Source organism: Mustela lutreola, chromosome 4, assembly GCF_030435805.1.
Source record: "Mustela lutreola isolate mMusLut2 chromosome 4, mMusLut2.pri, whole genome shotgun sequence".
Classification (NCBI taxonomy): Eukaryota; Metazoa; Chordata; class Mammalia; order Carnivora; family Mustelidae; genus Mustela; species Mustela lutreola.
Genome location: NC_081293.1, coordinates 152,945,325 through 153,071,734, shown reverse-complemented (window position 1 = coordinate 153,071,734; position 126,410 = coordinate 152,945,325). Strand labels below are relative to the sequence as shown.

Below are 126,410 nucleotides of genomic sequence, written 5' to 3'. Positions count from 1 at the left end.
GGAAAGTAGCTTCACAATTTCTTATAAAGTTAAACATACACCTATGATAGGATTTAGCAATCCCACACCCAGACATTTCCTCAAGAGAAATGAAAATATATGTCCACAAAAAAAGACTGGTATACAAATGTTGATGGCACTTTATTCATAATAGCCCCAAAGTGGAAACAACTGAAATGGCCATCCAGTAGCAAATGGGTGCATTTTGACATACTCATGCAAAGGATACTACTCAGCAATAAAAAGATTAACCACTAACACATATAATATAAATGAATTTCAAAGTCATTATGTTGAGTGATAGAATTTAAACACAAGGGTGAATACTATGTGGTTCTATTTACTTGAAGTTCTAAAATAGGCAATGCAATTTGTACTGACAGTAAGTAGATTCGTGTTTGCCCAGAGACATGCAGGGTTGGGGGGAGGATCAGGGATGAGCATTAGCTGCAAAAAGGCATGATGGAACTTTTGGGAGGGATAGAAATGTTTAATATCTTGATTGTGGTGAGAGTGGTGGTTACACAAGGGTGTACGTGTGTGTGTGTGTGTGTGTGTGTGTGTGTGTGTGTGTGTGAGTGTTTTATTTAATGTAAAGTACACCTCAAGAAAGTTGACTGGGGGAAAAAGGAAAACTCCAAGAACCTCTAACCAAATCAGAAAAACAAACTAAAGCCAGCAATAATTTTCTTATGCTCAGTACATTAACTTTCTCATCTTAAATACATCTTCGACAATGAACAGATACCCTGAGTCAGAAGACCCTGACTTAGATCAGCCAGTAGAGGGAACTCTTTCTCAAACTGAGGCTCCATCAACTTCGTGACCTACTGAGATTAATCTCTAAACTGTGAAAATATAACTCTCTTATGTCTCCACTTTCTCTTCACTCCATAGGTGTAGCCACATAACCTCAAGTAGGAGGAACCCAAACTATCCCAGTTAAGAAACTAACCCTGTTCCCATTGAGAAGTGGGGGAAAGGAAGAACTCCAGACCAGCTGGTTGGTGTTGCAGCATCCATGCTGACTTCCTACTGTGCTCCCACTCTGATCTTTAGATGAGGCTGGTAATTAAGGATGCTTGTAAGCAAGCCCGCCTTTTACTCCCCAGGCATAGCAATCACAGCCCTGCCATGGTGCTAAGCCTGGCTTCTGTCTCAGTTGCCTGAAAGTGGGGTCCTGACTTGTTTTTGCCAGTTTTTTTATAATCTAGAGTCCCGGGGCTACCTAATACCAGACCTAGGGGCCAATCTTGTCTGCCATTTGCCTGCAGCCAGGCTCCCATGTTGCTCGTCTTTACCCTCTTGCCCTAGGAGTTCCTGGAAGTCAGGCCCTTGCCCACCTGTGCTCCAAGTTGGGTCTGCCCAGCACTGGCAGGCCACCTGCCCGTCCTGAGTGTCCTTATCATCATCTCTTGAGGCCCTCCTAGATTTATGAATCCCAGATTCATCCCCAGGGATACCCACTCACCATCAGCTATACACGAGTTCTCAGAGGCATTTCAAGTCATTGTTCACCAGAAAACATCTTGGTGAGGAAATCAGAAGGTCTTAGAGGACAAATTCTGAGTCACTGTAAAATAATTCTCTTTGTGACATCTAGATTCATTGAACTTTAGGGTTAGTTTCAAAGACTACATACTCAAGGAATGCCTTGATAGGAATTGTTGAGAAGTGGACATAGAGGTCTTACTTTTGAACATTTCCATTAGAGGCACTCAGTACTTTTCAAGATAATTTCAGCCATTATTAGGTATATTTAGTTGCTAAAATCTCCTTTATACAGACTTCAACTTCATCACCTTGAAAACCCACCGATCATCTTGGTTTCTACTTTTTTTTGGTGAGGAACACAGAATTCTCTTTTTTCTACAACAGCACTCGAATTTTTCAAAGTCAGCAATCATATGTTCTTCTCCCTCCTGTTTGTCATATTATTTCTTTGCCAAACTAAGAGGAAAAAAAAGGCAAGTAAATTTAGCTCAGTTCCTACTCAGTTTTAAGCAGCATTGTGAGTGCTTGGGGTGCAAAGATGAGTAATGTATGGTTTCCGCCTTCAAAGAGTTTATAGAATGGAAGGGAAGAGTTGGAGAGTCTGGGGCGGACTCTCAGGGGAGAAAGCAGCACTGGATGTGCAAGGAGCAGGTGGGAAGGTATTCCAGACATTGGACTGTAGGTGCAGAAATCCAGTGATAACGCTGGAAAGTTTCTGGAAGGGGGGCGTGGAGTGGGAGTAATGGGAATGGGAGTAATGAGAGATAACACTGGAGGAGCAAGCCAGCACCAGAGGACACTACAGGTCATGCTGGAGTTTTACACAGGGAATCATACAATTCTATTTTAGTTTTAGAAAGATGACTTTGGGGCACAGGAGGTGGAGTCAGTTGAGTGTCCTACTCTTGGTTTGGGCTCAGATCATGATCTCAGGGTCGTGAGATGGAGCCCTGCATAGGACTCCATGTTCAGCGTGGAATCTGCTTAGATTCCCCCTTCCTCCCCTCGGCCCTTCCTACTCATGCTCACTTGCTCTCTCTCTCAAATAAATAAATAAATATTTTTTAAAAAGATGTCTTTGACTGCTATGTGCCCAAGTAGTTTGAGAGGGACAGAAATGGAGACAGGGTGAGTGTAAGGAGGCTTAACATGAGCCCCAGGGCAGAGATGCCCTTGGCCTTACCTGAGGAAGTAGTGGTGGGAATGGCAAGAAGTGGGCTCATAGGAGAGGTGCCAAGAGTATTGATTCAATAAGGGTCAGATGTGAGAATGTGGGAGAGGGAAACAAGTCCATTTTCTGGGCTTGACTGAACAGTGATACTATGACAATGAAGATAGACAATGGATGGGGGAAACCTGCTGTGGAGCATGGAGCTTTGTGCATGTTGAGTCTGTGCTGTTGGTGGCAGGCCAGGTGAAGTTGTTGGGCAAGTGGTATCAGAGCTTAAAAGAGAGATCTGGGCTAGAGATGTGGATTCATGAGTCACGAGCCCAGAAGCAGTCATTGAGGACTTGGGTGTGGATGAAGCCAGGCAGCAGATGCATAGAGCATGACAAGAGAATGGGAAATAGGGGCACCTGGGTGACTCAGTCGGTGAAACTGCTGACTCTTAATTTCAGCTCAGGTCATGACTTCAGGGTCATGAGATCAAGCCCTGGGTCAGGCTCCGGGCTGGACATAGAACCTGCTTAAGATTTTCTCTCTCTTTCTTCTGCCTCCACGTGTGCTCTCTCACTCAAAAGAGAGAGAGAGAGAAAGTGAATGGGAAGCAGCATGTGGGGGGTGGGCATAAAAGAGGGAAAACAGGAAGTGAGGCAAACAGGATGCAACTGTTTCTAGCACAATAAGGTTTCCAAACACTTGGCCACCCTGGACACTTCAACCTTTTGTTGCTGCTGTTTCGTTGGGCACTCAGTATCCTTAATTAGGTGGGGATTTTTGAATACTCCAGATGTAGTAGAGAAGAATCACCTTCCATGTTCTGGATCCTATACTCCTAAAAATGCAGGACCCACGCCCTCATCGCTATAACTCTTATGGAACTCGCCCAGTAGAAAAATCCTCAGTGTTGCAACAATTAGGCAATCAATCAATGACTTGTTATTAAGCCTGAATGTGCTGAGGTTTTCTATGGAGGGTTGTAAAACCACCATGACTGACTCCCAGAAATAAGCCCTGTGTTCAGAATGGTCAGAGACAGACATGGAGGTAGATGTAGGGGACACTGCTCTGATTACCGAAACGAAACATGGCTGCTCCCAGAGCATGGCGTGCTCTCTCAGACCTTCCTGCCCTTGCATGTGTCCTTCCTTCCCCTTGGGATTCCCTCCTCTCTTGTGCTGGTTATCAATTTATTGCTGCTTGCCTCCAAATTCATCCTTTTTGTCTTTCCGGTAAAAATTGATCTGAGCCCTTCATCTTTCCTTTACCAGCCACCACTGTGCTAAGCTTTATCAGTAGAGGGCGCTGGAGAGACATTGCAGGAGGAAGAGGGGGCTCCCATACTAGTTTCCAAGTGCTTGTTGAGCAGGCATCCCCGGTGCCGAGATCCGCCAGTGCACAATGGCTAATAGCTTCCCCTGGCATCTCTCCATTTCCAACAGAGTTGCAGCAGGGCACCTGTCTCCCATGAGACACATCACTGTGAACAACTTTCCCTTACACTGAGGGTGGGTGTGGGGCAAGTTCCAGATGGCAGATTTCCAGCAAGACCCATTGATAACACAGCATCTTCTTTGCCAGCCAGTAAGCTGGGCCACGTACCTCTGCCAAGATCTGGATTTCAGCCCCAGATAGAGTAGCTGTTCCTTGTATCTGCTGTTCTTGTGTTTTTTGGCATTCTCTTTACTTCTTACAAGCCAGTACCTTGTTATTCCAATCCCTGTTATAATCAATATTTCTTCATTTTAAGCTTCCCCTGTTCAAATTACAGGGTAGTTTTATTCTCCTAGTTGGACCTAGATTGCTACACCTCCCTTATCCATGTTAGACTTCTATATACTCCTTGAGACTGGCCTTGGACATCATTGCTGCTTAGCCTGGCAGAAAGTCTGACAGGTACATGTCCAATGTATTTATACATGCAATGAATGAATGATTTCCATTACTGCTGGGAAGTTATTCAGGAGCTAGTTTGGCAAGTGAGACTTTTTTTTCTTATTAATGACCAGAATCCCAGAGAACCCAGGGTCAGACGACCCTAGATTTGGTGCCTTAGGGACAGAGCTTAGCCCTCTCAAGGTCTGTTGTTCAAGCTGGTGTCCTACTATCAACATAAGCAAAGTTTCCCCATGCCCGACGATGCTAACTTCTCACCCCATCTGCTTCAGATGTACTGTGAAACTCGGCTCTGCACGCTCCAAACTGACTTTTTTTTAAAAAAAATTATTTATTTATTTGACAGATTGAGAGAGCACAAGCAGGGGGAGCAGTAGAAGGAGAGAGAGAAAGCAGGCTCCCCACCAAGCAAGGAGCCTGATGCAGGGCTCGATCCCAGGACTCTGGGATGAGGACCTGAGCTGAAGGCAGAGGCTTAACCACCTGAGCCACCCACTCACCCCTGGCTTTTCACAGCCCAATCTTATGGCACAAAGGTGGGAACCAAAGGAAAACTCCCTGGGAGATATTTATCTCTGAACTGTTTTGAAGACCTTAGTAAGCAAATATTTTTAACTGGTCAATTTTAATACCAACCAACCAAGTTTTAGCAAACTAAATCTGCAAAACCCTGGCTTCCTGATACCCCTGGATATTTCTAGTTACCTCAAAAATTATTGCAAAACTCTCAAAAAAGATCTCAATGGATAAAACAGTATTTACTTTATCTTAAAAATTAAATACATGCGTTGTGGCACTTCAAGGAGGCATGGAGTAAGAATAGGAACGTTACAAAAAGAAAATAATAATAGGGTAGGAAAATTTCAAAGTGTGGCTATTATTTATCTACATTATAGGAAAACACAGAAGTCAATTAACATTATCCTGGTATGTGCCATCTCTAACTGCCTCAAAACACATGGCCATGAATATCACTGACACACACACACATACACCTATTTACTTTACTTATCTTACCCACATAAATTGCCCACATACACAAATATTTGTATATATTGACATATATTTCTCCTATAATATTATTCATCGCACTGTTTTATTTGCCTTTTACCATCCCTTCGTTTTGGTACCCCTATCTCAGTTTTCCTCCTCTACAGAATACTGAGTTATAAGGATTGAAAAAGGTAACATTTGTAATATTTTTGGTACAGGGCCAGGCAAAAATAAAGCACTAGTTTAGTGTTAAAAATAAACTAGCATACAGGGGCGCCTGGGTGTTTCAGTGGGTTAAGCCTCTGCTTTTGTCTTAGGTCATGGTCCCAGGGTCCTGGGATAGAGCCCCACATCGGGCTCTCTGCTGAGCGGGGGGCCTGCTTCCCCCTCTCTCTCTGCCTGCCTCTCTGCCTACTTGTGATCTCTGTCTGTTAAATAAATAAAAAATAAATAAAAAAAATAAACTAGTATACAGTAGAAATAAACTTAACAGAGGGGACAAAAGATCTGGATGCTGGAATCTACAAAACACTGCTGAAAGAAATTAAAGAAGACACAAGTAAATGCAAAGACATTTCATGTTCATGGATTGGAAGAGTTCAATTCTACCCAAAGCGATCTGTAGATTACAGGCAAACCCTATCAAAATTCCAACATTTTTTTTTGTAGAAATTAAAAAAAAAAAAATCCATCCTAAAATTCACAAAGAATCTCAAAGGACCCTGAATATCCAAAACAATCTTGAAAAAGAAGAGAGATAGAAAACTCTCACTCCTTGATTGCAATGCTTATTACAGAACTGCATCAATCAAAATAGTGTGGTACTGGCAGAAGGACAGGTGCATGAACCAATGATACAGAATAAAGAGCCTAGAAATAAACCCTTTCCTATGGTTTTCAACAAGGGTGCCAGACTGTTCAATGGGGGAAAGAACAGTTTTTCCAACAAAGAGTGCTGGATACCCACAAGCAAAACAAAGGATATAGTGTATGCTACACTATATACAAAAACTAACTCAAAATAGATCAAAGACATAAAGAGGTAATACTGTAAAACTCTTCTTAAAAGAAAACATAGGGGTAAAGTTTCATGACATTACATTTGACAGTGATTTCTTGGATATGACACCAAAAGCATAAGCAACAAAAGAAAAAAATAGATACTTTGGACTAATTAAAATGTATAACTTTCGTTCATCAAAGGACACTGCCAAGCAAGTGAAAAGGCAACCTACAGCACTGGAGAAAACATTTGCAATCATATATTTGATAAGGGATTAGTAGCCAGAATATTTAAAGATCTTCTGCAACTCAGCAGCAACAACAAAAACCCAATTTAAAAATGAGCAAAGTTGGGGTAGGGGGATGTAGAGCCTGACTGGCTCAGTCAGAAGTGGGTGCAACTCTTGATCTTGGAGTTAAGAGTTTAAGCCCCATATTGGGTGTAGAGATTACTTAAAAATAAAATCTTTTTAAAAAATAAGCAAAGGACTTGAACAGACATTTCTCAAAAAAAGATATACAGCTGACCAATAATACATGAAAAGATGCTCAGTATCACTAATCGTTAGAGAAATGCAGCCCAAACCACAAAGAGATACCACTCACACTCATTAGGATGACTAACAAGAGAAAGAAAGAAACAAACAAACAAACAGACAGAAGTGTTGGTACAGATGTAGAAAAATGGACACTTCTGCGCTGTTGGTTGGGATGTAAAGTGGGGTCACTGCCATGGAAACAGTATAGTGGTTTCTCAAGAAATTAAACGTGGAATCTCCATATAATTCGGCAATCCTACTTCTGGGTATATACCCCAAAAAACTGAAAGTAGGGACTCAAACAGATGTTTGTACACCAATATTCATACCAGCATTATTTACAATAGCCAGAAGTAAACACAACCCAAATATCCACTGACAGATGAATGAATAAACAAAATGTGGTGTGTACATACAACTCAATATTATTCAGCTTAAAAAAGGAATGAAATTCGGGCACATGTTACAACATGGATGAACTTCAAGGACATTGTGCTAACTGAAATAAGCCGGACTGCTGATATGTAATACCTAGAATAGTCTAGTTAATAGAGACAAGAAATAGAAGAGAAGTTAGCAGAGGTAGAGGAGAGAAGATGAAGGGGATACAGAGATTTTGCTTGGGGTGATGAGTCAGTTTAGGAAATGGTTGAGGTAGTGTCTGCACAACAATGTGAACATACTTGATGCTATGGAAGTACGTATTTTTAAGCAGTTAAAATGTAGACTGTATGTTACATGTGTCTTACCACAATAAAAGTCTTATGAATAGGGGCGCCTCAGTAGTTCAGTCAGTTAAACATCTGCCTTTGGTTCAAGTCATGATCTCGGGGTCCTGGAATTGAGCCCTGAGTCAGGCTTCCTGCTCAGTGGGGAGTCTGTTTCTGCCTCTCCATCTCCCCATCCCCCACTCATTCTCTCTCTTGCTCTGTCATAAATAGATAAAATCATTTTTTAAAAATTTTAAGGAATAAAATCAAAACAAAACAAAACATAAAATCCTGTGCTCACATGCCAGCTGCTGTCCTAAATGCTTTTGCTTGTCACTTGAGTTGAGCCTCTCCACCATCCTACAAAGCAGGTACAACTGTCATTCCTATTTCACGGATGAGAAATGGAGGATCCATGAAGGTAAATGTTTTGTTCATGGAAAGGGAGACAATAGATGGTAGAGGGAGGAAAGGGAGCCCAGAGAGTCAGAGTCAGCCCCTATAATACACACTGCATCCTCTCAGCTGACTGAACACATCATGAGTGTTATCTGTGCACGGGTAGAGAGGAGGTTATGTGAGGGGGTCCCAGCCTGAGCCTCCTCCTAGCTCCTAGACTTCCTGTAGGCCCTCCATGCAGTGCCTTCCTAATGTTGGGCCAATCATGCCTGCCCAGGCCAGAGTCTCCTCCTTCTGACTCTTACGGCTGGTGGCAGAGGCTTTTGAGGGAAGATGCAGCCTCGGATGCAGTCACTGTCAACATCAAGGGACGTGGGACTTACTCCTGACTAGAGCAAGGGGAGGCTTCCTTAAACATTCTCCAGGAAAAGGTCTGAGGGAGCACACAGCAGTCTAAAGCTGCCTGGAGATTCGTGGGCCCCTTGTCCAGCTAGAAATCTTCTCAAGTTTAAAAAGAAAAAAAATAATGGAATAATGGAATAATTAACCCATTGGTGAACCATTCACTAGAATATCTGTACAATCTGATTTGGGGGAGATTTCTTAGCTTGGAGATTTCGAAATATTAATGTCTTGCTAATGTCTATGCTGGTTTTCAATAAATTAATATATTGAATTAATGTATTATTAATTAGTAGTATGCTAGTTTTCAATATATTAATACAGCTTTCTTTTCTGAACGCTCTCTCTTTCTCTCTCTCTCTCTCTCTGGCCATAAGAGTAACCAGTATTATCATGAAGGCTCTGTGTTATTAATATTTATTGAGAACTTACCACTTGTAAGCTCCTTACATGTATTATTTAATCCCCACAACATCCTCGTTTTATAGCTGAGAAAACACATAGAGGTTAAGTAACCTGTCCAATGTCAAACAACAAGGAAGTGGCAAGATGACAGTCATACCAGGCAGTCTGATCCTGACGCTTATTAGAAATCAGTCCCATAAAAAAATAATAGTAATTTTAAAAATAAAAATAAATAAAAGTTTAAAAAAATAAGACCATTTAAATTAATTAATTAATCAGCCCCGTGGCACTGGAAAATTCCCTTCCACGCTCTTAGGTCCTCTTTTTCCTCACCTGGGAAATGAGGGGATTGGACCAGATGTTTTGTAAGATTTCATTCCAGCTTGAACATGCCCATTTTCTTGTCCTTGCATGCAAAGGATACTCCATGTGCTTCGCAGATGGGTGTCCACCAACACTTCCCCCCACCCTTGAATTATGGCACCATTAATGCTGCAGGACTGGAAAGGAAAGTTGATCTCAGCTGAAACTGACAATGCCCCTGAGTTATTTATCATTCTTTTTCCTGCCCCAAACAGCCTTTATGCTTCAACGGCACTCACCCCCTAACGACCTAAATATCTCAACTATCTTCACAAAGTTTCTCCAGACTCTGAAATATCTCAGTAAAAGAGCAACAGACATAGTGATTCAAGACTGAGGAGGAGAAAGGTGTTCAAATTGATATTCTTAATACAATTCCCTCTTTCTTCCCTTGGATTTACAGAATTTCTAGCTTATGAATGTTCTAATAAGCCTGGAGAGTGGTGGGCTGCTAATGTTTAACCACCAGCTCTCCAAGAAAACAAAAAAACCCTGATTGGTAGCATCTGCTGACTTCTGTGGTTTCAATATTCCCACCATGGCTGGTTTCCCACTAATGCCAAGTCACTGCACACAACGTTGGAAAGAAATATGAGCCAAGAGGAACTGGCACCAGCATACCACTGAGTCTGGGTCATAGGACAATTCATCTGTAAGCCTTGCAGTCTAAAGCATTGTTCAGGCATTTTTCATTCATCCATTCAACAAACATTTTTTTTATTATTATACTAGGGACATAAACAAGGTATCTATTGAATTAGTTCTTTATTGCAAATCTATTCCCTTATTGGTTTTATTACAAAATAATATTATTTTCCTAATACTTCCCCTGAGAAGTTTCTTGAGACAAGGCAGGTGGACAAGGCAGGTGGAATGATGGCTTTTCTACCTTCAAAAAATTCACTTAACCCAAACTGGATGAGATGATTTGCTTTTCTTGAGTTAGTAATCCTCATTAACATTCTAAGCATTGGGGAAAATGGTATCAGAGCAGCCTTGACAATAAAACCCTAAACTGCTTTATTATAGAAAGTTTACAAAACTAATGCAAAAACAAACAACTCACCTCTCGAAAATGCTTACCTAGACATACCCTTCTATAATACTTTTTCTCTACATTGGTACATTCAAGATATGTGTGGCTAGTGAAGAGTATGGACTCTGGGGCTTCCTTGTCTGGTTTCAAATCACAGTTCCATCACTTATTAGCTGTGTGATCTTGAACAAATCACTTAACCTCTCTGTAAAATGCAGTTCATGATCATAACAGCAGCTATTGTGAGAACTGAGTAAAGGTACGTATAGCACCTATGATAACATATAGGACGTTCCCTATAACTGTTAGCAGTTAGTACTAGCAAACAGTCAAGGATTTTCTCAATGTTGTCTAAAGCATGTCTTTCCAACAAGATGGTGCATTCTTCAAAGTCTTTTTGCGGCCCCCTAGAGTGCCTAACACATAGTGTAGCTTAATCAATTCTTAATAGAACAAGCAATAAAGAAATTGATGGATTAAATGTAATTGGATCAATGTGACTCCAAAACATTCTTGCCACAAATCAGACATTGGGTCCCTCCTCTAGATCTCGGACACACTTTATGTCTCCATAAGCCTCTCTGAAGGTAAGGAAAGTAACCAAGAATAAGTACCTGGGGTAATTTGTCAGAGCTGTTAACATGTATTTATGTTCAAGAATGTTCATTATTTATAAGCAAGGAAAAATGAAAGCAACCTAAATGTTCGACAAGGGAAAGGTTGAATAAATTATGATGCAGCCATTAGATATTTATGTTTTCAGTAAGTATTTATTAACATGAAAAAATGCCCTAATTGTAGTAAGTGGGAAAAGTAGCATATAAGCCTGTATAAACAATATTATCCCAATGTTTATTTTTTCAATGTGTTTGCATTAAGGAAGAAATAAAAAGACACTTACTGGAAATACACCGAAATCATCGCAGTAGCTATCTCTCACTGATAGGATTAGGGTGATTTTTATTTCCTCTTGGTACATTTCTGAATATTTTTTTTAAATAACAAAAAGAAAACATAAAATAGACTTGGACTCTCAACCTGGAACTGGTGTCTCGGGAATGAAATCATGCATCCCTACATGAGGAGAGATTCAGGGAACTAAGCACCTCTGTGAGTCAGCTCCGCCATCACCTACACAGCTACCCAGTCTGGCATCTGCCATCCCACTCCCAACCTCCCAGCGTGTCCCAAATCTGACATGGACGCGTAACCTAGGTTTTGCAAATAGGACTCCAACATCCAGCCATTTGGAGGCACCGATGACTACCTTAATTTTTCACACGCCTTTCAGATATCTGGCACTGGGTAAATACAATCAACCTCACGTAGACATATTTCCAGCTATTAAAAACCAAACACATTTGTGTTATCTCCTGCCCTTGAGGTGCCTGATACAAGGGAAGCATGATTGAGTACCTTACTGATAAGGCTGAACAAATACGTCTTTTGAAATAGGCTATAGGAAAAACCCAGGTTGGAGATGTGCCATACACGTTAAAATCTAGCTAAATTTGGGTAGAAGGTGGATCTCAATTTAGTGAACTGTGAATTCTAGAATGTTTGTTTAATAAAAGCCATTTCATTACTTTCAAATCCAAATGGGCTAGAAGCACAATTTTATGAGTCTTAAATCGAGGTAGCAAGTATATAATTGGCTCCTGCTTTTAGAAATAGGTAAGAATTATTTATAATGAGCATATCAGTCAAGAATGATTTAGTCCCTCTGATGTGCTTAAAACAACTTATTCAAAATAATAAAAAAGCAACTTATTCCCTTAAGTAGTGCAATGTTTAGCAATCTTATTTTTATTCTTAATTTGCTTACATCCACCTCTCCTCAAGGCAATCTCAAGCCAAAGCCTATCTAAAGCATCATAAATTTCAAACTGCTGAGCTAAATCAATAAGGTTTTATGGTACATCTTAAAAAAAAAAAAAAAAGAAGAAGAGGCGTAACTTAACTAAATGTAGCTGGGGAAATGCACACAAGTTATTTCTGCCATAGCTCCTTTGCTATGGATGGAGGAACCAAGCAGTTCTATTTTCATTCATGAGGAAAATGTCCCAACAGTGGGCACATCATGGGACACAGTCAGCCCAAGCAAGAAGAAGCAGGAAAGTAGCTTTAGCTGCTCCTGAAATACTTTTGGGGCAGAAATTGCTAATCTCAAGGAAAATTCTATGGTGAACAGAAAGACGTTATCTCTGCTTGAGTATTGTCAGTTTTGTGGAAAAAATGTTATTGACGTAAGATTTGTTAAGCTCCCTCTCCAGCTTCTCTGCCTTATTCTTCTCCACTGTGTGTGTCACTAACATGTTCCATGTCTTATTTTTTAAAATTATTTTTTATTGTTTGTCTCCCTCAGAATGCATGGAATTATGTATTCATAAATGCATAGAATTACGTATTTAAAATTAAATAAATTACGTATTTAGAAGGTACTACCAGCACAGGGGTGCCTGGTTGGCTCTGTTAGAAGAGCAGGCGATTCTCAGGTTTGGGGGTTTGAGCCCCACGTCAGTTATAGAGATTACTAAAAAACAAACAAACAAACAAAAAGAATGTGCTAGTACATTGGAGGTGCCTCAAAAGTATTTATTGAATGAACCAAGCTCACGATAATCAGAGAGGCTATTCCTAAGATATCTCTGGCGAGGTAGAAAGAGCACTGGATTTGGAGTCCAAAGCAAGTAGCACTTTGCTTGGCTCAAAGCAGATACCCAGGGACCAGGTTTTGGGTGGAGGTGGGTGGCTGGGGGTTATATTGGTAACTCTCCTTATCTGAGAAATGGTACTACTACTTCGTTGTGAGAACCATTGTGACACCTGATAACTGTTTTTTCTCCCAGCTGATGTAGACGGAACAGGAACAAGGCAGTAAGAATCCTTGTAGAAGAAGACAAAGCAAGAAATCATTTAATCTTCCGCATAAATGAGAGGAGACAGGAATTTGGGTAGAAGTGTATGTTTTTATTCTGTCTTGTAGTGCTGCCAAGTCAAGACGTTGTTGGAGCAGAGAGGCAGGCAAGACGCAGCCAAGTGGGGCAGGTGAGCGGACTGCCAGCTTCCACTGAGACATGAGTGAAAAACAGCCTTCAGTTCCACTTCAGTGGCCTCCTTGAACTGAGAGGCATCTGACTGTCAGGCAAGGTGATGAAAACCCTCGGCAGACTCTCCGGATCTTAGTTCTGGTCATTTAGTCTCAAGGGTATTCCAGCCCCAGCTTTCTTGTTCCTAAGTTTGTGCTTTTTGCTCCAAGACATAAAGCTTTCTGCTCTCTCATTCCTTGTGGACCATTCATTTGAGCCCCATGGGTAGCTTGCTCGGTGAAAGTGAAGGTCTTCTGAGTGCAGCCCCCTCTGCTTTGGTGGACAGACGCAAGAAGGAACTGTGTACGCGGCAAACAGCTTGGGCGGAGGTACAGAAGAAAAAAACACAGTGGCATGAGATCTGTGCCCTCCACACATTTGTTGCAGGCAGCTTTAGGAAGAACTTTCAGGACCCCGAAGACACCATTTCTCCTGAAGAAATCTCAAAGGCCCGTTAGTAGTGAATTGGGGTAACCCTGGAGCAGAAAATTTTCTCCCTGATGTCATGGCCTTGGGTTCAGGGGTCTCACCATGTCCTGGAGCAACCCCTCACGCTGGGCTGCGCTTCAGGAAATCACCTTGTCTTGGGACCTCGGCCCTTCGTGTGTTTGGTGGGTTAAGAGGCAAATTCTCTTCCTACCAGTAAGAGACCCCAGGCTCCTGCGGGCCCAGCCATTGTTATTCTGGGAGAGAACTGCATAAATCTCTGTTGCTATGAGACCTGTAGGAGGCTAGATGGAGGGAAACTTCAAAACCAAACCCCAGAACCAGGAGTCATGGAGAGCCCCAAACGCGCCTTTCTCCCAGAACTCTGCTAACCCCAGCTCTCCTGTGTCAGGAAGTGATGTTCCTACTGTTGTCTGCAGGAATTATAAGGCCACCCAAAGGTCCCAAGACCTGGTCTGTGGGCCTTTGTGGGCTGGATAATCCAAAAAACAGTACAGACAGACGTGGCCTGGACATGGAGCATTCCAGAAGCTGTGCTAGTTACCAGTGTCATTCAACCAGCACGGCCTTGATGCCTGCCCCATGAGGGGTCTGGGAGAAAGTCATGTGGAAAGTATAAAGAAAGAGAAGATCCTCCCCTGCTGGCCTTTTTCATCCAGGCAGGGAGACCGCCCTTGTACACACCCAGCAGGCACACAGGCAGGGACTGGTGTCCATAAGTCTCTCAGAAGTGTTCAGAGCTGGATGAGCTTTCTAAGGGCTGGGTTGTCTGTGGAAGCTGGGGAAGAGGTGGCGGCCACCTGGGGCCTCGCGGGATGGCTCAGAGGGCTGAAGGGAGGAGTGGCAGGGTGGAGTGAGGAGTTTGTGCACACTTGACATGAGGACGCTTATTTATCTGTCCTGTCCAACCCACGTGCCTGAGATGCTTGCAGGCTCTGCCTGGGGAGCTCCGCGGGGCAGCAGCCCGTCACCGCAGTGCCCCGTTTCCCTCTCGATGGTGGTGCTTGCGCCCCACACGGCTGGAGGCTGCTGAGTTATGTCTCCCAACGCAGCTCTCCCCTTATACCGTGAGCTCAACTTCTGACCAGCTTCTTGAAAAATTATTATGACCTTTCCAGTCCTTTGCACAGAACCCTTGCAATGAAGACAGAAATCATTTTTAGCCCAAGCCTTTCAGGTACCTGAACCCCACCCATCACCACTACTGTTTCTTTCCTGAGTGTCGTGGACTCACACTTTCTTTCCTATTTCATCACAACTCCCTTCCCCCGAGCATCACGGCCTTTGGACACCCCTGCTCTCCCAGCTCCCTACATCTGGATTAGCACAGCCCGGGCCCAGGTATGATAGCTCCTTTGCTATAAGTCCTAAAAATGTGCCCGCCTTTGACCCATTAACTCCGTTCCTCAGAATGTATCATTGCCTAACTTTTCTCTCTTTGGGGTTCTTGCATCTGTGCCGCTCAGGGGCCTCAGGAGTCCTGCCAGATGCTGGGGGTTACGCCACAGCCACAGGCCAGCAGCACTCAGCCCTGCGTAGGGCTACAGTACAGGCGGTTGCTTGTTTCTCCTGTCCATCCACATGTTTTTTTTATTTATGTATGTATTTCCTTTCTTGGACAAGACAAGCCTGTTGTACTCTCGGAGAGAATATGGGGTCGCTGCATCATACGGTAAAATAAATCCCATTGACCGTGCTGGGGACACAGAATGACAGATACAGACAAAATGAGAAAGAGAACTGCTCCAGGTCGGAGGTTTTCAAACAGAGCACCCCACCCTGTGAGCCTCAGAGCACCCCACCCTGTGAACCTCAGCACCCAGCCGACAGGGGAGGGGACAGTTTGCCTGAGCTACTCAGAAGGACTCTTATGGCCCCAATGCCCCCACCCACCAAGCAGTTATGCGTAGTTTTCTGTTTGTTACTCTGGGCTTCTGGGAAGGTTTATTCGAACAGAATGTTCTGTGGCTGCAAAAGTTTGAAAACCACCAGTTGTTTCAAGTTTCTATATTTAGTCTGGAAGTCTTCCAGACTGGGGAATTCTTTTTTTTTTTTTTTTTTCCAAATTCTCTTTAAATCCTCTAGCTTTTACGTTTAATTAATGAGCTTTACTGATACCTGATACATGTTGGGTATGTAATTAATGAGCAGTAATACCACGGGCATGATAAGTAATAAAATTTCATAGACAGTGCAAAAGTGCTAGAGGCTGAAAACCCTTAAACAATTTTGCACACTATGCAATGGCGGGTCGGGGGAGAGGATGCATATCAAAAACACCAACGAAGGGGCGCCTGGGTGGCTCAGTGGGTTAAAGCCTCTGCCTTTGGCTCAGGTCATGATCTTGGGGTCCTGGGATTGAGCTCCACATCAGGCTCTCTGCTGGGCAGAGAGCCTGCTTCCTCCTCTCTCTGCCTGCCTTTCTTCCTACTTGTGATCTCTGTCAAATAAATAAATAAAATCTTTAAAAAAAAAAACAAAATACCAACGAAAATGCAAGCAGTTTTAGCCATTTGATATGAATTCTGCATGGTGTCATTTGGGATTTTATTTAATATTTGCTAGGTTCCCACAATGTTCTGGGTAATGATCTCTTTTCTCTAATTCTCTTTAGCACCTCGAAACTACAGATTTTATATCTAAACTGTCGTTACTCACATAGGACCACTGTGATTTTTTTTCTTTTACAATATCTGCAGGCCACTTGTACTAGTAAATATTTTATTTAAATAAATTCATTTTGTATTTAGATAAATTTATTTTAAAAGAAAACTTCCTATCAGTACCCATAAACAGAAGACCAGAAACACCAAAAATAGGTGACCATAATAATAAACTCATGATGATGAGAATAATCAATTGTTGCTTTAAAATATAAAGTATGTATAAGCTGTAAGCCATAAAATATACCTTGTCTTTGCTTCCCTCACCTCACCTTACACCCTCTTGGGCCCACACACCTACATCCCCCACCCCCTCTAAGTACTAGCCTTGCTTTGAGCTGGTTGACAACTAAAAGTTAATGAGGTAGTAATCTCCTATTTCTTACATTGATAAGAGACTTTTCAAAGTCTCTTTTCCAAAAAGAGATCTTTTTTCAAAACTCAAATCTCAGTCTCCCAGACTTCATTGGAATCTTAGACATAATGCAAGAAGATTGTGTCATTTAATTTAAATCACATACATTAGGTGACTACTAATCACCCACTCATTCACCAGGCCTCAGGCCTCCCCACAGATTTATATTTAGCCTGCCCCAAAACATGGAAATTTGCTTAAGAATATAGCAAAGACTTTAAGATTTGACAGATACGGTCTTTTCAGATGGTGATGATCCTCTAGCAAAAGATGTAGGGATCAATCACTTCACTAGCACATGCTTCATTCTAATTGTACCCACAATGATATTCCCCTCACCCACCCAAACACCTAAGAAACAGGGAGGGGACGTTAGCCACCAGGTCTGAATATTGAATCTACATCACTGATGATTTGCCATTGCATTTTCTCCCTCTTGCATTGCAGAACTCTTGGGAGAGTTGCCTCGGATCGGGTTCCCCGGGAAGCAGTCTCAGAGATGAGATGGTATGCAGGAGATTTGGAGAGTGGGCTCAGGAAGAACACCTGTGGGTGCACAGGGGAATCAGGCCTGGCCAGAAGGAGAGGTTTAGCTGTGCTGGGGTCATAACCGAGAGCTCAGCCAGGCCCACGGGAGTTGGGACAGCCCTTCAGAGACAAGTCATTGGATGCAAGATGCCTCCGACGAGGGGTCATAACTGGGCACAAGACAGCCCTCTTTGGCCAAAGGTGATTCTTGGGCAGGGATTCAGCTGCTAGGCACCAGCAGGCAGAGCTCCTGGCAGAAAGGGAATGATATCTGGATCCTGGAGGAGGGTCTGGGCAGTGGACTAGAGCGTCGACCTTAAGACGATAGCACCTTGCCCCACAGTCCCAGCCAGGTAGAGGCAACATGGAAAAACCATGAGGCCTGATTTCTAGTCAGTCCCTCACAGTGAAGAAGCAGCGGCCTGGCGGCTGGAAGAGGGGATAAAAAGCAGGTAACAGTCCATATGTGTGTAGGGAGTGGGGGTGGGGAGCCAGACACCCCACGCAGACCTTGGTACTCCTCTCCACCCTTCCACCTTCATCCCTCCTCCACTGAAAAGTGCTGGACAGGAAACAAATGGTGGTCTTGATGCCTACTGGGCTATCAATCTTGACATACAGTGTTTCAAAGTTATTTGACCAAAGCCAAGTTTCAAACTCTGAGGACAGCTGACTTTCCAGAAGGCAAGGACATTTGGAAGCATGAACGAGGGAGAACCTTGTAAGTGAAGACTCAGGAGTCTGTGATTGCCTGCAGTTAGCCAAGTCTTGGCTGAGTTGCTTTCTTTCCTTAGAGCCAAGAAAAATGTTAAGTGGGGCTGGAACTTCCGGGGCCGAACCTGCGAAGCAAAGATTGCCTCCTTGGTCGGCTTTCTGCGCCCCCACCGCCCACCTAGAGTCAGACCACACAGGTGAAGAGTAGAGCCAAAGGCTGCAACTGATGTTGTCTTCGACCCCTTTGTTTTGGGGAAACATAGTAGACCTGGAGCATCTCTCCTTTGTCTCAGGTAGGGAGAAGCCTGCCATGATTTTGCACTGGTAATGGCAGCCTCATGCGTGCAATCTTTCCACCCAGACTTGGCCACATAAGAATGGGTCTTGGGCCCAGAACACTTCCTTACCTAGAGACAAGGAGCCCACACGGCCTGCACTGGGCTTATCACCCTGTGGGGGGATTTCTTTCCCTGCTTCAGTCTCAATGAGTGTTTCTTTGTTCAGTTTAAGCACTGCACCCTCAAAGGCCTCCAGGTTTCAATAGTTCTGACCTCACACGAATGGGATCAGGGTCCTTCTGCTGTGGCACGAGAGAGACACGTCAGCCACGGGTGACCCCTGCTAGCCGTTATAGCCGTAAGGAGTTGAGACACGCGACTAGAGCTGATTCTGCTCTTTTCCCTCTGGATATGAGCAGAAGGGCCTTTCCATCCACTGCTGCACCATGCTGTTTTCCTGGGCGACCCTGCTACCAAGCTGCACCGGGCGGAAGTGTTTGGACTTCTCGCCTAGTGGCTGGCATCCAGCACCCCATGTTCGGCTTGACATTTTGTGGTACTCCATCTCACACGGATAGGGGGGTGCTAGTTCGCTTGGACTCCAGTACGAACAGCGGGTAGAACCCTTGTCTTCAATAGGATTGACTGACGTAAACTGCCGTGGGGCCTGTTTAAACTGGGATTTCTCCACATGGAACCTAAGTCCTAGCAGGGTCCCGAAGAAGGTCCGGCGGAGGCACCTAATAAAACTTCCAAATCTTTCTTCTGTGGAGGGAAGAAGGGGGTGGGTGTTGATTTGGGATCCAGATGCGTGAGCCCTTCATAGCCCTCCGAGAAGGAAACTGAGCAATGCTGCTCTAAGGTCACGAGGAATGACATCCGTCCCTCATTCTGGGTATTCAACTGGGTGCTTGGGTGGGTCACAAAAGCTCTCCACAATTCCAGGGTCAGAGGGACAGGGGCTACTTTAGCTTGCCACGTGGTTGCTGAGCCGATTGCTGACGATGTGCCAGCTGTCCTGCCGGGTCCCTGCCTGTGTCTTCTCATTTGATTCTTATATGCACCTCCTGAGGCCGGTCAGATTATTCTCTTTTTTGGAGAGAAATGAAAGATCAAAGAAAGCCTGGACTTTACCACAGACCCACAGACACGCGCCTACTAAAAAGCAATGCCCATTCTTGAACCCAGGCCTGTCTGGCTCCCATCCGCTCCTGTTGATGGTTAAGGCACCCCGGTTCTCTGCTGTCACCCTGGTCCACGCTGCAGGTGTCCTGGCACATAAAGGAGACCCTTGGTGGCAACTTTCGATGCGCCCAGGGTCCGGTTCACCGGGGTGTGCGGCTCAGGTCTGCTTGGCTCTCAAGGTTGGCTTCCGGCGCAGAGGCGCCCCGCATCTTTTCAACCTTCCCAGACGCCCACTGCAATGCCCGGAGCACAACAAGGACCCAGCAAATGTTGCCAACTGACTGGCTGATGTACAAGCAAGGCCGTGAGATAAATCAGCCCAGGAGAGAGCCGGCCCGTATTTCCACAAACTGGCATTGTGTCAGTCCACAGAAAATGCTCGTAGAGACCATGTTGGGTTCTCTGGGACAAAACCTCCCTTATTTGCTCTGAAAATCTGGATCACCATTTGCTTGGATTATGCTAATCCTTTATTAAAAAAAATTTTTTTTAACCCAGGGAGAAAACAGCTCTGGTAATTAAGCCCATGTCTGTAATTAATTCCTGTAACGGGTATAACTCCTCTCCCTCCTGGTAGAGTCCTGCCAGCCCACGTCGACCCGGGTACGACTGGTCATACCTGTTTATGTACGGCTTGTCCTTCTCCATATTTCACAGATGATAGGATACGGCTCTGCATCTCTTCATGTTAATTCTATTTGAAATACTCCCCACCAACATCTTAGGGCTCTGCCATCTAATAAGTGCAGCCAATTTATCGATAGTAAATCTAGGACAAGACAGACTCACATTGATGTGGGCCACAGGGCATTTAAATTAAACAGGAACTCTCCAGCCATCTGTGTTTTAACTTTTTTATGCCTTGATAATAAGCCCTGTTTAGAATAATTTGCTGTGGAAACTGGGACTTCGTGACTGACAGAGAAAGGCCGGGTATAAACAACCCGAGCAGGCCCCTGAATTTGCGAGAATGTCAGGCGAATTTAGACTCATCATAAAAGAATTCTCGGCGACTGTATTTCAATATGACACTTTTATGGTTTTTTATTTTCTAGTCCATTGCGGCCCCAGAGCCCTGGCATGATTTATATAGCCTGGCAGTGCATAATCTTTTGTATAAGATATACAGGCCTCCGGAGGTTTAATTTCTTTCCTCACCGCCACTGACAGCATTTGTGCTTCCCTTCTCTTCTATTTTCATTTCTAATGAGATATTGGACTTTGCTCAGTGAGAGGTGATATTTCCACATTTGCAGCCTGACAGGCTAAATCACCCGATCTCAGTGGTGAGGATACAAACCCATTTAAACTGTGTCAAAATATTCATGGAGCCCCATTGATTTGGGCAACGGTTATTAGGGAGCTATTTGGAAAGTTCAGGTTTAATTTTTGGAGCTTTCTGCTGCAAAATCACTCAGTTACATCACAGGGAAAATGGTATCAAAAGGATAAAGGAGAGCGAGGGGTGTGGTGTGTGGCATTTACTCTGCTGGGCTTAGTTCTCGTATGGAGATGACCTTTGTTAAAAACAACAACCGGGACAACAGAAAAGTCCCACAATGGTGCATGGGTTAAATGTGTGGCACAAAGCAAAGGAAATTCTTCCGATTGCATATAAATGAATAATATGTCAAGCTATTGAAATGTTTTTTTAAAAAGCAACAGTGAACACAACTGACATAGGAGATTAATGCTTTGCATTGCTACACTGACTTTTACCTCTGCCTTTGATCTTCAATCTAGCTGAAACTATGGCGACAGGAGTTTAGCTTCTAAGTGGGGCGGGTTCGAATAGCCCTGCTCACTTAGTATTCACAAGTGTCACAGAGGAAAATTTCCGTGAACAGGAGAGGTGAACGTGACTGCCCCTGTGAGGGGCGATCAGGACAGAAACGCAACAAACGGCCAACTGAGGGAACTCAGTGGCTCCTGGTAGATCTCAGGAAATGCACACACTGAACGGACCCTTGAAATGAGGCCACTGGAACAAAGTGCTGCAACGTCCTTGGACACTACAAAAGATCAAAGTCCTTTGACGAGACCAAGCACATCTGACCCTTAGACGGTAAGGTCATTTGCAATAGTTGCTTGATTTATGACCTGGGACTTTATATGAAGTTTATATTTACTAGGGTTCCTGAGTTCACGAAGACCTCATTAAATGGCACGCACAACATTTGTATTCACACAGGGGGAAATCACTTTGGCAATTTGTGGGCGATAAAGTGTATTTTAGAACACTTTACAGTCAGTGGACATTAATGCCTGCTAGCTGAATGCCAGCAGAATTCCTATGGAATGGCATATTACCTTCATGTTAACACCAAGTATGCTGCTTGTGAGACATGTCCTGGCAGCCAATATCACAGGCCTTAATGCAGAGGCAGCAAATGGACCGCAATGAGACCCATGTGGTACAAAGCGGCCACCTATTCAGACCGTGGGCTACCCACACACTGACACTTTCCAGCCTGGCTGGCATGAAAACTGGTGCCTGGAAGCTTGGCACTTCCTCTGAGAACAAAACTTGAGAACATCTCAGGACCCAAGACCCGCGACGTCCCCAAAGACTCCTGCTATGTGAATTCTCCGTTAACAGGGCACCCTTGTTTTGGGAAATGTACTAAAATCTGGTGAGAAATTCAGGACAGCTATAAATTAGAAATTCCTGGAAGTAAAAACTATGAAATAGTAGAACAAGCCGCTTGAGACGTGTGCTGGAGTGTCCCTCCCTAGGGGGCTTTAAGCATGAGTTTGGCACGCAACGGGCTTCCTCATGACCCCCTCCTCCTCCAAGGCCTGAGGAACTGACCTGCATGGAAGAAGCCAGGCAAATTCCCAGCCCAGAGCAGCAGAGCTCTGTAGCAACCTCCCTCGCTGCAGCGAAGTTCCCAATGTGCTGGTGACTCAAGAAGCCGCCCCCCAAAAGCCCACATGCTCTCTTGGGGCAGACTCATAAGCACCAGACTACAATCCCAAACATTACCCATGGCCGGGACAGCAGGAGGCGTGAGAAAAGATGGTCCTGTGTGATTGCTACCCCTCCTTCCATCAGTGAGACAGCCCGGTCGGTCTCCAGCACCCCAGCTCTGCTACCAGCTCGTTAGGTTACTCAACCTTGCAGAGCCTCAATTTTCAAAGACGAAAGTTGGAATGGTATCGTGACTTCACAAAGCCTATTGTGAGGTTTAAATAAAACACTGAAGAATGTGCAGCATGGTCCCTGCCACCTAGTGCAGATATCATGCGGGCCAGCATAACTCGTAGAACTAGTCTAACCTCGCTTTCTCCTCATTCCTTCTTCCCTTTACTTCCTCATTCCAGCCATGTTCCTCGCCATGCCCTGCTGCTCTGATACTACACATATCTTAAATAAGGTGGCTTCCAAGGACTGCACCATAAGCAAAGAAGATGGTTGAGGAATGGAGAGCCAAGCCCAACCGACAATGCTTGTGAACGATCAGAGAGATTCTTAAGTAAAACAGGGATTTCATGCTAAATGCTAGTCCTGAACTATGGTGGACGGTGGAAGAGACGTGTCTGTGCCCCACTCTCAGGTCTTCCTGTTTTCCTCCTGCCACGGGTATTCTATGCAACTAACCACTAACTGGCATGCTTGGATTGAGAGAGGCTCTTCATTCAGCATTTCTGAGCACTTGCTGGATGCAGGCTCTATGTTAGGCAACACAGCAGGTAAAGGATTGTATCGGAGATGGGTTCTTTTTTTTTTTTTTAATTTTTTATTTTTTATAAACAGATATTTTTATCCCCAGGGGTACAGGTCTGTGAATCACCAGGTTTACACACTTCACAGCACTCACCAAAGCACATACCCTCCCCAATGTCCTTAATCCCACCCCCTTCTCCCAACCCCCCTCCCCCCAGCAACCCTCAGTTTGTTTTGTGAGATTAAGAGTCACTTATGGTTTGTCTCCCTCCCAATTCCATCTTGTTTCATTGATTCTTCTTCTACCCACTTAAGCCCCCATATTGCATCACCACTTCCTCATATCAGGGAGATCATATGATAGTTGTCTTTCTCCGCTTGACTTATTTCGCTAAGTACCATCCATCTTTTTCAAAGAAATGGAACAAATAATTCTAAAATTTATATGGAACCAGAAAAGACCTTGAATAGCCAAAGGGATATTGAAAAAGAAAGCCAACGTTGGTGGGATCACAATTCCGGATTTCAAGCTCTATTACAAAGCTGTCATCATCAAGACAGCATGGTACTGGCACAAAAACAGACACATAGATCAATGGAACAGAATAGAGAGCCCAGAAATAGACCCTCAACTCTACAGTCAACTAATCTTCGACAAAGCAGGAAAGACTGTCCAATGGAAAAAAGACAGCCTCTTCAAAAAATGGTGCTGGGGAAATTGGACAGCCACATGCAGAAAAATGAAATTGGACCATTTCCTTACACCACACACGAAAATAGACTCAAAATGGATGAAGGACCTCAATGTGCGAAAGGAATCCATCAAAATCCTTGAGGAGAACACAGGCAACAACCTCTTCGACCTCAGCCGCAGCAACATCTTCCTAGGAACAATGCCAAAGGCAAGGGAAGCAAGGGCAAAAATGAACTATTGGGATTTCATGAAGATCAAAAGCTTTTGCACAGCAAAGGAAACAGTTAACAAAATCAAAAGACAGCTGACAGAATGGGAGAAGATATTTGCAAACAACATATCAGATAAAGGACTAGTGTCTAAAATCTATAAAGAACTTAGCAAACTCAACACCCAAAGAACAAATAATCCAATCAAGAAATGGGCAGAGGACATGAACAGACATTTCTGCAAAGAAGACAACCAGATGGCCAACAGACACATGAAAAAGTGCTCCATATCACTCAGCATCAGGGAAATACAAATCAAAACCACAATGAGATATCACCTTACACCAGTCAGAATGGCTAAAATCAACAAGTCAGGAAATGACAGATGCTGGCGAGGACGCAGAGAAAGGGGAACCCTCCTATACTGTTGGTGGGAATGCAAGCTGGTGCAACCACTCTGGAAAACAGCATGGAGGTTCCTCAAAATGTTGAAAATAGAACTGCCCTATGACCCAGCAATTGCACTACTGGGTATTTACCCTAAAGATACAAATGTAGTGATCCAAAGGGGCACGTGCACCCGAATGTTTATAGTAGCAATGACCACAATAGCCAAACTATGGAAAGAACCTAGATGTTCATCAACAGATGAATGGATCAAGAAGATGTGGTATATTCACAATGGAATACTATGCAGCCATCAAAAGAAATGAAATCTTGCCATTTGCGACGACGTGGTCGGAGATGGGTTCTTAACTCAAGACGCCCAGAATCCAGTAAATGAGATAAGACTGCCTCTGAACCAGCCTCCCTATTTGGCGTTCCCAACTAGCAAACTAGTTCACATTTGTAAGTGCCCTTCGGGCAATGAGGTGCTGGTGAATGTTTAACAACCATCTCTCAGCACAGGAGTGGTGGGGGGGGAGGCTGCTTGTGTATATGGGAACATGGGTTTATTATAAACCTTACTCATCTGAAGGATACGAGCACATAATTTACAAATAAAAATAAGCACAACTTTATTATAATTTCACACACTCGAAGGCTTTTACCAGTTTTTTATGAACTCTGGTAACCCAAACCATCCTAGGTTACATGTGATGAGCGAGTGCAGATCCGCTATAAGACTGGCTGATAGTTTCATTTACATGAATGAGTAGGACAAAACTGAAAAACGAAGACATATGTCAGAACTATATGCGTTCATCAGTGATATGAGTGACTTCTTTGCTGAATCGGATAATGGTTTTTGAACATTGGAAAGGTATTTTCTCACATTTTTGCATTAGTTACAATGTAGCAGCCATACACATGACACACTTTTAAGTTTAATCTGCAGCATTAGCATTTTCTCCATCACTCTCTTAAGTCCACATAGTCAACAAAACAGAAAATCAAGTGCTGATTTGCAGTATTTGCTGTTTTCTGTGGCATAAATATGCCTACCATGGTCACCTTCAAGCCAATGTCACTGAACGCAGAATCCAGGTAAGACACAAGGTGGCCCACCATTGCCTAGGATTTCCACGACCCAGACAGAATAGCTGTAAACAATCTCAAGAGCACACAGAGCTGGGGCGTCTGGGTGGCTCAGTGGGTTAAGCCTCTGCCTTTCTCACAGGTCATGATCTCAGGGTCCTGGGATCGAGCACTGCATCCGGCTCTCTGCTCAGTGGGGAGCCTGCTTCCTCCTCTCTCTCTGCCTGCCTCTCTGCCTACTTGTGATCTCTCTCTGTCAAGTAAATAAATGAAACCTTAAAAAAAAATGTTTTACCATATTTTACCAAATATGCTTAAATAATTAGGATCGATTGGTTTGAATATTTGTTATCCTGTTTTTAATATAATTCATTTCATTGCAGTTGTCCCATGACTTTTCCTCCCAAGTCCTAGTGGGTCCTCACAGATCTGCCACATCTTCTTCAGGAGCTACCTTTCAGCAGGTGTTCCTGAAAACACAGGTGTGTGGTGCTCTCATCTCCCAGTGACCCAACCTCAAGGAGATGGGTCTGTTGTTTCCCTGAAGTCCCATTTCCCTTGGGCCTGTGGAGGGCTCTGTTATTAAGCAGTACTTTGCACATATTTTTATTCTAAAATAGTTTTCCTTGTCCTCTTCACTCCTTCCAATTTCTTCATCACAAAATTGTAGTATGTGCCTAATTCTTTTGTAAAGGAGAGAGTAGCAATAATATTTCAAATTTGGGTCTTTCTCTTTAGTGATTTTTCTTCTCTAGAATATTCCTTGAGAGCAGAACCAAAAGATTGGGCCTGGAGGAAAGCTGGAGAGAGGAAATGGAACCTGGTCAGCTGCACCACAGGGAGATGCCCGGAGCAGAGTCCATGGTCTCCTGCCAACCCCTGATCACTCCCCAGCTGACCTCATGCCACCCTAAGCCTTTCCCATACATTACCTGAGTGATTATTTAAAATGCAGATTCCTGGGCCTCACCTCACTTCTTCTGCATGTCTGAGGTTGAGCCCAGGAGTCTGGTTGTCAGCAAGCTCTCCTCTCCCCTTGCCCCCACCCCATAATTCTCATGCATGCTTAAAACAAAGCACTAGTTGATACCTTATGCGTGGAGACAATCTGATTTCTGGTTACTTTGTAATTTGGGAGTTTTCACATGGCAGGTGTGAGATGATTTTGATTAGTTCCCTAAGAATCAGGCACTTTCAAGAGTAGTGAGAGTAGTGAGAAATTAACAGAGCAGAATGATGGCACATTCTATTGATAGGCCAAACTAGCATATAAAAGTAAGGAAAGCTGGCCCAAATGAGAGAAGAAGGCAATAATCAATATCCTAACAGAAAACAATAATGCAGCTGGTAGCATAAAGCAATCCCATCGGGAACTGTATATTGCATCCTTAGTGTCCCGTTATAATGAAGCCCACAGAATGCAGCACACATTAGCCAGGGCAAAGCCTCTTCAGTGTGGAATATTCTGCCACATTGCAGTCACATTTATTTTATTTGAAAGAAGAATGGTCCTGTTGCCAAGCCATCAGATGGTAAGAAGAGATATATTTGATGGATAATAAAAAAGGGTCTGCCACCCCCTCATGAAATACGTTTCTAATGTAAATGCATCTAGTCCGTGGCATTCCTACCTCTGATGTCCCTATACCTGCAGAGAAAGGCAAGCAGGGGCCAGGGGGAGCCGGGGAGGGTGAGTCAGGAGTGCGGCTGGAGACAGGGGGGCTTTTCTTCCTAACAATAACAAACAACAACCCCAAACTCACTGGGTAAACATCACTCACTTTCTCCCCACCTGTTCTTGTGATACAGACTGACAGCCCTTTTAATATGAAATAAATCAGGCAGGAGAAGGAGTGTCTGCAAGAACATACAGATTGAAAGCTGACTGACAGAACGCCTCCAAAACGCGCTCTGTTTGCATTTGCCTTTGTAGCAGTTAACTCAAAAGGATGTCAGGTGCTTTGAAGCCTGCGAGGTTGCCTTCAGAACCTGGAGGACGGGAATGCCATGTGCTTCCCAGAGGCTCCTGGCCAGATGGGGCCCTGTGACTTGTGCAGAACAAGCAGAGCCTGCAGACTCGGGTGGCCCCTTCCATCTCCCTCCCATGTCAGGGGCAAAAAGAGCATTGCCTCTAATGCCTGGTTTCCTGCTGAGTTAGAAACAACCAGTCGTCCTAAGCCAGTGGGCTCGCACTGAGGCATTAAGGTCTCGTCACTTCTCACCAAGAAAACCTGCTAGTAATGAGCAGTGTCACCTTTCAAGGTGTGTGGTCAGTGGACATCCAAGTCAAGTGTACCCCCACCTCTGCGCAGCCTTCAAGATGCTGAAGTCCCTGCAGTGAGCTGTCTCCTTGGATTTCCTGGACTGTACAGTCTTTGTGGTTGTCCTCCAAAGCAAATACTAGTACCTATCAGTCACAAGACAGCCGAAGTCAGTTTCAACATCACCCACGGTGCAGGGGAGGTATTCCTGCTCTAAGGCCAGAAAACACTCATGAAATATGGGGTGGGTTGGGAGTAAGCCTGGGGGAAACAGGAAAGAACAAGGTGGTAGTCCAGCGTGAGAAAAGCATGCATTGCTGGAAGGGTGTCTGCCTTGTGGAGTCCTCCTCCTGCCCTCTTTTGCTGGGACACCCTGCCCAGGTTTCACAGACACCAGGCCTCTCATCTGCTGGCTTGCCCCTGCTAATTTGGCTCTTTGAGCATCCCACAAATAGCGGTTGAGCACTGGTAAAGGGCTGGCCCCTGTCCTGGATGCTAGAACTACAGTGATGAATAACTCGTACAGAGTTTCTCTCCTCGTGGAATTGACAGGGCAGAGGGAGACAGTAAAGAAACAAGATGCAAGGAAAGAGAAGTAAGATGGTGGAGGAGTCGCAGACTGATATGATATCAGGTCCCAAGAGTTCAGTTAGATAGTTATCAAACCATTTTGAACACCTACAAACTCAACAGGAGACAGAAGAGAAGAAGAGCAGCAATTCTAGGAACAGAAAATCGACCACTTTCTGAAAAGTAGGACATGCTGAGAAGTGAATCCGAAGCGACAGGAAGGCAGACCATGGGGCGAAGGGCCGGCTCCTGGCAACCAGAACTTTTAGAAGTCTGCTCCACTGAGGGACGCTGCTCCAGAGGCTAAGCAGGAGTGGAACTCTCATGGGGACAGTGTGGTCTCTGGTCCCGCAGGGTCACAAAAAGATCATGGATGTCTGATGGCAGAGCTCGCAGGTATTTGAGTGGGGAAGCCGGCTACAGAGATGGAGCCAAGGAGTGAGCTCTCAGCTAGGGTTTACATTAAACAGGGATTCAAGGCACATTCAGGCCACTGCACTTCAAGCAGGGACCCCACAAGTGGAATATCTGGAGAGACTCACCTTCCTCCTCCGGAAGGAGCAGCATGGCTAGAATCTGCTGGGTTTGGAGACTCCAAATGGGGCTGAGTGCCAGAGATAGAAATGCTTGGTCACAGGCCAGGTGAGCTCTGAGCGCAGATGGAGACCAGAAAGACAGGAATGATTAACCACTTATCTCTGAGGGCACACTGAGGAGTGGGGCCCTGGGCTCTTGGCTCTTCCGGCCAGAGTTTGGGAGGCCACCATTTTCATTCCCATCCTCCAGAGCTCTACAGAAAGCATTCAGGGAACAAAATCTCCCCAGGGCGAACCGGAGCAGATTCTTAGTCCGGCCTCTGGCAAGAGCTGTGCACTTCTGCCTATGGCAAAGACATTTGAGAATCCCTGCAACAGGACCCTCCCCCAGAAGATCAGCAAGATCATCCAGCCAAGACCAAGCTTAACCGATCAAGGAGAACTGCAGAAGTCCAGAGCTAGGGGAAAGCAATGCATAGAATTCATGGCTTTTCCCCCATGATCCTTTAGTCTTACAAAATTAAATTTAAAAATTTTTTTTCTTATTCTATTTTTAAAATTGTTCTCTTTCCTCTTTTAATGTATTTTTAACTAGTTTATCTTACCAATACGTTTCTAAAAACAAAACAAAAAACAAAAAAAAATCATATTTTATCCCTTCATTGTATTTAACCTTATTTTTTGTATACATATGGGCTTTTTTTTCTAAAAAATTTTGAGATACAATTTCTTCTAATAGATCAAAATATACCCTAAATCTAGCACATAGCTTTGTTCTAGTATCCAGCCTGAGCACATTCTTTCCTCTTTTTTTTTTTTTTTCCACAATGCACTGAAGCTAGAACTCAATCACTAGAGGAAAGTTGGAAAGAACCCAAATACATGGCAACTAAAGAGCATCCTACTAAAGAAAGAGTGTGTCAACCAGGATATTAAAGAGGATTGAAAAAAATCATGGAAACAAATGAAAATGAAAACAAAACTGTTCAAAACTGTTCAAAACTGTTCAAAGGTGGTCCTGAGAGGAAAGTGTATAGTAATATAAGCCTTTCTCAAGAAACAAGAAAGGTCTCAAGTACACAACCTAACCCTACACCTAAGGGAGCTGGAGAAAGAACAACAAAGAAAGCCTAAACCCAGCAGGAGAAGAGAAATAATAAAGATCAGAGCAGAAATCAATGAAATAGAAACCAAAGAACAGTAGAACAAATCAATGAAACTAGGAGATTATTCTTTGAAAGAATTAATAAGACCGATAAACCCCTGGCTAGACTTATCAAAAAGAAAAGAGAATGGACCCAAATAAATAAAATCATGAAAGAAGGAGGAGAGATCACAACCAACACCAAAGAAATACAAACAATTATAAGAACATATCATGAGCAACTATACACCAGCAAATCTGACAATCTGGAAGAAATGGATGCATTCCTAGAGACATACAAACTATCAAAACTGAACCAGGAAGAAACAGAAAACCTGAACAGACCCGTAACCAGTAAGGAAATTGAAACGGTCATCTAAAATCTCCCAAGAGGGGCACCTGAGTGGCTCAGTGGGTTAAGCCTCTACCTTCGGCTCAGGTCATGATCCCAGGGGCCTGGGATCGAGTCCTGCATAGGGCTCTCTGCTCAATAGGGAGCAGGGAGCCTGCTTCTCCTCATCTCTCTCTCTGTCTGTCTCTCTGCCTATTTGTGATCTCTCTCTCTGTCAAATAAATAAATAAAATCTTAAAAAAAAATAAAATAAAAAAAAATAAAATCTCCCAAGAAACAAGGGTCCAGGGCCAGATGGCTTCTCAGGGGAATTCTACCAAACATTTAAAGAATTAATACCTATTCTCCTGAAACTGTTCCAAAAAATAGAAATGGAAGGAAAACTTCCAAACTCATTTTATGAGGTCAGCATTACCTTGATCCCAAAACCAGATAAAGACCCCACCAAAAAGGAGAATTACAGACCAATATCCTTGATGAACACAGATGTGAAAATTCTCACCAAAATATTAGCCAATAGGATCCAACAGTACATTAAAAGGATTATTCACCACAACTAAATCAATCAATGTGATACAATACATTAATAAAAGAAAGAACAAGAACCATATGTACTCTGAACAGATGCTGAAAAAGCATTTGACAAAGTACAGTATCCTTTCTTGATCAAAACTCTTCAAAGTGTAGGGATAGAGGGTACATACCGCAATATCATCTAAGCCATCTATGAAAAACCCACAACAGATATCATTCCCAAGGGAGAAAACATGAGAGCTTTTTCCCTAAGGTCAGGAACATGGCAGGGATGTCCACTATCACCACTGCTATTCAACATAGTACTAGAAGTCCTTGCCTCAGCAATCAGACAACAAAAAGAAATAAAAGGCATCCAAATCAGGAAAGAAGAAGTCACTCTCTCACTCTTTGCAGATGATATGATACTTTATGTGGAAAACCCAAAAGACTCCACTCCAAAATGGCTAGAACTCATACAGGAATTCAGTAAAGTATCAGGATATAAAATCAATGCACAGAAATCAGTTGCATTTCTATATAACAACAACAAGACAGAAGAGAGAAATTTAGGAGTCAGTCCCATTTACAATTACACCCAAAACCATAAGTACCTAGGAATAAACCTAACCAAAGAGGCAAAGAATCTGTACTCAGAAAACTATAAAGTACTCAGGAAAGAAATTGAGGAAGACACAAAGAAATGGGAATATGTTTCATTCTCATGGATTGGAAGAACAAATACTGTGAAAATGTCTATGCTACCTAAAGCAATCTACACATTTAATGCAATCCCTATCAAAGCTCCATCATTTTTTTTTTCAAAGAAATGGAACAAATAATCCTAAAATTTATATGGAACAAGAAAAGACCCCAAATAGTCAGAGGAATTTTGAAAAAAAAAAAAAAAGCCAAAGTTGGTGGCATCACAATTCCAGACTTCAAGCTCTATTACAAAGCTATAATCATCAACACAGTATGATGCTGGCACAAAAACAGACATATAGATCAATGGAACAGAATAGAGAGCCCAGAAATAGACCCTCACTCTCTGGTCAACTAATCTTCGACAAAGCAGGAAAGAATGTCCAATGGAAAAAAGACAGCCTCTTCAACAAATGGTTTTGGGAAAATTGGACAGCCACATGCAGAAAAATGAAACTGGACCATTTCCTTATACCACACACAAAAATAGACTCAAGATAGATGAAAGATCTCAATGTGAGACAGGAATCCATCAAAATCCTTGAGGAGAACACAGGCAGCAACCTCTTTGACCTCAGCCACAGAAACTTCTTCCTAGAAACATTTCCAAAGGCAAGGGAAACAAGGGCAAAAATGAACTATTGGGACTTTATCAAGATCAAAAGCTTTTGCACAGCAAAGGAAACAGTCAACATAACTGAAAGACAATGGACAGAATGGGAGAAGACATTCACAAATGACATATCAGATAAAGGGCTAGTATCCAAAAATCTTATCAAACTTATCAAAACTTATCAAACTCAACACCCAAAGAATAAATAATCCAATCAAAAAATGGGCAGAGGACATGAACAGGTATTTCTGCAAAGAAGACATCTAGATGGCCAACAGACACATGAAAAAGTGCTAATATCACTCGGCTTCAGGGAAATACAAATCAAAACCACAATGAGATATCACCGCACATCAGTCAGAATGGCTAATATTAACAAGTCAGGAAATGACAGATGTTGGAGAGGATGTGGAGAAAGGGGAACCCTCCTACATTGTTGGTGAGAATGCAAGCTGGTGCAGCTACTCTGGAAAACAGCATGGAGGTTCCTCAGAAAGTTGAAATTTGAGCTACCCTATGACCCAGTAACCGCACTACTGGTTTATTTACACTAAAGATACAAATGTAGTGATCCAAAGGGGCACATGAACCTGAATGTTTATAGCAGCACTGTCCACAATAGCCAAACTATGGAAAGAACCTAGATTCCATCAATAAATGGGTAAAGAAGATGTGGTGTTTAAAAAAAAAAAAAGAAGAAGAAGAAGAAGAAGATGGGGGATATATATACACAATGGAATACTATGCAGCCATCAAAAGACATGAAATCTTGCCATTTGCAATGATATGGATGGAACTAGAGGGTATTATGCAGAGCAAAATAAGTCATCAGAAAGACAATTATTATATGATCTCCCTGATGTGAGGAATTTGAGAGGCAGAGTGAAGGATTTGGGGGGTAGGGAAGGAAAAAATGAAACAAGATGGGATCGGGAGGGAGACAAACCATAAGAGACTCAGTCTTACAAAAAACAAACTGAGGGTTGCTGGGGGGAGGAGGGGTATAGAGAGGGTGGCTGAATTATGGACATTGTGGAAGGTATGTGCTATGGTGAGTGCTGTGAAATGTGTAAGCCTTATGATTCACACACCTGTACCCCTGGGGCAAATAATACATTATATGTTAATAAAAATTTAAAAAAAAAAAAAGAAAGAAAGAAACACGATGCTATCCCAAACAAGCTAACTATAGATTGTGCCAAATGCTGTAAAGGAAAGAGAGTTGCTAGTCTCTCGCTGATGCCTACCCAGTGAGCCAGGAGTCCTGCTTTGCATGGGCGGATCAAGGATGGCCTGGCCAAGAAGTTGACATGTGAGTAGACACCTGAGAGGGGAAAAGAACCCAGCTATGTGACAAACAGGAGCAGAAGGTACTTTAGGTGCTAGCACATTGAGCCACAAATGGTCTCCTATTGGTTCCCAATGGGACAGTCACACATCCTTCTGGCGTGATTATTGAGATTACAAGTGATGAGGCAGGGTACACAAAAATGGTTACACTGTGCCTGGCACAAAGTCAGCACTCAAGAAATGTCAACTGCTACTATTATTTTCAAGACTTGGGTTCATTTTGAGGTGGGAAAGGAGTGTGAAATCAGGCGCTTAGGGCCATTCTGAGTCAGTGTGCCCAAGTCCCTGTGATGTCAGGCCACCAAAAGCATTTGAGTGCAATTATAAAGAAATTACTTTCCCAGCAATTAATCACCAGTATAAGATTGCCAATACATATCATTGCTACATTATGACACATTGCATCATGCAATCAGAATGTAGAGTAGAAAGAGGGCCATTTGTAGCTGACCTTATTCAAGTCAAATCAGCTCAATCAATTGAAAGTCAGTGGGAGTTTTGCCTGAGTGAGGGTCTAGACCAATTATTGAAAGGCATAATAGAACAAGGGGATGTTTTTGAAGACATTACATCTTACAGTAATTTTTCACAGTTCAAAGATATATTGAAGTAGCACCTGTTTAATACAGGCAATACATTGTTGATAAAGGTTTTCTGTCCAATACTTTCTTTCAAGAGAATCTTGAACTTTCTATCTGAATCTTTTTAAATTTTTTTGGACAAAAGCAAGAGCAGTAAAAAATACAAAATGGCTAAGATATATATCTTAAAACCGAAGTAGGGTTATGGAAAGACAAAGACTTCTCAGCAACTATGCATTATGCTATTAACTTAGATTCTGGGCTCCTCTTCAGTAGCCAGAAGAAAGGCTAGAAATCTCCACAGCCTAACTGTAGCCTTAGACTTCTCCAACATGCAAGCCTCCCTTGGCTTTGGAGAATGCAACTGAATCACAATACTGGCTTAAACAAGATTTAATTCAGATTATTAATCTACTACTAAAAAATAGTCTGTATATTTCAAAGGCAGCATTGTCTCTGTATTACTTATTGGATTTTGTAATATCTGTGGGTCTACCCTTTTCCAGTCCCCTCAAAATATTAGTAAGCAACTAGAAGAAAAGACTACTTAAACTCACTAGTGGTCTTTCACTGGTACCAATTGTGTCTCTTGTCCTGGCCAGCCTTCAAACCTGGTTTACACCAGCCAGCTCATCGCCACCAAGATATTTCTATCGTTCTAACAAAACAATCTGAATCTTGAAACATCTTTATAGAAGACTTTTAAAAAAATATTTCATGCATCTAACTTGGTAAATATATTTTTACTATGACAGGGGAATAAAAAGCAAAACTGCTTGGTGGACTGTAACCAATTTGAGAACAGAAATCATCTTTTATTCTTCATACCCTTCACGATGCCCTACATTTATGAATTTTCCAATAAATAAGTGCTCTGTAATTGGTAAATTACCAAGAAGTTAAATTTCTTTGTCTAGACAAAGAGGATTGATCTGGGCAGATGAAGTTACAGTTCAGATTCTATGCACAAGTGGTAATAATATTTCCATACATGGAAGCTTGGTATAAAAGCTACCATGGGTCTTTAACTAGCCAAAGGGAATCAACTGAAACTTTGCAGTCAGAGGTTCTTGAAATCTGCATAAAATACAAAGTTGGGGGAAAGGTGTGTTTTGTACAACAGGCTTCTGGTTTTAACCAGGTATAAGAAGAGGTTTGCTAGTTGAGAAGAAGATATATAGAAGCCCACGTTCCTAGATAATGAAGCCTGAGGCAAAATCTTAGGTGCTGAGTTATCCTTGGGTGGTGTAATCCCACAGGAGCAAAAGTGAGAGAAAGGGGAGTAAGTCGGGGAAGGAGGAAGAGCAAGAAAGTGAGACATCAAGCTGGGGTCCAGGAAGTACCAGCACAACTAACCTCTCAGTGGTACAAGATGATCTCGGGTGAGGCCACATGAATTACTGCATTCCAGACAATCTACAGGGGGTGGTGGGGTAGGGAAGGGCAGAAAGAATCACTTATCCATGGGCCCCCATACTTCAATGGGAAAAGCTTGGTATTAACCCCTGTGACGAGTAATTTTACATGTCAAATTTGGGGGTGTTTTGGGATGAGATTAACATCATCATCTGCAGTGGCAGCCGGCTGGCCTTCTGACTAGAGCTGCACTGTGGGCTCTCCCAGGTCTTGGATCTGTCTCAGATCAGCCCACACTGCACCTGTTGGACTTGCCTCCATAATCAGGTGAGCTAATTTATTATATGCACATATGAATATATATATATTATATATACATATATATATACATACAATCCCTTATGTACATATGCATACATATGCATGTACATATACATACGCACAAACATGTGTGTATGTACACACACCTGCACACATACACACAGGCCATTGCTTGTTTCACTGGAAAATCCTAAGGCATCCCTGTATTTCCAAACTGCTCACGCAGAGGTACTGACTGGGGCTCCAAGTAGTCTCATGCATCAGTGTCCAGAGGGCTCATGGACAGTCAGGAGACCGGCAGTGTTGGATCACACCTATAAAAGGCAGTCGCCATGGTGACTTGGAAGAAGCAAGTGGCCAAGGGTGGGGAATCAGTTCAGGCAAGAGGGTCTGAGGTGAGGCCTGAGAGTGAACCGTGCAGAGGGGAATGCCAAAGCAGGTTCTGATTCTCAAAAGTTGCTTACAAAGCCTCCTACAGTAGGCTTATGGGTAAGGTGAGAAAATGTGTGCTCACTTGACAGTGGGGTAAATTTTCAAATAACAACACAACATATACTCCACAGTACCGATGGTTGAACGCCACTATCTAGATGTAAGACTTCGGGCCAGGTATTTAGCCTCTCAAGTTCCTGGTTTATTGGTTTTTGAAGTGAGAACATTCTAGACTGATGATGTCCAAGCCTTCTCTCAGCTCTAAAATTTATATTTTCCTCTCCGACTTGGACAAACACGTTGACACATAAAGATTCCTTCTAACACATTCAATGTCAGAAGCAGAATTTTAAAATATTTCACTAATATAAGGGGCCAAAATCAATATGATAAAATTTAGCATAACTAAATGTCAATTCCTGCATTTGGGACCAACTGACCAATTCCACAAGTATGGATTCAGGGAGATTTGGCTTGAGAGCCATCTGGATTAAACAGCAACAGCCACACCTGGGAATTCTGTTGACCCCAATATTCAGTGAGTCAACTGCTCAATAAGCAGGTACTTACTGGGGTTTCTTCACTGAGACAGGGGTTGGATAAGACGGATCAGAGGGCCATGGCCTCTGATGATCCATCTAAAGATTCCAAGCTTCATTCACGCTTATCCCATCCCTTTAGCCTTTGTGTCAGTCCAATTAGACTGTGGCCCAGGGCACAACAGCCACAAGGTCAAGTGCCCCTATTGGATTTTAATGGGATCACTGAATGGCGCAAGGTCACCCGGAGAGCCTCCCAGCTTTTCCTTCTCTTTACCCTCAAGGTGTGATTGTTCTGGATTGTGGCTCCCCTGCCTGGTGTATAAAGTCACCTAAACACAAAACTCATAACCAGAAGGCAGCTTCGGGAATCCTCTCTCAGCTCTTCAAGCGTTACAGGCATTAAAAGGTGGTCCCCTGGAGGGCTCCACCACTCGGCTGCCTGGAACCGAATCTGTCTTAAAGTGGGAAATACGATCCAGGTGGGGATGGACTGTGATTTAACGCCGTTCAAGTACTATAGGGCGCACTTCTTAAAGAAACCGTTGTAAATTACTTGTGGCTGGGGCTGCCGGTGGATGGAGGGCATGGTATAGTACAAGAGCCCAGCTTGTATCTAATAATTGTTATATCTTCTCTGAAATTTACTGCCGATGTCTCAATTTTAACAATTTAAATAACAAGATTAACCAAGTGGAGCGAAGCTGAGGCAGGCCCGCACTCTTGATGAAAGGAAGACAACTCTTATGTGTGAGCACATTTTTACTTTGACGTGAGCAGTGACACACGGAGATGAAATCTGGTTAAAGCGGCAGCCTTCTCAACCCCATGACAGCTTCTTAGGCTAAGCACAACAATTTCAAGAGAGTGCACGCATACACTTGTTAACTTTACTCAAGAAGACTGATTAGGGGCAACGCTTATGAATATGATAATAAGAGGCGGGAGCCGGAAAGGTAAGCTAAAGAAGCTGGGTAATTGGCATACTGTTTTCTTCACTTCTAATGGAGCACTCTGCAGTCTTAATTCTTCGGGTGCATCAGTGTGTTCAGAAACGAGGTGAATCTCCTCCAGGAACCAAATATTAATGACGATAGCACATTTTATCTGACCTGATGCTGAGCTGCTGTGAATATTGTGAGTGGTCACATGTGATGTCCCATAGAAGACAGGCTCATTATCCTTGTGATGCTCTTTACTCCCTGTCCGGAAAAAGCCCCAGAATTTCAAAAGATGTTTCATGGCCAAAGTTATGTAACACATGCAGAGCTAGGCCTGTTCTGAAGGACAGCCATGTCCTTGGCAGCCAAATGTAAGACTATGCAGGGAAGTGGCAACATGACTTAGTAGACTTCCCCCCAGATTGCAGGATCTTATGGAAGAGTAAAGAGACTAGAAACAACTAGCAACAACTAGTGAGCAACAAGAGCTCAGGAAAGGCATTTAACTTTTCTGGATCACTCTTTCTTCTACAGTAAATCCAAGAACTGGACTGTGATATCAGTTCCTTCTGGCTTCACCATCCTATGAACTTATACTCCTAATCTAAGGGCAATTAAAACCAATTCAAATTCACTTGCATCATTTTAAGCTAAATACCATTCAAGCAAACAGTTCAGCAGTTTCTTAAAAAGTTAAACATTCCCCCACCATACACACCATAAGATTCAACCATTGCCCTTCTAGATATTTCCTACCTAGGAAATATGAACCCTGAAGGAAAATGAACCCTGAAGTCTGCATGGAGTCTTAGACACAACTGTCCATCTCACATCTGTATGTGTAATACAGAAATATGCTGCATTCATTGGAATGGAATACTACCCAGCAAGAAAGACCAATGAATTGTTGATGTGCTCAACACAGGCAAGTCTCAAAATAAGTATGCTGAGCAAAAGAAGCCAAACAAAAACAGTACATTCAGAGTGCTTGGGGGGGCTCAGTTGGTTAGGCAACTGTCTTCAGCTTGAGTCATGATCCCGGAGTCCAGGGATCGAGTCCCGCATCAGGCTCCCAGCTCCACAGGAAGTCTGCTTCTCCCTCTGACCTTCTCCCCTCTTATGCTCTCTCTCTCAAATAAATAAATAAAATCTTAAAAAAAAAAACAGTACATTCAGCATAATTCCATTTATGTAACAGTCCAGAAAATTGAAACTATCTATAGTCCTAGAAAAGCAGATCAGTGGTGTTGGGGACAGGATGGGGAGGGCATGAGGGAGAGGGAGAATTTACAAAGGGTCACAAAGAAACTTTTGGGATGATGGATATGTTTGTTATCACGATTGTGATGATGGGTCCTTGGGTTCATGTATATGTCAAAGCCCTTGGATGCATGTATATGTCAAAGCCCATCGAAGTATACACTTCTAATACATGCAGTTTATCATCTGCCAATGACATCTCCAAAAAAGTAGTTTTTAAACAAAAAGTGTAAATACTATGCACAAATCTTAATGCAAGTTCTGAGATATTCAAAGAATCAGAAATGCGTGCTGAGATGAGGAGGATAAGGGTGTTCGAGGCAGCAACTATTTATACACGCAAGAAAAAGACAAACTGGAAACAGCTTAAATGCCTAAAAGGAGAGATTACATTAGGTCAAGTATGGCATATTTGTATATTGGGATGTGATGCGGTCATTGAAAGTCATGACAAAATACTGTCGTGAGAAACTGTTTATGATCAATTTCAATGTGAAAAAAGCAAGGTACAAGGCAACATGTAGAGCATAATGGAACTATATTTTTTTCAAGTCTGTGCTGGAGGTTGATAATTAATTACCCTTCTCTCTTCCCCTCCAATTGAGAAGCAGAGTTGAGATCCGGGTGGATGGAAACAAAATACAAGCTTTGTTACTAGGAGCTCTGATGGGAAAAAATGTAGCCTGGAGCTAAGGCAGAGCGGGCTCCCTACTCTTCCTCTGTGAATCTTCCTGAGCCCCTGAGAACTACAGCTCATCACTGTGAGGCAGGGCCAGCCCTGAGTTTATCTCTGTGCAGCGTTCTCAACCCCCCGTTGCTGGTTCCTGGCATGTTGGGTGAGGCTGTCTAATAGGGTGCAGGCCAGTGCAGGCCGTTAGCATCCCTAGCCATCACCCATCAGGTAGCATAGAATCAGCCCCCCCAAAGCATTGTGACAATGAAGAGTCTTTCCCACATGTTTCCAAATGCTCCGCCAACCAAGGATGGTGAGCTGCCCTGGGCTGAGAACCCACAGAGGTACTGAGGCTAAGCCAAGGTGAAACTCATGAACCATGAGTGGAAGGGGCATGCTTGTGTAATTTCCCTCATCTCCCCTCCCTCCACAAATCCCTCTTCCCATGGGCACAGGGGAGTATGTGAGGCAGCAGAGGGAAAAGTGAAAGTGCTCTACCTAGTACTTCTTTAGAGAAGGAAGTTCCCATTTAATTGTCCTAAGTATAAACCTAAGGAGGAAAAAAGGAACGGTTCCCCTTGCCATCTGCATGTCTCTGTAAAGGTGAAGAGAAAGATCTGGAAGGACATATGCCCTGTTGCTTTCAAGGCTACCTTGCCTGGCTGGGTGTGGGACTGCAGAAAGGGAGCATCGTGGGGGATTCTTTTTCTTTGGCTTTTTGCAATTTCGGTTTTCCAGGTTTTCTAAATACGTGACTCTTGCTACATGGTGGGGTAGGAGGGTGGGGGGCAGCCCCTTTTCCATATAAGGGAAAAAGTAAACTAAAAGGAAGGAGAATTCTTGAGCTTTCCAGAACTACAGTGCTAGGCAGTACCTGGCCTGAGACGCCCCCCTCCCCACTTCAGGATCCCCAGGGCACCATCATACGCTTTGTGAAGATGCCATTTGGGGACGTGTTGCCCATCACCTATGGTACTCAGTGTTGCCCTGAAAGTGTCTGAAGTGCTCTGTACATGGGATTAGATTCTGCTTTTACCTTTCCTTAGCATGAAGTAATTTTTCTAGAATGGCCTCCACTCAGCATCCTTACAGGACTGACATTCAGGCATGCCCTGAATCAACCTTCTCAAATGGACCCATCCAAAGCCTCACAGGCTGCATCTACTGCACAACTAAAATTACAGAAAGGCATGGACATTCAACTACCTAAAGATTTCAACACTGAAAAATACAGGGCCATATAATGGTGCTATTCTTAATATAATCCCACGATTTGTGTTCAGATACTAATTTATAAAGCCTTATCTGCAGCTTTGTCCTATAATAGGAAACAACATTGTGCAGAAACCATCTTCTTTCTGTCTCCTATCCTGCAACTCTACCCATAGCCTCATTTGAAGATAACATCAAAAGTCTGGGTTGAGACCCTCTAAGTGGAAGCCTGGTTCCCACAGCCCATCATCCCTCATCATCCTCGCCCTGGAGCTGGGGCAATGGCATCTCAGATGCAAGCTCTGGCCATCATTACCCTCAGTCTCTAGGATGACCCTCCTTGGAGGTAGGGGAAGGGTCAGGTGTTTGGAAACACATGGCTCAGACAGAAAGAGGTCAATGACTCAGCCAGCAGAGATGCAGGTAGCAGATCAGCCAGACCATATTGGGCTTGAAACATTTCAATCCAGGTCTCTGCTCAGGTGAGACATTTTCACAGAAGACACACAGTGCCAAGTCAGTGAGATCCCTGTGGGGTGGGCTGGCCACAATTTCTGAAAAGCAACACTTATGAAGACTGTTTTTATTTCTTGAATAACTTCAGATGGTCTCTATGGCATCTGCTACAACCACAAATGGGAAAGCCTTAATTTAAAGAAACTTCTGTTTTTTCTGGTTGCAGTAATTCTGGATTGGTGTAGGACTGTGTATGTATGTATAAGTTTATGGAAGCTCTTCCCCATGCAACTTGGCTGCATTTTTAGCAAAGGATCCCAAATTTTGGGGATCTCTTACCATTTCAAGTGGCCAATCTCTCTGAGCCACATGTTTTCAAATGCCTGACACCCACCCAACCTACAGGGAGTAGGGTAGGAAAAAAGAAGTTAGAAACACACCCTGAATCCTGCCAGGCAAGCACTGGGCAACCAAGAGTACTATATATGGGAACCGAGGCTCTGGCTGGCAGGTGAGGAACTCGGAGCCAAATTGATAGGGATTACTCAGATTTGGGGGCATGCTGGGAATGACACCAGGGAATTCTCCAAGATCTTTCTATACCAGTCGACAGTAAGATGTATATTTTCTGTGGTGACCTGGTACACATAGCTAGCTACACGTGGACACAGATATAAACACATAACTGAAACCAGCTCCCAAAACTTCCTGCTGCGGAACAGCTCTTCAATAATTATTTCTCAAATGAACAAAGCCCAGCCAGACCTTAGAGAAACCAGACTCACCTTGCCAGAGGTGGTGCACTCTGATGGTTCTTATTCTTTTTCATTTCTTTAAAAAGGGAATGAGTTGCAATCCACTAACATGATGTCACCACCACTAACAGGTAGCCTGTTCTGAAAGGAGTTTCAGGCACTGCCTGTCCCTCATCGAAGATTCCTGAAACTTGCCAAGTAGGAAGCAGGGGCTTTGGGGCCCTGGGGGCACGCAGGCTGGCCGAGGCCCTGTCTGGGTGGGCAGAGTACTGTCAGGTCCATCGCAGGCCGCAGAAGAGAACTATGTTCTGTGTCTCCGTCCCAATCCACACACGGCCCCGCGGTCCCCTCACATGAAACCATTCCTCAAACCCAGAAATACAGTCAGAAGTCAGAAGTCAGGCTGGCAATCATTGGCCTCAATATCTTGTCGGAGGACCAGGAAGGGGGAAGAATAGCACCATTATATGGCAGCTGTGAAAATCATGGAGCAACTTGGCAAATGAAAAATCCACTTAGTCCCACCAGCAGCACGAAAGTGAGGAATTAAACAACTTCGTAAATAAAGGGTTCATTACTCTCGATGCATTAATACACACTTAAGACCTATTGAAAACTTCCCATTTCAAGATAAATGAAAAGCATTAGCTGTTCATTTCCCAAGCCAGATGGGCTGTTTCCACAGCCCGGCGCTGGAGGTCTGAGGGCCTGGTCAGCCCGGGGCGGGCTCAAGTGGCAAGCAGGCTGGTGGAGGTCGGGGACCCGGGAGGGGCAGGTCCCTGCATTTCCGCTCTGGTGAAGGTTGGAACCATGGCCCCGTTTTTCACTCAGGGGATGTCCTCAGCGCACACCTGATGAAGTTGGGAGGAAAGTTCTATGCCAGTGCATTTGCTTCCTCCGAGTTTCATCATCCTTCACCAAATACGCATAATTGCTCCGTGTTGAAGAGGTGCTAGGGACAGAGGCGCTGCTGGTAATTGCCTAATGGGCGGGCGAAATGAGGTGTGAGGCACATCGGTGTGAAAAAGGCAATAGCCACAAGTTTATTAACATTGAAAATTAAAATAAGCTTGGCCCCAGCCAGGCAGCCCTTGCTGAAATGAATCCCATTATCCCTCTAATAACTGCACGGGGGGGCTCAATTGGATGCCACCCAGGGGGGTAGAGAGGCCGCGATGCAGGTCACCTCTCTGCCAGCTTCGGGGAGCTGAGACTGTCTGGTTCACTGAGGGCTAGCACAGAGGAAACACGAACACCCGTGCACGCCTCCGCCCAGCCGCTCCCCTGGCCACACTGAAAGCCGTGGGCAGGTGAGGAGCTATGAAGTGGGGAAGCCCAACTCTATGCCGTTCTGACCCGGGTACCTCTTTCAATAGCTGCTGAATGGAATTTGCAAAGGTGTGCTGTAGGGCTCTGGAACAGGATCTTTTTTTTTTTTTTTTTTTTTTTTTTAAGATTTTATTTATTTGAGAGAGAGAGAAAATGAGCAGTGGGGAAGGGCAGAGGGAAAGAGAGAGAAAGAGAAGCTCTTCTTGAGAACTTGAGAACAAAACTGACAGAGGAAAGGCATGCAGAGGAATAGGAGGACTGGCCCTCAGAAGGCAGGCTTTGAGCTGGGAACTAGTAGACCGTAAGCTCGGAGGGAGGGTGGTGCAGGGAAAACCACGTGGGGGAGTTTGAATTTAATGCTGGACTTAAAGGGAACCCGTGTAGGTTTCAGACAAGAAGAATCACGTGATTAAAGGATTTAAATCACTTGACAGCACATTTGCTTTACATTAGAAAAATATGTTTGGGTTTTAAATTTTAATTCACCTTCAATTTTGTGAATTTCAGTCACTATTATATTCAAAGCCACTTGCTTAGAATGGGAGTCAGTGCTGCCCAGAAATCTAACTAACTGTATCTCCCAGGCTCATTCACTCCCTTCCTTTCAGAGTGAAAATTTTGAACTTCTTCTCTCTTCTCAAACTCCTGGCACCTCTGCTTGGGTCCTGCTCTCAGGGCTGACCTGCCTCTTCTTCCTACTCCTCCTACTTCTACCCTCTGGCCTGCCTTTGGCCTGATGCTCTGCCCCCTCCCGTCTCTGCCAACACCTCCACCTGTGGCCAGAAGGCCCCTCCCCCACTCGAGGGTGCTCCTCCCACTGTCATTGGTAAGGTCACAGCTGACCTAATGACCTATAGTGTTGCTAAATGCAATGATCCACTCTCCATCCTAATCTTCTCTGAACTCCTGGCAGCCTTTGCACTTGGCTCCCAGGACACTGTTCCTTCTCGGTCTCCATCTGGTTTCTTCCCATTTTTTTCAACCTCTAAAAATTATAATGAGTCCTTGGCCTCTTCGCTCTCTGAACTCTATCCCTAGTCGGTCTCATCCAGGCTCGAGGCTGTAAACACCACCTACCTGCTAACAAGTCCCACATTTCAATCTCCAGTTTGGATCACTCCCAACTCTGGATTGGTCTCTACTTGAAGGTCTAACAGGCATCTGGAATTTACGATTTCCAGACGTGAATTCCTGGCTCCTGCCCACCTCCTACCCCCTTCCCCCCCACACGCCCTGCCTCTACACACATGTGCCAAAACCTGCTTCCCAGCAGCCTTCTCAGTGGCAGCTCCCTCCTCCCCTTTGCTCAGGACCAAAACCTCAGCCATCCTTACCTGCTCTCACACCCTCCATTCCAGTCCATCAGCAAAGCCAACTGACCCTGTTCCTACACTAAATCCGGACTGACCGCTTCTCGCCGTCTCCACGCCATCTCCAAATCACCATCACTCCCAGGATCACTGCCACAACCTTGTATCTGGTCTCCCGGCTTCCATCTTTGCCCTAATACAGCCTATGCTCAACACACGAGCCAGAGCATCCTTTGTAAAGTAAAATTCGGAGCATGTCGCTTCAGGCTGAAAGCCTCCTAATGACTACCCAGATACTCAGAGTAGCATCCAACCTCCTTACGATAGCCTAAGAAGTCCTACCCTCTCTGGCCCCAGCTACTTCTCTGTCTATCCTCTCCCTCACTCCCTCTGCTCTGGACACTGGCCCTGGCTGTTTCTCAAACACCCCTTTGCACATATTGGTCATGCTGGCTGCAGTGGAATTCTCCCAGAGGGTCCCGTGGCTGGCTCCTCCGGGTCCCCAGATCCTGCTCCGTGTCACCCACCTGTTCAGTGAAACCTTCCCGCCCGCTCTGTATGAAGCACCCACACATACTGGCCCTGTAGTTTGCTTCTTCAGCTTGACTCTTCTCCATTCAGCTTATCGCCATCTGTGAAACCGAGTCCTTGTCCTTCCGTGTTCGTCTCTCAGTAGAACAGAGCTCATCTGGGGTAGGACCTATGTGGTGCTCACTCCCGTTCAGTGCCTACCATGGAGTAGGAGCTCCATAAATGCTCATGGAATGAGCAGTACTTATCGGAACCCACACTTTGCACCTGCTATCTGCAAGGAAAACACAAAACCCCCCTCTGCCCCAGCCATCCAAGGCCAGGTAGCTCAACGTCCAAGGTGTGGACTAACTCCCACAGCTGCCACAAACACTGCCTGAATGCCCAGCCCTGCCGGCCCACCGTCCTCCGTCCCCCATCCCGCAGGATTACCAGGAGTGTATTCCTGCCCTCTGATCCCTTGCCTGGGAAATGAGTTTTCTGATGCCAGCTGCTGCCTGGTTGCTTCCCTCCAAAACAAACGTAATCGACCGTAACCCACAGTTTCCTTCCATTAAGCTGAGGGAGCAGGGGCCGGGATGCCAAGTCTCAGCTCTTCCATTTACTGACTATTTTGGCCAAGGTTTTTAATCTCCTAAATCTCAGCTTTCTTACGAATAGGACGGGAAAAGCAGAGCGGACTTCCAGGGACGTCATGGGATTAAATGAAATGAAGAGTGGGTAACACCTGAAGCCCGGCACATGCTCACTGGATGCTGGTTTCCTTTCTAATCCCATCGAAAGGTGACCCTAGAATCACTGTGAAGTGACAGTTTCTAACCCAGCACTCTGGGTTAACCCCTGGCCAAGGCTCAGGGATGGTGGAAACCAGCATAGGCTGTGTGAACCTGTTCAGGCTTTTCACCTCCTTTCTCTCCTCCTCCTCCTCCCTCTCCTCCTTCACACAAGCCCACAGAGGCACAGATTGCCCTTGGCATCCTTCTCACATTTATGGCAGACCTTCCCCGTCCTGCAAGGGTGGTGAACTGAATTCAGAAAAATGACACGTCGTTACAAATATATTGCATGTTGTAAAATAAAAGAATGTCCTTGTTAGAAAGCCAAATGACTTACTTTGGGAGTAACTTTAAATGACGGGCATGGGATACTGTGAACGCAGAGTGCACGTGTTACACTTTGGTATAATACTTTAAATATACATGTGGCACTCAAATATCAATACATGTGGATGTTGGCATTAATCCTCTAACTGGAATGATCTCTGACGGTAACTCTCCATTACTCAGCTCTCTATTGATTTGGGTTCAGACGTGGAGAAGACTCAGACCAGGTCTCCACTGAGGAGAGTGGCATGGAGAGTTGGTAATTATCCAATGAATTCCAGTAATTATGCAATGAATTACAAACTGTCTATACCAGCGTTTCCTGGAATGTTTAATTCAGCAACATACCTGTGAACTTTCCAGGACACATTTGGAGGAGTGAGTTGGGGAAGAGGGCTACCCAAAGGGGATGCCTGTCCACTTCTCACTGCCCTAGTATATGTCCCCTACACCCCCTCACCCTTTAGCCCCTTAATAAAAATAACATATTCTTATTAACACATGTAATCCACATGACTTTGGGTTTCAGTCTGCCACCATCCCTTCTGCTTCCAAAGTAAAAACACTAAAGTAAAAGGAAAAAAAAAGAAGTTAAGGAACCCCTACCTGATTATGTGTGTCACGTCAAGTAGGTACTGTCTGCATTAGATGGCTTAACTAAAATGCTGTGATTACTACTCTGAAGCTAGGATTTTGACACAGGTCATGGACCTCTTTAAGAACTGGGAAAGAAGAGGCTGTACCCTCAAAGCCCAACTTTGTCTGGGTACATCTCTGCTTCTCTTCAGGATATGTTTGTTGCTGAGGTCCCCCAGACTCCTGCAAACCAACCATTTATGACCCCACACTGGCAGGGTTGAGTCCAACATGAGTCATATGTCTTTTTTGTTGGAGAAATCATTTAAATGACGGGCATGGGATACTGTGAACGCAGAGTGCACGTGTTACACTTTGGTATAATACTTTAAATATACATGTGGCACTCAAATATCAATACATGTGGATGTTGGCATTAATCCTCTAACTGGAATGATCTCTGACGGTAACTCTCCATTACTCAGCTTATTTTCAACAACAAACTTAGCAAAGTGAGTGACTACCAGAAGCTAGGTGTTTTTGATGATGAGTGATTCTGGGAATGAGGGAGAAGCCTCCAGATACTTCTGAAAGACCCAGCACCTCTCCCATGTTCAATGGTTCTTTCTCTTGTGCTCTGCCATAAGAAGTATTCATTGCACTTTCTACCAAATCAGATGATGACAATACTAACTGAACTCCTAAGATTTCACTCTCCCTTCTGGTCCATGATTCATGATTAGCCAGATGGCCAAAGTAGGATGAACCTATGGTTCTTTCAGGGTAGCCACAGGGCAAAAGAAAGCTTGTTAAAGCTCTCATTCCTTCATGAGTTCGGGTTTTCTTCTGGTACAAAAAAAAAAAAAAAGGTAGGTTCAGGAGCATTTCCCTCTTCAGCACAATCACAAAGGCACTCACCACTGACATAGGGAGTGTGGAACTTGATGGAGTCGGTATTGGGACAAGTTATCATGTCTACTTTAGTGGGTTTTCATGTCAATCAGGAAACTAGTTAGGTTCCCTCAGGAACTTTACGGCCGTCCTCGAGACCCTCTCATGTCCTCAACCAAGGACCATTAACATGTGTATTCCACTGGACCTCCCTGCAGCATGCATGCTATTGGCTCTTCAGGCAAAGGGGGGCAGAATTCACTCAACAAATGCTTATTAAGCACCTGCTATGTCCAGCCCTGTGCTAGAACATGGGGTGCAATAGTTAATAAGGTAAACATTCTGCTGTCCTCACAGAGATTGCTCTGTGATGAAAATATCCCCAGGCATGTGGTCAGAGATCAGCATTTGAATCCAGACTCCCACTTTATCTTGTTGAGCCTCAGTTTACCTTAAGCGAAATCAAGGAGGTAGTTCTATTGACCACCCTACCTATCCACCACACAGATCAGATAAACATGCTGACATGCTCTATAAACTTCTATCGTTTACATTATGAGAAGATAACGTATGACCACTATAGAAATTTAAATTTTTTTTTCATTCTCAAGAAAATTGAAAGCAGAGACTTAAGCAGCTAAGTACACATCCATATTCATAAGCAATATATTCACAAGAGCCAAAACATAGAAACACCCCAAAGATCCACCAATAGATAAACAGATTAACAAAATGTGGTACACACATACAACAGAATATTCTTCATCCTTAAAAGGGAAGAAAATTCTGACATCTGCTACAATATGTATGAACTTTGAAGACATTATACTAAGTGAACTACATCAGACACAAAGGGAGAAATATTGTATGATTCCATTCGTGTGCAGTAGCTAGAGTGGTCAAATTCACAGAGGTAGAAGGTAGAATGGCAGTTACCAGGAGCTGTGGAGAAGGGGAGGGGGGGTGTGCTGTTGACTAGGTTCAGGGTTCCAGACGGCCATGAAGAAGTTCTGGGGCTGGACGCTGATGGTTGTACAAGAGTGCGAACGCCCTTAATGCCACTGAACTACACACTTAAAAATCACTAAAATGGTTTTAAAAGATACTTTCGGGAATGCAACTGGGGCTGTGTGTGCCAAAGCTAAGCTCCAGCAACTCTTCCTGGAGGGGGATCCTGACCGTGCCTCCGCCTGGTGTCTTCCCACTGCCTGTGGTCTGGTCTGCACCCTGCCTTTGTCAGCCCAAAGGGCGCTGGTCCAGCTATTCATAAGCACATAAAGCAGTGCAGCATGTATGTGGGAAGGACCAAAACACAGCACTGACCTTTTTTTTTTTTTTTTTTTTTAGCAAGAATCGCTATCAGGTATAATGTAAGTCAGTACCCCACCCTCTCTGCTTTCTGTCAGTAATTCCTCATGAGAAGGCATGTGAAGGCTTTTTGATGAACAATGAAGCAAGACTGGGAAGACTAAATGTTTAAGTGGCACCGTGAGAGAATGGGATGTTCTTGCCAAAGGGACCTGAGTCTTTGAAGTCTATTGAGAACAGACATATATGTCCGTGGCTTCCATCACTGTAGTGGAGACGCCTCTTCCAAGAGGGTCGGAAATGACCAGTCCACTGGCTGCCACTCCTTCTCCCTTGAACAAGTTCTGCGTGGGCCCTGGTAACATTTGCCTCTGAGACCCTCTTTTTTTGTCCTGCTTCTAGGGGTGAACAACCTTTCCCCTTTCTGATCAAATCATTCTTTCTTTGGATTTTTTTTTTTAAGATTTTATTTATTTATTTTTTTGACAGAGAAAGAGACAGAAAGAGCAAAAGCAGGGGGAGCAGCAGAGGGAGGGGGAGAAGAAGGCTCCCCAAGGAGCCGGGAGCCTGAGGCGGGGCTCCATCCCAGGACCCCCGATCAGGACCCGAGCCGAAGGCAGACGCTTTAACCAACTGAGCCACCCAGGGGCTCCTCTTTAGATTTTCTAATAAAATGTTCAAACAGGTTCTATTTAAGTTGTGTGGGTCTGAGCAGTACTTCAGCTCCTTCAGGCGACTTCTAATGCCTCCACTCTGACATATGTTGTGTTGAAGGGTTAAATCTCAGAGACAAATGACAGCCCCTCTTTATAGAGTTCTTGGGGATACCTCCTGGAACCCCCAAGTACTGGCGACTACTATACCCCATTCTTTCCTGTTTTCTCAGCACATGGGTAACTCAGGAGAAGCCAAAAGATCTCCTTCCTGTGCAGCTGAGCTGGGGCCCTAAACCGGACGTGTCTCTCACAGTGACTGATGCAAAGACGATGATCTTGCTGGAGAGGCAGACCTTCCCTCTTTCAGCTCTCCCTTGGCTCTGGTGCCAGTAATCGCCTGCTGTCTGTGACAAATGGCAGGGAAATCCCAGGCAGAGAGCTCAAAATGGACTTTGGATATTTCTCTTCCTGGCAGGCTCTTGTGCAAAGAGATGAAGTGCTGCTGGCCCCAAAGCTGTCTCCACTCAGATCCACCTGGCGGAGGTCGAGGATGAGGACCTCGGGTGGACTTTACCTTCAGCAGACCAGATCTGCCAATAAACAAAGGGAACCATGGTTTTGAGCCTGGTCAGCCCCTTAATCCTCTCTAAGCACACACATCACTCATGGCAGACTCTTACCCCAAACTGGAATTCACCGGAAGAAATCAATTTTTGGTGGCAGATGTTTTTTTCTCTCGCCTGTCTTCTCTTAAGCAAAATAAATTGCACAACTAGCAAGATTGATAGTAATAATATTAAGTTCATAATAATGCAAATCACTTCTTAAGTGTGAGACATGAGAAGATAAGTTGAGGAAAAGTTTGTGACAAAGGCACAGTTCTTAGGAGACCTTCTAGCATTATGCTATGTGCTATCTTCAACCTGATGAACATGGACTCGAGGGTCAGACCAACCTGTGATCAAATCCAAGCCCTTCTACCATGTTATTCTGGGTCATGGTTAGGTCATTTCATAAATAATAAAGTGGAATTAAAAGGTTGGATGGGAGGGGCGCCTGAGTGGCTCAGTGGGTTAAGCCTCTGCCTCCAGCTCAGGTCATGGTCTCAGGGTCCTGGGATCGAGCCCCACATTGGGCTCTCTGCTCAGCGGGGAGCCTGCTTCCCCCACCCCTCTCTCTGCCTGCCTGTCTGCCTGCTTGTGTTCTCCCCCACCCCTCTCTCTGTCAAATAAATAAATAAAATCTTAAAAAAAAAAAAGTTGGACGGGAGAATTGAGTTAGAGAGCATGTCTCAAGAACCCGGTATTATGTCACCTTGCACATAATAGAAGCTTAAAACATGGTGGTTCCTGTCTCCCTTTCTTCAATTTCTAAATAAGCACAGTCTAGCTTGTGTGTTTAATAGGTTTAACAAGTATGTCCTTAGAAGACACAGCAAATCCATACCTTTGATAAACAGCTTTACAATGGGCTGCTCTTGCGCTGTATATCCCAAAATCAAATGGACAGGCAAGCATCTAGAAAATCTAAAAGAAGCAAACTTTGCCCGATTCCCTGACCCTAGGGCATACCACACTGTGACAGGCTGATGCGACAGGAACTTCTCCATCCATTTCCACCAGGACAAAAGCTCTACCTAAGTCCACCCAGCAACTAGTCATACAGAGGAGTTTGGTGTGGAGGAGATTGGAGAAGAAAGCAAAAAGAAGTGAGAGGTCACCAGCTTGCCTTTGACCTCTGACCTCATCTCACTGCCAACTTTAGGATGCCCCAGCCTCTTTCAGCCATCAGAGCTTGTGAACTCTGGAGACATGGCAGGTGCCTGAGCCCCAGCAGGGGAGGCTTCCCAGGCACTGATTGAGAGAGGGCAAAGTGGAGAGATTCGGGGGTCTCCTGCTCCTCTTGCTCTTCCTCAACAGCCCCCTTGAAGATTATAGATCCCCCAAGACCAAATCACTTCCTTTTTAAGCTGTCCTCACATTTGGAACTGCCATAAAGACAGCAATAAAATGAGAGGTACCCTCAGATTACCATCTGCAGGTGTTCTAAGATGCAGCAAGCCATTTGAATCCCCCCTTAGGCCAGTGGATTCATTCCATCTGTGCCTGCAATTCAGCCGAGACCAGCCTTTTCTGATTCCTGAAATGTCTGTTTCTCCTTTTTTTTTTTTTTTATCATACCAAAGAAGAGAAATCAGCATTTCTATCCATATTATTAGAACCAAAAATAGCCTCTTTTCTCCCCAACCCACATCATTGCCACATTACAAATACATTTTGTGCAGCCACCTTAAAGGTTGTTGTGTTTCCCTCCTGCTTTCTCTTTTCATTATACAAGATTTCCAGTTATTCAGTATTTTGTTCTCATTAGAACACTGCTTGTCACATGTTTTCACCAGAGACATTCATCACCAAGGTCAAAGGGTGAATATCGTGATCTATTACGCTTAGAGGAATCTAATGAAAAGCCACATAATTATCCAATTTAAAGAGAAGCATGTAAAAAAGAAGGGACCACTTGCTATAATTTAAATTGTTTTGTTTCCCTGAAGCAAAATTCAGCACCTGATTGACAGGACCTAATGATAATTCTTATTGATATGGTGATGTTAATTGTGGAGAGATATTTAATAAGTCTCATATTCTGGAGGTAAATGTGTGCTCTTAACCTGCACCTGAACCTGATTTTTGATGCAGCGTGGGGATGAGGTACAGATACAGATAAGTGAGCACAAGTGGATTTTCAGTCTTGTGTGGCAGAATGGAAATTGGAATCTTCAGAATCTATTAGGAGAACAATTCCACAGTTGCTCACACTTTTATAAATTATACTGTATGCTATAGAAAGACACAAAGTCAGGGGAGGTTCAAGAGAGGATGTGTCGTGACTTTGCACAGAAGTTTCTAGGGTGGTACCAGATGGTGGTGTTTTTAATCAGAGACACAAACCGAAGACCAGGATCTGTACTCATTTTCAAACAAAATGGGCTAATGAAATCCATTCCCTAGATCACCTCTCTCCCACCCCCAGGCTCACCTTGCAGAAAAAAGAAGCTAACTTCGAAACCTAGGTAAATTCTTGGAAGAAAATAAATTCTTATACCATGAAAAAAAAAAAAAAACATTTGAGAAGACATTTTTAGGCCTAGATTTCCAAAAGAAGTGATGGGTGGGGGCTGAAAATATCAGCCAGATCTCGCACCATCATGAGATCTCTCTGGGCTCTGGGAACCAGCTTCTGGGCTGTGGACGGAACTGGGGTCAGCACTGACTTTCTGAGCATTGAGCTCCGTTTCCAAATTATTACCCTGACGAGAGAAGATGACTCTGAAGACATGCTTCTGTGTGACTCTGTAAGCTACAGCCTGCCCTAAGAAACTGTGCATTTTTGTGTTTTCATTACATTCTAGCAAAGTTTTAAGTATTGGAGCTTTAAAACTGCATCTGCTGTCACAAGACACTTCCAGAACTCGGGGATTGATACTCATATAGCCATTTTCGGACAAATAATACAAAGTAAAAAAACTGAAACCTATTCTAAAGACAAAGCGACTTGAAAAATAATAAAGCGTTCTAGATCTGAAGGAGGGAACTTCAAGATGTGGAGTTAAAAAAAAATTTTGTGAAACTCTGAATTAACTCAGTTTTCCATTTTTACTTACAGAAAAAGACTCGTCCATGGTGAGCATTTTAATATATCCTGTTCGATATAATTATTCACACCAATAAACTCCAAAATAAGCAAGCCAAAGATGGTTATAAACTGAGTCACAGTGGGTCACTGTTACCACAAACTAAGAGCTGTCAAGTTATAAATAGGAACATGAAAGTTAAGATGTTATTATTAAAGGGGTGTCACAGAAAACAAGAATAATTGTTCATGAACAAATATTTAAAATATTCAAAGCATTCCACGATAAGATTCTTTTGAACAGGGGCGCCTGGGTGGCTCAGTGGGTTAAAGCCTCTGCCTTCGGCTCAGGTCATGATCCCAGCCTGGGATCGAGCCCCGCATCGGGCTGTCCGCTCCGCGGAGATCCTGCTTCCTCCTCTCTCTCTTTCTACCGGCCTCTCTGCCTACTTGTGATCTCTGTCTGTCAAATAAATAAATAAAGTCTAAAAAAAAAAAAAAAAAGATTCTTTTGAACAGAGCATATGGGGCTAGAACATAGTGGATGATCAGTAAATGAAATGAGCAAGAAATTCTATTTTTCTTTTTGCTTCCTGAATTTTCTTCATTATTTTTACTTTTAATACACACACACACACACACACACACACACACACCTTGAAATATTCGATATAAATTTTATTGACTTTGAGCCCTGTACTCACCTTAACTGAAAAAAAAGCCAAGTTAATTGGAGATGACAAAATTGATCGCAGGTTATGATACCAACGGCAGTTGAAACAACTGCTATGATTTTCAACTTCCTAGGTCACAGCATTACATCATGCACAGGAGATTATAATTTCTCTGCACACTTCTGGTATCTCACTACCTGCAAAGTGATATGCCAGCAAATTGAAGAGAGTTCAGAGAAAAGCAATAAAGATAATTAAGGAGGCCCTCAGATTGACTGATGGAAAGAGTTGAAAAGAATTAAGGGTGAGCTGTGTGGCCCAGTGATGACCTGGTGGTTCTAGGAATGATATGGAGCTACCTAGAGGGACAGGATTCCCGTCTGTGGTACGCGTCAGTCTACCCAGGATCACAATGAAATAACAAGCACAAAGAACCTGCTGCTGGTCCAGGTCAAGAGCCGGGGCTGCAGACAGCCACCCCGAGCTTCTGTGCCTTGCAGGGTGGGGTCAGGATAATCCCAAAAGGCTGCAGTGTTGACAAGGTCCCCTATTGTTGCTTGTCTAACCATACAGTCATTCTATGCCACACACCTGGGTTCCTGAAATGGCCTGCACCCCAAAAGGGAAGTTGTACGGGTTGGTTAACATCATGGTTAAGTCTGGGTTCAAATCTCTGTTTCAACGCTTCCCAGTTGAGTGACCCTGGGGAAGTGACTCAGTTTCTCTGAGTGGCTCTTTCATCACTTGTAAAATGGAGATAATAATGGCCTTTTCCTAGTGTTGTTGGATGAAATTGTTCTCATAAAGCTCTTCTCAGAGTGTCTAGCCTGTAGTAAGTACTCAATACACAGTATCTATTGTTCTTGTTTGTTAGAATTAACAGCAATACCAGGGAAAACCTCGAAGATCAACAAAGTTTTGATCTTCCTTAATAGGGGTTCCAAGTCCTAAATCCTATGGGTTGCTTGGCCTGGAAGATTATGCCAGGGACTGAGCAAAACCCATAAAACTTCACATGCTTTTGACACCCTCTGGTATGATAATACACCTGTTTCCTTTATGCCTATTATCGGCTGGGGACCAAATGTCCAATTTGCCCAGCCCAGTCCTGGTTTGTTTATGTTGACTCAAGGTGATTACTAAGAGCACCTACTTTCACTCATAAGGGTCACAATTATTGTCGCCCTCGGCCCGCAAGAACGACAATCAGCCTGGTATGGTGTTAATGCTTCATCCGTTTATTTCGTCAACTTCCTTAGCTTATATGCGGCAGGGTCACCAATAAGGGGCCAAGCAATGGGGAGAGCCAATGAGAGTCCTGTTACTATGCTGATTAAATTTGAAACAGCCAATGACTATGTCCTCCTTTAGGCGGGCTTGTTCGTTGTTTACTTGCAGCGAATTTTGCTGGCAGTGAACCAAGCGCCATCTTGTAATGGTGGGGACTTTCCTGGCCGGAGGCAGTCCCCGACAATTATGATGATGAATGCTATGGTCACCCCAGTTCCAATTCTCTTGACATCTTTTTCTCTAAACTTTTATGATCCTATGTCACCACTTGAGTTTCATAAGTATATTAAAGTTACTTTTCATCAGTCCTCACCTTATCTGACTGAGTAAGCTCTTTTCATCAACCCTTTCCTTATCTGGATCAAATGTTGAGGATTGCCCTGCATTTGACTTAACGGTTACCCTCTATTTATTTCAGGATCTGGTGAATGGATCCATGTTCACTCTAACTGCATGTTTTCCACATTTTAATGTATTCAGGCCAAAGAACCTGGCCAGTCAGTCCATCCTCAATAACCTTTCTCCAGCCCCTTTTCTTCCTTTTTAGGATTTTCTCTGGAAAATTTCCAATGCTACTGGAGCTCTTGTAAGAAGCACAACTGAAATTTGACTTTGTGTTTTTTTAATCAAATGAAATAGTCCCCTTTCCATTCCAGTGTTTGAAGTCAGAAGATCTAGGTTTGAGTGCCAGCCTCACTGTCCTGCTGTACTGCCTCACATGAGTCACTACTCCTCTCTAAGCCTCAGTTTCATGATCTCTGCCATGGTGGTAATATGCAGGTAGTCAGGTTATCTACAAATACATCTTCAAAACAGTTTTCTTTTTTCCTTTCCAATCTGTATGCTTTTTTTTTTTCCTGCCTTAGTGCACTGGCAAAGACCTCCAGTACAATGTTGAAATGAAGTGCTGAGAATGAACATCCTTGCCTTATTCCCATTCTTATGGGAAGGGATTTAATGTTTCACCACTAATTATGATGTTATCTGTAGGCCTTTCATTGATGTCAGGGTGAAGCAGTTTTCTCCTAATCCTAGTTTACTGAGAATGCTTGTCTTTTTTGGATGCGTTTTTCTTATTTATTGAGATGATCACATGATTTCCTCCCATATTCTATAGAGTACTACATTACAATGATTAGATTTCAAATAATTAAAGAAGTTTACGTTCTTGGGATAAATCCCACATATTGTCAGACTCAAATTGTTAATATTCTGCTAATGACTTTATGTCTCTGTTATTGTTGTAATACTATAAGAAAAGTACTTTTACTCTCTTCTTATATTTGAAAATCAAATGAGATTGCAAATGTGAACATGTTTTGTAGATTGTTAAGTGCTATCAGCATGTAGGCTCCAAAGCTGCTGCACCTGCTACAAATGATGATAATGCATGGCACAAAGGTGGCCCTTGCCATGGCAACAGCCCATTGGCTGGTCAGGAACCAGGCTTGGTGATTAATTCCTACTCTCTCACAGATGTAGTCATCACCTATAACTCAGAACCCTCAGCCTGTGAGTTTGGCAAAGATGTCTCCTGGATTTTCCAGGGAGGCCCCAACTTAAAATAGTCTCTCCTATTATCAAACCTCATCACAACCATGGAAGCAGATTGTCCCTGGAAGCCTCCAGAAACATCAGCTCCTCCAGCACCTTTCACTTTAGCCCCATATGACCAATTTGGACCCATAACTGTGATAGAATAAATTTGTGTTGACTTAAAAAAAAAGAAAGAAAGAAAGAAAAGTAAAGTAAAAATACTTTCTCTGGTTTCATTTTTCTTAATATGGAAAATAATAAAGATTTATTTGTAACAGAAATGACAGACCTTTTTAAAATGCCATCTGGCAGGTGCAATGACATGCAGGTATTAATATGATACCCAAAATGTGTGTAGTTCTCACTAGTTTACAGAGTCTTTGCCCACATCATCCTACACAGATACCCGGGTGAACTGAATTTTCTATAAATGGCTCTTAATAAGACCAACTGACTAAAATTTTAAATTTGTAGTAAGTGTATAATACCTATTCATGCATCATAAACATTAAAGTCTTTTAAAACAGTAGATAGGGCCTGATGATTCAGGAGGTCTTGATTTGTTGAGCCCTTGGTTTATAAACTGGTGATGACCTTGGATGAAATTCTGCATATTTGTAAGTACAACTCTGAAGCATTGGAGATAAAGGGTTATTTCAAATCTTATGAGAATATACATGAAAACTGTGTCTGTGTGAACTCAAGTTCTAAATTAGTTGCGGGATGAACTAATCATTTCAAGCATTAAAGCTTGGCCTTGGGATGAAAATTAAAGGAGAAACATTTAGGCAGAATCATCGGAGAATTGCCCTCAAAGTAAGACAGCTAGATCCATAAATATTTTCCTAAGGGAAAAAGTGAAAGTATCATCAGTTTTTAATTCTAATTGAAAAAAAAAAAATTAGCCTGTGGACCACAGAAAACAACCTTGTGTCAGAACACTGAATTATGTTTCTCCTACCTCTCCTTTTCATTGTGACTAATATTTTCTAACACACTCAGTGAAGAATGGTAAAGTAGAAATCTGCATTAGAGATCGCAGATATATCAACCACAATAGCTGTCCTCGTCTGGGGGTGTTATGTCTGAAATCCCTAAAGCCCAGCACAGTAGGTATTCCTGGAGAATTAAGGATGTATTAAAAAATGGGTGTGAGGGCAGCAGTGCAAGAGGGAGAGAATTTTTCTTAAAGCAGGAGAAAAGGAATAAGAGAGTCCCACTCGCCATTCCTGACCCCTCACTCTTTTCAGAAAACATTCCCTACATCTTTGCCAGAAAGTACACCTCCCTCCCAGCTGCCCCCAAGCATCTGTTCTTCAAGCATTTATGGAGCACCTACTATGGGCCAGACCTACAGATGGAGCCCGACAGAGATGAGTCACACACAACCCCTATCCTCAAGGAAACACAGACTTCTTAAGAAACCAGCACAAAACGAACTATCTAGAAAGATCTCTTAGAGAGGAAAGTGCCAACTGCTGAGACTCCACAAGAGGAGGCGACTCCCCCTGGCCTCCACTCTTGGGGCAGGCTTTACGAAGAGTGAGTTTTAGCCCCCTCTGTGATGAGTATGCTTTCCTCACACAACAAACAGGAGAGAGCAGAGGGGTGCAGGGAAGAGTGGGGTCTACTGAGGCTACAGGGAAGGTGAGGGGCCTGTTGTTAATAACCCCAGGGCATCAGGCCAAGCAGTTCAAGCTGGACTCCGCAGTCGGATCAGACCTGAGGCAGTTTTTAAATTGGGAGAGGAGCATGATCGAGTTTGGGGTTTGGAAAGGCCACTGGCACAGCATAAAGCATGTGCCTCACATTTGATCTTGGGAGTTACCCTGAGCAGAAGACTTCTCCAAGGCCGCTCTCATCAATGAGCAAGCCCCCTGTTCTATTGAGTGACTTCATCCTGGGACACAGCAGCTTTCTGGGCTCATGCATGCTATGGGACAAGGAACTGCTGGTGAGGACGGCTTGTCTCTGGGTCTCCCTGCTGTTGGGAGGAAGGATGGACATCTCAGCCAGGAAGACACAGTGTCCGGGCTGACGTCACGACTGGGAGCCAGACTCCTCTGGTGCCTGGAGTGAAAAATCAGGTGCCTCGGTGTCTTCTGGATCTTATGGCTCACTCAGGAGATCTATAAAATGTTTCTTTGCTGTCCACATTGACCTACTTTCCTTTTCTCTTACTGCGCCATCTGGCTGTGACCTATGGTAAAAAGGCCTCGGAGAGGAGGATGCTCATCCCTCCGCTGCTCCCCTCCTCCTGCACACCCCCCTGTATGTGCAGCAGACAGTTGCATGGAAGTGCCCAAAGACACTCTATTCTTTCTCCCCTCTTGCCTTTTCACAGACGGTTGCCTCCACCTGGAAGGTTGTGTGTGCCTGGCAACCTCCTATTTCCCTTTCCAGATTCAACCCTAATATAGTCTGGTGCCTGGAACCTTTGCTGACGTCCCCAGCAGGATGGATGCCCTCCTCTCTGCCCCCTTACACAATAGATTCCATTCTGTTCTACGCTGAACACATGGCTGCAATAAATCGTCTCACATCCGCCTCTCTCACTAGCCGATGAGCCCTCAAAACCCTTGAAGGGTGGAAAATGTGTTACTCTCATCTGTTGTCTCCTCAGCTCTCAGGCACCTCAGCACACGGGAGATGCAGACTTTCAGTGACTTGCAAGATAACCCTTCACGTTCTTCCATGCATTTCAAAGCCCTCTTAACAGTTTTCCTCCTCGACACACAACAATCTTGCATTGATTAGCCCCATTTAGAGATGTGAAGACAGAGGTTCAGAAACTTGCGATGATCTGCCCAGGGTCACTCAGCAAGAAAGTGCCAGAGTTCAGCCATGGCTGGGGCATTCTGGTCTGCTCTGAGCCCTCTGGGCTGCATGGTAGGGGAGTGGCACTGAGCTCCAGGTCTCAGGTTGGAAGATGTACTTAGGACACAATCTCCGTCCAGCACCTAGGGCCACCCACATCTGCTCCTCTGCTCCTTTGGTCCTTTAGTTGTGGTCTGAGCCCTCTAGGGGCTCCCCTGAGGGAAGGACTAAGGGAAGGCATGCTGCAGGAGGTTACCTGGGTTGCCCTCGGGCTGCTGACTCAAGCTCAAATTGTGGTCAAGTCAGCAAGTGGAGGCTACAGCCAGGCCTGCAGTGGGAGAGGAGAGGGTGGGAGTTTGAATTACTTCTCCTACAATCCTATCCTTGGCCTTGGTTTGCATAAAAACAAAAAATCTTACATTAGAGTCCATGGCCTATCAAACTAACCATAAAATGAGAAATAACAGAGGGCGCCTGGGTGGCTCAGTGGGTTAAGCCGCTGCCTTGGGCTCAGGTCATGATCTCAGGGTCCTGGGATCGGGTCCCGCATCAGGCTCTCTGCTCAGTGGGGAGCCTGCTTCCTCCTCTCTCTCTGCCTGCCTCTCTGCCTACTTGTGATCTCTCTCTGTCAAATAAATAAATAAAATCTTTTTAAAAAAATGAGAAATAACAGAGCCTAAATCAGTGAGATACTTAGGGGTTATGGATTCTCTTAATTTTAATTTCATTCATTTATTTTTTGAACAAAAATATATTTGGACAGTTTAAAATTTCAAAGGCACAAAAAAGTAGAGTGTAAATATTGTCCTTCCCGCTCTTGTCCCTCATCACCAAATTCCTCTGCCAGAGGTATTTCATGAATATGCAAGAAAATACACACACACATAGACACACACATATATACACACACAATTTTTTTCTTCCATTTTTTTTCTCCCATTTTTATATGATGGGCAACCTACTAAAACTCTGTTCTACATCTTGCTCTGTTTTTCACTCGATAATCTGGCTTGGAATTCCTTCTGTATCAACACACAAAGAGGTGCCTCCATCTTTTTTACAACTGTACAGTATCCCATGGTAGGCCTGTCCCAAAATTTAATTTAACCAGTCTCCCAGTGAGGAGCACTGAGTTTGTTTCCCATCTGCTGCTGTTATAAATAATGCTGCAGTGAATAAACTTATATATTTATCATTTTGTTCACTTGGGAGCAAATCCATAAAACCGATTCCTGGACTTGGAACTCTGGGTCGAAGTATATGTGCATTTGTAGGGAGGAGTGTTGCCAAACGGCCTTCCGCAGTTTGTCCTGATTTAAAATTCAACTTGAAGTGTCTTAGTGGACCTCTTTCCCCGTGGCAGCCTCTTTACCTATTAGCCCTGAGAGATGGTCTGAGAAGTCAGAGAAGCCTGGAAGACCCAACTCCTCCTCCACATTGAGAAAATAAAGGTGTAAGGAAACACAAATGGAAACCACATCTCCCCCACTAGGATGGCTATGATCCAAGACACCAGACAGTAAGTGGTGGCTGTAGAGAATTCTGAACTCTTTGTGCACTGCTGGTGGAAACACGAAACAGTGCAGCCACCATGGAAAACAGTTTGGTGGCTTCTCCAAAAATTAAGCAGATAATTGCTTTATGATTCAGCAATTCTACTCCTAGGTCTATAAGCTTCAAAGGACTGAAAACAGGTATTCAAACACTTTTCCGTCAATGTTCACAGCAGCATTATTCTCAGTAGCAAGAGGTAGAAACAGCCCAAATATCCATCCACAGATGAAGGGAGGAAAAAAAGGTGATATGTACATACAAAGGAATATTACTCAGTCATAAAAAGGAAGGAAATTCTGACACATGCAACAACATGGATGAACCCCCAAAAGGTCACATATATCATATGGTTGTATTTGTATGAAATATCCAGAATAGGTAAATCCATAGAGACAGAACTCAAATTGATGGTTGCCAACGGCTGAGAGGTGGAAGGAATCGCGAAGTGACTGCTGATCAGGTACAGGGTTTTTCTTGGGGTGATGAAAATTCTTTGGAACTTGATACAAGTTATTGTTGCACAACACTGTGAATGTACTAAATGCCAGAGTTGTATATTTCAAAATGGTTAATTCATGTTATATAAATGTCATCGCAACAATAAAAAGGGAAAGTGGGGGTGTCCTCTTTTCACTGTTTCTGATATTCTTGGTCACCAACTCTCTCAATCCCCCACTGTGAAATGCTTCTCTGTGCCCCCCTCCCAGGTTGGTCTATCCAGAGGAGCAGACGGAATGCTTGCCCAGTGGCTCAGTGGAAACAGAAGTTCACCTATACCCAGCAATACCAAATGCTAGATAATGAGCCTGGTGCTTTATCTGCATTTTTTCACAAAATCTTCACCACAACCCTGCAAATTTGGACACTGTAAGTACCTTGTCCACTGTTACTTGGCTAGAAAGTAGTAGAGGGGGACTCCAAAGCCAAGTGCTTTCCATGAAGCAGCCAACCTCAACGTTTTACCCATCTCAGCAGGGATTGGGAGACAGCAGGACCTTGCCAACCCCAAAAGCCATTCCTAATGACTCAATGCCCTGAGCCTTTGGCCAGCCTGCTCCTCTGGGAGGCATCAAGCTCCTCCTCCTCCTGAAGCCCTCTATGTCCAGCTTACTACAAGCATTCCCTTGAAGCCCAGCTTGTCCCTTCTTGCCCTCCCACTTAACATAGTGAATTGAGTTCATGGCTCTCCATAAATACTAAGTGAATTAAATTGATCTCAGTAGGATGGAGCAAGGGACCAAAATGAATTCATAGTGTTCTGACCTAATCTGAATTAGGTGGCTTGAATAAAAAAAACCTCACCTTATTCCTGCTGTGATATGAAGAGTGAAAGCTTTGGTGTTAAACAGTCTTAGCTTCAAATCCTGGGTCTGCTGCTTTCTTGCCTCATGTTCTCTAAGCCTTGGTTTGTACATCTGTAAAAATGTGGTTGTAAAACAGTAAGGAGGATTGAACAAGATAGTATGAGAAAAGCCAGCATACTTCATTCAAAAAATATCTGTTAAGGTCCCACTATCTAACAGGCAACATATTGGGATAGGGGATTCTTTTAATGTGGTTAACATAATCCTTGAACTCAAATGACTTGCATTCTAATGGAAGAACAGACATTAAATAACTAATTGTGAACTAGGGGTCTTAACCTATTCTGTGTGTGGAAGGGTGTCAGAGAAGGCTTTCTGAGGAAGTAACATTGGAGCTGAGATGGAATGATAATTAGGTGGAGCTAGAATGTTCCAACAAAGGGCACATAAGGAGTGGGTGCAAAGACCCTGAGGAGGAAATGACCCAAGGGAGTTTAAGGAACTCAACACCCCTCCCCTTCTGTCTGTGTCCCTCCAGCTCACTCTCCAGGACACAGTCACAGGGGTCATTTAAAGAGACAAATAGTCAGATCACCCTCCTCTTAATGCCCTGAATGACTGACCATTGTTTCTAGGAGACTCATATCAGCATCCATAAGGTATCTGTCTGGCTGAGTCCCTTCACCTCTTAGCCCCAATAGGGATGCAATAACACAGCCTCTTCTGAGGAACCTGCCCTACCCACAGCTCTTGTCATCCATGTGTCCAGCACTGTACAACACAACAGGCCCCCACCCCCCCAATCCATCATGGCTGACTAAATTAGGCATGTTCCCCAAACTAAAAGCTTCCCAATGTCCCCTGGCATGGAATCTAAAACATAGTGGAGAGAAAGAGAACTGGATAAGTCAGAATGTTTTAGTCAGGAGTTTGAGCTAAGGAATTCCACAAGAGTGACCAGAAGTTGAAAGGGTGCCATGAGCCTCAGGGAGGGCCATGTCAAGCCAAAGCCACAGCAATGTCCCATAAATGGAGACAAGTGCCAAGTGGTAGCAGAAGCCAGTCCACAGAGGGAGAGAATGGAGCAAAGGCCCAGAGAGAAGCAGAGATGTAACGAAAGACAGATCTTGTGACCAACCCCCCCCGCCCCCGAGAAATAGGGATTCCCTGACCTGGGTGCCTTGGCTCTGGACAGCTCCTGTCTCCTGCCCCAAGTGGTAGCCCTGCCTCATTGTGGCCCAAGCTGGCCCTGAGATCCCTTTTTCCATTGTCACCCCAGGTGAACCTTTGCCATTGGATTCTTCCCTACTCCAACTACGCTGAGGGATGCATCCACAGGATCCAAGCAGACGGCTACTCAGCTAGGTCACAACCTCTAACTCTTTGGCCTCAGCCTTGGCACACAAACTTCTTGGTATGTACATGCTGGGAAAGAATTAAGTGAATGAAATTTACATCCAAAACGATGGCTGGTGTGGTAATTGGAGATTGGTTTTCTCATTCAGTTTAACGGGCACATTCTGCACAATGGATAAGAAATGGCATTTTCACAGTATTGAGCTTGGAACAAAAAGTCATGGAGGAAGAGGGTAGGAGGGAGGCAGAACAGGGCTGGTAGAGAAGTCTCTAGCACCCATTCATTTAGACTGTTTACCTATAAGCAAATATTTACAGGCACCTTTCAATCACTAAATCTGAGTGAAGACAGTAGCATGAGCACATACAGAGCAATGTGAGAGTCGACATTTCCTCTGCTTAGTGGTGTCCATTCCTTAGATAAAACTTCTCATGATAACGTATAATTGCAATGGTCTCATATACCACTGTTATTTTTCTGTTGTTACTATATTAACTGTGTAGGCCCCAGTCAGTGCCCCATGCCATTCTGTGAGCACCCTCAGCTTGTGGCAGCCAGAGCTGGTCCCGAGACAGGGCAGAGCTATAACACCTTTGGGCACAGACACGAGATCATTCCTTGTGCCTCCAATTCCAACTGTCATAGCCACAGAGCCAAACACTTGAACAGTGGTCACTCAGACCACTGGGGTCCTGCCATTAAGTGGAGAGAGGGCTCCAGCTGCATAGAAAAGAATCCAGTTCATGGTGGGGGGGGGAGAAGGAGGAGGAGGAGTAAACAGTCTGGTTGTCATTTTCTTATTCTATACAAATAACACAAAGCATCCTTCCCTGGCATTCTCTCATGTTGAAATTCAGGAAGCATATGCATGTGGGGTGAGAAGCAGCTTCACCAGACATCATTTAGCTCTGTGTGACAGAGGGGATTTGAGCTCACCAAATATCCACATGCTCCACTCTGTATCCCAGTCTCCCTCGCTGTTGTGGGGCCATGTGACTAGTTCCAGCCTATGGAGTGTGGGGAAAATTCTGTGGGTCTTTCCAAGGACGAAGCAGTCCAAGCCAGCCAGCTGCCTCCATGTCTGTCTCTTTTGCCCTGCTGGAGTCTCCTGGAAGGCCACCTGCTCCTGAGAGCACAGCTGTAAGACAAAACAGGGATGCCTGATACACAACAGGAAATGGACTTTTGTTGCATTCAGTTGCTTAGATTTCACGGTTTATGTGTTACCACAGCACAGTCCAGCCTGTTCTGGGCCTTACACTGCAAGATTTGAGGTAGGAAGCCCAGAAAGGTAAGAAACAGGCTTGCTTTCTTTTTCTTCTTCTTCTTCTTTTTTTTTTTTTTTCTTTTCTTTTTGGGAGAGAGAGAGTGAGCACACACATGCCGTGTGGGGAGGGGCAGAGAGAGAAGCAGAACCTCAAGCAGACCCCCGGCTGAGTATGGAACACAATGCAGGGCTCAACCTCTTGACCAAGAGTTGGAAGTTTAACCAACTGAGCCACCCAGGTGTCCCTGAAATAGGCCTGCTTTCAAACAGCTCATAGTCCAAATTGGGAGAGCAGGCAGGCAAATATTCCCATGTCAAACGTTAACGCTCAGGCCACAAAGATGGCAAGCAGATACCGTCTCATTCAAATAGCCCCCTAACAGAAGCATGATTTGTCCGTGTGAAGTAAAAGGCTGACAGGAAAACAGTTAAAGACCAGGAAAACATTTTAAAGAGATAAAATTCTGTTCAACAGTAGGTGTAAATGTGGTGATCATGCAATCCCGAAGGGGCATCCTGACTCCTTCTAGGTTTGTAGTACAGGATATTTTAAAACACACAGAAAAATAGAGAGAAGAGTGCCATAAGCCCTTCCTCAGCTCATCACCCAATTTGAATCATTGTAATCTATGGTGCAAATGTATCTATTCTGTATGTTTCTTTCCAAGTATTACTTTTTCCCCCTGCAGTATTTTTTAAATGATCTAATAACCAGTCCAGAGTCAAAAGTCCCCATTTGTCTCAACAAAAAAAAAAACTTTTTTAGTTAATTTGTTCAAATCAGGACTCAAGACCAGTTTCAAACACTACATCTCATTGGTATGTTTTTAAATCCAGATTTCAGCCCTGATAGCTTTACCACTGCACACATTTTTAAGTGCCATTTATACATATCGACTTCAACAATGTGAAGAAATACGTTTTCAAGGCCCTGCCTACTCTGCTGTCACATACAACCAAAAAAAAAAAAAAAAAAATCGGTAAACATCAGCTGAAATGTCATAGGCCACATAATCGTGTTGGGTTTGCAGAGGCCAGACAACAACATATGTGACCAGACCACATACGTCAAACACACATGACATGTGACCCAGAAGGGCCCTTCAGAAAGTGCCTACCACAAGGAGAAAGGCCACACGGAGTGTGTATCCATCTCCTTCACCACTGGAATATGCAGAGGTCCCATTTTAAGACTGGGGGAACTGTGGGAAAGGCTATGTTTTATCGAAGTGGAAAGTGGCTGTGATTCTAGTCCCTATCTTCGGCTTTTCATCAAAAATAAATGACTCCTGTGAGGCAGTGGCCAAGAAACGTGGCCAACTAACAACTCTGGAAAGAGACGGTCAACCCAGGTTTGAGCCTGTACCTTCAGCATAGTACCTGCAACACTACCAACCAGGAGAGCGGGTATGACCCAAAGGTATCGTGGCCAAATTCCAAACTCAGATGATTACTGTCTACTCTTATTACAGAATCAGAGAGGATTTTAGAATCTGAGAGAGAGAGAAGGAGAGAGACAGAGAGACAGAGTGAGAGGCAAACGGAGACAGAGACGCAGAGGACAAGAGAGAGGAAGCATCATCTACCCACCCACCCATCTGTCCATCCATAGGAGAGGCAAAGGCAGCAAGAAGGAGCCGAGAAAGGCAGAGGCAAGAACAGGTGTGAGACAGAGAGAGGAACAGAGGGAAGCAAACACCGTATCTTCAGGTCTGACAGTCTGCTGAAAATCTGTGCTCCAAAAACTGCAAAAGGAACAAAACAGGTAAGCAGCAGCCTGGGCCTTCGGTTTCCTGCAGAGCCCACTGCCCTGCTGGCTTTACAGAGCCCCTGTGCCGCGCTCCCTGCTCTCCTGACGGGGATGAACAACCCGCCTTTGTTCTCTTTTCCCTGGCTACGGAGCAAATGAACAGGGGCAGTCAACACAACAGCCTATCAGATGTGGATTATTGGTTTCGAAGGGAACCCGGATCCCAGAAACCCCACCAAAGAGATGGTGAAAAGGTCTGAAGAGAAAGCAGAAGCCTGTGGTTTGGGTGATGTGCCGATTAAGAGGGCTTGTTTAGAGCCACTTCGAGTGGCAAGGCGAACAGTGCATGTAAATGATCAAAAGCAGCCAGGACCCTCTCCCATCAGTCACAAAAGATGCTTAAGGCCGGTTCCTTTGAATGCTGTTTTAGTAGTGGTCTCATACAATACATCTTAAGGAACATTTATACTGTGTTCACTGTGCATTCAACTGTGGCCACTTCAAAGGTTTAGCCAAGTATTTTATAGCCATGGTAAAGGGTTCTTATTGATTTAAATTACAAGCTTGGCTCCCGTCAGCTCCACTTGAGGGCAAAAATGCAATAAAATATCCCACAGCACAAGAGACAGACATATCGCATTGAAAATCTTAAGAGATCCTTTTCACTATAATCACTCTCAATGATATTTATTTATATGGGCAAGGTTATCAGAGAGATTTGTCTACAATCCTTAAGCTTTGGGGGTTTGTCTTGGTTTGAGGATTTGCTTTTCAAAAAATGTAGTTCTAACCTGGGCCAAAGAAAGGTCATAAGTGCATTCTGTGTCCCCTGGCTTAGCCCTCCTCCGCTCCCCGACTACTGACTGAATGGTCGTTCCAAAAATAGTGACATTGACATACTGGCCATCACGCCTGAGGGATTATGGTTTTCAGTCCTCCAATCATTTGCATATCCAGCAGGCCAGACTCAAATGAATGAGAGGTGTCAAGGCTTGAATGACAAGCCTATCAAGACGATGGAAGGCTGTCCCAGGATTAACTGTCACGGAGACAAACTCCACTCTGGAGACAGAGACACGAGCATGCTAAGGGAAGACTGTAAAATTGAGAGGGGGCGCGAAGCTGTCAATACGAAACATTGTTTATGCTACTCAATAAGCCCCGTGATCATCAGCACAAAGGAAGTCCCCTCATGCTAAGAAAAAGAGAGAAAGCCAAAGCAGCAGACTCTGGTCTGCTTCATTCCCGGTTCCTTTATAATAATTTGCCTGAAACATACCCAAGACAGAGCTAACCCCTGGACATACACAGAAAGTAGCAAATGACTATTATGTGTCTGACATTTGAAATAACATGTTTCTGGAGGGTTGGCATTACAAGAGTCATTTCACTTCAAAATGTTATTCCTAATGTAATTTTTTAAAATTCATAAGAGGCACTTGCTAGAATTCAGTGTAGCACTAAAGTCACTCAAAAGACAGAGGTCAAATTCATTTCATTTCTTTTATGTTTTCTTCTCTCTGCTAGATGAAATAAATGATTAAGCCTAGAACACTTGGCAGTTCAGCGAATGTGCTCCGTGGCACCATTACAAGATCGATTTTCTCAATACAGGAGTCTTTCTAGGGTGCACATTGCTTAGCTGACATCTGTCGCCGTTGTCATGGTAGCGCTCTCTCCAGCATAGTGAGAGGTCAGGCCTGACAGGGAAGGCCTCGCCAGCTCTACCCCAGTCACTTCAAGGTTAACAGCCAATGGACCAAAGAAATAGGCAATTATAGTACAGTCAATTCCGGTTAAGGAAATATCTGAGAAGTAAATATGTCTGATAAGTGAATGGAAATGAAACAGCCAATGCTATTGATGCAATCCCATAATATCAATATCATTTTGTGGTGCAGTTTGGTTGTTCCTTGTAAAATGTCTATGCTCAAAGAAATCTAGCAAGAGCAAGGTATGCAAAGCTTCATTATGCTGCCGTTAGCCTCTGTATTTGGAGAATAGGATTCCCACAAATGGACAGATGAGTAGCAGCAGGAGGGCAACGCTTCTTGAAGACAAAAGTGCAAAGAGGATCCCTCGGTCTCCATCCCCTGTTGGTGCAGTCCTCTGATACTGCCTGCTGCATGGATGCCTGAAGAAGATTCCCAGCATCTTAAAGGAAATCAACTTTAAAACAATATTTATAATTGCTACCTCATATTTACCAAAATTTTATTTATCAAGATGAAAGTCTTTTCTACAGTTTTAATGACCCCCCCCAAAATATCAAGATTTCCAAATTACCAACAAGTTGGAATTAATAATTTCTAATGATATACATTTCTACTAAAGCATAACTTTTGATAGAGAAAAAGTATTATTATAATAGACATTCTTCTAATAGAATTAGAAAAATGACAGGTGGAACTAAAATGTAAAGATTTTCAATTACAAGTTGCATAGCCTAGAAATTCAGTCACTGACAACCTCTGCAGGTTGCAATACTTGAAATTCATTATAGTACACACACTCGCATTACCCACTGCTGATTAAATCCTGCAGTTAGTATAAAGAGATCTTCAGATTTCATCAGACATCTGAAAGAATAGCAATGACTTCTCTTCAGCTGTGAGATTTTGTTACTCACAATGAAGAACAGAAAATTAAGGGTAAAAAAAAAATATATATATATATATATATAATCACTGTGGTTACTTGTATCAAATTTTTGTCAAAATATCCATGGCTACCATGGCTTATTCATGACTGCTTAGGTCTTTGGCCAATCCTTGGCATATCAAGAGGTAGAATACCATCCAGCAAATGGTCAAGCCACAATTGCCAAATTGTCTCCCAGAGTTCTTGCTAATACACCGAAGCCGTTCATGTCTTCATGGTGAAAGGTGATTTAGCCCTTACACTGGTAAGCTAATGACACTCCCTGCAGCCTGATGGTCTCCTGAGAATGAATGGTTTCACTGGAAAATTCAGCATTATTTTAGAAGGGTTACGTATGGGTGCACAAAAGAGTAACCCACTCAAATTAGCTTAGGCACAGAGAATTTATTGTAAAGAGGCAACAGGCTATCCTATGAAGAATGGGAAGCAAAGACAGGAAATAAATGAGACACGGGCCAAGTCAGAATTAGAATGAAACTGAAAACCAGAAGCCAGGGTTATTCTCTCTTCATGGACTTCGTCTCGGTCACGCTCTTCTCTCTTCACCTGCTTTCACTAGACTTCCTCTGCCTTTAACCCCAGTTTACTTGGAAGAAACTTCCAGTTCTGGCAGCACCCTTACCTTATTGATGGAGTTTCTCAGTGTCCAAATTTCAAATCCCCATAAGACAGAACCTGATTAGCTCAGCCCAGGCAATGGATGGGTTTGCCCACGGTTAGGTGCTGAGCTGGATTTCAGCTGCTGGGGTAGGAAGGGGCAGGGTGATGCAGTTTAGACATGACTGCCCAGGTCCACTCCATCAGCAAGGGCAAGGCACATGCTCCAAACACGTCTCCTATGTCTTTTTCAAGGGCTCAAGGTGACATATGCATTGAAAATTCCCCACATGCCAACAGCTTTACTAATGAGCAAGAGTTCTAAAACAAAATAATGCTGACATGGTTATTCAGCAACAGGACCATGAATTTATGTTAGTTGTAATGTTGTCACAGTCATCCCTATCAGTATAAAATGACCAACACTGGAAAACACACACATACACACACACACACACACACACACCCTCCTCCTCCCTTGCCTAATTACAGAAAAAAAAAAATACACTCTTGAGCCTTGGCCTTCATGACAGACTTTGCCAGCACTGCACCCTCTGTCCACTGTAGCCTGCATATGCCCAGGAATCCAACTAACCTGAGCTGTTTTCTGTTCCCTCTTCTGGCCTCACTCTCTCCTTTTCTCCATGGCTCCCTGAACATACTGCTTCCCCTCCATCTTCTCTCTGGGCCACACCATAATTAAATATAACTATCACATCGAGGCTCTCAAAGAAAACCGGGAAGTAACGAATGGCCCTTGGAAGTAGGGTGTTTTCTCAAGCAAATGGTTTAAATGGACACTTGATGTCATTTGTTAAGAGAAAGCATACAGGGTCTGTCCTTGAGGGCCAGTTCCGATACCAGCTCCCTCATAAAACCTTCCCTTGACTACCCAGATGAAAAATCAATAATCCTTCCTCCAAGGAAGCATTTATTGTCTCTATCACAGTTTTCCAAATGTAAGAACTTGTGGATCCTTAAAATTATAAGCCCACAGACCTCTGTCTGAGAAACATTGCATTAGAAGTTAAACCCTGTCACCTGAGGGACCATTTGAGGCATGTTGAGTCATGACCTGAGACCTGAAATTATATGGCAGTTCTAAGTTGTTAGACTGACCTTCAGATGATCCAGAGTACTTTTCTACTACTATCTAGATGATCATTAAAGTAAAAACACAAATCACCACCAATGAATCTCAATTTTAAATACTCAATTTTCTGGGGTTGTGTAGTCTGGCATACCCAGAGAACTCTCATCCCAAATCACTGGGTCTACTTGGAATTAACTAGATACCAGCTCCACCATTTTGATTTGACTTCATAGTGCTGCCTTCTAAAAAACATCAAACATCCTCTATAGCTTAGTAAATTATATACCTTCTATTTACACTTGATCAAAGCCATAAATCCAGAGCTTGTTTTGGATGGTGATAGATTTCCAACTTGTTCACCTATAAACCCAAAACACCAATCCTAGTCTTTTACAGACCCTGTGATTTTAGACACACCATCTGAGTAGGAATGTCTATCATTTGCCAAAACAAGGAAACTGTTTCAAATCCTTGCAAGCTATTAAAAAAAAAATACAGTATTGGCTTCATTTGAGGGTTTTCTGCTTTTTTATCATCTCTGGCCCAAGCTGAGAATGACTGTGGTGGAAATAGAGATAATTCTTTTTGGTCCTTTGTCTCATTCTTGAGTGATTTCTTTCAGAATTGGGCTGAAGCTATTTTTTTTTTAAATCTTTCATCTAATATATAAAATGCCAAGAACCATGCCAGGCATCTGAGAATAGATGTATCTAATGCTTAATGGGGAAGATGGATATGTAAATAGATCATGCATTGGGATAAAATCTGCAAATCAGGTGTACATTGAATGCTATGAGAAAGAGGAAAAAATATTAACACTTACTCAGGAATTTCAGAAGACCCACATAAGTACCTGTTTTTACTAACCAAAATTAGTACTTTTCACTAACCTAAAGAAATCTGAAGAGGATTTTCACTTTTATGAAGAAAGCCATCAGTGTACTAATAACCTTTCATTAAAAGTGAAGTGAAAAACTTTCAGAAAGCAAGGGACACCTAAGTTGCTGCATAACAAATTAACCCAAAACATAGTAGCTTAAAGCCAACTTTTTTTTTCCTCACAATTTCTGAGCCAAGAGGTTGAGAGCTGACTCAAGGTTTCTCATTAGGTTGCAATCAAGACCACTCACATGGCTGTTGACAGGAGGCCTCGGTTCATCTTACTGGGTCTCTCTCTCAGGCTGCTTGAGTGTTCTCATAAAATGGCTACTGGATTTCCTAACAATGAATGAACTGAGAGACCAGTCAGTGACCTATAACTGGATTTTTTAAATTCTAAGATCTTGTTGCAGCACAGGAAAATTCCAATTTACTAATGGGTTATAGTCCAAGAATTCACTTGTAAGAGGGTTCTTTAGAATTCTAGGTATCAGCTAACTCTTGCCACAAAGATGCTGTGTAACAAACCATCCCAAAACTCAGTGACCTAAACAGCTAGCATTTATTCTCACATAATCTGCAGACCACTTAGAGATCAGGTAATTTAAGCTGGTGCTCAGTTCCATGGCTTTGCTTCAAGTTGTCACTCAGCTAAATGGGTAACACCTATCCACGGAAAGCTCACCTCATAGAGAGCACAGAGGTGCATAAGGCACAAGAGGGCACACAGAAAAAACAAAGCCCTAAAGCCCTAGAGTCAGAGCTAGCACTTTGCCCACATGCGGTTGGCCAAAATCAAGTTCCATCGATGACTTCATAGTCAAGGGATAATAAAATACACTCCTTCTACATGAGCCTAAAGTGAGGAGTAAAGAATTAGAGCCAATCATTCAATCTATTAGCTTCTGAATGCATTTTTCCTTAAAAACAAAATTGCATATTACAGTTTATCATATTAGCTCACCAAAACTGATTTAATGCTAAGAGGAATATCATCAATGGCATAGAATCAGGTAGTTCTATGATACAGTCACTTTTTTTTTTTTTAAGATTTTAAAATTTTGAGAGAGTGAGAGCACGGGGTGGTAGGGGGAGGGCAGAGAGACGAGGAGAGAGAGAATCTCAAGGATCCTCCCCACTGAGGTTAGAACTTGATGCGGGGCTCAACCCAGGACCCTGAGATCATGACCTGAGCCAAAATAAATGCTTAACCAACTGAGCCACTCAGGTGCCCCTACAGTCACATTTTTTAAGTAAGCCAAATTTGTCTTCCCATATCACTTCTTTTATCTTCTTAACATCGTTCCCATTTCTCCCCATGTGTTCAGGATCCTCATGGCTGCCCTAAACCCCTCACCTCTGTGCCTCACTCACTCTTCATGTCCCCCCTCCCAATTATTTCAGCCCCTAGTTTCAGCTCTCTGAACCCCACATTGTAGACCCCTCCCAACTGGCTGCTGAAAGGAAAACCTTCTGACTGATCTACTTCATAGTCACAAATGAATGGCCCATTGTTTCCTAACAGTCCCCAAGACTTTTGACTTTTTAAAGGGGCCTGTCCCAAAGCGCAGTGATTCTCCCATTGGTGAGATTCAAGACAGTAAATACATCAGTCAAAGTCAAAAGGTCTGGGATATTTTCAGAAAAGGGGGATATGTCTTAGGCCTTCTAGTTACTCTCATTCTGTGAAAGAAGTGTCGTTCATACATGTGGAGCCTGCTGTATTCACTTTATTACTCTCAGCTTCAATATTTTCTTTTCCTCTCTATGCTGCTACAGGGAATTGAACTCACCAGGAGAAGATAAATGTCAGCGTTATGATTTACATCTCATTATAGGGCCAGTGTTGTTTCCCATTTTGAGATTTACTCTATAGGCCAAATCTTTAAAGACTTTCTTTTTTATCTTTCGACATTAAAATGGCATATTTCAGCATGAAATATGCTTACTTTGACTTCAGAGAAGCTTAATGGTTTGGCCCTTGTACAAGGTTTTCATATGAACATTCTTATTTTAAATGAACAAACAAAAAGAGAAATTATTGTCTTGAGAACATTGTTGCTAATCATATGTGAAATAATGTTTACTTTTAAAGATGGATCATAAAAAAAGATTCCAGGTATTAAATTTCAGTAACACCACTTTTCCACCCTGTTCAAATGTCTGTGTGCAGACAAAGGGAAGTGGAGATATCATGTAAGAGACTAATCTGAATAATTTGGACCAAAAAATACAGGTTTATTGATCTTAAGGTATGAATTTATGTATGGTTCTTCGTTTTTGCTGATTTTTCATGACAAAAAATAGCAATGCCTATATGCCTTGTGACAGCATTATATTGTCATATTTTAGCCATTTTGAGCACCCTTTGAAAGGCCTTTGCCATGCAAACTACAGTACCTAGCATCAAACTACATGAGGATGGGCACGTAACAACAATTATTTCTCTTTTTGTCCAGCCAAGTGTCAATACCATGACATCAACTTCAGGTAAGCTATGCTAGGTTAGGATTTGGAGTGTTGGGTTTGAGAGTTCCTTCTCACATTTTTTTTCTTACATTAGCCAGAGAGGTCATCCAAATTCCATGCTACCCAAGAAAGAAGGCTTTTCTTTACTTCTTAACAATCAAATTCTGATGAAGCCTAAGTACAGTCAAAACTCTCAGTGAAGAGAAGTGCAAAAGACAGTGTGTGATAAGGAATATGATCGGAAAGGTAAGCTCCACCCTGAATAGCAGACCATTCATCAGTTGAGAAGCTGTCCTTATTACTGGCTCATCTAGAGTGAACTCATAGGTTAATGGCTAAAATGAGTCATGGGGTTCAGAGCAGCAGTTCAAATTCCAGGTCTTACATTTACCAGCCAAATTACTTAACCTTTCTGTGCTCAGTTTTGTTTTTTTGTTGTTGTTGTTTTTGTTTTTGTTTTTTACCTGCAGGTGAGGATAATAGTACATACCTCTTAGAGTAATTATAAAAATGAATTGAGTCCACATGTATAAGGTGTTGAGAACAGCGTCTGGCCAGCATCATGTCACTATCCTCATTATATGGGGATTCTTCTTAATCATGCTGGTTCTCTTTCTTCTTAACTCAGGTATTTGACAATAGTTGAATCAGCCCATAATTGATTCACATTCTTGAGTTCCTTCTTAAACAGTGCTATTAGGAGTGCAACTTGGATAACCACTCCAAACTTGGCATGATCTAATAAAGTTGAAGAAGCTCATTCCCTATGAACTAGCAATGCTACTCTCAGGCATATACAACAGAGAAATTTTAGACCAAGAGACTAGATTGGATTAGAATATTCATGGAAATATGGTTTGTAATAACAAAAAAATGGAGACATCCAGATGGTCATCAAGAAAAGGACGGATAAATAAGTCGTAGAGTATTTACACAATGGAATAACAAACAGTAGTGAGTATGAATAAAGTATGTTACATATATCAACTTAGACAAATCTCACAAATATAATATTGAGTGAAGAAAGGCAATCATAGATAATAACAGTATGATTCCTTTTACATATGGCTCAAACATGGAAAATTTGTTTTTAAAAAGCAGGAGCAAGAGAGGAGTTTAAATAATCAGGACCTGAAAATGAAGCCATAATAGAAAAAAATCACATCGACACACAAATAGATGCATATCAGGAGCATAACATGCATGAAATCAGGGTAGGGATTACCTCTGGGAGTAAGAAGGGCATTACTGGAGTCTCACTGTTGGTAATAATGTACTATGTTTCTTAATTTGGGTGGGTAGGTGCATAGACATTCATTTTATTGCAAATAAAATGCATATATATCTAATGCGCATATATTATGAATTTGTAAGCATTTTAACATTTTATTCATAAGTTCTTCAATGAAGAAAAAATAAATATAGCCACTACCTTGCTCAGGGTCCTATCCCATTTCTCTCAGCTGGCTCACCCACACACACATTTACGGCAGCACATACTGAGAAGACCCCAGTTCCCCCTTTTCAGCACACCAGGGCACTGTTCTGCAGATATTTCTAGTTAAGAAAATGCAGTAGAGTCAGGTTAGAGGGGCACTCTGCCTCTCTTTACATAGTTGTTTGTTTCCGCAATAGAAGAATGTAGTATCCTACCAAAATGATATAACACCTCTTTTCACAGAGACTTCACAAGGCAAGAGGTGGGTTTGCTTTCACGGCTTTGCAAAGAAAGAATGGAAGCACAAAACCACGGTAGTCTACTGGGCAACTGTTAGCATCACTCTCTTTCTTCCCGTGGCTTCCATTCTGTTTTATCCCCGAAGGGGCCTCAGGAACTGTTTGCTTCTGTATTATCCACGAGTTCTTTTGGAAGTCAGAAGCTCTAACTCTTAAATGTAAAAACAACAAGGGAATGGCACCTGTGGGGTTAAAACCCAACTTTCCTGATTACAGGTTCCGCAAGGGAACATCCTCTAAATGGGATTTCAATCCATACATACGTGGTGCTCATTATGCACCACGAGACAGGATGGAAGCGGGAGAGAGAACAGAACCACGGACAGCTCCGGCCCGCGCTCACCTGCGCTAATGGGGACAGGTCCCCAGCCGCCAGCCCCTCCCAGCAGCCAGGATTTCTCTTTGCATTATTTATTTATTTCTAAGAACTGGGGGTGGGAGAGGAAAGAGAAGAAAAGGAAGTGATTTTTCTTCTTAATAGGTTTGCTCTTCGCGCTCTGGGTAGAATCAATGCAAGCGAGTGGAGTTGAACACCCTCCTTAACGTCCCCTCCCCTCCAAACTGCTTCCTTCCATGGTAAATAATTCAGACAAAATAAAATAATCATGTGCTGGTAATTACCACCCCACCCCAAAAAACGAAGGATTGTTGCAATGCGGTCCCCCTGGATGTTGCAGGGACTATTCATGGTGCCCCTGCGGGTGGCAAGTTGAGGCCGGGATGTGGGGGGGGAAAGGGGGCACATCTGGAGGTGAGGGCAGGAGTATGAATAAAGTATGTTACATGTATCCACTTAGACAAATCTCACAAATATAATATTGGAAAGCAATTCATATGTTGTTACTGCTGAGCAGAAGGGCCATGAAATGATGTCTCTGTGCTTCCATGGAAATGGCTGGCTTTCTGCTAAGGAAACAGTGTGTCTGGAAACAGCATGACACATTTCAACGACCTGCTCTAAACAAAATTCTTCTTTTTCGTTCTAATTTCCATCTTCCTGCATGAGACTAAAGCTTCTATGAGAGGCTCCATGGCAGACCCCCTCAAAAAAAGGTATGTCTTTTATCCCAGCCTCACCTCTTCATAGAGTTTTTATTTTGTGAGTTTATTTCTTTATGTAAACACCTTGCTCACCTGTGTGAGCCTCACTGATAAGAATTTTTAGACAAAGAGAAAGTGGTTGTTTTACTTCCAAACATCAAAATAGTGCAGGCAGAGATGGCATTCGTTACAATATGAAAATAACATTCTCAACCCCACAGAAAAAAAGTGGTAGCAACTCATCACCTCCCCTCCCCCCTGCAATAAAAAGCCTCTCCTAACAAAACCATGCATATGAGCAGTACAAGATAGGGACAGTGTGGTGGAAGGCATCTTATGAGGACACCAGTAATTTACAGGGAAATCTTTATACTTATAATACTTAATAACACTTATACTGATTCTCTGTGGACTCATCATCTTCGTGAAGAATTAAGCTGTAAACAATAATTTTTAAAACATCATAGACAAGACTGTGATGATCCCAACTGATTATTGCTATGTGGCATGTGGCCTTTAAATAAAAAGCTGCGCAAAGGTAACTGAACTCATAAACATGTAGACAGAATCCTTGCCTTGCTCTCATGCACGGCTCTGAAGCTGGTAGGGAAATCCTTCTGGAGTGGAGGCAAGTGACCTTCAGAGCCTGAGTTTTCGCAGGCTGCCCAATACACTGGGAGTAGAAGTGGATCCCTTCTCTCTGATACCTTTCTCAGGACCAGTGACAAAGACCACAAGGCCCTAAATCTGACTCGTCCAATATAGTAGCCACTAGCCACATGTGACTACTATACTAATCAATTTTAAATAATTTAAATAAAATTTAAAATTCAGTTCCTGACTTACATGGTCACATTTCAAGTGCTCAGTGGCCACACGTGGCTAGTGGGGCCATCCATAGTGGACAGTGCAGACATAAGACATTTCCATGATCTTAGAAATTTCTATTGGACAAGGCTGTTCTGGTGTCAGCACACTGTGCAAGACTGATAACACTCACTACATGGGGGGAAGCTTTTCCAAAGAGAAGGAACAGGATCTCCAACCCTAAATCACTTCTATATTTGGTACAACTATTTAAATAAGTGAAGTATCCATGAGAAACAAGTACAACACCCAGTGTTTTAAAAATCCTCTTTCTACCCAAATGAGCCTTAAGATATAATAGCAGGATGTTTTCGGGTGCTTAGTAAAGTCATCCCTCAGTTTGTTTAATTTCCCTCTTCCATATGATGTTCTTAATAAGACAGTTTTTGGAGAGAAGGAAGAGCCCATGTCTTGGGTGAAATGATTTTTTTTCCTATTCTTTTTCTTTTTTAAGATTTTATTTGTTTATTTGAGGGAGCGAGAGAAAGACAGAGAGTGCAAGCAGGGAGAGGGGCAGAAGGAGAGGGAGAAGCCGACTCTGTGCTGAGCAGAGAGCCCAAAAACCTAGGGCTCCATCCTGGGGCTCAAAGGCAGATGCTTAGCCAACTGAGCCACCCAGGCGCCCTTTGTTTCCTACTTTAAAAAGAGAATAAGTGATTCAGATGATAATATGAAAATGTTGCATTAAAATACTTAGCAGGCTAGATAAGACATTAAGGCCTTTGCTCATTCAGTCATTTTCCCAACCAGTATTTACACTTAGGTTTGCCATGTGCCTGACACTATGCTAGGGTCTGATTTAAGATTTTGGACTCACAAAGGAGAGGGAAACAAACACAAACATAAAGACAGTGCAGGACAATGGCCATCAGAGAAGTGTGGGAGAGAGAGGGTTTGGGGTTTTAGAAGCAGAGGAGCCCACTTCCTACTGGGGAAGCAGGGCAGCTTCCTGGAAGAAGTGGCCTTTGAGCTGGATTTTAGAGCAGAAAGTGACTGGAGGTGTGCAAACTTAGGGTGACAGGGGAAAAGAGAGAGACTGTGTTTGGAGAACCCTGGGTATCTCAGTTAAGCTGTCTGGTAAGCTAAGTAAAGGGAACTGGGAGAAGAAAGCACCAGAAAGGCAGATCACACATGTGGCAGAGGACCTGAATGTGAGACTGGGCCAAAAACTGGCCACCCTAACCCCATCCCGCTCCCAGTGAGGCGCAGACTCCGGCAACTGCCTTCATCAATGCAGGGTGGTCACTTTATCGGTGCTTGTAACTGCTTTACCCTCGTTAATGAGGGGTGGTCACTTTATCCATACTTGTAACTGCTGAGGAGCCTCTGTCCCTGACACTCTCCCTGTGATTGGTGCTCCATGTGATGGGAAGTCATTCTGTCATCAGTTATAATGCTAGGGGCCACCAACACCAGAATCCACTCACATTCCAACCTAGCTCATCTCCTGTCCTCAAATGTTTACCTGTTAGCTCAGTTCATCCTCAGCGTCCTGGATCATTTACAGCAGCTATACAGTGACCCCAGGAGAGTGAAAGAAAGGATTCAATCTCCAGGAGCAGCAAGGGTAGTGGGCAGAATCCCAGCCCTGAAGTCGGAAACAACTCACCCCTGATTCTGTCCTGTAGCAGCTGGGACACTAGCAAAGCACGTACAGGCTATGACCCTCGGCTCCTTATCTTCCTATAAAGTGGAGGCAATGAGTGCCCTCACTCAGCTACAAAATTACTGGGGAGACAGAACCTATTATCATATTTAGATAAGAATTTGGAATAGTTAGTATTGATTCATCCTCTGACAAAAATAAATCCAGGATAACTTTTTCTTCGTGAATAATGTCCTTTTTCTCCTCAAAGGAACAGTTTTCCTTCTAATTGAAAGTTACCATTTCTTTCAAAATAGTTTATATCCACACTGAAGCTATTTTTTCTGATCTTTTTTGATTCACTTTCTTTCTTAGCTTTTGTCTGTTAATTTAGGAGAAAGCAAAGGATTTATTTTGTGATTTTAATTTTTAAACTAGTGTTGAACTTCTTGAAATCCTATTGTATGGGGCACCTGGGTGGCTCAGTGGGTTAGGCCTCTGCCTTCGGCTCAGATCATGGACTCAGGGTTCTGGGATTGAGCCCCACATCGGGCTCTCTGCTTAGCAGGGAGCCTGCTTCCTCCTCTCTCTCTCTCTGCCTGCCTCTCTACCTGCCTCTCTGCCTACTTGTGATCTCTGTCTGTCAAGTAAATGAATAAAATCTTAAAAAAAAAAAAAAGAAAGAAAGAAAGAAAGAAAAGAAAGAAATCCTATTGTATGCTTAAAGTCATCTTCCTGGCCGGGGAGGATACAGAAGCAGTATTGGTGGGGGAGGGGGGGGTTCTGACCACAAAGACATTATAACCTAATTAGTTACTTGAGCTAATTTATTTTGTTCTATTTGTATGCAGTTACAAAAACATAATTAAAGAATTACTAAAGGTCACGTTGTAGTTGAAATTACATGTGCTTCAGAGCATAAAACAATGGAGAACTCACCTAAGACAGAACAGCAGGGGAAAGTTTGATGCTGTAGGGCAGTTCTATGTGAGCCCTGAGGGGCAGGCAGGGTTTGCTTGGAGAATGGGAGAGGGACGTACCCCAGGCACTGAGAAGTCCAGACAGTAGTTATAAGCAGCCCTGTGACCTTGGAGCAATGAGAAAAGTGGCCACATTGAGTGGACAGAAAACACTGGCGAATCAAAGGAAATAAGTTTGGGTCAGATTATGAAAGATTCAGAAGTTTAGCATCTTTGAACAAATGCCTTTTGATAATTTAAGTTATGTGGGGTCACATGTAACTACTTGCAATGGGTAGAAGATAAATAAGATGGTCTCTCTGGTTCAAGACACTAGAATTCTGGGACATAGGACTAAGTCTCCTGACAGATGACTCTTTGCACCCACTGATCTGGGGGAGGCAAGGAACCTCCTGGGGAAACGCAAACAAATCAATAAACTTGAACTGTTTTTATAACTGTTGGTCAGACAACCTTGCACCTATCTGGAAGGGGGAGGGCATTCAGAAGCCAGGCTGAGGGGGACAGTGGAGAGATGGCAGGAAAGAACTTACTATGTGGGCTGGAATCTGGCAGGGCAAGCCAGTTTGTGAAGGGGGCCAGAGAGCCACATACGAGTGGTGACCTTGACAACCAGTGAGGTCTGGTACCTGCAGCCACCTGCCCCAGCTGACCTGATGGTGTCTCTGTACTTCTGTAGGAACTGAGAGGGGGACCTCAAGATGTTCCTTTAACACCTCAGTGCTCAAGCAACAATGCTCTGGGACCCCTTTTTTACTGTAAAGTAATGAAAGAAGCATTTTCACTTCCAAGATAATACCAAGCAGTCATAGCACCCATGGAACCTAATGATATTAGTAGGGGCAGGTCAGTCTTTCTAAATCTGCACTTAAGCAAAGGAAGAAGCCTCCATGGAGCAGGCCAGAAGTAGCCATGTGGGGAGGCAGCAAAGGCCACAGATATTATGGTCGGACAGATACATTACCAAAAATGTACTAATGTACTTTATCCCCCCAACCTCCATGCAAAGAGTGTGGCTCCCCACTCCTTGACTCTGGGCATGGCCAAGTGAATAGCTTGACAAAGTAGTGTTAGATGGGACACAAGCTGAAGCCTAAAATGTGCTTGTGTGGTGGGCCTTGCACTCTTATGCTTCTGCCACCACTCTGAGAAGACTGCATCCCAATTAGTCCCTTGATCCAAGCTAGGGCAGACCCAGACCCAGAGGATGAAGCAGAGCCAACCCCAGCCAGCCTGCACCTTGAGAATAAATGGCATAATATAATCCACACAAACTAGAAATCCAAATCACACAAATTTCAAAATACAACATTCCACAAACTGGGACTGTCCTTGCCTACCTTATCGAATGCACCTTTCAATAAACAATAATATTATTGCACTATTTTACAGTAAGGAACTGTGAAGAAGGGGCCCACACAAAGAGTGTTATTCTTTATTTTTTTTTTCCCATTGAAAACAGTGGTTTACTCCAGGTACGGCTAAAATAAGGCACAAATGTGAACAAAACCTAAAACCTGCCCAGGCTAGGATTTACAGCAGCAGCTTTTCGAACTCAGACATCTTTTTTTTTAAAGATTTTATTTATTAATTTATTTATACATTTATTTATTTTTAGAAACTGGGGGTGGGGACAGAGGGAGAGAGAGAGAATCTCAAGCAGACCTGGCGCTGAGTGCAGAGCCCGATGCAGGGCTCGATCTCACAACCCTGAGATCATGACCTGAGTTGAAACCAAGAGTCAGACACTTAACTGAGGAGCCACCTAGGTATCCCCAGAACTCACACCATTCTTTTTTTGTTCAATGCATCATTTCTTTTTTTCTTTTACTTTTTATTTTGAAATAACTTTAGATTTACAGAAAAGTTGCAAGAAGGATACAGACAGTTCCCATACTCCCTACACCCAGTGCTAACATTTATTTGGATTTCATCAGTTTTTCTACCAATGTCCTTTTTCTGTTCTAGGATCTAATCCAGAATCCCACCATGTTTTGTCTCCTTAGCCCATTCAAATCCATTATAATTCATTAGTCTTTCTTGACATTTCATGCCTTTGACACTTTTGAAAGTTGCTGGTCAATTATTTTTCAGAGTGGATTTGTCTGATGTTTTCTCATAATTAGAGTGAGGTTATGCGTTTTTTAGTAAGAATACCACAAAAACAATGTTGGCTCCCTCTCAGTGCATCATGGGGTTAGGGGAACGGAGGGAACTGATTACTTGATCACTTGGTAAAGGGAGTGTCTTCTGGGTTTCACCACTGTAGAGTTACTGTTTTTCCTTTGTAATTAATAAAGTCTTGAGAATGGTACTTTAAGACTATACAATTATCCTGCTTCTCCTCAAACCTTCACCTCTGATTTTAGTGTCCATTGGTGGAGCTTGCTTGCAACATTATTACATTACATACATTGTCATATGATTACATTATGTTACGCTATTATTACTGTGGCATTTGCCAAATGGCAGCTCATCCACCTAAAGCTGGAAGGGAAGCAGCTAATGAACCGCCCCTTCACTTCCCAACTTCAACCCAACCAATAATGAGACTGAACTAAATGTGCAAAGGGGTAGGAAAGGTCCAGTTCCTGAAACTAAGGACTCTCAGCCACAATTTCTTTGCAGCGTCAACTGAACAGCAGTTGACAGATCTTGCTCAGAAGGCAAAGAGGAGAACAACCAGGGAGCACAGCCAACTTCCATGCTAATCAAGGTGAATAAAGCCATGACATAGAACAGAAAACCACAGGACTCTATTTAACACAACCAGAGATTCAACCTACTCAGCCAACTACCTTGTTTTCCATTTGTAATTAAAGTCTCAAAGAAGCAGCTTCCTTGTGTGCTGCCCCCAAGCAGAGCCCCAGACAACATCCTCATTTTCAATACTTCTTCCCCTTTATCTCACTCTGCCTGATGCCTAATAAGCTGATTGCTATTTACTTTGGACCAACAGCTAATCTGTTAATGATTGATTTTAAATTTTTACAGTCATTTGTCTCTGGCAGGACCTGAGACTGCAAAAGGCAGTCCTTCCCTACCTGATGAATTGGCTTTTTCTTAGAAAGAAAGGAGGAGAGGAAGGAAGGAAGGGAGGGAGGGAGGGACAGAGGGAGGAGAAGAGGAGAGGAGAGGAGAGGCGAGGCGAGAAGAGGTGAGGAGAGAAGAGAATAGAAGAGAAGAGAAGAGAAGAGAAGAGAAGAGAAGAGAAAGTTGATTTAAGTCAAAAGTCTTCATGGTTGCGTTCTGCTGACCAACAATTAACATATAATGAAAAATTTCAAAGCAATAGAAAAAATGGTGATTCTTCCTCTAAAATTCATCTGCCTTTGAAATGGTCAGCAGATAATAAAAGTGGGCATTTTGCTAATGGTGGCATGGGGCAAAGACCCTCTTCCATACGAAGTAAATTGTAATTGTACTATAAATTTACAGAACCTAAAATTCTTTTTTTTTTAAGATTTTATTTATTTATTTGACAGAGAGAGAGAGAGATCACAAGTAGGCAGAGGCAGGCAGAGAGACGGGGGGAAGCAGGCTCCCCGCTGAGCAGAGAGCCCGATGTGGGACTTGATCCCAGGACCCTGAGATCATGACCTGAGCCGAAGGCAGCGGCTTAACCCACTGAGCCACCCAGGCGCCCCCAGAACCTAAAATTCTTAATTAAAAAAATTGATGCTCATTGCCCAACTAGAATGGGTTAGCTAAACTAATGCCATTACTGTCTTTTACAAAAATATCTGAAATGCACACTGTATGATAAATGTATTTTTTGCAGGATATACGCACAAAAGTGAATTTTGCTTTATACACACACACACACACACACACACTATTGAATAGACAATGGTTATTTTAATTGATATCACACAGCAGTGCACTACAATTTAATCAGTGCTTCTAAAAATAAAACCATGGATCACCATGTTCTGGAAAGTACAGCGAACCTGGCTCATGAGAGTACCGTCCACATTTGTAAAACCCTGATTCGTCCAGAAAGTTAAGCCTGCCTCAGAGACGCCATCCCTAATTTTGTAAATAAGAATGACCCCCAAGGCTAACATTTCCATCAACTATTTATTAAAACGCACCCCAAGACCTCTCATCTCAAAATGGAATTAAACTCATCCAAGTGTCTCTGAAAAATGAGAGTGATTTAATATGTGAACCAGCACTTGCGCAAAACAAAAAGGAAGGACTCTGGTACAAAGCGGTGTTTTGGTGTCTTCCTGAAGAGCCAGTGTTATAAATTAGCAGATTAGACATTTTTGCAGAGCTTCTAAAAAGAAAGGCTAAACTGTTTGAAGGATAAAAGCCCTAATCTTATTAATATTTTAGATCCTGCAAGACACTGAGGCTCCATCTGCTGTCAGCACTACCTGAGAAAGAATTGAGGCAGCTGAAACCACGGCCCCCCAAATGGTCTGCTGACCTTCCTGAGAGGTAGATATCATGTGACGGCGATTGCCTATCTCAGCAGACACACTGGAAACAGGAGAAAGTGTTAAATATAACCAGGTAGACAGTGATGAATTGACATACTGAAAAATCGAACACTTCAGTAATCAGCCTAAGGACCTGATATCAACAACATTTTTCAGTTTTGTCCAAATTCATTGAAAGGTGTACTTTAGCAAGTTCACTTCTCATTGGTAAGACCTTTCATCTTTATGCTGCTTTTCTGATTGGATTCTGTGTCATTACTGGTTTGGGTAGTAGTGTGTGCAGGAGGCAGACAGACTTTGCCTGGAGAGAAGGAGGACTGGAAATGAACATGAATATAAATGGGTTTTACTCCAACATTAATTAAGAAACTATTAAATATCTATCAAAATGGTTAGTTAGAAAGAATTATTAAAGCCATGGTATATGAAAATGCATCAGGTACTGTGTTCTAACAGCACAGTAAACCTGAAATATTGAAATATTGCCCTCTATTTTGCAGTAGGAAGCTTCTATAATTCTAATTACAGAACTCTAATTGATGTCTACGTCGCTTCGGATAACTTCTTTAAATATTTGGAATATCTATATTATCCAAAGGCAATCTCTATCTATTAGAATAAGGAAATCCTTTAAAATAACTTTTTGAAATGCTATTGATATGTTTTTTCTTCTTATGAGACACATAAGTCATACAATTTACTTTAAGGTTTCATTCATCTCTGTAACAGTACAGCAAAAATTCTTCAACTAAAAACCACTTTTGTCCCTGGTACAAATAGAACAAGGCTTTCAGCTGAAGTCACTACCTCCTTTGAGATCTAAATAAAAAACTGGCCCAAGTGTCCACCCCACATCCTATGAGAAGTCTGATGCTCTCCCCTAGATTCCTGAAGATTCCGGAAAAATTATACTTACATAGTTACTTCTCTCTCCAGTGACTTCTCTGGGCCAGATTCTTGACCTCACTGTCTCTCACGTCCTATGGCTGCCCCATGCCAACCAAGATTTTAAAGGTGACCCCTTTTACTTGATTTCTGCCAAAACACCACACAGAAACAGTATTCATGTGGAACAGACTCTTTCCGTCCTTAAAAGTCTATCATCAGATCCAACGCGTGCCACCATCTTGCTTTCTGCCTTATTTAGTCTCTCACCTCTGCTCTCCCATATTCACAATCCCTGTAAACTTTCACACAGCAACTTGCTCTCTCCTCCTGTAGCTCCAGACTGTTGAGGTTATCTCTGGAGGTCTTATCTTCTCAGCCAAATGCTTCCATTAAGGTGGTAGACAGTCTCCTCCCTGAAAGGAATTCCTGGCTAGCTCTTAAAATAACGGCATTTTCCTCTGGGCTGCTCACGTATTACGAGAAAGCTCTGACTCATTCCTGCAAACACTCAGGAAAAGAAATAGAAAGGACAATTTGTGATAAGTACCATAGGAAAACATGGAAGGTCTATAACAGATAGGAATGCTGAGTCAGAATTTGGGGGCACTATAACTTGGGGGCAGAACTTAGAGGAGATTCCACTTTCAAATTCACTCTAGAAAGGATCAATGAAAGGATTGAGTCATAGACATCCAGAGAGTCACATGGAGCTAGAGATGAACTGCCATGTCAGTATCCTCCTAAGGCCTTAATAAGCTCCTAACTTTTCTTAGAAAGCTCCATGTGGGAAGGCCATAAATGGTGTTCTGAGTGTGTCTGATTTCCTCTTGCAGACTAAGCTAGAACCTAAGATGAGACAATGCTTTGCTGTGTGGATGGAGAGAAAGAATTCCAGAAACTGACAAGAAGTCAATTGCTTTCCCTTTACTCCCAGCTTGAATATAGGATACAAAGCAACTCTCCAATATCTATAAACTTCAGGCTACTCAGAACTATATAGATAAGAACACGTGACTTACATGCCCACATTAGACCAACACCCTTAACAGAGGATTAAAGTCCCAGATCCACGAAGGCAAACAGAGGATCACTCAATTCATTGGTAAATTCAGATACATCCTAACCCCTTTCAGGGGTTAATTGGGATAATTCATGTAGAAGAATTTTACTTTAAAATAGGTTGTTATTCAATTTTTTTCTGGCTCTATGGCAAAGTAATGATAATTTCTAAACAGATGACAAAAGTAAGTCAACTTGGTTCAAGCCTAAACAGTAATTTTTATCTTAGTTCAGTGCTTTAAGTATATATTAAATGTTTACTATGTTTAACTCAGGGGGAGGCAAAAGTGAGAATGCCCATCATTATACATTGGAATAAAATCATTGAAAACTGCTTGAGAAGTAACTGAGTAGTTAATTTTATTTAAGTCTGTTGCATCCAATGCCACCCAGCTATAATATGACTGTCCTATCTGAGACATGCTAGACAAAATTTGCACATGCACTGAGGAACATGTTGCATTTCAAGGGACCTAGAAAGAAAGTGATTTGTAATTGGCCAAACGTTGTCCTTTAAATCATAATAGATATGATTTAATCTATTCATATTGAGTTCATATATTCAAATATGATAATAAATAGAAAATATTTTTATAATACTTTCTGTAAGCCAAGCACTGCTATAAGAATTTTATATACTAATTCACGTATTCATCATCACAGCACTATGTGTACTATTATTCCCATTTTACGGATGGGGAAACCAAGACAAGGAGAGTTAGTAGAACTCTCTGTGTGGTCACACAGATAAGTAACCAAACTTGCCTTTGTATACAGATGCTTTGGCTTCACAGCCCTTTACACTTGGCTTCTGTGCCCTAAACAGCTTCCACTAAATGTGGACCTACAGCTGACCCTAAGCAACTTTCACAATAGCGGCACCAGAAGGAGGAGCTAGCTTCCTGTAGTCTAATTACCACTAAGTATCTGAGGTTTTAAGACACAAGAAAAACCCACAAATCTAAGCTAACTGCAGGAATGGCAATGGCCAAATTAAGAGTATTTGCATTACAAAGTATTTTAGAATGTACTGGTTTGGTTAATTCCAAATACATGTAGTACCCACAACCACAAGCCATTAAATGTGTCAAGTATAGGTTCCAGGGACCTGCTTAAATAAGCCAATAAATATTATTTACATACAGGGACACCTGGGTGGCTCAGTCAGTTAAGCCACAGCCTTCAGCTCAAGTCATGATCCCAGGGTCCTGGAATCGAGACCCACTTCGGGCTCCTTGCTCAGCGGGGACCTGCTTCTCTCTCCACCTCTGCCTGTCACTCTGCCTGCTTGTGCATGCGCCTGCTCGCTCTCTCTCTCTCTCTCTCTGACAAATAAATAAATAAATAAAATCTTTTACAAATATATTATTTACATACAATATTTCCTATGCCAGAATATTAAGAATAATTTAACACTTCCCTATACTCCTACTGAACTCTTCATTTCCTTTGCAAACCATTTTTCCCTTGAAAATACCAGAGACAACACTAGCCTAGCCTGGCCAAGTGGATTAGTGTGTGCTTTGAATTCATTGAGGAAGCATTAGTGAGATTATACCGCAGCAAGAACAGTGGGTCCTAATTTCTAACCTAATCCATGAGACACTGCCACACTGCAAAATATATCTTATTCTACTTCATCTTGCATTTAAGCATCTGCTTTGACACAACCGGTTGGCAACGCTAAACATATTTGTACTTGACTCAGGAAGCTGGGTAGGGTGCGGTCCTCCAACTCTCAAAATGCAATTCTCTCTTCACTTATTATCCCAGCCTTAATTTGCATATAACATAAACAGCTACTTGGTTGTGCACTTGTTTAATTAATTTTTGTTTAATCATTCTTTTTTTTTTTTTTTTTTTACCCCTAAGCCTCCAAAGACCAGGTATATCCAACACAGTTTTCTACCCTCTGTTCTTCCTCTTTGGCAAAGGCCAGAATCAGTTCAGACATCTGCCCTTCCCACGCGTAACTCAGGATTAATCCTAACTGATCCAGGCCAGTGACTGGTTTAGGTGTGTAAGCGAGCAAATGTCAGCTGAAGGGTTTCTGGGCTTCTGCATGAAAGGATATCCAAAGAAGGGAGAGGCTCTCTCAATTTCCTTTGGATATGACTGTGTCCAGATATGGTACCTCCAACGGTAGCAGCCATTTATGACTATGAGATCAGCTAGCCTGACAATGACAGAACAGAATGATGAGAAGGAGCTGGACCAGGCATGATGTTAGTGAGCCATCAAATTAACCAACCACGGAACCTCTCTACTTTCTAACTTCTAGTTGTATGAAATAATAGATGTCCTCAGTGATTTCGCAAGTTGAGTCAGGGTTTTCTGCTGCTCAGAGCTGAAAGTCTCCTAAAGGAGACAGCAGAAAACATGACTATATAATTCACTTTAATTAATTTGTTCAACATGTACTAATTGAACATCCGCTAGCCCGAGGCGCTCTTCTAAAACTTGGGAATAGAACAATAAATAAAATAGACAATTCCCTGCCTTTATAAACATATGCTTTAGTGGGAAATGCACATTGTGTGAGGCATTGCACACTTAGCACAGTACAAAGCAGGAAAAGAGAAGGCATATAACTAACCCTGGAAAGATGGGAGGAAAGTTGCTTTTATTATTCCACAGAGCACTTCTCAAAAGCTTATCTCATTTAGTCGCCTGAGCTGTACAGTAGAGTTAGTGTTATGGCCCCATTTTGCAGATGAGGATGCTGAGGCTCAGAGAGCCTAAAGTAGCAGAGTCAGGATAAAAATCCAGATCTTCAACATCAACCCTGACACTCTTCCGGCTCTTGTGCTACATTAAGCCTGCAGGGTAGCGAGTGGGTCAACAGCAGGGACAGGACTAGACACCCACCAGATCCTGGTGTGCTGGTGTGGATACATGTCTCCTACATGGTCTCAGACAGACACGGGGCCATTGTGTGCCCATGTGGATTGTAAACAGGACAAGGTAGTAAAACTCAGGACAATCCCAAATAGATAGACATCTGGCAATTGTGAGATAAGCACTCAGAGCTTTTGATGAGTTGGTGGCAGTGCAGGAAGGAGAGGAGATGAGTGTTCTGAAGGGTCTGAGATTTCCTGGCCTGTCAGCTCTGAGCCAGGCTGCCCGGCAGGGGATGTGGCCCCGTCCTCTGTAGAAGATAAACACAAACAGCCCTGGGATCATATTTAGGCATCAGAAAGGGGGAGTTCACTCGAGAGCTGTATGTTTTGCAATTAATAATTCATAAAGGAATCCTTCCCAAACTTCTGCTTGGGGTGCTGTTTAATGACATAATGACAGTAGCTTCCATTTATTAAGCCTTTAATACAGGCCAGGCAGTGTGCGAAGTTGTTTCTCTGTAGGATCATTTTATGAAGTTAATTCTACTCTTTTTTTACCGATGAGGAAACCAAGGCACAGAGCATTTCAGTAATTTTAGTAATTGCTAAATAGAAGTTAGAACTGGGGTGTGAACCAAGCCTGTCTTCTAACTATTGTCCTATGCTCCCCGCTGTGAGAGTTGATCAAGCTTTTGAGACCCCAGCTCATTGCACTCTCTACTCTGATCTACGACAGTGTTTCTCAGCCTGTGCAAAGTGAAGAACCGGTTTGTTGGCTTATTTATTTTGTGCAATCTGCCACGGACCAATACAGAGTTCCATACGCCTACAGATTCCCACCACACAAGACTCAGAGCTCAGCCTGCTCAATATTCTCTAAGATAATCCTCTGACCACTTCTTGGATGGGGCAACAATGTCAAATCACTATGAAGCTTTAATATCTAAACACTTCCTCTCAATTTATGTATTTTTCTCATTGTAGATCAGTAACAAACGGTTCACGGACATGCACTGGTCCATAGACCACACTTGGAACAGCAGTGAAGTAGGATACTTTACATGTAGCCCCCTAATCCTGAAAAGGCAAGAGGGCCACTTAACGATGATTAGTGTTTATATGTACAGGTACATTTCAGAGAAGAAAAGCCCAATATTAAAAAATCCAAATAAAAAGAGGAAAAAAAGGAAGCAAATACATTTATAAAAAGGTAGTTTGGAGGGGCGCCTGGGTGGCTCAGTGGGTTAAAGCCTCTGCCTTTGGCTCGGGCCATGATCTCAGGGTCCTGGGATCGAGCCCCGCATCGGGCTCTCTGCTCAGCAGGGAGCCTGCTTCCCCTATCTCTCTCTCTCTGCCTGCTGCTCTGCCTACTTGTGATCTCTCTCTCTGTGTCAAATAAATAAATAAAATCTTTAAAAAAAAAAAAAGGTAGTATGCAGACCTTTTATATTATAAGTCAATAAGATGCAATTGTTGAACAGTAGAATAACAGAACAATAATTCTGGTGAAGTCATTCACTGGAATAGTATGCAGTCACTGGATGAACAGATAAAATGCTAAGTAGAAAACAAGAGTAAGATATATACAGTATAACACTATCTCTAACGCATCAAAATCTGCTATCACAATAGGACACTAGGGGCGTCTGGGTGGCACAGTTGGTTAAGCATCCTACTCTTGATTTTGGCTCAGGTTGTGATCTCGGGGTCATGGGATCAAGCCCCATGTCATGCTCTGCACTTGGCACAGAGTCTGCTCAGAATTCTCTCTCCCTCTGCCACTCTCTCCTGTGCACCTGAGCTGGCACATGCTCACTCTCTCTCTCGTGCCCCCCAGTAAATAAATAAATAAGTAAGTAAATCTTTTTTTTAAGGACTCTATAAACTATCTGGCTTTTAATTATAATCTGGTAGATGACTTTAGCTAGCATCAATTTTTTTTTCCCTTAACATACTTTCTAATATCTCCTTTACTTATTTTAAGAAAATAGTTATAAATTCATTCTAAGATGTAAATGACTAATAACTCATAGTATTTTCCAGCAAACATTTGTCTTTTAATGGGATAAATAGTTGGCAAAAAGTCATTAATTGTCAAATTTCAATCATCAATGCATTAGGAATATTACTTTGAAATCAGGCAACTGAAGAGGCCAACTGGAATCCCTGATATACACATGGTATGTGCCTCAGAAGTGTGCGCCCAGCTCTTTTCCTTCCAAATGAAAAAGCAAGAGTCCTTGCTTACACCAACAAACTATGAGATGAAAATACAGACGGCTGTCTTGGTCACCCGCTTAGGAGGTATATATAAGGAGGCTTTTGAATTATTTAGGATTTAAAACTCACCTACTTCCCAAAGGAATTTTAAAACACTGGATGAAAACTCAATTAGGGGCTGGCTCAGTCACAAGAGTGGGCAACTCTTGATCTTGGGGTTGTGAGTTAGAGCCCCACGTTGAGAGTAGAAATTGCTTAAATAAATAAAACTTTTTAAAAAGATGTAAACAGGGGCCTGGGTGGCTCAGTGGGTTAAGCCTCTGCCTTCGGCTCAGGTCATGATCCCGGGGTCCTGGGATCGAGTCCTGTATCGGGCTCTCTGCTTGGTGGGGAGACTGCGTCCCTTCCTCTCTCTGCCTGCCTCTCTGCCTACTTGTGATCTCTGTCAAATAAATAAATAAAATCTTAAAAAAAAAAAAAGATGTAAACAATCAATTTTTTAAAAACACAGAATAAAAACAGTTTGTAGTGTCTGAAAACAGATATAAAGATAGTGAAGCAATGAATTCAGTTTACATTTTCCTCCTAGAACACAGTATTATTTTTTACCTAACAAAAATTGACTGATTTTATCTCTCATAGCACTTCCCACAGTAGGTGTTTAAAATGAGCAAATTTAATCAAATTGCATCAACTTCAAGGTTTAAGAAAATTATGGCAATCAGTACATAAATTATGAAGTATTTGGTAAATTCCAAAGCAATAGTATATTCTGATAATTGTTTCATTTTTCCACTTAGCCATTTAAAGCATCTCAGACCTGAAGTACATTATGTGCATTAAGTGCTATCGCTTTATAATGTATTTAGAACTCAACAGACTCCCTTTCCCCTCACCTCACCATCAGATGATCCACATAGGTCAAATTTGGTGTCAAGCAAATTAAAAGTGTTGTTTTATTATCCAAAATAATTGTTTCAGTATTCACAGGCCATTATGCTGAATTGGTTATGCTGGTGATTGTGTCATTAAGAATGTGGGGCTAACTATTGGTTTAGCTGAATGCCCATGTTTGTGAAAGCCTTCTTTAAGCTCTCCTATAGGTGGCAAATCATTCTTAACTGGGTACTCCAAATGGTCTATGTACCACAGATGTATTTTTCTAAGCCATTAACACATTGAAACCCCTCCCCCAATTCCCCAAGCAACCATTAATTAACAGTGTATGAAAAAGAATCAGGCCTCCTGTTGCAATCTGGCTGGGACCAAACCTTTCAGCAATGATCATGCTCATAACTAGACAGTCACTGGATGAGCTCTCTTATTCACATGAAATATGCTGTCGTGAGAAGGAGGGGTATTGGGAGGGAAGGGTGTTAAAACAGTGCTTTTATTAAGAGCTTTTTAAAAAAAGAGTTTATTTATTTATTTGAGAGAGAGAGGGAGAGAGAGCATGAGCAATAGGAGGGGCAGAAGGAGAAGCAGACTCCATACTAAGCAGGGAACTTGACCCAGGGCTGGATCCCAGGCCTGGGATCATGACCTGAACCGAAGGCAGACGCTTAACCGCTTAACCGACTGAGGCACCTAGGCACCCCATGAAGAGCAGTTTTTAAAAATCTGCTGGCTGTGGATATGTTTTTGAAAGCTTCATGGTATCTCAAACTTGTGAGGAATTCTGAAATGAACTGCTTAACCTGGCCCTCAAGTAGTTCCAATTTCTGAGTGGAGTGCTAGCCCTATGTAAGATGATTCCAAGTACTAAGCCCTATGTAAAATGATTCAGGTATCATCACTGATGCTTACAGATTCTTGCCAGGTTTCCTATTTCCCAGATGGGGAAAAGAAGCTTAGAGAGGAGAATCTGCCCAAAGCCTCATCGCAACCTGGAAGTTACATGGAAGATCCCCTTGGTAGGCTTCTATTGCATACTGACACCCTGAAACACCACAATCTAGCTCTGAGCTTACAGTCAATGCCAGAGGGTGGCACATACCTAGAAATCATATGATTAATCATAAAACCAACAAAACCCACAGAAACACCCAGAAACAAACACAATGCGACACAGGTAAAATCTGTGTTACACACCTACAGAGGAATATTCTCATCTAAGACACAGAATTGTGAAAAAACCAATTCTCCCCCCCAAATTAATCTATATATAAAATGCAATTCTAATGAAAATCCCAAAAGAATCATCTCTGAACCTTTAAAAAATGATTCTAAAATCTATCTAGAAGAATAAACGCTCAAATAGCCAGGAAAATTCCGAAAGTGAATAGTTATGAGATATTAAAATGTGTGGTCTTGGCACAAAAATGCATGGAGCCATCAAATGACCATGGTAGAGCCCGGAAAGTATATATGGACATTTAGTACATAATAAAAGCAGCATTTTATATCAATGGGAATAAGATAAATTATTCAAGAAATGATCTTGGAAAAACTAGATAGCCATTTGGAAAAAATAAATAGAGCTGGATCCCAGTCTCATTCTTTATACTGAGTTAAATTCCAGAGGGATCAACAATTTAAATGTAAAAATTGGAACTGTAAAAGTAAGAGGGGAAAAAATAATAAAGATTTTTATTGCCAGGAAAAATGGCACTCTTTCTTATCATGAGTCAAAGCCAGAAATGAAAAGGGAAAACCTGATACATTTTATTTCATTTAAAAAAAGTAAAATCCCTGTAATAAAAAAAAGCAAATGACAAATAAAAATATTTGCAACAAACATGATTTGCAAAGAGTTAATATCACTAATCTAAAGAGTGTATAAAATCCTTTATATTTTCCCAAAAAAATCATTTGTATTTTTACAATGAACATATACCATTTTTCTACCAAGAAATATAATAAAGCAGTTTTTATATGTTAAATGAAATATTTCTTTAACCATGCTGATTTCCTCCAGCATATAACTTCCAATATTTAAAGGAACCAAGCAATCACTTTAGATCATACCCTGGCAACCCTAAGCACAGGTGGTCTCAAAGTTGGATGTGCTTAAGAATCACAAGGGAAGGTTTTACTGCTGATTTCAGGGATAAAGGGTTTTGCCCTTAAAATTTAACAAGCATCTTGATGTGTCTCACCTGTTCATCTCACTTTGAAAACTATCATAGTAGCATCTCCAATCACAGAACCTTTTACCCTGCAAAAAAGTACACTAAGCGACTGTCTTGAATTCAACAGGAGATGAAGAAAGATCAGGTGCTTCTTAAAACAGCTCCATTGGCCATTGAAGAATTGCTTTTTCTCTCTCCTGGTTTGGGTGGCCTCTTAAGATCTGAAGTTAAAATGTTGATGCCAAATAAAACTTATTATGTAGGTTTTATCCTCAAGCTCTCTTACATTTTATACCAGAAATCCAATTCTGGGTATGACACTATATTCTCCATAGCTCTATGATGTGAAGAATGGGCTCTGTCTTCTGCAGTTAAATGACCTTCGTAAGAATTCAGTCTTCTGTATATAATTTGAATTTCATTTACTGAAGATGCTATATATGTCTACTATGGTGAAAAAAAAAAATTGGATTCCTTATTGGAACTTTCCTGCTTTATCTTGACAATCTGTGTTTCCCCCCCAACCCCTCCCCCACAAATTTGGAATGACTTTTGCAAGTTTCTATTGGCTCTTCGTTCCCTCCTCAGTTTTAACTTCAGTGTTAGGAGCTTCATGGGCTTTAAGTGTTGAGACACTAGTACAGTTTACAAAGCATGTGTGATTTATTCAAATCTATTTTGTCAGAACAGAAACTTAAGATTGCAAGTCAATTCATGACATGTCTGGATTTAAATGAGATCTACTCTGAGAGGTCTTCCTATAATTAGGTCTTTTGAAGGATGTGATGGGCGTTAGAAATTGAGCATTTTGGGGGCGCCTGGGTGGCTCAGTGGGTTGGGCCGCTGCCTTCGGCTCGGGTCGTGATCCCGGGGTCCTGGGATCGAGTCCCGCATCGGGCTCTCTGCTCGGCTGGGAGCCTGCTTCTTCCTCTCTCTCTTTCGGCCTGCCTCTCTGCCTGCTTGTGATCTCTGTCTGTCAAATAAATAAATGAAATCTTTAAAAAAAAAAAAAAAAAAAGAAAGAAAGAAATTGAGCATTTTTTTTCTCTTTTTTCAACTTTTAGTGACAAGAAGTTAAATCCTACCAACTACATATTTAAGCTTGCGGTCCTTTCTCTCTTCATACGCAGGTACTGACATACGAGGCTAAGAACAGTTCAGTTACTATTTTATATTTTATCTAACATTGAGTCCTTCCTTCCTTCTTCATTCATCATTTGATTAGTTCCTACTGACCACCCAGATATGGTCTGGTTACTTTGCTAGATCATAAGCACGTACAAATTTTGCGACATCAATTCTAGGTGATATAATTTTGTTCTTTCCTAAGCTTCTCCAGAAGGAGTCAAACTCCACAATCACAACAGAGTTTCAGAAATATGAAATACTGGAAATATGCAAATACTGGAAAGTTAATATCAATAATCTTAGTAAATCATGGCCATAAAAAAATTCCAGAGTGATGTCTTAGCATTCAGGCCCTCAAAACTAACATTCATCTGTTGCTCATGGCTCCCAGATGCATCCTTTGGATCTTCTGATTTTTGCTGCTATACAAATACATGAGCTCCAGACACCTGATGATCATGTGCCGGGCTCCGCCAGTTGCTCTGTCTCATACTGGTTAAGGGACACATTTGTCCACAATGACATTCCTTCAAAACAATGTTTACTCTCCTCCTTGAATCTGAGAGTAAATCATTATGAAAGACTGTTGTCTGAATGAGGATTTCATGTCCCCAAAGTCCCAACAATGATTAGTGATTGCCACCTACACCCCTATACAGCAAGAATTCTCTCTCTTCATACTCTCAATAACCTTGTGCTTCTGTTTGATATCTGAGAAAATTGGAAATTTATTCTCATCATCCAGGCATTGTTCCCTGTCAATGACAATAACAAATTTGGTCTTGTCAGGAGTTCCTCTTGGAGGTCACTGCAGAGGATTCCACATAGGAGGTGATCTCATGGGAAACTATGTTGGAAATCCCCAACATCAACATGTGGAGCAGACGGCTCAACGCTGTGAGGTTTCAGCAGAGCCTCTCAGACCTCGCGCTTTCATTTGTAAAATTCAAGACACTGAACAGGGACCAGTAGGGCTGACAGAACATCCTTCTTCAATAATTCAATCATTTCATCCAACTCCCTAATCTTGGGCTAGTCCCTGGTCACAAGAGATGTTATTGTGCCACATATTTGATCCTAGGGGAAGTCTGCCTGTGTTTATTTTGTTTTCTTCTAGATGGCCTCAGATACAACGTGGAAAATCCTGAGCCTAAAAATTAGGGGAATTACGTAAAGTTCATCTGGAAGTCAGCACAGACTTAAACCAAGTCTCTCATTCTTTTGGACAAGATGAGCTGGCTAATAATTCTCAAAGAGTACTGGTGTCAGCTTGGAGGGAGGTCTCTAATCAAAAGGTCACAGGGCTCTCTCTGTCTTTAGATGTTGCCTCAGTCCAAATGTTTCCCCCTGCCACAGATGAGGCCATAGATGGCATACTTAACAAATCCTACGAAATTGTTCCAATGTATGAATCCAAGAAACAGAATACTTGACATCCAACTCTGCAATATACTTCAGAGAAACAATTTAAGCAGTTGTCTGTGCAACTTCCCGTAAAGATAGGATTTAGTTGCATCTGAAGAGTAATTATCAAAAAATTTATACTGCCTGCTATTGTTTTGTTTTCTTCTTCATTCTCATTAGTATCTTTTGGGGGGGGGGGGACTACTAAAAAGTGTATGCAGTCTTGAGATCACAGTAAGTGGCCCTGATAGTTAGTTCCAGCCCAATTATAACGAGCCACTAGCTACCATTGTAAAGGAACACCCTGAAGTATCACACAGGGCTCCTTGGCCCACAGAACAAAAGATAAAGTCCTTGCAGGCAAGTTCAAATCTTATAGCTCAAAGGCCACAGAATTTCAGAAATATATTAGAGACTCTGTAGCCTATATGTTCCATTTTACAAATGAGGCACTTTAAAGCTACAGGATTTCCCTGACTTTTGAATGCCCTACTGCAATTCAGACTTAGAGCCTGAGTGAGAACCCCACTTTTTCCTTATACCTCCCTCCCTTTATGCTCCAGAATGATTGACTCTCTGCCTCCTCGTAAGTAGGCATTGCTTTCCTTTCTGCCTCCCTTCCTCCCTGTGAGCCATTCACACCAGCATTCCCACAAAGCTTTACCCTCCTTTTGTGGTTTCCTCTGTCTAGAAGGCCTACCCTGTTGCTATGGAAACAGTTCTCTAATCATCTTCCAAGACCCAGCTCAAAGAAACTTTAAGGAAACTATTTACGCCATCAGAGTTAGTTGCTCATTGTTCATTTTGCCCGTACTATGTGAATATTCAGACTGGTTTACATCTCCCTGTCTCTCCTCTTGTGAGCTGCTGAGAGAAGAATTAAGTGTCCGCCATCTTGAATCCCTAGCCTCAGACAGAGCCACGTATATAGCCAAGGATGTAGAGGATAATAAATGGCCAAATTAGAGCAAGCAAATAAACAGTAACGACAATTAAAACAACCTTAGGCCAGGCCTCACCCCATAAATCTGTAGAAGCCACAAAGATAACAAGACAAAGCTTTTGTTCTCAAGGGGCTTAAAGTCCAATGGAAAAGTCACTTACAACTTCTCAGCAAATATTTCCTGAATGATGAATTAACGTGATTTAATTCCAATTCCCCCATATTGATAGGTTATTATAAAATTCAACTGATCTTGGTGTGTTTTGTGGAGCAATCACTTTTTATCTTGACTAACAGGACTTCCTGCCTTGTGGTCTGACTTCTGCACCTCACTGCATTTATCAGAGCCCCGGGGGCTGGGCTCTCACCATATGGCTGTGCAGAAAACATGTTGGGAAAATTCACTCACACACAGGTGTTCCCCATGATAAACCATTGTATTAGCCTGGTGTGGGAAAATAGGCAAACATACTATTAGCCGGAGGATAAGACAGTATAATCGTTCTATGGGGTACCTGGGTGGCTCAGTCAGTTAAGCATCCAACTCTTGATCTCAGCTCAAGTCTTGATCTCCGGGTAGTAAGTTCAAGCTCCGTGTTGGGCTCCAGTCATGGAGCCTACTTAAAAAAAAAAGAAGAAGAAAAGACAGTACAATCATTCTAGTGGCCAACTTGAAATATGTGTCAACATTGTAAATATACATCTCTTTTTCCCAGCATTTACACTGCTAAAAATTTACCCTATGAACATATTTGCACAAATCTGCAAATGTATAAGTATATGCATTGCAGCAATGGTTGAAATAACATAAAGTTTTAAATGGTCACATCCATACCCTGGAATTCCATGCAATCATTACAAAGAATGCAAGAGATTAAATGTGTTAAGAAGAGACTTTAGATATATTATTAATTCAAAATTCAAAGCATTGAAGGGTATTGTTTAGTATTATCCCATTTGTGTAAACAAACAATAGATACATATAGTTGTGTGTGTGTGTGTATATATATGTAGATATAAATATAACTAAAAAGATATACCCAAAATATTAACAGAGGTTATAACAATGAATGGTAAAGAAGTCAGAAAGAAACAAGAGAGTTTTATTTTTTATTTATTTTTAAGATTTTATTTATCAGAGAGAAAAAGAGAGAGAGAGCACACAAGCAGGCAGAGAGGCAGGCAGAGAGGCAGGCAGAGGCAGAAGGAGGCTCCCTGCCGAACAAGGAGCCTGATGTGGGACTTGATCCCAGGACCCTGGGATTATGACCTGAGCCAAAGGCAGAGGCTTAACCCACTGAGCCAACCAGGGGTCCCAAGAGTTTTATTTTTTAGTTCATATCTGGCAGTGTTTGAATTATTTTACTATAAAATATATGATGTTTATGATTTCTAGAAGAGTCTTCCATCTTCTTACCACCTGCTTGTTTTATCTATTTCGGTTTAGCCAACTAGATTTTCTCAGGACTGAAGTTATTTTTTCCATATTTACTCGAAATTCATATGCATCTCCCAAATTTCCTCTCTCGAAACCACTTTTTCACTTTAAATATGACCTTTCCAAGGTCTTTAGCTTATTATTAACCAGATGAAACCAACAGTACATGGACTCCACCCCCCCCCCATCCAGGTATTGAACTGCAAAGTACATTTGGGGGGGGGGAGTGAACTCAGTTACATCAGTGCAAACATCAACAAATGTTAGCAATGCCACGGAGTCATGATGCAGGAGGTCAAAGACCCATGCACTCTGCACCAGGAGTCACAGTGGGACCTAACTGGGGCAATTTCGGTTCTGCCTCTACTGCTAGGACCAGGAGCTCTCCAATCTCAGTGAAAGTGCATAAGACACCGCCATTATCCCCGGATCATTGCCATGGTAGACCCAAACAACTCCAGTCTATTGTGTCAATGTGTATTTGGGGAGTCTTTAATGCATGGATCATTGGCAAGCTGCACCATAAAGGCCCTGTAGGAGCCATGGCCAAGTGTGGAGTCAGTGCACACTCGGGGACGCCCCCTTGCCTGGATCATTTGCAGCGCATCGTGTCAATGCACACTCGGGGAGCCCTTACCTCGCAGCCTGTGCATGCTGAGGAACAATGTACACCAAAAATCCTTATGAAATAGTAGTTACAGTGCATACACAGTATTCACTCTTCTAAATGGCATGTCAGCAAGTTTAGTGCCCGACAAATAACTCCTAAAAGGCACAAAACACTCCTAGAGGCCCAACTTGACACATGGATGGCTGGTCCATGGAATTGTGGCATGACTGGGACAGGAGCGTGGGGCTCCCTTTAACGTGAACAAAGGGAAAGGGACAGCTAGTTCACGCTAACCTAAGCCTCTGCTTCTATTCAGTGTTTCAATAATAATCCCAACGATTTTCTAATTATTTTCTTGGGTGTCTGATTCTTAAGATCCCAGAACCTTCCCTCTCTTCCTGCCCTGATCCAAAGCACCTGCAGAGTCAGGTGAGAGGACGTGGCTGGAGGAAAGCTGCTTGGGGCTTGAGGCTCTCAACCAGCACTGCCCAAAAGAAATACAAAGTGAGCCCCAAATGTCATTTTACATGGTCTTTGTACTAACACTTTTTTTTAAAAAGGGTAAAAAGAAACAGGTTTAATAGATTTTAATAATATATTTTACTTCACACAAAATACTGTCTTTTCAATATCCAGTATTTTTAAATGATTGGGAGTTTACATTCTTTATTTTTTTAGAGGCTGTATTTTGCACCGACTGCACATCTAGATTTAGACTAGCCACATTTCAGGTGCTCAGTGGCCACATGTGGCCCGTGGCTGCCCCAGCGGACAGCACAGCTAGAGGCTCAGGAAGATGAATGCCCCCCAGTAGCTCTGGCGTTCGCCCACAACGACCTATCTTAAAGTAGGTGTGTGTCTAGTTTCCCCCTCATTTCCTTACCAGTGCTGCCGCACCTGCTGAAGAGCCTTTTCTTAGCAGCCTGAGCGGGTGGACAGGTTTTGGTTTTGTAATCATAAAAGTGACCACAAATACGCATTCAGAAAGGGGAGAGAACTACTTTAGGCCAACGTGATAATGTCAGCAGCAGGTCCTCCTTCTTGGAGAAGGAGATGAAGAGGAAGGGGGAGCGCTGGGGGAAGGAAAAGGGAGCAGGAAAGATGCCAAGTGTGAGGGTGGCGTCCTCACTGCCACTAACTTCTGCCCCAGACGTGCGTCTCGGGGTCTGTGGGGTCCCCGACAGCCGGCCGGGTGGGGTCGCTGCTGTCTGAGGCTGAGTCTTCCCAGAGACACAAAGGGGGTTGGGAGGCGGAGACAAAGGCGCGGGGAAAGAAAGGGAAGAGGGCGAGGGCGGGGAGCCGGGCCGGGGGCGCGGGCCGGGGGCCGCGCCAGGCGCAGCCGCTGCGGGGCGCGGGGCGCGGGGCGCGGGGCGCGGGACGCGGGGCGCGGGGCGCGGGGCGCGGGACGCGGGACGCGGGGCGAGGGCGGCGGCGACCCGCCAGACAAAGCGCCCGCGGCGGTCGGGAGGGGATTCGCTCATCCGGGGATTCGCGAGCCGGCCCGCGGCGGGGGCGGGGGGCTGGGCGAGGCGGGCAGGTCTATTTGAATATCAGGCTCTGCCACACTCCGGGCGCCGCTGACAACTTCATTACCTCCGCGTATAAAAATGACTGCCGGCTAATGCAAATGGCCCGCCGGTCTCAGCCGCCTGCCTCCGCTCTGACGGGGGCTGCGGGCGGAGGTCCCGGGAGCCGCCGCCGCCGCCGCCCGACCTGACCGACGGCCCGCGGCAGAGTCCGCTCCTCCTCCCGCGCCCCCGCGCCGCCGGGACCCGGGACCCCCGCCCCACGCCCGCTCCGAGGGCCGCGGGGGAGGCCGGTTTGGGAAGAGAAATGGGGGAGAGGGCGGCTGAGAATTGCTGATCTACTAAGATGTGCCCGTGAGTGTTAAGCAAAGGCCCTGCCTCTCAACTGCCGTCTAATTAATGTATGGCAATGCCCGGGAAACAGGACTCCGTGGATGGGATTCGTAACCTTGAACCCTGATGGGAGAGATTGGACCCCAACTGGTCTCCGACGGCCCTGCCTGGTGATTAACTTGGACGAAAGCATCCCTAATGCCCCATTTGTGCCTACTGAACAAGCAGGGAAGGGACTGTGTGGCTCTCTGCTCCCCAGGCCTTATGGTGCATCTACCTGCACCTACCACCAGGACGGTGCCGTATCAGTGGGCGGAACCTCTCTCCCAGTCCAAGTGGGAATAGAGGCAAGTCTTGGACAGAAGGAAGAACAGTCCGTCCAGAGCCTACCTCCCTCCTTTGGCATATAGAAGGAGTGGAGAACTCTCTCCCTAGCAAGAAGTCACCTCCTGCCTTGTGACAGCTCCAGTTATTACATGGGGACCCCTCGTGAGCTCAAGGGCAGGAGCTAGGTCATTTTTATTGATAACATCAACAATAGTAAACATCTGCTGAGGATTTATTGTGCACAAAACATGCCCAATCCTTTAAAAAGTAGGTCTGCTCCCCTCCCAGCGCCTATGTTCTCAACCATTCTGCAGTATTTATTTTAGGTGCCTTTCTTGCAGCTGGCACTGCTGCTCTGCACCCCTTCTTTCAACTCCCTAGCCCATCCAAGATGGTCCTCTCCCTTGTGGCCCAGGAATATACCCCAAATCTGTTACAATCTACCGCTTCTTTTGTTGTGGGCTTGGCTGAGAGAAGAACATGTGAGCAGTCCTGGCCAGTGTCATGGGAGGGGACATCTGCTGGGGGGGGGAGGGACCGTTCTGGGGAGTGCTTCCTTGCTCCAAAAAAGGGACACACAGAAGTGATTCCCATTTCTTCTGCTGGATGATATCTGGGTGCTGTGTATAGTTTGATGGTGTCTACCACCTGGTAACCATGGAATAGCCAGGCAGCAAAACTACCTTTTGTGGAGATAGATTTGCCAGATTCAGTGGCGGGCAGGCCGAGTCCAAGGACCCAGAGGATGAGTCCCACAGGATCAGCCAAGAGAGTCCCTTGCTTCTTACATGAGAGAAATCAAATGCAAGCCAGAAAAAGTGAAAGCAGTTTATTGAATAGCATGAGTGAAAGAGGGTAGCAGACAGGGTGTCTGGAAGACTCAGGAAGGAAGGGAGAGTGAGTCTCATCATCACTTGGGGTGAGGAGTTTATACTGGAAAGGGAAGGGGTCTAGGGTATGTGTTCCTTCAGGAACTGAGGACAGGGTCCAATCAAAGGCTAGTGTCATGTGAACAATAGGTGTTATTCCATAAATTACTGAAGGTAGGGATGTTGATGCCAGTGTCAGCTGAGGTTTGTTTGAAGCTAATGTCCGGGAGCATGTTAGGGATCTGGCTGTTCTTCCATGTTTGGAAGCCTAGGACAAAACTCGGAGAATGATTAATGGTCTTGCTTCCCCCTGGAAGTGGGAACATAGCTTCCTTGGCTTATTCAGAAGCAAAATATAGAACATGAGTAAGGAGGGCCTAGCAGAACACCAGCAGAGAAGGAGCATTTCTAAAATGGAGTCCCTTCAGCTTCCTGACCTCCTCAGTCCACTCAGTAAGAGAGCTAAAGTTTAGGAAAGTCTCATTTTATTCCCATCTCTACCGGCAGTGAAATCATGCTGCCTCAGGTTTATCAAGGGCTCTATTTAAATTAATTCCTTTTTGGAAGGAGAGACAATATGAAGAAGTCAACAAAGGAAAAAACCCAGAAATTCGGCCATGTGTCTTCCCTGTTCTCTTTCCCTTTCTTCGTCAGCAAAACGACTGAAGACAATCTGTTCCAGACGCTTAAAATGGAACATCTTCCTGGGTACTTACCTCCAACCTCATTTGGTCTCTAAGCAGCTTTTCCCCAACTCTATTTGCTTTTAAGATGGTCCTTTGCCTATACAGGCAAGACATCTCTTCTCTCCCAGAGCATCCATCTAACTCCTTTGCCTACGCAGGCAGAACATCTCTTCTCTCCCTAGACCCTCCATCTAACTGTCTTGCAAGCACACTTGCAGGTGTCTGAGCTTTGAAATGTTCTCCGGACTTCAGGAAGTCTCTTTAGAGAATTTGTATCTGGTTCTGGCCATTTTCAAAAACAATGGCTACTTAACCTGTCACTTAGTAGTTTCCTTTGGCAGCTGCTTTAAAACACAGAATCTAAATTAGAATGGAAAGTTGATTTTTATTGTTTCTGTTTCATTAAAACCAAGCACACTTTCCACTAAAATATGCAAAAAGCAAAGCAAAACAAAACAAAACAAAAAACACAACCCTATACAAAATACATACAATATGCTTTAACAATCCATCCAGAATCAGTATGGTGACAGGCTCCAACAGCTCCCAGTTCCCTTTGCTGAGGAAAAGAAACCCTGACTCATTAGCAAGGCATTCAAGACCCGCTGCAGTCTGTACCTAACCAGCTCCCGGCTTATCTGTTTACCATCATATACTCCCAAATCATGCTCTTGCATTTCTTCTTCCATGACATGCACTTCAGTATGTTCATTGTTCACACTGTCTAGAATGCCCTTAAACCCCATCTCCAACTATTCAAATACCACTGCTCTTTCTAGGTCCAGATTAAGTACCACCTCTTCCAAAATTCCTTTCCCATTCCTTGTATTTAGTGACATAAAGTTTTGTTACCTAATGTTTGTTATGAGTAATATTTTGCATATGTTTGAGTGTATTGACACTGGGTGATATAATAGTTTCTTGTACCTCTTGTTTTCGTTAGGATAACTTGGATATAAGTAATAGAACACCTGTCCCTACAAGTTCAAGCAACAAGGAAAATGTATTATCTCATGAAAGAGGTCTCAAGGTGGCCAGGTGCTGAAGGCTGATTAATTCAGTGACTCCATAATGTTAGTGTTGTCAGGGACTCAAGCCATCCTGGGCTTGCTGACCTTGTCCTTAGCTAGTTCTCCTCAGGGTCTCAAAATGGCTACCATAGTTCCAGGCATCACCTCAAGACATGCTAAAGAGCAACCGAAAAAGTGGGACTGTTCTTACCTTTAATTTCTTCTGAAGAGTAGGAAAATTATATCAGAAAATTATCTCAGATCTTTTCTCATATGTCATTGTCGTATGTCATCCAAGCCAGAATTGGATCCCATGCCTGTCTCTAAACTTTTACTGGCAAGGGAGATAGGATTATCATCACTGATAACTAACAAGGATTTATCTCTGAGTTATACCGGAGAGTGGGGAGAGGCAGGGAATAGCACAGGCAATATCAGAACAAAGATTAAATTTTAGCTAGTCTCAGTCATCTATGATGCATACAAATCCTCTGAAAGATTATTGGCTTACAAAAACTATTTTTCTCAAAGTTCTGGACTATGTGAGGAGAGAGGTGATTCCCACAGAAGAAGGGAGGATTGGTGAATAGGCAACTGAAAGTATCTCTCTCATGCAACTTATGACGGTTTACTTGAAAGTCAGATGTAGTCACATTTATATTATTCTTTTGGTTGTTCTTTCTACAAAAATATGTGTTCAAAATGGCATATATTAATTTGGTCAATAACAAACTGATTGGCTAATTCAACTGATAATTTTCTTAGTGGGTGGTAAAATCATGTTAGCTCTTTTGCTTTGTTTTTCCCTAAATAATGAACCATGTTATGGACTCCACATAAGGGTTTGCCATTAATAACATTAATGCTTGCTGTATTAAGCCATTTCTGCCCTAAATTCTTTAGGCTGTAGACATCTGAGAATTAAGATCAGAAGGATAGCAAATAATTCTTTTAATTTTTCAAATAATTTTGATAATTCACTATGAGAATATTACCCTTTTGAAAACGTGGAGATCACAGAAGCTTGTGAGGATAAAATTATTAAATAAGCATCCCCCCCCTTTTAATCAGGGCACGTAGGAAATCACAACATAACATTCTTTGTTTTGTGAAGTCACTTCTTTGCCCTAAATAGACCTTCTAATTCTCTTTTAACTTTCATATGTGTGAGGCAAGAAATTCTTTAGTGGCAGCTATAGTTAGATTCCTATCATTTACTAAAATAATACATGGACTCCCTTTTGTGATGATATCTTCCATCTTCTAATAAATGTATAACTGCCTCTATAACAATACCCAGTCAGATGATGAATGTTCGTATAATAATACTACTTCTCTCCCCCATTTTTTTTTTTTTTCAAGAAGCTCATGGAAGGGCTTGCACAAAATCAGATGTATTTCAGCATCATCTCTGTGAATTGTAGACCATGAGAGTCAGAATCAACAGCCCTCTAATCTGATGAGCAAGAAAGTAAGGCCCTAGGGGCGCCTGGGTGGCTCAGTGGGTTAAAGCCTCTGCCTTCAGCTCAGGTCATGATCCCAGGGTCCTGGGATCGAGCCCCACATCGGGCTCTCTGCTCATGGGAAGCCTGATTCCTCCTCTTTCTCTCTCTGCCTGCCTCTCTGCCTGCTTGTGATCTCTGTCTTGTCAAATAAATAAAATCTTTAAAAAAAAAAAAAAAAAAAAAAAAAAAAAAAAAAAAAAAAGAAAGTAAGGCCCTAGAGTTCAGAGAACTTTCTGGAAATCACCAGGCCAGTCAGTGGCAGAATAGGATCTCATTTTGTTTTCTGGTTGACCATCCTCTCTGTCACACCATGGTATTAATGATTAACCTTAAGGACAGAACTAACTCTAACCAGGTTATCAGGTCAAATTCCAGAGAAAGAGTAGGCTCGGGCGCTCCTGGGCAGCTCTATGGATTCAGCATCTGACTCTTGAGCTCAATTCAGGTCATGATCTGATCTCAGGATCAAGAGATCAAGCTCCACATGGGGCTCCGCACTCAGTGGGAAATCTGCTTCTCCCCTCCGTTTCCCCTCTCCTTTTGCATCCTCCTCACTCCATCATGCTCTCCACTCCCCCCAGTAAATAAATAAATACATACATACATAAATCTTTAATGGGAGAGTCGGTGGCACCCACTCAGCCAAGTTCCTGCTGGGGCAGGGTCTGGTTATATCCTCCACTTGTACTCTGAACCCCTAGCCCAGTACTACCTACATCCGAACCCACAGGTACGTAAGGTCTCCTCGGGTCCCTGTTTCATCTCATGTCCCAGCAGCCCGGCAAACCCAGGGTTCAAGGACTGTCCTTGACAAGGTGCTTCTCTCCTCCCCTCCCTCTCACCCTGAGAAGAAAGGGACACACAGAGGAGCACAGCTGTAATGCTTTGCTCACCATCATAGTACCATCACACTGAATTTAAAGCTGAATTCGAAGAATAGAATCTTTCAGCTCAATCATGAAAGTGGGTTTTTATTTCTCAATGTTAGTTGTATTTTCCCACCTCCAGTAATTGGATTTAGAAACACTGGACCTGTATTTTTTCAGTATAGAATTATTCCATTTGCAGCATTCACTCAAACCCACAAATTGTTTGTTCAAATCGTACATTTCTAAACACCAGAAAACAAAATGTGCTCCAATTCACTGATACTTTTAAACAATTAAAGTACAGCTAAGAAAATGAAGCCTAATTTCTCCTCCATAGCCCTTGCCTCCTCTTCTTCTTTGACCAACAATTGCTATAATCCACACTAATGAGGTAGACTGTGTTAAGAATTTTCTTCACTTAACATTTCTCATTATTAATAAATTTTACACTGACAACTATAAAGTGAACATTTTGGATTTATGCACCTAACCTAATTACATATGCTGCATGTACGCATTTCATTATTTACTTGACAGATTCATTCCTTGATATCATAAATAATTAAACAAGAATCAAATATTAACAATCAGATACATGTTAATTCTCCTCAAATCTGTGGAAACAAACTATATTTTTATCTTCAGTTCAACAAGCACTGATTAAAATTTCTTCATTAGGCAAATTTCATAAGCAAAGTTCTTGATCTACTTTACTTTCACTGAAAATTAAACCTGGAACAAATTATTCCAGGACCACTTCATGGGGGGAAAAAATGATCATAATGGTATTTCTAGCAAGACATTGGATTCGTAATCTTTCTCAAGCATGGCTGTATCTTATATATAAAACATTAATCTGTGTGTTTGTTAGGAATTTTCAAATATGGGGTTTATTATAAGCCAGGAGACAGCACCATATTGGTTGCTGATAGTATATTACCAGAGCTGCTTGTCTAGTGAGATGATGGTTTTAGCCACACAATAATTTTATAACTTGTTTAAAGAATAATATCTAGCCATTCTGGATAATGGTAGAAGCAAATATACTGGGGCTGAAGATTTACCCCGAGGTCACAGTATAGCTGTTGCTTTTTCTGCTTTAATGAGCTAGGTTTAAATTTCTTTTATTCAAGTATATCAACATATTCATTGATCAAACTATTCTCACATTTTATCAAATTTGCTTTGGTAGAGCATACCATACAATTTCATCATTTAAAAAATATTAAAGATTCATAGATAGCCACATTATTCATAATACAAGATTAATGCCAGGCTGACAGGTTTTTGTAAAGATCTGACTCTTTTTTTCTAAGTGCATATACCATATCTATGTGAAATGTACCTCTGATGTTGCATATTGATTACTCTCTTCTCTTCTCTTCTGATGCTAAAGAGAGAATATTATGGAATGATTGTCAGGGTTAGTGTGTCTCTGACCTACACATGTACTATTAATAATTTATGAGCTGATTTGAAATACAGCACCAAGAAACCAACCGAGGACCACTGCCTCTGCCTGGAATGACATACACCCGAGGTTGACAGCCATGTGCACCCGGATTTTGAGGTTCCGTTAAAATACACAAAGAGACACAAATGCTCTAAGTGCCAGAGCTAACTGAATGGAAGAGAGCCATGCTTCTTTGTTAGAAACTTCCAGTAGCTACATTTATCTCATTTCATCCTGTCCTTTCTATGACATTAGATTTCCTCTTTAAATTATTTAATTAGATTGTCAAGTGAGCTCATAGCCTCTAAAAACATTACAGAATCTAAATTCAAGGAATATGGAGGTATATAAAGCAAAAAGATCAGGGCTTTCTTCTTATTTCCCCCATGCGTTCACATCCAGGGGCTGTCTGACGAGTATCCTTCCAGACTGTTCTATGTTCATGTAAAGACAGAAGCAATGGAGAGTTCACCTACCCTCAAAAATGGCATCACACTCTACATACAGTGTTGCGATTTGCTTTTTTTCACTCAACCATCTATTGAAGACATGCCCTGTATCAACACATACATTTGTAGCTCATATTTTAAACAACAGTATACTGCTTCATTTTCTAGAGATTGACATAGTCCATTTATCCCTTCCTTCATTAACAGATTGTTAAACTGTCTCCAATTTTTCAAGATTAAAAAACAGTGCCACATACACTGAACATACACACTTAGGCACTTGCTCAACTATTTCACCAAAAGAGAGCACCAAAAGTGCCTAGCCATTCGCTAGGTCAGTAACTGATTTTTACAATCTCTTTGATCCAAAGTGCCTGGCCAGCTCAGTCAGTAGGCATGTGACTCTTGATGTCAAGGTCATGCATTCAAGCCTTACACTGGGTGAAGAGCTTACTTTAAACAAACAAACAAACAAAACAAAAACAAAAAACTAAACTAAAATCTCCTTAATCCATTAATTAGGCAAGAATACATAACTATTCCTCTTTAGGGTTTAGGTATAACAACATTGCATTAATAGGTTTGCACATAACATTTAAGTATGTGTTCTGACAAGTATAGTTTTTTTTAAGGTTTTATTTATTTATTTGACAGAGATCACAAGTAGGCAGAGAGGCAGGCAGAGAGAGAGGAGGGGAAGGAGGCTCCCTGCTGATCAGAGAGCCCGATGTGGGGCTCAATCCCAGGACCCTGGGAACATGACCTGAGCCGAGAGCAGAGGCTTTAACCCACTGAGCCACCCGGGTGCCCCTATAGTTTTAAAACTGGAATAATATGAAGTAATTTAGGAAAAGATCATCTGAAGTTTTAATTACGTTGATTTCATGTGTGAGTAGCTTTATGCAAAAGCAAACTAAAGTCTAAGTTGTTCCTCGTGTTTTAGCAATATGTCATCAAGCCCCATGTCTGTCTCTATTATTTTTAATATCAACACCCAAAGCAGCCAGTCTTCATTTTAGCAATGTTACAGATAACGAACACTTTTAAAGTGTGTTTATGGAGTTGACAACTGTTAAACTACTGAATACTTTTTTAAAAATATTTTATTTATTTATTTGACAGAGAGAGCAATCACAAGTAAGCAAAGAGGCAGACAGAGAGAGGAGGAAGCAGGCTCCCCGCTAAGCAGAGAGCCCGACGTGGGGCTCGATCCCAGGACCCTGAGATCATGACACAAGCCGAAGGAAGAGGCTTTAACCCACTGAGCCACCCAGGCGCCCCCTGAATACTTTTTAAAAATATATCCAAAGGATTTTAAAACATTTCATCCACAAATTCTAATTAAAAAACAGTATTGTTACATTTATTTGAAACCATCACAAGATAAGTATATTTATAGAATTTTCTGCTTTCCCCCTAAATTGTCTGAAGCTTTCTACAAACAGTGTAATGGTTACCTAGTGTGTCTGTCAAGTTCCATTATATGAAGTAGAATATGCTTTCAGAAAAGATGCCTTGCATCCGATGACAGGCACTTCCTATCTGCTAGGATTCATAAAAATTGGAACATTGATCATTTCATGTAGAGATTTTCCTTTCGCAAGAAGATAAAGGGAAACCTTGTTATGCCAAATGACTTACTAGTCAAAAGTATCCAGGACACTGAAACCTGGAAACTAGTTAATGGTTTGTAACAAGTCAGAAATAAAGATGTTCAACCAAGAAAATGACATTAAGCAGCACTGGCTACAAGAGAAAAGAGCAGCCTGTCAGAATCACGCAAGGGCTATGGTGACAGGTAGACAATAAAATGGGATGGCACCCGTTCCTCTCACGGGGGTGTTTTCAGCAGCTTTCTCTTGAGACTCTGCATGCACTTCCTTTGCAGGAGACCTTCCCTCTAAAAATGGCAGCAGACCCCTTGGAGGTCTTATTAAAATTCTCCTTCTGTGTTGTACAATACATTGTATAATGCAGATGGGTGTAGCTGAAGAGTTAATTCTTCGTTGTGTAAAGGAAAGTGGGCACAACAGTCATCCCAGTAAGGGAACTCCTTAGCTGACATATTCCAGCAAAACTGCATGGGAGGTGTCATGGCACGGGAAGTGAGTCAGGGGGAAAATTAGTCCACAGCACCACCTAAAACGGTGGAGAGCACGAATCCAAACAGAAGCAATATGGTACATAATTAATATTTCATACTTAGATCGGTAGCCATTATATCTGCACATGAATTCCACATACTAGCTTAAATTTCCACTGTTGATAGTCCAACAGCAGCATTAAGATAAACACCGTTTTCATTTTTAAGAGAAATTTTCTTTCCTTTCCCTCAGAAAACCACAATGGTAACAGTGTACCTCTACTTATCTCATTATGGGCTATGAAGTCTATGTTATCAAAGAACAGGAAGAAAGCAAAGCTCCCAGCTAGTGCCCAGTGAGTTCTTTAAGACCAGCAATTTCAAGGAATGAATCTGCCTGATCTAAAATAATACTATCAATGTTTTTTACTTAACCCCATTCTACTATAAAATGATATTATTTCACATGTGTCTATTTAAAGTGTTATAATACCACTGAACTAATTTCCAATAGAGTAATAGCTATTAGAACAGTTCTCTAAACCATTTCTCTTTTTAAAATTCTATTCCCCCAACATATTTTAAGTTGTATGACAAAAGAAACATAGCATAACTTTTCAGCCAATTTTTTTTCCTACTAATGTCATTTCAACCAGTGGGAGGTCTATATTTTCCACCCTGCAGTTCTACATCTAAAATTATTTCTGATATAGATTAGCTGTCCCTTAGTGAGCTCTGAAAGACAAAATCTTAGTGTCTTTAACCCTGTCTTATTTGACAACAAGCACATATTTACATGAAATAAAAAGCAAATGTGTGTTCTTTTCCTACAGCTGTCAGCACAAACTTGGGTTGTTTAGAAACTTGTTCACACACACAGAATTGGTGTTTAATACACGACCTATGATAAAAGGTCAGCGATAAGTAAAATCAAAGATTATTTAAAAAGTCAAGAGTTGACACACATTTTTGGAACAGAAGGTGATGGTGTTATGCTGTAAATTATATAGTCCATTGACAATGAGAACTTCATTGTGCGTTCATTTGATTGTTTAAGAAAACATAGGTTTAATTTTAGTTGTTCGCTTAGTGGACTATCAACTTTGGGTCTACTCTCAGGGATAGGTATAAGAATATGGTGTTTGTTACCTTAAATTATTTCCAATTAAAGTTGCTTTCAGCCCTTTCCTCCAGGGGACTTTCTAATCACTAATGAGAACATTTTCTGAAGTCAGGCAAGCTGAGCGTTCCAGATACTATTGCCACCTAATCAGGGCCCCCCCGAGGCACACCACCTCTGGTTACCCAACAAAGTCACTCTCTTGCTTTACGAAACTGGTAGCTCCTGAGTATGCAAGAGCAGAGACTGACCAGAGGATGCTTTCAGGGGTAAATTTACTTTCCTCCTGCTTCCTCCTGCTTTGCCCTATCCCGAGGCCAAACTTCACTGCCCCTAAAACCACTCTGTTCTGAAGCCCCAAGGACAGAGCTCATTCTTCTTCCTGTGGACAGCGTCCCATCTGCTGAACACACATTTTAATAAGTAAACTCTATTTCCAGGGAAATACCTATTGGTATTAACAAGAAAATAGCATCTCTACAAGCTTCTCTGAAAAGAAATCCTGTCAATGCCACTCATTCTACCTTCAAAGACAAGTCCCTGTAATTACTTTCTCCTCTTCGTTTCCTTGTCTGGATAAAGCAACAAGATCAAGAGAGCCTATCCATTTTCCCCAGATACCTTCCAAAATGTGTGTCTGCTTTGCAGGCTGAGATCAGAAATTTCATTATCTGTATTTGTATTAGTAATTCACTGCACAAAGAGAACAGGGGGCAGAGGAGGAGAGCAAGCATGGAAGCAAACATCAGACAGACAATTGTATATATGCAAATGCTTGCAAATTTCTGCCAGCATCTCCATATCTATAACCAAGCAACATGGAAGCCTATTCATCCCTCATCTTCTTTGCTGCCAACTATGGTTGCGGTTTTGGAGGAAAATATTGAGAAAACGTTGAACTTTCAGCCACCAGGGCTAAATCTAACCCAAAGCCTCACAAAAAGGCTAAATATAAAATGCATAAATATAATCAGAGATTTTCTAGAAAGACACGAGATAAGTATCCTCCTGGCGACAGGGGGTGGGAAACAATATGCCCTGGGAGCGGGTAGGGGAAGGGAAAGGTTGTATGCGGCTCTCCTGTTGACAGAGAACCGAAATGTTGCTTCTTGGCTTGTTCTGTGTATTTGCATACGCAGCCTGAGCAAGAAGGGGCATGGAAAACCCGGAATCAGGCATGATGAAGAAAATGCCCCAAAATCAAATTCATAAACACTCCCTTTCAAATGAGAATGCATGGTGATTGAAAAATGACAGCAAGACTCATCATGTATATTGTTTTGTCTTGAAATCAATTATAATAATCGGTATAGACGTTTCTATGACTTTCTTTATTCTTACATATTTATTCTATTCACTGCAAATCAGGAATAAGAGTAATAACTCACACATGCATATTCATTTCCCATGCAGTGATTCAGCTCACCTTCACAGTCATGTTCTGAGGTAAGGTCGGTATTATACTCATTGTACAGATAAAGAAAGCAAGGCTCAGGTGTTCAGAGATTTTCATCACTAATAAATGATGGAACTGGAACTCAAATTCTCATGATCTGCTGAGACCCAGGTGCTACCACACTCTGCTGCTGAGCTACATTACCAAAGAGAATTCATTCCAAAGGTAATGGAAGCCACCATTTTTTTTTTTTTAAACCTCTCAGCCACATCTGACCCTGCTGCCCACCCCTGCCTTCTTGAAACTCTGCTTCCTTTATTCTTGGGAATTGCTCGTTATTGATTTGCCTTCTACCTCATAGACTTTCTCAATTTTCTCCAAGATTTTCCCTTCCTTGACCTTCTGTCCCCTTCTCTTATTTACCACCATCAGTGAGCAATCTCACCCACTTCTGTTCTTTCATTTATTTATTCAACAAGTACCTTGGAGGCACCTCCTCTGTGCGAAGCACTCGTCTGGCCACATGGGGTAGCACAGTGATCAAGAGCCATCTCCCTGCCCAAATACAGTTTATATTGTTGGGTGGGTATGGAGGAAACAGATAGAAACAAATAGATACTTAACATGGATACAGGTGGTGAGTGCTGGGAAGGGTATAAAGCAGAGAAGAGGGGTAGGAGAGACAGTGAGGGAGTCTGAGGAGACTGCAATTTTGGGGTCAAGGCAGTCCTCACTGACTACACATGTGTGCAGAAATGATCTCTGTTGATCACCTCGCAGATGATTTCCGAATTTCCATTGTGTAGCCCCATCCCGAAATCATCACCTCCGCTCTTGAATTCACGCTCTCCTCCTCTTCCTCCCGCACCTATGTGCTCCCAACTCTAACAGCACCACCCCCGCTTGCATCACAAATACACAGTCGATAAATGTGTAAGGGACACCTTCGAGGCAAGTGCACTCTTCAAGGAGCTAAGAGAAAAGATTGATCAATAGGAGCCACTTTCTTCTTAGGAGTGCTGTCTAGGGAAATCATACAAGGAAATGACTTAGGATTTATAAACAGGCCTGTGTTCAATTCCAGCTCTCCCATTAATTAGCAGTAGGTTCATCTCCACACTGGGATAATGGTACCTACTCCTATTAATGTTCCAGGGATGAAATGCCGTAGCGCCAGGAAATTGAGTAAATGAATGACTGCATCGGTGAGTGGTGCGCTTCCGGCAGTGCTTGAGGTGGGAAGTATTCAAGAGATTTACCATGATGGCATCAAGGCCACTCTCATATATCTCAGCTCTGGGTCTCTCTCGTGCAGCCTCATTCTCACGCAGCCTCCCCTTACAGGGGCAAGATGGCGTTCCGGAGTTCCTGGGTTGCATCCTCGCCCAGTCACTCCAGAGCAAGAAAGAGAGTTTCTTTTACCTGTGTGCAATGTCATAAAAATCACTGGTTCTAATAGAGTCACGTACCCATTACGGAGCCAATCACTTGGGCCAGGGAAATACCATTGCTCTGATTGGCCGGCCAAGCTTGGAGGTTGAATGGGCTCCACTCTGAACTGAGAGCAGAGAGGGGCGGCTCCTGTGGAAAAGCAGACAAGACGTTCTGTCTTACGTTATGGTTAGATGCTTCCATGTGCATCTGCCCTCAGATGGAGACCCCTGAGAACAAGGACTATCTGTTTGCTTCATTGTATCCCTGAGACCCAGGACAATCCTTGAATATAGTACAAGCTCAATAAATGTTTCTTGGCATGAATTGATTCATTAAACTAGTCTAAACTAGTTCTTTTGTTCATTTTAAATTCTGTGGTGTCTCGTTCTTTTTATCACCTGAAGTTACATCAGGTTTAAACACACATACACCTTTTAACACCTTACAAGACAAGAATCCAAAAACAGAAGCAAATAAGCCATCTTCATAATTTACATATATATTGACTTTCTTCCAAAATCATTATCTCAGCTAATTTTACACAGGTGAGAAAAAAGCAAGATTCTGTGATGTCTTTCTAAATGACTTCATTTTGCTGTTCTGTTTTTGTTCAGCAAATGTTGCATTTGCTAAAAATTCAAGAGCATAAGACTCGGTAGCCTTTCACAGGTATCAGTGTGCAATGTCATCGTTCGGTTTTTATTGCGGTCTAGAAATGTCCTTAGTCTTCCCTTGAGCGATTTCACGTCAATCTTTGTGGCCTCTCTCAAGGATCCCCCCGCCCCCCAAATCCTGTGATCTCAAGTGTGGCATTTTCTCCTCTGTCCGGGGCACGCAGCCGCCACCTGGAAGCCCTGCCCAGCCCTGCTTGCCGCTAGATGCAACCAGGTGACTGAATTCCTACCAAGCAATGCAGCAACGTCTGCAGCTTTCAGATAGCTTCTTAAAGGGGGTTGAGATTTGATTTAAAATAATCCATCAAAGGGGAAAGTTGCATTTGGAGGACATAAATGGTGTGATGGTGTATAAGTTCTATCACAGGAAGGTGACTTTGAGTGATGGCCACATGGGAGTACATTTTACTCCATTATCTTTACATGTGTATATGCTTGAGAGTTTCTATTGACAAATAATCGAAATAAATTAAAATGCAATACATTAATTTACTTAATTCATTAAAAGGTGCTTTGCCCCAGTTATTCTCACCTTTCCATCTTATGAGCTAGACCTAGGAGTGAATGGGGCAATGCTGGAAAGCACTCGTGGAAGCTGGCAGGGTCACCCCACCAGCCTGGGTCCCTCCGTGATTTCCTGGGGCAGGGCTTGCCTACCTGTGGTGGAGAGTTCCTGAAAGAGACATCAATTTCTCGCTCATGGGAGCCATTGCTCCTTGGGCTTTCTTTATGACGACAGTGTTCTCTATGTAACTCCAGCTTCTGATTTACTTACATTCTATTTCAAAACAGTCTCCTTTCCCCTAAGAGACAGTATAATTCACCTGCCTTCACCATTCTTTTACTTTTTTCTGGTTCTCTTTGGGGTCAGAAGAGTGGCCCAACTTAATATGTGTTTACCATGGCCACAGTCTTTGCTCCTCTGAGGGGCCAGCTGGACGAGCTCCTTGATGGCACCTAGACAACCTTACATTAAACTGCTCACAATCTACTTCACTGTTGAAACTCTTACAAAAATGTCATGTTTGCATTTAGAGGTCTACTATTTACAACAGTTATGGACAAACTTGATTCTGAAAAGGACCATAAATTATGACAGCAAAACTTAGAATGAAATAGTCATGTTGAGAACATTTCAACTAGAACATGAAACTTTTTTTGGTTTTCTTTTCACATAAAATATGGTTGTATTCTATGGGGTGCATGGGTGGCTCAGTTGGGTAAGCGTCTGCCTTCAACTCAGGTCATGATCTCAGGGTCCTGGGATCGAGCCCTGCTTAGTGAGGAGTCTTCTTCTCCTTCTCCCTCTGTCTCCCGCTTCCCCTGCTTGTGCTCAATCTCTCTCTCTCTCTCTCTCTCGTCAAATAAATAAAAATAAATAAAATAAAAACTTTTAAAAATAAAATAAAATAATTTTGTAAAAAGAGCTGTTAATCCTTGTGGTGGATTACCAAAGGACTCTTTCTCCAGGGGTTCTTAGAAATAAGGTTAATTTTCACATTATGGCTTTAGGTGAATTCCCATGAAGGTCAGAGAATGGAATTGGTAAATAGAAAGTAAAAAAGGGGTGAGGGGTGCCTGGGTGGCTCAGATGGTTGAGCGTCAGCCTTTGGCTCAGGTCATGATTCCGGGTTCCTGGGATTGAGCCCCATGTCAGGCTCTCTGCTCCTCAGGGAGCCTGCTTCTCCCCTCTACCTCTGTCTCTCTTAAGAATAAACAAATAAAAATTTAAAAAATACATCCTTATAAAAAGAAGAAGAAAGTAAAAAGGGGATGCAAACTATGTTTGTAATTACTTAGCCTAAAAAATTAGTAGGAGTTTCAGGAAGCTCTATCAGCAGGGGTACACTACAGGGTTCCTCTGCTCACTTCTGTGATGGGAGAAAAATATTTTGTGAGTAGAGCCAGCCAGTCCCCACCTTCATCCCCAGCATACCCACAACCACACCACCACGATGGCCCCCCGATCCCCACCCCCACCCCCCGCCCCTGCCCCTGCTCCGCAGAAGAAGCCTGTCTTTGCCAGACTACATGAGCTCCGGTTATGCAGGCTGGAATTCGCATGGGCAGGAACCAAGAGGATCAGAGATTGTCGTCACCAATTTACAGGACCGAAGAGCGAAGGATGGAATTGACAGGATAGAGAAGAGGGGGAGCAAGATAAGAGCCCATGTGGGTTGGAACTGGGAAGTTTGGACAGTTATTGAAGTTGTCAGAAGTTTAAAAAAAACTGACAAGGAATGTGAGGGGCGTGTGAGTGTGTGTGTATGTATGTGTGTGTAGAGAGATGGAGACAGAAAGTTTGGGGGTTTAAATTAGATTTCTTTGGTGTTTTTTTAGGAGACTTCAGTAAAACTTTAAATTACTTTTTAGTTCCTCTTTAAAAGTCAGTCTGGGCTTCAGCTTTATATAGGGCTGTATGACCAAGCAGCAGACATTTGGAGAAAACGCTAACCTGTCCACATAGTCCAATCTTTCCACCTGAAATCACCTACCAGTTTTAGGATGTCTCTCTACTATAAACACCCTGCACTGGGCACAGTGTCTTATCAGAAACAAGTTGGCCAAAAGAAATATTTTATCAAAACGTTCCATTGAGGGGCGCCTGGGCAGCTCAGTGGGTTGGACCGCTGCCTTCCGCTCAGGTCATGATCTCGGGATCCTGGGATCGGGTCCCGCGTCAGGCTCTCTGCTTGGCGGGGAGCCTGCTTCCTCCTCTCTCTCTCTCTGCCTGCCTCTCTGCCTACTTGTGATCGCTCTCTGTCAAGTGGATAAATAAAATCTTTAAAAAAAAAAAAAAAAGTTCCATTGAACGGTCTCGTTGATCAATGAAAAAAGTCATCTTGAGCAAAGCATTTCTTGACTGCCCTGCAGACATCACAAAAGGACAATTATGTACCATCTCAAGGCCCACTGAGAAACAGAGGCGCTATACCAGAGGGTTCTCATACACCCTCAGGATGACCAAAGTTTCCAAGTTCAAGGAGGTGAACATCTCTGAATTACCTGCTCCCGCTCCCCAAGCTCTTCTTCTTCTTTTGCTGGTTCTGCCACAGGAAAGGGGCTTCAAGAGGGTCTGCAGGCCTTTCGCCCACCCCCATGGCAGTAATTCAACTTTGCCTCCAGAATGTGTTTCGTATTAAAGTGTAGGCTGGTGCTGGGTGGTAGGGAGTAGGTGGCAGAGATGAAAGGCAGTCTTCTCCTTCTAGGAGCTTCTGCCTGACCAGAGGGACAGACAGATGGGTGACCCACCATGCAGAACAGGGGGAGAAGTGCTGCCAGAAAGGCACGTGGGATATGAGGTTGGTCGGGGCTCTTGCTGCAGAAAGGGCACCTAATGTGTAGTGGGTGTGGTCAGAGTCAACATCAGTCATCAGCACTTAGGAGACAGAAAACCAGTCCTGAATAAGTGGTAGGAATGAGCCAAGCAAAAAGGCATGGGAAGTGGAAAAGCAAAGACCCTTCTAAGCAGAGGGAACACGCAATGACTTCATCAGCACTTCATACCTGGTCTCACGTTGTATCATGCTATAAATGAAGAAACAAATTCCATAAAATTAAGTGACCTATTCCCTGGCCACTTATCTTGTAAGCAGTGAAACTAAGATTCAAAATTAGTACCACACTCCCTGCCTCTTCCTAGAACTGGCTCTCTGAAGGGGAATCCTTCTTAGTTATTTATCGTCACACATTTCTCACACCCTATCTCAGGAGCACCTAGGGTGAAAGCAGGTGCCCCTTATTCATTCTGGGAAGAGGTCCAAAGTGTTACAGACTCAAAAATCATAGAATTTTAGATTTCTCTTCTTCAAACCAGTTTAAGGAAACTGCATACAGAAGCCCGCATCCCCACCCCAGCCCCCCTTACACACAAATATCTAAGAAATTCACAGTGTATATTAATATATGAAAGGAACTAACAAATCCTGCAGAAAAATTAATGTGAAATTTTGACACAGTGTGTCTAAAATGTAACTGACCGTGGAAACCTTCAACCTACTTCCTTTAAAAACAACAACAACAACAAAAACAACAACCCTTATGAACATCTTTAAAGACATTCTGCATTCTGTATTCAATCTTCTCATAGCGGTGATGATGAAACAGCTGTCCAGAGGGCTTGGGGGCCACCTTTGAGTTTGTACTAGTGGCAGAGCCAGAACTCAATTCACTAGACTTCCTTCCAGTCATCACTCTCCCTAACAAATCATGCTTCAATATGTCCATTCCATACTTTCAATACATAAACAGTACACACAGCACATGAGTTGATAACCTTGTAATTGTCAACTTACAAATTACCCTTGAAAAAAATACAAAGAAATCTGTAGGTGAGAGCTGAGATCATATATACAAGTTTGAAGTGTGTTTATATACACTATTAATCGCTCTTGTCATGGTTTGTATTAGTTATCCAAGTCTTGCTGATATCAACTGTTTATCTTCACAGTCTTCCCACTGAAATAATAATACCAATAACAACTACTTGCTTTCTCAATGAGAAGGATAACATTAATATATTGATGCCAATTTCTAGTGTTTATCTTTATGCATTCATTTAAATGGAACCAAAGCTGAAGAAATCAGTCATTAACAAGATAATCAGAAAACAAATCTTTGTACCCAGTCCTCTGTTGCTAGATCAAATTCCATTATTATTGACTAAAAAGAAAATGCTTTACTTTGCAATTCAGTTGGAATCCTGACAGCACAAAAAGGGAGGACTGGAAATCTTTTTGTTTTGCGAAGATTTATATTATAACAATATTCGTTATATAAAAATTTAAGTTTTGCTTGAATGAAAAATTTTTAAAGGCAATATACAAGTGAAAGAATGCAGGCAGTGCCCAACTTTGGAGAGTATTTATGAAGAATAATGTGTTAGGACAGATCAATTGGGCTTTCTGTCCAAAAGTTAAATATTCAGTGTTTGCTTCTGTATTTGTTACCAAAGGCTTCTTTATTGGTAGAAGGAGGCAAATGATACCCTGAAAATGTTTTAAATGTGCAACTTTGCTTATCTTCCTGTATTAATGATCTCTACAGCCGTTGGTGCATTAACCTTATCACATAGCCCAGCAATAGAGGAAAAGTATTGTGAAAGGAAGGAAAAGAAAAGACATTTAGTTTAATCTGGAGACCCTTTTTTCAACCTCGCAATTTTCTGATTGTCAAGGGGGAAAAATGGAAGTTGGGCTTCTATTGGGTTTTCTTGAAATCTCAAAAAAGAAATTAGGTATTTCCAAAGGGGTGATTCACTAGACATCACATACTGGGAAGAGAACAGAGATTAGATGATCAATGAAAGGCTCATTATGTGAATCCTGGGTTTTGTGAGGCCCACGAAAAAGCTCTGAGCAGAAGACAGAGAGTGGCTCCTGAGAAAGCCAGGCTCTCCTTCAAGGCTCTGAATTGCTCATTTGCGGATATGACATTACAAGAAATACCGTTTGTCCCTCAGAGGACTTCTAGATCCTTCTTCATACAGTCTCTGTGTTCACATAGAGGAAATTCAAAGGCTCCGTCTTTTCATCCCTTTTAACTTTGACAACAATACCAAACCCGACCCTGAGACCCCTCTACCTTCTCATTCTTTCAAGGTGCTTAGGAAACCATCTAACTTTATGATTGAAATTAATGTTTTCATCCGACTGCAAATGCTGGAGCCCTGTATACCAGCAGAGTGAACACTTCTGCTTCTTCAGCCAGGTAATACACCTCTTTTTTTTTTTTTTTTTTTTTCATTATCCCTTTAATGCAGAACAGGGCTACTGATTACAAAGAGGCAGTTTGACTCCAGCAATAGGTCTTCTTCACTAATCCTCACTGTCATGGAAATTCCAGCTGCTACAAGAATAAGAGGTTCAATCCATATTTGCCAGCTCTAATATGAAATCTGTCAGAGCCCAAATTAATGAGTTCCAAATTCCTTACATCACGATAACAGGTTAAGACTGGTCAATTAATTACATAAATCCTTCTCGATTCATTGTGCGTTTGCAGGCCAGATTGTGTCTTACATTACTCCATGACACAAGGCCTTTTGGCTCCTGTTGTTCTGCAGAAAGGCCCCATTTAAGTGGAGGCTGCCTGCCACGGCAAAATGTTAAATGTCACACGTTAAATTTGCACTTTTCTGTAATTGCTTTTGTTAAAAAAAAAAATTAAATTAAACCAGAGGGCTCCCAGTACACCACGATGCATAGGGCTGGGATGGTACTGAACGAATCCCCAGGCATGCAAGTAGTCACCTTTTACCTCAAAAGGTTCACACCGTCTCTGTGCCAGGAGCTTCCCTGGCTGTGGAACTCAGAACGTGCATTTTGTGAAAATAAACCAAGTTTCCCTAGAATCTGTGGCAGCAAAAATATACATTTGGAAGATTCTTTTCTTTATAAAAGATTAAAATAGGATTCTTTACATAGCTAGATTTCCTCTTATCTACCAGCAAAATTAGGTAAGACACTGGTGATCTAATCACCTGTTCAGGAACACACATTGTACAAGGGAGTGTGTGCTACACTTGTGTAGGTCTTTGCCTTCAGAAAAGATGTTGCTGATGGCTTTGCTATTTGGATTAGTAACTGGTACACATCTACAGAGGGAAAATCATTGAGGATTAAGAAATCCAAGGAGTTCAAAAATCATCCGGGTCAAACGTTTTTCTTTTTAAAACATCAAAATGAGTTTGGAATCACAGCTCATTTGAACTAGACCTAGAACTGTGGACTTCACCTTCCTAGGGCGGCGGGTCTTCACTCCAGTACATTTTCTTATAAAATGGACTTGCATGGGCCTAAGTGCTCTGTATTGGATGGAACGAGTCCCCATGCTTCCTGCGTCATCTTCTCGTTGAGGGCCGGGAGGTTCTGCGAATACTCGAGCAAGAACACGATACTCCTAAACACGGACGGAAATCTATGCGCGGCGTAGGTTCCTTCCACCGGGAACCCCTAACACCACTCCACCAGGCGGACAACTCGCCAGACCCCAGGCGGCGCGTTCTTGGGTGGTCAGCCGCCGCCACGGCGCTGGCCCGGCAGCGCCCCCCTCTGTCCTTCGGCGGTCCTGCGCCGGGTTATATCACCGGCCGCGCGCTCTTTTTTTTTTTTTTCCAGGCGACGAACAGCCCCTCTTCTGAGACTGCAGCCTAAAGAGGCGGCCCACTGGTGTCTCCCCGCCTGTTCCTCACCCCCCCTGCTTTCCCCCGCACACACAGACATTAAACTCCGACCCAGGGCCGTTTCTGGACCCGGAGGCACGCCCTTCTACCCAGAGGCCCAGTCCCGCCACCAAGCGCGAAGGTCCCCTCCCTCTCCAAACGGGGGGCGGTGAGTTCAGGCGACGGCGCGTCCGCCCGGCAGGCTTTAAGGTCCTGGGGAGACAGCAGAAGAAAGAGGTTAACTGCTGGGTGCGGTGCGGCCACAGATAACACACACGGGAGCGCACGGGTTGTGCCCCACCCTCGCCGGACCCCGGGGCGGTCGCGGCCCCGCCAGGCCTCGCCGCCTCCAGGCCCGGGCAGCATGCCATCGTCCCCTCTTGCGCCGGCCGGCTGGGCCGGGGCGGGCAAGGAGGCCGCAGCGCTGCGACCATCTGCAGAACAAAGACTCGGGTCTAGACCGCGCAACCACGCGCCGCCGCCGCCTCCCTCGGCTCCGGCTCCCGCGCGGCCGACCCTGACCCAGCCGCCCCGAAACCCACCGGAGCGGCGGGGTGGCTGCTCCACGCGCGCTCACAAACCCCAGGGGCCCCAGGAGACCACTGAGCCCGGAGCCCCGGGGCGAGGTGTGTGTTTGGGGGGAGGGGGAGGCATTACCATTCAAAGCTCCCTGCCACACCAACCTCCCCCCACCCCCGCGAGGTCCCCATTCTCATTTTTTTATTATTTTTCAGGCAGCCCGAGTTGTCATTTTCACATTGGGAAGGGAGCCTCGCGGTGCCCACGTTGGCCGCAGGTGGGGCAGGGGAGCAGGCGCTGCAGGTCTCCGCTGTAAATCGCTGTCTTTTTGCGGTTGTTGTTCCCTCTCGCCACCCACCGCCCCCCTCCACCGGGTTTTCTTTCTTTCTCCCCCCCCCCCCCTTTCTTTCCGCAGCGCAGTTGCTATGGGTTACCAGGGCGGTTGCCATGGGTTACCGGACCGAGGCCGGCTGGCTCGCTACCTGCCACCCAGTCGCCGCCGCCGCCGCCGCCGCCGCCGCCGCCGCCGGCGGAGCTCCGGGGCGGGAGGAGGCGGGAGCGCGCGTGTGCGGGACGCGGCGCGGGGGACTGTGCGCGAGCCGCCGAGGCGCCGCAGCCAACGGGCGGCCGAGGGTGCAGCGGCGGGAGCGCCACCGCCAGTGGGGTGGGGGCAAAGCTATAAAGAAGACCCGGAGGTAAGAAACTAACAAAAACACAACCACAAGTTACGCCCGTGCTGTGCCTCCACAGCAGCAAAGACTAGCGGTGTGGGGTTTGGGATGCATCTACACTTCTGTGTGGGAGAGAAAGGGTATTTTCCTCTTTAGCATAATAAGCCATTTGCATAGTGTCGTTAGACTAGAGTTGACATTCAGCAGAAAAGAAGTCTTCGGAATTTTAGAGAAAGAGAGAAGGATCATTCACTACCAGAGTTTGCGCAGCTAAAATAAATTAGTGTCCAATGCGGTGTTCATAAGAATGATCTAAAAAAGTTTCCAACAAGAGTGAAGAGCAATTGTGTCTGACTTGAAGGGACAATGGTTACTCGTTTGTGAGATGCATCTGGCAAAGAACAGAGGCAAAATCTTTTGTAAATATTTCAAATTTTGAAGATAATGGTTGCTTACTTCTTCTACAATTTTTGAACCCCCTCTATTACAGTGTATTAATGTCTTATGACCTTTATTTGCAAAGAAAATTGTATCTATGCTTTGAATGTCCAACTGGGGTAATTAATTTCTGATGGCATTTCTTTCTGAAACTGTGTTTATATATAATAAAGTGAGAGAAGGTCTATATTCCAAACAAAAAGAAAATTATGTTGAAATAAATGGTTTTCTCCATTGAAAAGATGCTACATTGAATTCATAGGACCAAGCAATTTAAATATTAAGAAGAAAACTATTTAGAAACAGAATAAGCTTTTGTTTTGTTGCTTTTGTCTTAAAACTGTAGAGACCTTTCATGGAAAAGGATCTTCTCTTTTATAGCTGAAATACTGAAAACCGTATTTGTACCACAGTAGCTCAATAATGATGTATCCTTAAGGCACCAAAAAAACATACTGAGTTCGAAAGAGCATTCAGTTTGCTGTTGGATATAACGGTAATTGTGCCTAGGCTAAATGAATTTGGTTATGTTCTTAATAGCCATAGAAGAAATTTTATTCTTTTACCTTACTACAGTCAGGTTATGGCATATCACTTGTTTGTATTTAATTATTCAATAAAATGTGCATTAGACTTGAAAAGCTCCTGCAAAATACTTAATATCTTAAGTGTCACAACTACTTAAAGATAAACATTTCTGTTTTTC

The 126,410-nt window shown here is 43.0% G+C and overlaps 1 long non-coding RNA gene across 4 annotated transcripts; it reads right to left on the bottom strand.

Moving 5' to 3' along the window:
* Positions 1–37,918: 37,918 nt before the first annotated feature.
* On the bottom strand, positions 37,919–102,487 carry LOC131829530 (uncharacterized). 4 transcript variants are annotated; one of them, XR_009352899.1, is made up of 4 exons: positions 102,064–102,487; positions 99,648–99,752; positions 65,142–65,343; positions 37,919–39,133 (listed from the first exon to the last, which is right to left on the bottom strand). It is a non-coding gene; the product is annotated as an uncharacterized LOC131829530 (long non-coding RNA). The 4 variants fall into 4 exon arrangements; XR_009352898.1 differs by lacking the exons at positions 99,648–99,752; positions 102,064–102,487 and adding exons at positions 86,496–86,614; positions 86,735–86,950; XR_009352896.1 differs by lacking the exons at positions 65,142–65,343; positions 99,648–99,752; positions 102,064–102,487 and adding exons at positions 43,191–43,320; positions 45,556–45,976.
* Positions 102,488–126,410: the final 23,923 nt, after the last annotated feature.